At 35.2% G+C, this 144,179-nt stretch overlaps 1 protein-coding gene across 2 annotated transcripts; it reads right to left on the bottom strand.

Moving 5' to 3' along the window:
• Positions 1–37,408: 37,408 nt before the first annotated feature.
• LOC149565065 (cytochrome P450 CYP72A616-like) lies at positions 37,409–122,414 on the bottom strand. Of its 2 annotated transcripts, none has more exons than XM_089818616.1 (5): positions 121,043–122,414; positions 120,456–120,667; positions 119,622–119,863; positions 38,284–38,677; positions 37,409–38,054 (listed from the first exon to the last, which is right to left on the bottom strand). In XM_089818616.1, exons 1-5 carry the CDS (start codon positions 121,311–121,313, stop codon positions 37,629–37,631), a joined length of 1,545 nt encoding a protein of 514 aa, XP_089674742.1. In that variant the 5' UTR covers positions 121,314–122,414; the 3' UTR covers positions 37,409–37,628. The 2 variants fall into 2 exon arrangements, with proteins under 2 accessions (XP_089674742.1, XP_089674743.1); XM_089818617.1 differs by having other exon boundaries at positions 122,046–122,414.
• Between the last annotated feature and the right edge of the window lie 21,765 nt (positions 122,415–144,179).

The raw sequence follows: 144,179 nt of genomic DNA, 5'->3' as shown, positions 1-144,179 counted from the left end.
GCTCTAGTTACTAGATTGGCAAACCTTGTCATACTCAAAGTATTCCCTTGCCCTGAAACTATAATGCTATCCACTCAAAAATATAGGTGATTGTAAATCGAAACACTTAGGAGGAAATTTTATCCATAACTGAGAGTGAATTTTTCACTCTATTAGACTAGGACTAGGGTTTAAACCAGAAACCTCTAACGAGTGCATTAACTTGGATAAACCAACACAGGCTTATGACAAACTGGAAAGAGTTTTTCAAGATTCATTTATTAAGGGTTTAATAAACTTAGAGTCCCCTACTAGTGATACACTAGACATAGACTATAAGCTCCTTATTAGTATGATATTTTTGTGCCATGGGTTCAGAATACTATTTCTTTGTTATCATTTTGTCTAGGATTGGATATAACAAGGAAGTAGGGGCTAGTGTTCTTGAATAATTTATAATATCCATTGTTGAGGTCACTCAATTGAGAAGGTAGATGTAAGATATAATTTTGTTTAGCACATTGTTGAATCTATGCAACAAAAATTACTAATGATTAAACAAAGTATAACTATAGGCAAGATGAAGACATTTAGGTTCACAAGTTACTTGTGCTACCTTCTTTTAGCAAAGCATCACCCAATATTTGAGACAAAGAACAAGCTTGATATTGAGGTCTATAAGTTTGATGAGAGAACCTAGAAGAAATTAGAGACTCCAAGTCTAGTATATGAGTGGACACATAAGATGAGGATGACTACTGCAAATAAAAACTACAACCATTTTGTAGACTTCTTTTTGGCACCTATTTACCAAAAAATTGCAGGCACTTTGATGCCTAGATTGCCTGTCTCTTGTAAAGATTGCATTCAACTAGGAAGTCAGATTCAATTGGCTGACTAGTTCATCATGGAAGAGTACACTATCTTAAGGATTTATAGTTCAGCAGTTGAACCCTACAAACTTCCAATGCATGTTACAGAAAGGGTTTTTGCACTAGAATATGTATGGCAGATGGAGAGCGCAGTTGAACTTTTTAGTGGACAAAAAAAGAAAATGATATTTTCTTCCTTGCCTTTTGCAATTAGAGGCCTCACATTTGAGAGAAAGGTTTTCAAAGTGGCAAATGAATTGGTAACTTTTTTTGGCTTTGATTTTGTCAGTCATTGGAATTATGATCGACTGAACATAATAAAAATGAGACTTATTGCCAATGGGAACTCTACAAACAAATATCAACATTAGGAGATGCCATTGATAGAAAAGTTTAAAAACAAGGATTCATGGGATGAGGTTAAGAAAGAGATGGAGAAACATCCAATAAAGAATAATATTTCAATGCAAGAATTATCATCCCAAATGATGACATTACACAAATTAGAGCCTCTGACATACTTAAATTTCTACAAGAAAGCATCTAAACCTTCTAAGAGGTCTAAGCCAAAAGAAATTAAAGAGGCATGCGCAGCTAAAATGTGTTGTCAAACCAAGATCACTATTTTTTTTAAAATGAGGCAAAATTTGGGTGAACCAATGACATCAGTTGGTTTTGATGAAATTGAGGAGGATGAACTTTTCAGTAATTATTGGTATAAAGAACATCCAACTATATTATATGATTTTGGCAGTGACAGTGATAATGAAAGGTAGAAGGACCTTGAGTCTGATGCTGATATTCAAGGTATTCAAGATTCTGGGTCAACCAGGGGCAGAGATATTGTTACACTTCAAATGAGTGATTATGTTAAACAAATGTATAGTAAAGGGGCAACTATGATACAAAAAAATGGTTATATAGGTATAGGGCTCATTGGTTCAAGTGGTGAAGGGATTTGGAATCTAGTTCCAGTACCAGACCCACCCAAAAGAGGATATAATACAATCATTGGACTCTCTAAGATTGAAGACGATTCATCTATAAAGGGCAAAAAATATTATACCTCTACTTCTAAAGGTCATCCCAAAACATTATTTGTTAAATCTTTGAATCTAGTTGTAGTTGATCTCACTAGCACTGGCACTGGCACTGGCACTAGCATGGATGAACCTTGTACAAAAAAGAAAAAATTTATAAAAATTACACCACTAGCAATGTCAGTGGTTACTTCACCAATGTATGCACCAATAGCTTCTGTAAAAAACCTAGAAAATAGTCCTAAAATGCCAGGATTTGGAATGGACCATATTCAGTCTATTAACAATCCTCAAAATACAATTTTAGGTGGAGTAAGTTTAACTAGAGTTAGAAGAGAACACAACGATACAACTAATAATTCATCTTTCAAACACTCAATTGTGTCAACAAACCCAAATTTTAGTTTGAACGAGTTTGCATCAAAGGTTGAACAGGCAAGCAAAAGAAATAGAAAAATTATGAAGACTTTGAAAAGTGACGCAGTTGTTGAATGTCAAAGATCTACTAACAAAATATTTCCAACATATGATCTAAACAATGAAATGATGAACTCCATGGCTGTTATGCTCCTAGGTAGAGATAATAATCCACCAAAAAAGTAATAAATCCTAATGGTATACAAGATACCAGTCTTCAAATAGATTTGTCAAAGGTGAAAAATATTGACAAAATCAATATATCAAAAGACAACAACAAAATGGTCTACTCTACACTTTTGAAAGCGGAGAGGGAAAAAAAAAGGCTTACAAAGAAAATAGAAAAGTTACAGGAAGACCTTGATAATGTGAAGGCAAAGGAGAAAGCAACAGACAATAGGTTCAATGAATTCCAAAATAGGATAAAGAAATCTTCTCCTACATAGGCAATTGTCCAGCAAGAAAAGATGAAAGAACAAGTGCAAAAATTGACTAAAGAATTGGATGAGTACCAAACAAGACTTCAACATGAACAAGCCTCTATTTCATAGTTGTTCAAGTCTGTAGAGAGTAGTGCATAGGTCAAAAATATATTGAAAACTGACCTGGACTATGCTGTCAAGGAAAATAATATTTTGAAGACTGAATTGGAGAATAAAAAGAAACATTTGGCATCTAGGACAAAGATGGTTTTTAATTTGCAAAAGGAATTGGGGAATGAGAAGAAAAAAAAGGAGTCTAGTGCAAATGCAATTGACAATTTGAATAAGAAATTGGAGAATATGAAACAAATAGAGGATTCAACTACAAAAACTATTAGTGACTTTAAGAAGGAATTGGAGAATGCGAAGAAAATAGAGTCTAGTGCTACTACAAGCACTAACACAATCCACCACTTGAGGGGGGGAATTGAAGAATGCAAAGAAAAAAGAGGAGTTGGCTGCAAAGAAAATTTTCAATTTGAGAAAGCAATTGGAGAATGTGAAGAAAGAGGAGTCTACTCAAAGACTCCATGATTTGAAGAAGGAATTGGACAATGCAAAGAAAAAGGAGTCCACTACAAAGACAATCCATGATTTGAAAAGGGAACTCGAGGATGAGAAGAAAAAAGAGGTAACTACTGCAAATACAATCCAAGATTTGAAGAAGAAATCAGAGGATGAGAGGAAGAGAGCAACTAATTGGCAAGGGAAACTAGAGGAAATATAGAAAAAGAGTGAAAAAGAGATGTTTGAAATCAAGAAAAAGATGGAGAATGTAATGGAAAAAATAGAACAACCTCTTCCAAAGACCATCATGTAAAGGATACTATAATAAACATGATTAAGCTTATCAAACAAGAAAATTTGGACAAAATAATGAAGAATAATGATAGTTTTTTTGAATGGCTTGATTTAAATAACAATCTCATACTTGTCTTTGAAAATGTAAAAAGTGATATTGTGAGTAAAATACAAATCTTCACCAATTCCTTAAAAAATCTTTCTGACCAAATTTTGAAAAAGTAAAGAGATTGAGTGACAGGGATTTAGCAAACCATGGAATAAATAACCACTTGGATGCCTCTGTAATGACCATTGAAGTTGGTCACCATTGTGAACAAGTAACAGAAATAAGTGAAGCTCTCAAATCTACTTCCAGAGAATTGATAAAGATGAATAACATCATATTGAACTTGTTGACTACTGGATTACCAAATCTAGCTAACTTAGATGGAAAATTCATTGGAAAAGAAAATTACATGAAAAGGTTGCAAGACAACATGAATTATGATTTAGGAAATTTGTCTGAGGAAACCACTCTAGAAAGAATTGCAAGTTGCATCAAACCACTATCAACAATGAATGAAGTTACAGATAAATTCCTCAATTCATGTAAAAATACCTCTCAGAAGTTTTTTTTTTTTACAAGGTTACAACTATTTAGCTACAACCTCAAACAAATGGAGCTTCCAAATGATATAGAATGGAGCGCCCCAAAGAAATTCTTTGAAGCTGGGTCATCTTCTCAAACTGAAGTTGTTACTATTGTTGTCATTGGTAGTCATGACTCATAGCTGATAGCATTAAGAAGTAACAACTTAGTAAGTGATAGTACTATAATCATTTTGTTACTTGTTACTCTTTAATTTCAAATTTTGGATTTAATTTCAACTTTTTAATGTTAATTGTTACAGGAATCAAGAGCTAGCATATTAGGATAGTTGGGCAGCCAAGAATTGGCATACTATTACTACACAAAGTAGATGGGAAAAAATTTCTTAGTCCTACTACTTCAAAAAATTGTACAATTGGAAATGTGGCAAATTGGCAATGTGATTATATAGTACCAAACTAACAAGAATAGAAATCGGATCAAAATCAGCAAGCTCAAATCAAATTGTGAATCGAATCATCAAATCATGTGAATCATCATGATTCTTGGAACTATGTTGTATACAAATAATGTATTATGTAGTAATAATCTGATTATATATATAATTACAAACTGATCTACAACTATTGTTGCTCCCTTGTATCTACAAAAGTGAATTCAAGGTCAATGGTCATTTCAATTTGACATCGAGTCATTTGCAAAGAGTTGTAATTGTTTGTAATTGTTAAATGTATTAGTTATAGGCTGATTTATAATTATAAATTATAATACAATTTTTTTTAAATAGAGCTTATTCTGTTAAATGCATTATGTTACAATTTCTAAAAGAAACTAGAATCAATGAAAATCTCAACATGTAAATTTGTAACATCAACATGTTCAAAAAAAAATTAAGCATCTATAAAGGATAGTGAATGAAGGCTATAAATTGACTTATACAAACATAATTAATTAGTAGATAGAGTCTTAGATCAAAGCTACTACTACTAGCCTACTACTTGACTCACATAGAAGTTAGAACTTGACATTGAGAAGCTACTATGGTTGCCAATCTGCCTAGACCAGCTCAGCATCACTATCATTAGAATCCTCCTCATTTATTGCATATAACATTTCATTGTCTATTGTTTTTTCTTTAGATTCACTATCAACATCAATATGCATGCTAAGGTCAACATCATCTTTATTGCTTCCAATACATGAACCACTGCCACTTGGGTCTAAAATGTTAGCAATCCCTCTTCTTTGACATTGGCTTCTCCAAATGCTCAGAGCCCTATCATAAAGGAAACATTCTACCTCGTACCTCAAACAATTATCCAAATTTTTGTCTAATTTGTTTCTAACCTTTGACTTTAGGAAGCCCAAAGTACTAAAAACTCTCTCATTCTCCATTGAACCCAATATCATTATCAAACATAAATTGATAAGCTTGAAATATTCTGGTATTGACTCTCTCAACTGATTGCTCTCACCAAGGTTTTTCCAAAGCTTTGTTACCGCTCCCTCTCCATTTGGGTTCTCCATAAGATCATATTGTTCCCTTATTATGTTTGCAAAAGAATATGATTGATCTATTAGTCAAGATTCATCTAAAATTTCATTTATAGTTACTCCATTTATTACTTTAGGTTTGCAAAAATGCTAAATCAAAGTCATCGTCCTTCTACAAAAATCAGTCGAATAGTTTAGAGACCAATATTGTGGAAAAACAATTGATATTGCTTCAAGCAATTCCTCTGGGGGGGGATCTGAATCTAATTTCTAATGAAAGATTGTAGCAAACTTGCTTGACAAAGTCAAGCATAGAGTCTTTGATCTTGTTGAAGTCTTCACTTGTAACACATGAAACTACCTTCTCTAGATCTGATTCAACTTCACTTCCTTCTTCATAGGGGTTGGATTTGGGGTTGACATAGGCATAGTACTACATTGATATGTCAACTTCACATAACCTAGCATAAACCTCATCATTTGCACCAATATGTAAAAATTTTGAAGGATTGTTCAAATTTGTGATTTATATCCACTTTGAAAACTTCGATTCATCTAATGGTAGCAATAGATACAGATTATCTAGGCTATTAAATGTCATTTAACATAGCTTATTATATTCTACAATGTACATAGCTCTTTGTTGAACCTTTTTTATAATATTTCTCATGTCTTGTAGCATGGGGGGAATAGCTGCTAAAGTTAAGAGTATCTTAACATTAGTTAGACTTGAATATAGCTGAGGGAATCTATCTCACACAAAGTGGATTAGTCCAAGCAATGAAGGATATTCAAAGACTACTCAACATGCTAGTCCATCCAAAGAGATCCATCTAGTATCATTTTCTTTAAGAAGCTTCTTCCCATCAGTACGTCCTTGAGCAAAGTGTTGAAATTCTTGGACTCATTTTGGACTTCAACAAAAGTATTAGCAAATCTCTTTGATCGAAGATTCCACTTTACTTACACAATCAAAATTGCTGACAATTCCAAAAGCTAGATTCATTCGATAGGCCATGCAATGAATGGGAATAGCATAGGGTGCCAAATCATTCTTGATCTTTTTGCAAAGACCGCCTTTATGACCTTGCATAACTAAAGCTCCATCCGCTCCAACACACACCAACTTTTTGGAAATCTCCATTATATCCAAACCTCCACATTCAATTATAGTATTCTTTAATAAATCATATAAATTTTCAGCTATCGCACTACAATTCAATTTAGCAATAGATAGTAGAAAGGATTGACGACAAAGATTGTTTATAGTATAAACATACATGCACACCCAGAAAGTATTATCAATTGCTATAACTTCATCTAGAGATAGTGGAATAAAATTTGAGTGTTTTATTTTTTCCCTCATATCTTCTTTTTCAACCTGTGTAAGACATCTAGCCCATTCCCACCGGCTATTTACTGACCAGTGACTATTCTGATAGTTTTGAAGTTTGAAAAAGTGCAATAAGGTAGTAATTGAAGGGTAGTCTATCATAGGACATTCTCAACTCAAAATATAAAAGACCACACTTAATTGAACTACTTTTCCCATATTTTGCACTTCCATTGCTTTCCCAATGAAATCTTCAATCGAACCTTTTACTGCAGAATGCTTCTCCTGTATTTACTGGCGTAACTCATATATTTCAGCATTCCTGATATGTAGATAGTTGTCCTTTGTTTTCCAAGTTAGTACAAATTTTTCAACTCCATCTATAGTTTCCTTTTTTTAAACTTTACCCACATGCTTTTCTATGGTATCATGTTTAAGCTGCAACCTCTTCTCCTTCTTTGTTATCTATGCACAAATATTACACCTACATTCTGCAAGTGGCTCACCATCAATTGGATTGGGCATTGATTTAATGAACCAGTACTTTTCCACCCATTCTAATTGAAAATTTCTTTTGGACAGATCCTAGTGAGATCGATCTTTCTTTTGTTCCAATTTTCTTTTCCCCTTTTGTGCATGAGCATGATTTATGAAATCACTTTTGGTTTTCTCACCCATCAGGACCGACTCCAACTCTATAATATCAGTTTCTAACTCCCTACTCAAGGGAAGTGGCTCCAAATCATGTTCAAGTTCATTCTCTATTGAGATATCGGGTTCACCAACTTGAACTTCAATACAGTTTGAGACTCCAACTTGTGATGAATCTCCTTTTTCAAAAAGTATTGGAGATCTGACTTGTGAATCTTGTAGGCTGCCATCATTTCCACCACCAAAATATGTCGTTATGCTTCTGCATTTTGGTAACGTTGGCCTCTCTTAGCTTTCAGGGATCCTACCGGAACCCCTGTTATCCCTCTTGTTTGACATTACAAACTGATAAAGGATGCAAAAATTAAATCAACTTAGTTGTTGAACAAAAGACTCAAATAGTGATGACTCAAAGAACTGTGAACAGTGATAGTAGACTACTTAGACTGTAGATAATAACAATAATATGATTCAATCTCCAAAAAATGGTACTACTGCTACGATACTGAAGTCTATGGTACTACCCAATATAATTCAGAAACCTATAGGCTCTGGATATCTTAGCATCTGAGATGTCCAATCACCAGCAGTAAAACTAAAAAATAACCAATACCACTATACCAGTACGGTAGTACCACTTTGACATATAAAAAAATTAAAAATCACTTTCCTTTACAAAAACCAAGGTCACCACGAGTCAATGGGCATTGCACTCAAGACTCTAAAACTTTAGTGGCAATAAGAAATTCTAGTCTCTAGACCAGAGAATAGTGAATTGTGTAGAATAATAATATCTTATAGCCCAATCTAGGTTGGAAAATTATGCAAGATTAACAAGCCAAAATGTCAAACATAGGCAAAGCACACCTTCCTATGCAAACCCATAGTATGAAACAATTGGCTAAATGGGGCTAGTGTTTGACATGTGTTTGAAAAATGGTAGGTGATGCCCAACCCAAGGGAAAATTATTTGGTTTTAGTAATGGTGAAATAACATGGGCCAATAACAAACAAACATGCAAAAGCTGGTGAAATGTTTAAAATAAATGTATCCAAAATCTATATTGCATTGGTGATTGGACTGATATTTTTGACCAATCGTGTGATAACTAATGGATAACTACCACGGGTATTGAACCCAAATCTGATAAATATCCAGCAATGCAGTTGGCCTACATTGCATGTGTTATTCGCCAAATGAAAATCGACCCATGAGATAGGATCGGCAAATGGTGAAGATTCACCACTAAAGTAATCTCTAACTCCAACATTTGTTTGATGTATGACCTATCTTACCACAGTAATTGCAAGTAGGTCTTTGATTCCTTTGAGTACCTTGCTTAGAGGATTCACCTTCTTCTTTGTATCCAAGTCCTGCCTTACCCTTTTGCCTATAAAGATTCTACTCATTTTTCTAATTCAATTGATCCATGTCTACTTGGGATTTCATTATTCTTTCATTGAGTTGCTTTTCAAAATTTAGATCAAATTTCATCCTTTCATTGATTTTCCTTTCAAAGTTTAAGTCATTTCTTAGCCTTTCATTTTTAGATCTCAGACTCGTGATTTCATCATTTGCATTGGAGAATTGATTAATAAGATTTTCTTGCTAAAGGTATTGATTTTGAATTTCATTGTTCCTTACCTCCAAGTCTTCTTTTGTCTTATTTCTCTGTTCTGAAATTTCACACAATCTTATTGATTGAATTTATTGTTCTCTTTTTAATTTTCTTACTTCTTCTTGTAGGGAGCCCTTCTTTTCTAGGAGTTCTTTGATTGCATCATTTGCTTCATCTAAACTTCTTGAAGGGAAAAAATATTCAATCTTTTCTTCAACATAATGTTGGTCATTCATTTGATTTGCAAGTTCCTTCCTTCTTTTTAAGGATTGGGAAAGATGCATTTTTTCTTTCTTGAGTTGAGCTATGGCCATCTCTAGATCTATCTTTTCATTGTCAATAGCTTTGTCAAGTCTAAATATCTCCATTGTCCTTGATCTTTGCTCAAGCTATCAAACTTTATCCTAAGAACCACAAAGCTCTAATACCAATTGTTGGAAATATTCAAGACTAGCTAGGTTACTGAGAGGGGAGAGGTGAATCAGTAACCTCAAAACTTTTAACAATTTTAAAACTTAATAGCATAATCCAATTACCATTAATAGATCTAATCTACTGCATGCATGAGAAACTAAAAGCATACAACACTTTTAACACAATGTTTAGTGACCTAGAAACCTTCCAAATAGAAAGTAAAACTAGGGTGGGGATGATACCCAGAAAACTTCAATACTATAGTATAAAGTTGGCCTGTTAAGGCTTACAATGATCACTTCTAATTATCTGCCCTGTTAGGAACAATTAGGACTACTAGGTCCACCTTGTTAGAGGTTTTACAAATATACAATGAAGTATGCATTCGATAAAGAGATTTAAAGAAAATATTGTTAAGTCTACCCTGTTAAAGGATTTGAAGTTGATTCACCTTTTAGGATGAAATAGTAGATCTCTTACTTACAACTAAATTTTTGGTTGAGATCTTTGAAGTATTTATCACCTTTATGTGATAGATGTAACTCTACTACTCCTGATATGGCCTTCCAATACACTTTGTTCTGTTGCTGATTCACATTTGCATGTTTGCATTTCATTCACATTATCTCATATATTACATTGCACACTTGGATATGATAAATTTCATTACATATGTGAATTGACTATATATATATATAAGGTTGGCCAATACACAAGTTAACAACAATATTATAGAGTCAACCCAAATGTAGATACTCGGGTTTTGAGACTAACTTGATGAATTTCTAAAACACAGCATCTACTATCATTACTCGGCATTGTCATGCACTCAATAGAAGTAGAGGCTCAGTCCATACTAATCACTCCAATGTAGTTTTGAACTTGGTATACATTGGTGACTCGGTAGATACAGTGTCATTTGATAGAAATTGAATTCCATGTTTACCATGCCTACACTCGATAAACACTAATAATCTCATCACTCGATTAACACTAACTTCGCTTCACAAGAACTGATGACTCGATAAACACTACGAAGCTTGGTAACCATTGAACTACTCTGTAAGAACTATTGGACTTCACATTTCCTGAATTCACTTGGTAACCACTGGAATGCTTGGTAGGAACTATGAAGCTTGGGAACCACTGAATTAAATGGAAAACACTAGAGACTAATCAAAGAGCTTGATAACTATATAGAATCTAAATAAGTGTTCTCACTAATAACAAACTTGACTTAATGTCAACAACCAAAAGGTCAAAAGTCTATCAATCTAGACAAGTCAAGCAATATCAAGCTTGCATATCTTCCCAAGATCTCAAGTTCATGGAGACTTTGGAAAACATATCTTTGGGTATCTTGATGTCACATTTCAAAAAAATGCAGCACATTAGCACCTTGGATCTTGGCAAGTGGCCCCCCTCAATAGAAAACAAGGGTGACCACCACAAATGGTGGCTTCATTTCTTAGATTTGGCTTCTATCTTGGTTCTATTTTTAGAATCTATATGTGCAAATGCTTCACAACCAAAGGTTTTGAAAAAAGAACACCTTGCCTTCTTACATGTCTATGCTTCCTTTAAAATACCACAACCTAAAGGAGTAGAGAGACCTCTATTGACTAAATATACAATGTATTAATAATCTCTATCCATGTGTTTAAGGGTAACCCAACGTGCAACCTCATACTCCATGCAAGCTCCATTATTGTCATGTTTATGTGTTTAACCACCCTATTTTCTTGTAGAGTCCTTGGAACACTTTTTTTCCTATGAATAAGATTTGAGGAGCAATACTCTTCAAACTCTACTACAATACTCACCACTATTATTAGATCTGAGACATTTTAATCATTTATCAGTCTCATTCTCAACCAAGTTTTTCTAATTTCTTAAAAGTTACAAATAAATCAGATTTATGTCTAATGAAATAAATCTATATTTTTCCAGTTGCATCATCAATGAATGTAACACAATACAAAGAGCCACCAAGGGAAGATACTTAAGCTGGTCCCTTTACATCTATATCCACAAGCTCTAATTTTTCAATTTTCTTTTCCTTCTCATTCTTCGCAAAACTAACTCTCTTTTATTTTTCATAAACACAACTTTTATAGAAATCTATATGGAAAAATTTTAGACCTATCAAAATTTCTTTAAATGAAGTAATTTCATACATTTTCACTCATGTGCCCAAGTCTACTATTTCGTAATCTTTGTAGGATCTACAACAATTGTTTGATGTGAACTTCTTTCTCAGCTGTAGAAACTATTCTTGAACATTGATTCTTCTCTAAAACAATTAAAGTAGAAGGAACAATATGACCTATACAAAGATATAAGGTGCTTGCTTTCACATCTTTTTCTACTACTAAGGGGGTAAAAGTACAAACTTATTTTCACCATTTTGTAAGGGAAAACGACGAGAAAATACAAACTTTTTAACTTTAACAACACAAAAGTGGTATTTGTGTTTATAATTTGAAAATGATGGAAACTAATGAAATGTGTAAAATTGCATGAAGTTTATGACTAATTTTTTTTGAAAAAAAAATAGCAATAATTTATGCTTTTTTTTTTAAATATCTTTTTTTAGTTGCAAATAATATGGGGTGTAGTTCTCGTCAAACAAGTATATGTAATGTAAATAATTTATTTTTTCTCTGATTTTAAAATATGTTATAGAGGACATGTATAGCTAGTATAAAAATATGTATATATAAATTTTTGATGGATATTTTCTTTGTTATAAGTACTTGAAATTGAACTTATCAAAAATCAATGATTTTTTTCTCCCATCAAAACTTTCCTATCAAATCTACACCTTTTTGAAATTAAATTATATATTCTTGAAGATGACTCTCTCCTCTAGTGCTAAATATAAATTTAAATTTTTGATATATAATTTACTATTTTATTCTTTTTTTCAAGTAGCATGTTCTCAAATGTTAAAAAATCTACTTGTAATATTTTGAAACTATAACATACTATAACTAATCAAAATACCATGAAATTCATATAATGGTAATCTTGACTCTGAGATCTATAAAAGAGTATTTTTAGTTTTTGAAGAAAGATGAGATTTGATGGAGAAATGAGATTTGGCCAAAAAAAGTTTAGATGTCTTAAAAAGTGACACAAATTTGTACTTTTACCCAAGGAAACTTTTGAAACCTTCTAAAAAAATTTAATTAAATGTGACTGTGCAACTTTCGTCACCTAGTTGCCCTACTAAAATTGAATTTTTACTCAGCCTTCGAACATGTCTTACCTCTTGTAGTAGTCAATTATTCTCATTCGACAACTTAATCTTAAATCTTCTAGTTCCAAAAATTTGATAGGGTTCATTATCTCCCAAATAAACTAGAGAAAAATCCCCTTGGACATAATTAAGAAACTAACATATATGGGGTGTAGCATGAAATAAAGTCCACGAATCTAAAACCTATGAATCATCAAAATTTTCTAAGGAAAGAAGCAAAGCATCCTCTTTGGATTTATTACTTACCACATTTGCCCTCTTATTTCTTTCTTTTTTAAATCCTTCATTATTTTTCTTAGACCAACAATATTTCTTCTTATGACCTGGTTTCTCATAATATCAACAATCTCTTGGTCCTCTAGATTGAAACATTTTTCCCTTTGATTTTCCTCTTGATTTCTCATGATTTCTAAAATTGTTTCCTCTCTCATTTGTTCTACCTCTTCTTCGTGTGTGTAAGACAATTCCTGATGTAGATCCACCTAATTATTTCCTACGAGTTTCTGCACTCATTATAACACAAATAACATCATCCAACTCTACAGTATTAGAACTAGAGACAAATTTAGTAGCATCCATTACCAAGTCATTCCAATTTTCAGGCAAAGAACACAAAATCAAGAGAGCCCTAATTTATTCATCAAAAATAACATTTACAAAAGATAACTGGTTGGTAACTGTATTTATACTCATTCAAATGATTAGCAGCAAACCCACCTTCTACCATCTTTATATTAAACAAATGCTTCATGAAAATTACCTTGTTTGAAGCATAGGACTTTTCATACAACTTTGCTAGGTTTTTCATCAACTCTTCAGTTGTCTTATGTACTATTAAATGTCATTGATTATGCTAGGCATAAGTGAATACTTCCAAGTGTCTTTCTATCCAAAATATCACAATCCTCATCTATCATATTTGCATCTTTCTTGGACTTTTCTCCTAATGACTGCCATAAATTTTTTTGATAAGGATAGTCCTCCATTTACATTTTTGATAACTGAAAGCTTTTCCCATTAAACTTCACAACCTTTAGCTTACCCTCACCTTGCATTTCTCTCACTCAACCATGAGACTCACACTCAACTATGAGACTTTCCTATAGAGAATAATTGAAACAACCTCACTTTTATACCACTTAAGAGGACTAGATAGTTAGAAAAGAATAGTTGCATGCAAATATAACCAATATCGTAAAGGAATAAAAAACACATAACTAACAAAAGACATAAAGATTTAATGTGGTTCACTCAATTCTTGGGCTACACCCACCAAATAATGAGTTCAATACTATTATCTAGTAACTTCAACCTGCTACAATCTTAAGTCTCCCTTACAAATCAATACCACTGCAAGAAGCTATATATTTACAATATGAAAAGCCCTAACCCTAAGCCAATATTTCATTATTGACATTAAAGGTAATTAGATTATTAAAAATGTTGACATCTAATAATGGGAGTGAATATTTCTCTAGGGAATTTAATGAGTTTTCCAACATGTAGAAGTTGTTTAGGAAATGACTAAACCTTACACTCTCCAAAAATATAGGGTATAAAGAATAATAAATTGTACATTAATGGAAATAGTTAGGAGCATGTTAAGTAATGCTAATCTAGACAAATGTTTTTGGTTAGAAACTATTAGTATTGCTTGTTATTTGATTAATAGATCTCCTTGTAAAGCTCACACCAATAAAACACCTAATGAAATGTGATTAGGTAAAAAGTCTCTAGTTTTACATTTAACATTTGGTCTTCAATTATGAAGCTTTCATTCATGTGCCTTAAGAGAAGTTATCCAAATTGGATCCAAAAGTTCATATATTCATATTGTTAGGATATGGTGATAATGTAAAAGTTTATAAACTTTGGAATACTCTAACTTGAAAATTGATCTTTTCTATAGATGTGATTTTTGGATAATTTAGAGCTAACTCTAGTGAAGAGCAACCAAAGGAAAAGTCAAAGATAATTTTATTTTTTTACTAAGCAAGAAGATGTGACTGTGGAAGAATGGAAGGATGGACAAAAAGATAGAGTAGTAGAAGAGAGTTCAAGTGAAAGTTTAGAAGATTCAATTTTGACAAAAGAAGTCTATCATAATGAGGAAAAATATGAGGATGAGCCTCTTACTCCACCTTGAAGAAGGTTTACAAGGTAACTAAATTCAATTGATAGGTGTAGTTCACCAGATTTGCATTGTAAATTCACTTTGTGCTAACAATGAAACTAGATCTTACAATGATGCACTTGCTTCCAAGGAAGCCATGCAAGAGGAGATGACAAAGTTGGATCACTTAAGGACTCATTAAATTAAAAAAAGGAAAAAATCTCAACTAATGTAAGTGGGTTTAAGAATAAATTTGGAGACAACGGTCAACTAGAGAGCTATAAGGCTAGGTTGATGGATAAGGGGTATTCCTAAAGAGGAGTTAATTTTGGGGAAATATCATCTTCTATTGCTAAGCTAACTTATATTATATTTCTATTATCTATTGTTGTTGTTGTTTTCTTTCTTGTATGAAGATTTCAAAGAAAAGAGTTGTATGCAATGGCATGTCTATTTTTTGAGAAACGAAAAGAAAAGTTGGTTTGTAGGTTGAAACAAACATAGTATTATTTGAAAAAGGTCACCTAGGATGTGGTACCAGAACTTTGATGCATTTGCATTAAATTTGTGATGTGTTAGAAACGAAGTAGATAACTATATTTATATTAAGGTTATTGATGATTAGTTATTAATTATTGTCTTGTATGCAAATTACATGTTTATTGGTAATAGAAATGGTGGTTAGAGAGCTCAAAACTCATCTTTCTAGAACATTTCATATGAACTTGGGAGCTACTAGATATATTATTGGGATAAAAAATAAAGGGGTGGAGTTAACAAAATGCTTTGGTTAAGTTAGAATAAGTATTTTGACACTATTTTGTAGAGATTCAAAATGTAGGATTGTAAGTTAGTGAGTATTCTATTTTTAATTAGTACAAAGTTGAATTTAGACATGTGTTCAAATTATTTATGCAAATGGCATTGGTAATTTAATGTATGCAATGATTTTTACTAAGATAAGAGCATTCAACTTTTGTTAAAAGGGATTTCAAATAATTGTGAGGTGCTTCTGATTACTATTTGATTTACCATGGCAATTATGATGTGGATAAGTCATTGGACATACAAGGTTTTCTTCATATAGATTAGCTAGGTGACTTGGATAGTAAGAGGTCCACTAGTGGATATGTATTTATGTTGTTTGGGGGTAGAATGAGTTAGATAAATAAAATACAATGTGTAGTCGCATTATACAACCTATAACTATGATGCAGAAGCATCCTGGGTGTATAGAAAAATCTTGCATCACCCAAAAATATTTACGTTTTTGTCTTTTCAATAAGGGTTATTCAAGTGTAGAGTTACTATTTGTGGAAACTTACTATTTTTAATAAGTGGTTCATACAAGGTCATAATGTTCTAATCTAATAGGTGGAGGTTCATCTCAGTTATATCATCCTGTTAGTGAAGCCTCATTGTTGTTCCATATTTATTGCAAAATTTATTGAGATTTTTTGGTATAAAATCTTTGAGCTCAATTTTGAAGGCTTAAATAGCTCTAAAATGAGCTCAAACCTCAAAATCCAACATGCTTATGCAATCAAAAAAGTACATATAGTTGCAAATTGATACAGCTTGACAGTTATGGCCTTCAGAAGTTGGGCTACCTAAAAGTATAATTTGTAATTATTTTGAGACAAAATTATGTAATAAATATGAAAATAATAATTATTTTGGGGTTGGTTGGCCTCAAGGGTTGAGGTTAAATGTCTAGAATTGTCCTAGACAATGGAAAATTGCCTATATAAGGGTCGTGAGGTGTTGGCCCAAGATTTGAAAATGTAGAAATAATTAGAATCTAGAATTTATTTATTATTTTCCTTGAAAATTTAATACCATTGTTGAATAGGAAATCAAATTTATAAATTAGACCTCAATAATAGTTATGAACTGTTATAAAAAACTACCCGAACAAAAAACTAAAAGCAAAACCCCAAACTAAAATTTAAAAAAAAAAACCAATCTAATACTTAGTACTTAGAAACTAGAAAGATTAGTGATTAACATCCCCCCCTTAATATAAAGGGGTTAAACCAATCATTGCTCTAAACTTCTCAAACTTTTCTTTGCCTAATGCCTTGGTAAAACTATTCGTTGGCTGATCTGTAGTGGGACAAAATTTGATGTGTATATTTCCATCTTGTACATGATGTCAAATCAAATGAAACTTTGTGTTGATATGTTTTGTGTGATCATGAAATACTAGATTTTTAGCCATTTTGATAGTTGGTTGATTATCAATCAAGAGTGGCGTTGATGAAACCTGTGGTATTTGCAAGTCTTCTAGAATCCTTCAAAGCCATAAGATCTCCCAAGTTGCTTTAGATCCTACCATATATTCAGCTTCAGAAGAAGAGATAGCAGGGATTGATTGCTTTTTAGATTTCCAAGAAATTGTTGCAAACCCAAGATGCATTAAATATCCAGTTGTAGATTTTCCATCTATTGAGTCACCTACATAATCTAAATTAGAATAGCCAAGAAAAGAAAACTCTTTTGTCTTGGAGTATTTTAGCCCATAGTGTTGAGTACCTTATAGATATCAAAGAATTCTTTTAGCAGCTAACCAATGAGTTTGTCTAGGTTGTTGCATAAATCTTGAAAGAACTCCAACAACAAAAGAAATATCTAGACGAGTAGTTGTAGCATAGATCAAACTACCAACAAGTTTACTATACATAGTTGCATCAACCAATGTTGAGGTATCATCAAATATGAGTTTGATATTTTTCTTCATATGAGTACTAAGGGGATTACAATTAGCCATGCTAAACTTATGCAAAAGATCACCAATATATTTTTTCTGGGTAGTAAAAATAGAATGAGGTTTTTGAACCATCTCAATATCTAAATAGTAATCAAGATGACCCAAATTAGTAATATCAAATCCCTTCTTCAATTGTTCTTTTACATCTTGAATATAATTCTCAACACTACCAGTGATTAGTAAATCATCCACATAAACAAGAAGATAGATAATAATGTTGTCAACCTTTTTAACAAAGAGTGTTGCATCGTCAAATTCAAAATGTTTGAAATTCAACTTCAAGAGATGCTTTGTAAGTTTTTCATACCAAGCACAAGGTGTTTGTTTCAAACCATATAGAGATTTGAAAAGCTTGCATACCTGATGTTCCTTTCCATTAACTGCATATCCTTCAGGTTGAGTCATATACACTATTTATTTAAGATCACCATTTAGGAATGTGGTTTTGACAACCATTTAGGAATGTGGTTTTTACATCCATTTGGTGAATTTTCCACCCATTTTGAGTTGCAAGACTCAACAAAGCATGAATGGTAGTCCATTTTGTTGTAGGTCCAAATGTTTCATCAAAATCTATTCCCTCCTTTTGAGCATATCCTTTAGCAACAAGTCAAGCTTTTTATTTTTCAAGTGTGTCATCTACTTTATATTTATTTCTAAAAATCCACTTACAACCAAGTGGTGGATCAATCAACTCCCATGTGCCATTTTTTATAAGTGCATCATACTCATTTGGCATAGCTTTCCTCCAAACGACAATATTTTTAGCTTCATTAAAGGAACTTGGTTCATAATCAGTGGTGAAATTGAGTTCATCAATAGGTTCTTGGTTATTTATGACATTGGATTGAGTCTATAGCCTTGCCTTGTAATAACTTCTTGTACCTATTTTACCTATTTCATCAAATCTTAAATCTTTCAAAGTTTGTTGAATTTGTTTTGCCCACTTATGAGAAGATTTTGGTTGCATAGAAGATGTTTCAATAGTGGCCAATGGTTCTACAATTTTATGCTCATTATTGATAGATTTTCTTCTTGTTCATTCATAGATGGATTAGTTTACTAAGGATGGCTTGAGGAAAAGATTCCACATGTAAATCCATTAAAGGTGAGGCTAAACAAGTTGGGTTCCCCTTGGAAAGTATATCATTTAGCTGACATTCAATATTTCCAGCACTCTTAGAGGTTTCACAAAATACAACATCACATGTAATGATGTATTTATTATTAGCTTCATCATACAACCTATATGCTTTAGAGGATTTAGAATATCCAAGAAAAATACATTTAAAACTATGTTGATGCAACTTACTTCTTTTTTCCTTAGGAATTAAAACATAGCAAGTGGACCCAAAAATGTTAAGAATGTTGAATAGGAGGATAACCAAACCATACTTCATATGGAATTGCTTTTTGAAGTGCAGATGATGGAGATCTATTATGAAGATAGATTGCAGTTCTTACTGCTTCAGCCCAAAAATGCAATTTGACTCCTTTAAAGTACAACCTTTATCTAACCATATTCATGATAGTTCTATTCATTCATTCAACAACTCCATTTTGTTGAGGAGTACCTAGCATAGTTAGATGATGTTGAATCCCATGTTGACGCAGATAATCTTCAAATACTAGAGAAGTAAATTCTCTGCCATTGTCTATTCGAAGAGTACCAATTTTAGATCGAGCTTGATTTTCAATCATAACACAAAACCTTTTAAAAGTTTCAAAAACCTCTGATTTTTGCTACAAGAAATAAATACATGTCATGTGACTATAATCATTAATGAACAATATAAAAAAGTGAGATCCTCCCATAGAAGTTACTGGTAAAGACCCACACAAAATAGAAAGAATAAGCTATAATTTTATTTGTGCTCTCCAAGTGGATGAAGGGAAAGAACTTCTATGTTGCTTAGAAAGAATACATGCTTCACAATTTTCATTTGATTTAGGCAAAACAGGCAAGCCATCAACACCATTCTTTTTCATAATAAAAATTTTGTCATAACAAATATGCCCAGATCTTGCATGCCATAACACGGCCTTTCTCAATAAGATATGTAAAAAATTTAGATTAATTTTAATGATCTTATATCCTCAAATCCAGTCAATACAAATTCATTATTACATTGCTTTCTAACAACAACTTGGCCATCTTTTAATAGAATAGAGTGTCCTTTTTGTCCAATCAATATTAGTGATAATAGATTACGTTGTAATTAAGGAATGAATAAAATGTCATGAAGCACAAAATCTAGAAGATTAGAACACTTAAACCGAATAGTTCCCTTTCCAATAGGTTTGAGAATTGACTTATCTACTAATTAAATTGGACCACAATCAACATTTTGAAATTCTTCAAAGTAATCACGTTGAAATGTCATATGTTGTATGGCTCCATTATCTAAATTCCAATTATCATACCATAAGGAATTAGATGCACATTCTGAAACAAAAAAGAACATATTGATCTTCATCACTATCACAAGTAAACAGAGCTGCTCCTGAACTTTTATCACTTGAAGGTGTATCATCATTATAAACTTTGGTTTTATATTTGTGCTTAAAATAATTTTCTTTAAAACTTTCTATCTTTTCCCAAGAGAGTTTTCATTCATGAGCTTCATGACTACCTTTTCTACCACATCTTTTACAATGTAAAAATTATCTATCATTTTGTTTATCATTTTTCTTCCATTGACCTCTACCTTTCCCTCTATCATTGTAACCACCTCTTGAAGAAGTTTTATTTGGAGGTTTCTCTTGATGAGCAAGACACAAATTTTCATTTGTATTATCTAGTTTTCTTCCATATGTTTTCTCATGCTCTGCTAACTTTTCAACCAATAAATCAAAAGTAATAGTTTTTAATTGGTTGCTTGCTTGAAGAGATTCTAGATATGTGGAATGTGTTGGAAGAAGTGCTTTAATAAAAGCTATGAGATACATATCAACTTTTCCACCTGCAGCATCAACATCTTCTTTTATGGCTCTAATTTCTAAAGTTGGATTTATAACATCACCACTTTTCAATTCAAGATTGAATAGTTTTAATTGCAACAGAATGAATTCTAATTCTGAATGAGAATCAAATAAATTTTTCAATTTATGAATGGTATCCCAAGCAAGTATGCATCCATGTATATGTTGATACACTTCTCCATTAACAGAAGCCCTTATCAAAGCTAAAGCTTTTGGATTTTTATATAGTCATATTTTTTTTTCTTTAGCATCAGTTGGTTCTGTAGGCTGAGTATTTCCATCACATATTTTGGTCCACGGATCATTAAAAATAAGTGTGTTTTCTACTTTTCTATTCCATTCTATCCAATTATCCTTTCCAAACAATGTTTCCTCAATCAATGAAACAATAGACTACATTGTGAATTCAAAAATAAAACATAATTTGCACAGATTGAAAATTTAAATAATTGCTAAAATTTTCTTGCCAAAATTTAGCAAAGAAATCAAGTTTTAGAAATCTTTCAAAAATGATTGCACCTGAATCAATTTTGTTTTATGTGTAAAAATGCTCCAATCTTTAAAAGCTTCGTGCATAGATTTGTTCCAATGTTCTGATACCACTGTTGGCCCAAGATTTGAAAATGTAGGAATAATTAGAATCTGGAATGTATTTATTATTTTCCTTGAAAATTTAATACCATTCCTGAATAGGAAATCAAATTTATAAAGTAGACAGCAATAACAATTATGAACTATTATACAAAACTGCTAGATAAAAAATTAAAAGCAAAACCCCAAACTAAAATTTAAAAAAAAAAAACCAAATCTAATACTTAGTACTTAGAAACTGTAAAGATTAGTGATTAACAATAATGTTTTCTAGGATAGTTCTAGGTGGTAGTTCATGGTTCTATCTCGAAGAATGTTGTAAAGAAAGTGTATAGTAAAGAAAATGTCCATGTGGCTTTGCATATTGTATTTCTAAAAAATATAATTTCATACTTTTGGATATAATAAGAAGCCTATTTTTTTTTCATGTAAAAAAAAAAGTGTTTCTCTATTTATGTTGTGTGTTTGTGGTATTAAGGGGAGCACCCTTCATCAAGTGGTATTAGAATAGGAGTTCCTGAGTGTGTAGACAGATTACGGATTATGAGGCAGTTTGCACTAGGACCATGGTTTAGACTTTTAGTGATAAGCACAAAAATGCCTCCATGAAGGGAATATAGTGGAGGAGTCGAGTGTGTGACACCTGAGGGATCTAGAGGCCTCCAGAGAAAAATATTGCAAAAAGAGGTCGCCAAGGGAGGAATCTTGTCATAAGAGCTGAAAGCAAGGATGAAAGAGAAGAAAAAGGAAATATTGAGCATGAAGAAGAAGGAAGAAGTTCTAAACCAAGAGGAAGAAAGGCTTTTCAAGGCCATTTCCAAGATTGGGAAAATACCTAAGTTTGAGGTTTCCACATTTTTGAGAAATGGAATAGATCTATTGGATCAATGAATTAGAAGAATATTTGGAGTATGAAGATATTGAGGATTGTAATAGAGTCAATTTTGTGAAGGCCAAACTAAAGGGATGAGAAAATATAGTGATAGGAGATCCCATTGAAGCAAAATAGAAGAGGAAAGGAGAAAATAACAAGACGGGAACAAATGGTCGATAAATTGAAGGGACAATTCATTCATGTTCATTATGAGCTTGATTTGTTGAAGAAAATGCAAGGTTTAAAGCAAGAGGGAAGTTTTTTTAGGAGTATACAAAAGAGTTCTATCAAGTTCTCATTAGAACAAGCCATGCAAAAGATGAGAAGGAGAAAGTTGCATGTTACCTTAATGGATTGAGGCCAAGTATTTAGGAAGAGTTGAGTTTGGTTAGAATGAAGAGGCATACCAGTTTTCCCTAAGAGTAGAGGAAAAGTTGAACAAGTTTAAAAGTAGGCAAAGTGGAAGAGGTCATGGTGGATAGTCTTATGGAGGCCGAATTAAAAACTAGAAGAAGGATGAGGCTAGCAATAACAATCAAAATTAAAGGGAAAACAATTTCAATCATTTTCATGATCAAAATAATAGAGATCGGAGAGGAAGAGAAAGAGGATTGGGAAGAGGAGGCTTATGTGGAACATATTTTCGCTATGGATAAGGTCATAGAGAATTTGAATGTCCTCAACACCAAGGAATGATAGACAGAACTAAAGGCCAAGCTAGAGTTGTACATGTGGATCAAGATGCCAAATCATCACATTTTGAAGACATTGAAAGAGAAGTCTTGGTAAACAAAAGAGTCATGTTAAGTGGTGAGAATGAATCATATCAAAGGAGAAGTGTGTTTTGCACCAGGTGCAAGTGTGAAGATAAGTGTTGTGATGTGATTATTGATGGTGGAAGCACTGACAATTTGGTGTTAGAAGAGATGGTCGCAAAGTTAAAGCTCAAGAGGCAAAAACACTTGTATCAATATCGTATTGCTTGGATATAGGTTGACCACAAGTTCTTGGTTAGTGAATAGTGCCTAGTGAAGTTTAAGATTTGGGGCTACCATGATGAGGTACTCATGATATCATACCTATAGATGTATGTCATATATTTTTGGGTAGGTTGTGATAGTCTGTTAGGCATGGCGTGCATAATGGTCATACAAATACCTATTCCCTACCAAAGTATAAAGTGCAACATAAGCTAATGTCATTGAAGGACTTAGAAGAAAATGTATGTAGTACTATCAAGATAAGTTTTGTTGATTGAAGGAAGTTCCTAGAGGGTATGAGACATGGGCATATGTATTTTTCTATAATTCCAAAAGAGGATAAAGAAAAAGTAGAAGATGTACCTGTAGAAGTTGCAGATTTGTTGAATGAATTTAGGATATTGTGTCCAACAATGTGCCTGATGGATTACCACTAGAAAAAGAGATCAATCATCAAATGGACTTGATTCCAAGAGCTAGTTTTCCACATAAGGCAACACAAAGAATGACACTAATACAATGTGAAGAGTTGAATAAACAAGTACAAAAGTTGTTGCATAAAGGGTTGATTCAGGACAGTTTGAGTCCATGTGTTGTACCAACAGTATTAACACCAAAAAATAATAGAGAATGGAGGATGTGTATAGATTCTAGGGCTATCAATAAGATTGCAATGAAGTATAGATTCTCCTTGTCGTAGATGGATGGTTTTTATGAATTGTTTGAGTGGAGTTGTGTATTTTACAAAGATAGATCTAAAGAGTGGAGATAATTATATTCAAATCAGAGAAGGAGATGAATGAAAGACTCATTTCAAGACAAAGGAAAGATTGTATTAATGGTTAGTCATGCCTTTTGGGATAACCAATGCATTGAGTAATTTCATGTGACTCATGAATGAGGTATAGAAAGAATTTCTAGGTAAGTTTGTCATTTTTTACCTAGATGATGTTTTCATCTTCAATAAAATATTAGAGGATTATATAATGCATATGTCTAGGGTGCATATGTGTAGGGTGTTTGAGAAATTAAGGGAAGAAAAGCTTTGATTAATATGAAGTAGTGTAGTTTTTTGAAGGAGTTAGTGTACTTAGGGTTTTTAGTTTCAAGGGAAGGTCTAAAAATGGACCCTGAGAAAGTGCAGGCTGTCATTCAATGGCATACTCCAAGGAGTGTCACTAAGGTAAGATATTTTCAGGGTTTGGCTAGCTTTTACAAAAAAAATGTTTATCAAAAGTTTTAGCAATGTTTGTGGGCCCTTGAATGAAGCAATGAGAGGGGATGGGAAATATTATAAGTGGACTATAGGAGTAGATAAGAGTTTCAATTTGTTGAAACAGAAAGTTACAAAATAACTAGTTTTAAAACTTCTAGATTGTAATAAGGTGTTTCAAGTAGATCATGGTGTGAATGATACTGCAATAGGAGTTTGTTTTGAGCCAAGAAGGTAGACATGTTGCTTATTTTAGTGAGAAGTTAAATGATGCCAAAAGAAGTATCATGTTTATGATTAGGAAATTTATGCTATAAACTAGGCATTGAAGAAGTGGAGACATTATCTTCTTCCTAAGGAGTTTGTTTTGCATATTGATTTTCAAGATTTACAATATTTGAATAGTGAAGAAAAGTTTAATAAGAGACATTTGAAATAGGTCAATTTTTACAGAGTTTCATATTTGTTTTCAACATAGGAATGGGAAGTCTAATAGGGTTGCAAATGCTCTTAACAGGAGATATTTTTTGTTGATAGAGATGTAGATTGAAGTGGTTGGGTTCAAGGAACTCAAGAGTTTGTATCTAGACAATCCTAACTCTGGTGAAGCTTAGAAACCTTGTACATAATCTCTTATACTTGATAGGAAAAAGTGGTTGGATTTCATCATCTAGGATAATATGTTATTTAGAGGAAGTCAATTGTGTATTCCAAGAAGTTCTATGAGGGAAATTTTCATCAAGGAGAAGCCCAATGGAGGATTAGATGGACATTTTGGTAGAGATAAAACCAACGTCTAGTTAGTGAAAAGTATTGCTGGTCACAGTTGTTGCAAGATGTCAAGAATTTTATATAGAGTTGTAGGGTACGTTAGATAGCAATTGGAGCAAAACAGAATACATGGTTGTATCAATCATTACCTATACTAGAGAAATTATGGAAGGATGTCGACATGGATTTTTTTCTCAGTTTACCAAGGACTTGGCAAGGACATGAGTTAATTTTTGCAATAGTTGACAAGTTTACAAAGATGACACATTTCATTCCTTGCAAGAAGACTAGTGATGTTTTTTATGTGGCAAGATTATTTTCTAGAGAAGTAGTGAGACTACATGTTCTACCAAAGAGCATAGTTTCATATCAAGATACCAAAATTGTTACATATTTCTAGCGCACATGGAAGAAGTTGAAGACAAATTTGAAGTTCAGTTCATCACATCTTCCATAGACTAATGAATAGTCGAAGGTAGTGAATAGGAGTTTGGGAAATTTGCTAAGATCTTTGGTGGGAGATAAGTCAACAGGATGGGATATGATTTTACCACAGGCAGAATTTGCATACAATAATTATGTTACGAGGAGCACTGCTAGATCACCATTCTAGCTTATATATGGAAGTTGGTTAAAGGAGAGATAAGTAGTGTTGAAGCTGAGGATTTTGCAGAACATTTGAAGAACATCAATGAGGAGGTAAGGAAGCATACTACCTAGACGAATAATGAAGCCATCCATTTGGGTTAGCATATTGTAATTGACAATTTTGTAATTTTGCATTTGTGATGATAATAAGAAGTCCATTTGTTGTTCTTGCATTTTTTGTTGTTTCTTTATTTATGTTATGTGTTTATGGTATTAAGGGGAGCACCCTTCATTAATGATGAAGATGATGAGTCAATGATCCTTGATGAGGTAATTACATTACCTAAGTATGATTTGAATAATCTTACATTAGAGTAGATGCAAGAGTTGCAAATCTTGTTTAGCCATAAGGAAAAACAAGAAAAAATGAGAAGATAACAAAAGAGAAGACAGGTACTACATATTGTCAAATATATTTTTCCAAATGCATTTGGGATCACAGATGTGAACAATCAACATACTTTTGGTTTAGCTAGCATATTTAGTTGATAAGATTCAAATAGATGACATAGAGACTAATGAAAATTTTCTATAATGATCTGAGAGAAGAATGGAGCATAAAGTGTTACATAAAGTTTGACAACAACTTATACATAGAAAAGTTTAGCTTTCTACATCTATCACACATCTAGAAATAATTTTGAAAGCTATCAATTCTTTATATTTGAAATTGTCTGATATAGATTTCTTTACAACAAATACTACATGCTCATTAGAGAGATTGCATGCAGACATTAGAGTGAATGTTATCACATTGGGCAAGAATGCAAGTTCAAGTTCATCCTCTTATAATGAACTAACATTTAGTCAAAAGAGGTTAGCTGAGCTCATAGCTAGAGATACAAAGATCATACACAATTTGATGTTGACTCAACTTCAGTTATTGCCACATATAGAGATCATTTAGAAGGTAGTCTATGTTGCCAAGGATATTTTGAAGAAACGGACAATTTTTTTACATATTGCAGGATTCATTGATCTAGATAATGAGCTAGAGATTGAGTTTCAAATTTTGGAACAAGTACAGGAGAGATAGAATGTCATCAACAATTCTTTGATAAATATCAGTTAGCCCCTACAGCCCCAAGTTCCATCAGTTACAAAAACAAGGGGGATATGAAATAAAGAAAGACAAGGAGAGGTAGATCATAAATAAAAGGGGATATGAAAGAATAAATATGGAGATATGGAAAAGCAATGTGCAGATCAAAGATGATGTTATTATGGTCTCAGAGGAGTACTCATTTTTTAACGAAATAATTTCATGACAAAGTATTTTTGTCACCAATGTCAAAGGGGGAGATTGTTGATCTCTAACCATATGTTCTCTATTAGTGTCCAAACACTTAGTCATTTATGAGGCAAAGATTACAAGGTCATCATTGCAAGTGGGTTATCTAGTAAAGGGTTAGAATACAATGCTAATACCAAGAAGGATAGTGATTGTTGAGTATTCAGTAGTGATCGAGCATTTGTATGAGCCGAGCAATATAGTTCAAACCGAGCATATTGACAACTTACTAAGTGCTAAGAAAATAGGTATATAGACACTGAGTAACAACATGAAGGTTTATACATGACCGAGTGTCAGAGCATTTAAGTGTTGAGTAGTTTAGTTTTGATATATACATTTGTGATGACACAAACACATACGTAAACTGTTTTGGACAACATTTCTATGATATTTAATATTTGTAGAGCCAAATAAGGATTTGATCATGGATCATTATAGAAGGTAATGATCCCAAGGCATGAAATTCAACCAATCAGAAAATGTGATAGAAATGACAAAAGATGATGAAGTGTAAGTTGTCAATCACAATCTAGAACCTTAATAAAAAATCTATTTAAGGAGGATTCTAACCCTCAAATTAGTGGTGTTGAGATGCATAGGAGTGTATGCACATGTGAAGGAGTAAACACAAAGTTTCAAAGATAGATCAAATAGAGAAGCAATCAGAGCAATGACAGATTGAACATAGTTATTAGATTAGGAGATCAAAATAGAGGTTTAGAAAAGAGGAGACCCAAGATCAACTTGCAGAGGAAACTAAGGGTTGGATACTGAATCAATTATTGTTAGTTGAGATAGGGTAAATCTCTTAAATAAGTGATCTTAATAGATCTATGTAAACCTCCTAATAGAGTTCTTACTTCATTGTGAGTGTAAAATCTTTTAACAAGGTGAGACCTAATAGTCTTTTTAGATTTTAATAGGTCATACCCCTCATAAGGTAGATCATATCTAATGATCAAACATTGTAACCCTAATAGGTTAACTTTATTATTGCATCAATGAAGATTTGTGGCTCTCATCCCCACCCTAATTTACCTTCATCTTGAAGTATTTTTGGGTTACCAAATCATTGTGTTATGTGTTGAACTCTTTATGGATGTGATTTATTTGATTTATGTTTCAGCATTATAGTTTTAATGGTAGATCTAATATATGAGATGAATTAGGTATGAATTTATGAAATTGGCATTGAAGTCAAAAGTTTAAGATCCTGATTCACTCTCCCCGCTCTTAGTATCTTGTTTCCCATATACTCATTCCAACAACATGTCCTTCCCCCTTTTCCCTCTAAATTTTAGAAAAAAATAAATTTCTTATATAAAGTTCCCCAAAATATGATAAATATATAATGAAGTAAATTTAAAGGGTGTATACATACAAATTTTCTTCTTAAAGGATGCAATAATATCATTTCATGCTCAAGAATCTAGTGTCTCAAGAGTTCAATATCTCTAAAACTCCAATATTTTTAGGTGTACTTTTTAATATTGTCAAAAGATTAAAGTGACAGCTAACTGCTTTGGTGGTGCATCGTGATACTTTTTTGTGGTTGCAATAATTTTTTTAGTTTCATTACGAAACAACTTTATTGTTATTTGTGAAATGAAAGTTGTTATTTATCTTTTCACCCAAATAAAAATGTTTTAAATAAGATAATCATTTTATTTTATTAAAAAAATATGGAATATAAAGTAATTTTAAAATAAATTATATAATATATTAATTGGTATCTTAATATTAATCTCACGACATGAAAACACAATTCTAGCCAAGACATTCACTAGTGTACATCATACCCTGAGTTGGACACATATTGTGTGTCCCTTGTCCAATGTTCATTACACATCTAGATAACTTAACCACTTCCTCTCACATGTCATTTATAATTATTCCTCTTCCTTGTATTATTTGTCTTGCCTGTCCTTCCTCCTCTTCTCTATTTAGTTTATGGGTTTAAATAATACCAAAATAATGCCTTCAAAAGTCACACCTTTCCATATTTATTATCTAAATTTATTTGTGTATACATATTTTTATTACACATTCATAGAATGAGAAAAAGTCTCATAATAATTCCAATCATGTAATTCTACTATCTTGGGAGCATAGAAAGTCTTTTCATCCAAAATACACAATTTATGTTTTATATGCATGTAGAAAGTTATTGGATTGATCAAGTCCAATAATAAAGCATAATAATTAATAAAATACTTGATAACAACCATACTAAAACATGTGTCCCATAGTGGTTAGTGCTTGCCTTAATTATAATTATAGTTTTGAATGATATGATAGCCTAAAATTATATGTTGTGCTAATAATTTTGGTATTAGAAAATAAGATTGCATTAGAAATATATTTTGAAACTATATTCATTAAAGTATCTAAATTTTTTTTAAAATATATAATAAATCAATGAATGTAATTGATAATTATTTATATCTTTTGAAACTATATTTTTATAGTATCTAAAAATACAAAATTGATATAATAAACCAATGAATATAATTGACAACTATTTTTTCTAATGTTTGTGAGAGTATAAAAATATTTCTAAAATAATTGAAATAATTTAAAAACTGATTTTACATAGATATATTAGGAATAGTCAAAAGAATTTGTGAGAGTAGAAAATATTTTGAAATATTTTAAAAGCATAATTGTCAATTTTAGATAGATATATTATTAGTAGTAGTCAAAATTTTAATTTTAATTTTTTTTTTAAATCTTATTAATAAAAAAGTATGGACCACTATGACTAATAATAGTAATTATTACCAAGTTACTTGAAAAAACCCTAAAATGCATTATGGATGAAGCATTTGAGAAAATGGATTTTATAATATATATTGTTTTCAATCAATGAACTAAAAATAAATAAATTTTATAAATTAAAAATAAAGAAAAATAAATTTAAAGTATTTCTAACTTATTTTGAAAATTAAAAAAATAAAGTATTATGATTGATGAAAAATAATTCTTTAATTGAACTCATTATGTAAAGGTCAATGTAATCTACCCTTTGATTATACCACCATTATCTACAAAACATTATGTCATTTATTCAAATTTAACATGTAAATCGAAAGACTTATAGGTTATGAACCAACAATATATCTTACATTTAAACAAATCTATTTTTTATTTTAATAAGCATACCAACTATAAAAAGTTCATTACTCAATAATAATGATATATACCTCAACCATAAACAAGGCAATTGTTAAATGCTGCTAAATTGGAGTTTTGTAGTAAAAAATGTCTAACTATTTCAAAATATTGTTATCTCAATAGTTTACTTTTTAATAATTAGCACTAGAGATAATGAATGATTTTTTTTTTTTCACTAGGCTAGGAAGTGATTTGTAATGTCAAATTTTGAAAATTATTTGTTAGTTTTTATTTCTATTTGATTCAATTTTTCAGATAAAATACATGTTCAATCTCTATGCAATGCATCTCTCAAATGAAAATATTAGTCTCTTGAATATTCTTAGTTTTAAATATTTGTAATTTGTTAAGTGTATATGGACTTCTTTATTGCTTGGGCTTGTATTCTACTAATGTAAATATGATCTCTATATTTTGATTGGTTCAAAGAGTTTCTTTGTTTGTCATGGGTTTGTGTACTTTAAATTGTATGTCCCTTTATTCCATGATAAATAAGGTTGTGTACTTTCCATCACAACCTTCAAGATGAGGAGGCCACAAAAAAAAAAAATACAAGTACTCAAGTGACTGCACTTGCACTAGTTCATTTTGAAGTTGCACATTCAGGGAATGAAAATAAAATAGTTTGTTTGGTAGATATAGAGAAGAGTTATTTATCATCCAAATTATCCCACTCTCCATAAATCATAATAAAAATCACCTAGATATTGCTCCTCATTATGCAGATATTGTAATGGTGATTTCTAATAGAGCTAGTACCATAGCAACAATTATTGGCTTAAGCTTGATAGGCCAAATTCTTGAATCTACTAAACGTACCCATATGGATCTCTCAAATCAAACTAACCTGACTAAGATATTCTACATTCCAACATTCCATTGCATATGTAGTTGTTTGAAATATAAGAGGAGTAACTGAAGGGGGAGGGGTGAACCAGTTACCAATAAAATAATTCCAAATCCCTTAGATGTCAATACAAACTTCCTTTTAACTCACAACTCAATTAGAACTACATATTCATTGTAACTTAGTTAACAAAGCAACCTGATAAATTAATGTGCATTAACCTTTAGTGACTTAGCTATAGAAAGATAAAGCAATAAGAAAATAACATGAACACAAGAGACACCAAGATTTAATGTAAAAACCCAATTTGGGAAAACCACCAATGTAACTAGTTACAACTTTTCACTCTTCTGAAGTAAGCCCTGTTAGAAGCCAACCCTATTAAAGGTTACAAAACACACTATTAGGTGTGACCCTGTTAAAGGATTTGAATCACTCTATTAGGAGTGGCCTTGATAGAGGTCTTCAAGACACTTCAATCTAGAAATGCCACATGTTTAGAAGATTTACAAAATGACTGTTAAGTCAACTCTATCAAGAGATTTCTTCATTGCTACAATTGTTAGAGAGTAACAACGATTGACCTGATTAATGAAGCAACTAGTTTTGTAGATTTAGATCACTATTTTAATTTATCCTCTAGATCCTTTCAGATTATAATATTCTTTGGAGCTCCTTGAATGTTCTTCCCTTAATTAGGAATTCTTCTTTATTCACATATTATCTTCTTCCACACATCTTCTTGCATTTTTCAATCCATAGCTTGACCTTTCATATATATGAAACCCAATTTCAAGTCCGCTTGAATATCCTTTCAAATAAACAAATAACATTCACTGAGTTGGCTAGCATAAACCAACTAACAAACAAAATTGATATGTTGAAAGTCAATTAACACTGAAGAATTGGTCACTCGATTACCACTAAGTTCCTTGGTAACTGACTTGACTCAATTTACACTAAACTACTTTTGGTAACTAAACTGACTCAGTTTATACATGAATCCCTTTGATAACTGACCTAGCTCAGTCTTCATTTGATCACTTGGCTTCTTCTGATCTTTTTCTTGATGTATATTGGAGTCTTCTGAACTCAATTCCAACTGGCAATCTTGGTTAGAGTATAACATTTGTGTAACATCAATGACAATATACAATTGAATAATTATCATTAATAATCTCCCTCTTTGGCATTTATGGAAACACATCATATCATTGAGCAAAGAAAACTTAGGATCTAATATCCTTAGTTTGATTCTAATTCTTCAACCATGAGAACTCCCTTTGAGATTCTCTTTGTCATCTTATCTTCAAACTCCATAAAATCAAGTTCTCCGTCTTGTAGATTACTGCCATTGATTCTTCTTTGAGTACATCAATCTCTCCCTCAATGAAAATATGACATGAAACTCTCTCTTTGACATTAAATGCCAAAGAATTGACACAGTGATTTTACAATGTACTTGATGTACTTATTCATATGCAATGAGCTTTGACTTCTTTGCATCAACATGATAGATCTTCAAAGCATTTTGGTTGATGCATCACTAATCTATACTCTAGTGGGCATCAAATAGGGGAATGACCCCTAGCTCTCCTCTAAGATACAAATATGCATCTTTAGGAAATGGTTTGGTAAATATATCAGCAGCCTGCTCCTTTGTGTTAACATATTCCAGTCTAACCTCTTTGTCTAACATATTAATTGCAATTGTGTTATCACAATAGATAAACTCTAGATCCTTCATTTCTTCCTTTATTCTTGATAACAATTGCTTGATCCACATAATGTTCAAACAAGTAATTGCTAGAGCAACATATTTTGCCTATGTTGTAGACTAAGAGATGCAATTTTTCTTCTTGTCCAAGATATTATCCTCTTTCCAAGAAAGAATGCTCCTCCATTGGTGCTCTTCCTATCATCAATACTTCCTTTCCAATTAACATCAGTAAAGGATATAAACTCAAAGTTCTCTTCTTTCTTGTACCATAGACCATAGTCATGAGTACCTTTTACATATCTCATAATTCTTTTAATTGCCATCATATGATTTTCCCTAGGGTTTGCAAAGAATCTTGAAACTATACTAACTACTAATTCAATATCAGGTCTTAGGAACAACATACTAAAGTTTCCCAATCATAGATCTATAGGTAGTATGATTTACCTCTTTTGAATCATTCTTGGATAACTTATGTCTAGTAGACATAGGTCTTCCAACTAGTTTGGAATCTTCCATTCCAAAGGCCCCTAGCATTGTCTGAGACAATTATGGGTGGTAGTTCATGGCTCCATCTTCAAGAATATTGTAAAGAAAGTGCCCATGTGATTTTGCATATTGTATTTCTAAATTTTGTAATTCCTTACTTTTTGAGATAGTAAGAAACCCATTTTTTTTTCATGCAAAAATTATATCATTTCTCTATTTTTCTCGTGTGTTTGTGGTATTAAAGGCAACACCCTTCATCAAGTTACATTATCCACTCCTAAAGTAGTGCAAAAGGCTACTACACACGCCTCGAAGGAGGTAGTTTCATTACAAAGGCATGGACATTGATAATTGGATGTGACAATTAGAGTGCTATATGTTTGACCAAAAAACCTATGTATCATACTTTTACTAAACATGTAGATGTTTATTATCATTTTGTGCAAGATGGTTGAAAATAGACATGTCTTCATTAGAAAAGTTGACACTTTGAAAAATGTTGCATTCATTCTCTCATGAGGCTAGTGACCACAAATAAGTTCTCTTGGTTTAGGAAGGCCATTGACCTTGTACTTGATTTGTATTTTGTAACTCTATGGGATAATTTACACTGTGATTTCAAGTGGAAAATGTTGAAATTTAATGGTCATCAACCTTATAGATCCTTTAATTTATCGTTTTCCTAATGTGTTATAATTTACCCATAAGAGGCTAAACCATTTTAATCAATAGTGGTAAAATACACTATGTAAAGGCACAGTTATTTTTACCGTTGTCCCTCAGAAAAGTACAAAATAGCTAGGCATCCCCTCTTGGAATCCTCTCTTTTGAAGTGTTTGAACACTCCTTAAGGGTTATAAGAGCATCTATGACAATTATGAAAAATGTCATAAGATTCTATGACCACCTATGATAGTTTATGACATATTCCTTCACAAGTAGACATGCATGAGAGATGCCTCATGACAATTGTAAGAGCATCTATAAGTTGCCCTTTTGGGTGGCATTCACTTATTCCAAGTAGTTAGGTGTGAGTAGTTCTTCGTGGTTTAGTAACCTATTGTTTGGTGATTACATAGTTGTATTCATCTCACAAAATTCTACGAATTGGTTTCTTGAGCTTAAGTCATTAATTCGATCTTGTTCAATTTTGAGGATAATTGAGTGCTACTAAATTCTGCAAAGGTCTACAAATAAGTGTATTGTTGTATTCTTCATTGGATTAGTAAGTACCCTTAAAGTATAGAGAAAACCCACAAATAATCTGGTCTCAATTTTGTTGTTGCCAAGAAAAATGTGAATTGTAGAGAAAACCCTAGACACCTAGGTCACACAGATCTAAGAAAAACTAAAGCTTTGCAAACTTGGTCAATTAAAATTTAAAAAAAAAAAAAAAAAACTTATAGGATATAACAGATTCTAGTTGCAATAAGAAACGACCAAGAAATAGTTGTGCGAAAAAAGATAAAAAAATTGGCTTTAGAATCTCGCATTGGCCAAAACTTGATCATGGAAATGGTAATTAGGTCTACAAAATACAGTACAAAGTCATCATTTTCCACCTGCAAAACTAGGTCGCAAATAAAAAGTAACTAGATTTATCATTTTGAATATTGAGGCAACAATGGGGTGAAGAAATGGCCCAAAGACCCATGTATGAAAATGACCAGGGCAATGGTCGTCAAGCACGAGCACAAAAAAATGACGACCATCAAACAAGATAAATGTAGAAAGGAAGGTCAAGATTTGTGAAAAATGGTGATTATTTGTAAAGAAAAAACATCATTGGGGTTGTTTAAGAAAGACCCATGACCGAAAAAATAGAGACAAAAACATGATTTTGTGCTTCACCAAGTCGTGATACAAGAGAAATCCATTTGTGAGAATGGCCTCCAATCTTGTCAATGTGTTTCAACAAATCCTTAAAGCTTATTTTCTAGAAACAAATAATTTTTAAAACAAATTATTTTTAAAACAAAATATAATAATTTTTTCAAAAAATAACACTCCTCGAATACCATATTACACAGATATGTTGGTTTAGTTAATGAATGAGCAAGATGTTCATTTATAGTTTATAGAGACAATGTTTCTTTTACAAAAAAATAGTTGTTATTAAAAACATTTATACAATTACAAGATTTAGAATATTAACCATGAAAATAATAAAAATCAAGATATTAAGCAGATATTATTTTAATCGTAATGTACTAGCCTCTCCTTGGTGGAGTCTTTTTTCCGAAAGTGGTTTCTCCATTTTTTAAATCTAATGTTTTATGTGTAATGGTTTTATTAGTTCCTACCAAAGGCAGGACACTATTACTTTCATTCAATTCAATTTTTCAATTAAATTGACCAATCAACTCATAGGATTTAAAAAATTAAAAGAAAGTTTAAATATTTATATCTTTTCTTAATTTTTCATTATTTTATAAATCACATTTTTCATCCACCCTATTGGGCCATTCTATTTTTGGTAAAGAGAAAATTTAATTTTCTCCAATAAAAGTACAATATTCTCTAACAACTCTATCATTAATTAATGAATGCATTAATTAAAACTTTATCTTTTCCACATTTGTGACAAGTTCATTAGATTTTCAAAAAAAAGTAATATTTTTATCTTCCACCACACCACTTTGAACAAAAATGAATGTCTAATCAATATTAATTATCACAGTTTATTTTTTTTACCAAGTTCAAATATAGAGTTAAATATTTTATATTTCTTATTTTAAATATATTTATTACTTTTACATTGATGTTTATTTTTGTCAATTGTAAAATATTATTTCTTTAAGTTTGCACTATGTTTTACTAGTTACTATTTCACAATCTTGCTTTTTTTTTAAATACCATTTTACAAATTGTTAAACTAATACCACCCTCAAACATACTAGATATTTTGGTAATTTGAATAAAGTAATCAACAATTTATTTTTTTTAATTAAATATTTCAACTTGTAATTGAATTGATAGAAATCATGTTATAATAAAGTTATTCTTTAGTTTCAGATTTGCATTAATCTTCAATTTTAACTTCATGTTGCAAGCTTTCTTACGTTGTTTTACAACATAGCTTACATGTAAGAGGAAACATGAAGTCTGAGAGCAATGTAAGCACGAATTTCCTTTCTCTCGAGGTTTTTTATACCTAAGAGAGTTATTGTCACTTACATAAGTTTTTTATACCTAAGAGAGTTATTGTCACTTACATAAGCCAAATTTTATCTTCTGCCGTGGAAATAAGAATACAAATATTTCGTTGGTGATTAAATGTGTTTAAAAATAGAGGACAAGCTCGAACATAACTTGTATCACATTGGTGATAGATTTATACAATTCTCTTTGTGCAGCTTTTCAGGGTTGAAAACATCAAACAACAATATAAATTTGTAGTAGTTCTAAAAATTTCTCTTTCAAAGATATTTATAGGTTGAGAACAAAATATAAGCTACACAGTATTGTTTGCTAAGAGTATTCTATGAAAAGCACTACGTAAATGACTGGAAACATGGCTGAATATAGGAAGGAAAACTGGTATCTAACCAGATGGCTGTATTATATAAAATTACGGTTGCTTTTATGGAATAGCCCGGAAATGTTGATTGTTCTCTCTTTAACCTAGTTATGGGATATACTCTTTCAATGGAGTGAAGTACAATGTGTGGCTGTCTTACATCATTAACTGCCACTGAACAAATTATCTGTATTTAATTAAATGCACTATTCAGATATCACCGTATTTCTCATCCATGTGAAGACAATTGCTGTTTTTGGTTATGCAAGTTAATATTACATTCCTTTTAAAATAAAATAAACCTTGAGCAAAAGGTAAACTAACGACATTTTGGTTTGACTAAAAATAATTTCAATGAAGATTGGTTGAAACTTAGTTTAATCAGGTTGAATCATCATATAATTTCGATTCAGATTTGATAATGAAATGAGCCATATGTGACAAGGTCAACAGAGGTCCTGGGGGATAGCCACAATAATCATATGACTAATAATTTAAAGATATAACCATACAGTACCAAATTTACACTGTATTAATATATAGGAGTCATCACCCAAAAATATTAGTATTCTACCATGCTTTATATCAAACAGTTACCTATCTATGCACAATAATAATATACCACATACTTGACTTGTAGTAGTTCAAAATGTCAAATGTTTACTCAGGATCCTTCGTAGGTATATTTAATTCATTTGGAGGATGACCTGAGCTCCATATTTGGGCTTAAGAGAGAATAAATGAACAGGTGAATGGATGTAATGAGGTGAAATCACAAAGGAAAAATGTTGCAGTATCATGGCCAATATTACTTTGGCCTCTAATAATGCAAAGTTTTGACCAATGCAAATCCGTGGTCCTAAAGAAAAGGGCATGAATGCCATGGGATGTTTAGCAGCTTTTGCAATTCCCTGGCTGAACCTTTCTGGATTGAACTCATGCACATCATTGCCCCACAACAATGGATCGTGGTGCATTGCAAGAATTGGAATATAAAGTTGAGTACCTGCAGGAATTGAGACTTTTCCCAGCTTCATTGGTTTTGATGGCTGTCGATTCAATGCCAGTATAGGTGGGTACAGTCTCAATGACTCATTGAAAATCATTCCCATCTGCAATGACAAGGGTACAATATATTTTTATCTACAAACCAAAGTATTGTATTAAGCTTTCAATGAATAGTTCAATATTGGGAAAGCACAGACTATATGCACTACTTCCTCTGCTATCTATCACCACATTTCAACTAGTTCCTAACTTAATAAAATGGAAACAAAACATCTTTGAGACAATCATTGGAAACGATAAAATCTGGGTAAGATTGAGAGTGTGTATTCTTACAATCTTTAGGCCATTCACAGCATCAGCACTCGGACATTCATTTTTCCCACATACTTCTAACACCTCCCTACGTGCTTGATCTTGCCAGTCTTGATGCATTGCCAACAAGACCATGGTCCATGTCAAGAGGATTGTTGTCGTTTCCTGTCCAGCTATATAAAAAGTTTGGCATTCAGCAATTACATCATCTATGGTCATGCTCGTGTTATTATGCAGCTTTCCTCCACCCTGATTCTTGTTGGAGTTCATCAATAGTCCAAGTAAATCTGTGCCATAGTCACTTGAATTTTCAATGATAGCATTCCTTTCCCTGCCTTCAATCACCTGTCTTATACATCTTTTAATTTCTTTATCCAACCACCATCTAAGCCTATTCTCTTTTGTAGGAAGAAACCTGTTATCAGAATTCATTCTTGGAGTCAATCTTCACAGCTATTATAACAACCAAAATTAGACAAATAATCTCCTTGAAAGTTCAAATTATGAAGGTCCCTGAGATATCAAAAGTCATAAAACCTTCTCTATGGTTCATCAATGAATATCTGTGGTTTGCATGCATCTTTACAGCATTAGAAAAACAGGATTTGATTAGAATTAATAATGAAATATGGATAAAGTCAGATCATTTTGTGCCACGAATCTCAAATTCCTTTTAGAAAAATAATTCCAGTCATTTATGAAAATTGAAAAGGAAAGGCAAGAGCCACTTGGAACTGGTTGGAATTATGTAGGCATCCCCATCTCCTAAAGGGCCAGCAAAACCTTATCTAATTTTTTTTTGCATGATAGTATCTAAAGCGTAAAAAAGAAAATGGGCACAAAAAAACATTGTCTAAATTTGACATTTGCATATGGATGTTGGTATCTAAAGGGTCAAGAACCTTCATCAAAAGACATTTTTTTACTACCCATAATTTTATGGCTCTAATGACCAGATTTTATACCAACCATCTTTGTAGATATTAATAAGTGTCCACAACAGAAACTCTTCAGCCATGCATTCAGATTAAAACATTCTTCTCATACACAATGTTCAGACTCAGATGCCACTTTGCACCAAGTAAACTCCAAATGTTAAGAACTTGAGAACTATTTGGGACTACGGTATTCTAATGTCAACTCTGCTATGTTTAAAATCTATGCTCTAGTTCCACTTTGTCAGTATCCTATCTAGATGTCATCAAGTTGCCAATGCCTCAAGTAGGGATTACATTGGGACAAATATTCAGAGGAAAACGATCCAATTCAAATTCTGAATTCCCATAAAAGTTGTACCTTGCACACTATAATGAGTCTCTTGCAACAATGGCTTTGAGGGATAAACTCCAGAAACCAAAAGTAAACCATAGAAGACAAAACCATAAAAATAGGAACATCTTGATTTATTATGAAATCTACACAGTTACCATACAGAATAAAGAAATCACAAAGTGGCTTCATAATATGAAGTTAATCCATAAATGATAAAAACAGATTAAATTGCCAATGGACTTCTTACTCATTAAAAGGATTGAGACAGGGAGTTACAGTTGACTGCTTAGCAAAATTTGATTTTCTATGCTTATAAAAGGGGTTAAATTTCTAGAAATAATAAACTTCTCAAGGTAACATGGTCATCTGTATTTGCAGAATGAATAAGGCTACAAATTGTCCAGCAATTCAGTCAAAAAAAGATCAGAACAAGCAGCATTTAGGTCAAAGTTGACAACAAAATGATCCTACTGCAAGACAATCATCTTCAAACAACAATAAAATATATAGATAATATGGCATTATAGAGTTGTATGACTATATATCACTCAGGGACAGTCCATCCTTCCACAAGGATCTTGCTCCTATAGTCAGTTCTGTATGATAATGAGCATCCCATTTATACAACTAAAGAGCTCTCATCCAACTTCATGCACCAGACATCAGACAGTAGTGACTCAAGTGTATTACCTAGAAGAAGCAAAGGTTTCAGTGCTCCTAATCCTGAATACACAAGCTGAAACTCCCTCCTTACCTAAACATATGAAAAAACAAAGTATGACTCTACAGTTTGTATTCAAATGATAATTGATTGAGATGTTCAATATTAAACAAAGGAGACGAAAACTCCTCGTATAAGAAATTACACAAGATCTTTACATAATAGAAATGATTGAGGAGGAAAGACAAAATAGGAAGTCACTAAAAACTAACTAAATGACTTAAAGAACAAAAAGTTACTAAACAATAAGTAATTGACTTAAAGAAGAGAAAGTTACTAAACAATAAGTAATTGACTTAAAGAACAGAAAGTTACTAAAAGCTAACTACTCACTCAAAAGAAAATTACATGACCATTATACTAAATATTACAATATTACTTTAATACCCTTCCTTAATAGTCATTCTATTAAGTACCATGCAGAATCTACTAATCTTTTGGGCATTAATGAATAAGAAGGCTGACTCCTCTTTTGAACGCTCTATGACAGGAACCTGTTGCTAAGACCCTCCCTAGTTGAACTTCTGATCAGCCAACTACTTTCTACAGAACTTCCTCACATTCTAAGTGCCTTCCGACATGATGTTGGGTAACCAAGCCATCCCTCTGCTATCCAGAGACAAAGATCAACTTCTCAAAAACTTTGAATTTTGTTGATAAAAATTTGGCAAAAAACCTTGAAACAACTATTGTGCCAGAAACTCATAAAAAGAAGCTGCTGCAAAATAGCACCATAATTGTTGAAAAATCATCAAGCCCCTGATGCAATGTTGAAATCACACACAATTTTGTGAACAAATTGCCAAAAACTCCAAATACATTTGTAGTAGTACTGTTCACCCTAAAAATGCTAGGTGTGACTTAAAATAGTCTCTAAGAAACCATAATTTTGGGGAAAAACATCAAGCCAAACCCTTTTACATTGGAAATATCATGATTTTGGGAGGAAAAAACCATGAAAAACCCTCCACTGGTCATGAAAAGCATTGTTGTGTGGTATTACCCAACCATCTTGCAGGTAAAACAAGACACACCAAGTCACGATGAAGACAAAGCCCAAACATTAAATTTGTAGAAACAAACTTCCATCATGTGGTATGTAACCCTCAAATGGAAAAAGTTCAAATGATTTTTCAACAAAAATTGCTATCTCTTTAAAAAAACCTTTATTTTTTAGAGAAAATAAAAAAAACTCGTTCAAAAACCCCCGATCTAAGAAAACATGAACTCAAAAAATCCTCAATCTGAGTTTTATCAAAATAAAACCACAATTTCATAAAAGAACAGTAAAAAATCTATTAAACTTTTGAAGGAATTTCTACAACACCTTGTGATTTTTCATAAAAAATCATTGGAAACCTTCTGACAACAAATTCCAGGTATTGAAACAACTAATTTTTATTTTTTTTCCAAAAAACTAACTATGGGGCTTTGATACCGTGAATAATGATTGAGATTGATCCAAATTATGGAGTCAGAATACAATATGTAATGTATAACCTGCAATATGCTTCATTTGTACCTGCACTGGGCTATGGTATTATTATAGATCAAGATATAGAGTCTGTTTGTGATCCAGTTTGTCAACAAGCTGGCAGAGTCTTAGTTTATCCAGTTCAAATTGACCTATTTCAAGAGACAAAAGCTTGAAAAGAGATGTATGCAATCCAAAAAGTGGTTTCTTTCATTTCAAATAAAAATTTATACAATTTGCCTGAGATCCCAAGGGTCATCAAAACCCCTTGGAATTCAAAATGAACAGTTTGAATAATATTTTATTAAAATAAAACAAAACAATTACAAAAAAACTATATATATTTTTAGTCCAACTTCATAGAAGTTGTAACTTTTTGCTCAGTGCTTGAAAACACGAACACTTACACCATTGGAAAGATCTCGCTCAGTGCTTGCTTACACCATTGGAACGATCTCCAAGAGCTCTAGTTTCAATCAATTAACACCGTGCATTTGGTAATTGAGTTAAAGGATTGTTGAAAGTTTCACACCCAAAATTTTCTCCGAAGACTTCCCAAATTGCAATTTACTAGAACATAAGAAATACCAAAAAATTAAATTTTCAATATTTTCTTTCATAACTTGTGCCATCTCTATTTGAGCTCCCATGGATTGTGTTCTATTCATTCCTCTCCCTAGAGAGGCAACGGGACCTATTGCATAGAAAACTCTGCAACAAATGAGGGAAATGAAGTTGAATATATTCTCAAGTAAGCCACTTACCCTGATGAGCAAATTGACCAGCTTAAACCACATGGTAAAAAAGAATGTTCTACCTCCACAGTAGCTTCCATGACCTAATCACTTTGTAGTGGAGCAATAGCTTTTGGATTCAATTTTGTGGTATTAATGTGCTCAACAACATCTAATAATGGAAGAAAATAAGGCCTCAACAATTCTACATTGAAGACTAGATGAATACCCAAAAATGGTGGAAAGTTGAGTTCAAATGCATTTTCAACGGTTTGTTTGATGTTCTTATATGGACCATAACAAGAAAGAATAGAGTTCCTATTGGGCCCCTACAGTCTCTCATTCTTAATGTCCAAGCATACCTTATTCCCAACTTGAAAATGATGAGGAGTCTGATGTTTAACATGCCTCTCCTTATATTTATTATTCGTGTGTTCCAAGATTGCATGAACCTGTTGAGTAGGTTATGAATTTTGTCAACAAATTCCATTGCTTTGTCTTCCTCCTTATCCAAACATGGTACAAAATCATGTTGAATGATTGGTACGGAACATCCATGAGTCCCAAGACTAGTAGCCAAGACAAACTTCAAATGGACTTTGGCTTGTTGAGTTGTAGCTATGTTGTTCCATGTGTGAGGATGTTTAGACTGATACATTCATAGAATTTGGATGATCATTCTATTGACTATCTCAGTTTTGGTATCTGTTTGAGGATGGAATGCAGAAGACTTTGTCATTTTTGTGTTCATCTTGGTCCATAGTGAAGACCAAAACTAATTGATAAATCTACTATTTCTATATGAAATAATGTTGTAATGCAGACCAAAATGAACCCGAAAATGCTCAAAAAATAGCTTTGCAATATCTTCTACAGACATTTCCTATATACAACCTACCATGAATGCTACTTTTGAAAATCTATCTACCACAGCATATAAACAATCATATCGTCACTTGGTGGTAGGAAGACCAAACATAAAATCCAGAGAAACTAAGTGCCATGGATTATCCAAAATAGGAAGTGGTAAATATAAGCCCAACTTAAAAATTTGCAGGCTTTGCAATAGGACATGTTGCACAGGCTTGAATTATGAAATTACATCATGTTTCATCTTTGGTCAATAGAAGTATCTTTTAAGTATAGCTATAGTCATACCAATTCCAAAATGACCTATAACCTTGTTGTAGTAAGCTTCCCAAATCAACTTCTTGCCTCCAAGATGGCAAAACATTCCATCTAGCAAATAGAAACTGCAAACATCTTTAGCTTCCACAAGCTGATTGTAAATATCAGAAAATTCATTATTGTTACTATACAAATGAGCCTAATTTTCTATTTGGTGACCACATGATTCTAACACCATACTTATAGCTATAATTAAGGGCCAGTTCAAACAATCTCCTACTTTGTTAGTGATTCCTTTCTTATGTCGAATCTTAAGATGAAATCATTAGAGACAAATAAACCATCTTTAATGTCCATCATTCTGCAATTTTCCTTGTGTTTGTAAAAACTGAAGAGGCTTGTGATCTATGTATGACAATTTCCTACCTAAAATATAGTGTTTACATTTGAAACTTTTCTATAGGCTTGAACAATGGCATATAACTCCTTGTCATAAGTGGGATACCTATGCACTTTATCAAAAAATGGTTCACTATAGTATGCAACCAGATGACCATGTTTCATAAGGACTGCTCCAAGGGCATATTCAGATGCATCAATTTTTATTCTAAAAGATTATTGTGAATCTGGAATAGATAAAACTGGTGCTGAGCATAACCTTTGCTTTAACTCCTCGAATGCTTGATGTAGAGCACCAGTCCATCTGAATTTTACTTGCACTCCTCACAGTGACCGATTTAGAGGCCAATCCAAATGTGAAACTCAAAACACAAATCTGTAATAAAAAATTGACAGCCCTTGGAAGCTACATAGCTCTGCAAGGTTTGTTGGAGAAGGTCAATCATTAATCACTTATATAATTTCAGGATCAACATGAACACCCTCATGGTCAATAACATATTCCAAATATTAATACTTTGCATATAAAAAGAGCACCTTCTTTGTTTATGTAGAGTCTATAATACTTTGCATATAAAAAGAGCACCTTCTTTGTTTATGTAGAGTCTATGGTCTTGCAAGCTCGAGAGTACTTGTTCCACATGCTTCAAATGCTCCTCCCAAGTTTTCCCAACTACGGAGATGAATATCTCGTTCAGATATACAACTACAAAAGAATCAATGAATGGCCTAAGTACATCATTCATTAACCTCATCAAAGTGGCTAGAGTGTTGGTTGGGCCAAAAAGGCATTGCCAACAATTCAAACAATCCTTCCTTCAATTTGAATGAAGTCTTCCACACATATGCTAGATCAATTGGTACTTGATAGTACCCACATTTCAAATCAATGTTGGTGAACTAAGCCCTTCTGAGCAAGTCTAGAATATCATCCATCTAAGAAATTGGATACCTGTTTTCCATAGTGATTTTATTCAAAACCCAATAGTTGATACTGAGTCTCCATGTTCTATCCTTTGTCTTTGCAAGAACAATTAGGCAGCCACATGGTGATGCACTTGGATGAATATGCACTTTTTGAATTAACTCTTGTATCTGTCTTTTGATTTCATCATTTTCTAATGTTAACCTCCTATGCATTGGCTAATTAGGAAATGATGTCCCTGGTATCAATTCAATAGAGTGCATAGACTGATAGTATGATGGTACCCAAGTTGGCGACTCAAATACATTCTAATATTTTGTCAAAATATGGTCCAACAGCCTTTGTTGGTTTGTTGCAGTGGTCACTATGACATGTGAGTTACACACAATTGTTTTTCCTTCCTTGGGACGAATCATAAATAATACAAATGTTCCAATTTGTGCAATCAATTTTTTCCATTTCTTTGCACTAATTAAGGATGCAGAGTGGGCAAGACTTACCTCTAGATCTAGTCCTTTTGTTCACCAAGTTTAATTGCCACATTGCATGCTCTAGATCCATAAAACATCTAGAGAAGCTTGTTGATGCGAGTTTTGTATCACTTACATAACATATTAGGATTTGAATATTCAATATGGGATATCAAACATGCAACTCCTCTCTTGAAAAGTTATTACTCACGAAGACATAAGCAATAGCTCCAATGTTCCTTACACCATTCGACACTCGCTCAGTTTAATCGATGTGATTTGTTGGTAATCACGTAGGCAACCTTATGCTATTCTTTCGAGGATGACTTGGATTTTGGCGAGATGAAGATGATGGTGGCTCGGTTTGTGAAATGTGCGGAGGCAAAAAATGTTGATGGTGGCGATGATGGAGGATGTGTCTGCCAATGGTGATGTTGATGGGAAAGCGATGGTGGTGGAGGGTGAATGGATGTGTTCTACTACTAGACCTACTCCTCTAACTTCTTTCCCTAAACTTTGACTACCCAGCTACTCACTATTCTACTCCTACTCCTATGAATGGAAGGTTAGCAAATGGACGGGGTTTGAACCTAATGAGAGCTGACCAACGGCCTCACTTCCACAGGTGCAATGATTCAAAGGAACAATAAACTAGTTCACCACACAAAGCTTCCCAACCAGCCGCTAGGATGCTAGTGGTCTAGTATTGACCCATATCAAACATTTACCAATGCTACCATACAACTATCCACCTACTTTACTTTCACTTAAACAACTTAAACAACTTGAAATGAAATCTAACTAAGTGGAAGTAGAAAACATGCAATAATACCTAATGTTCTTAATCAACATGCAAATCGCAACAATGAAAAAGAGAGCAATTTTGGTATTATCTTCGCAACAATTTCTCCAACCACTTTACAAATGAGAGAAAATGGCCTTTTATAGGGGCCAAAAATACAATGGATGGTGGAGATCAAAACAAAATCAATGATCCAGATTAGATCCTCAAACCCCTAATTAGGGTTGTCACCCCATCGGCCAATGAGAAGATGCCACCTCATCAATGGACCAATGAAAAAAGTGCAAAAAGTAGCAACCAATGAGAAGGCACCAAAATGGTGGCCAATCAGAAATAGACACTTGTCCTGTTCTAGAAGAAAGGGAAATTGCCACTTGGGCTTACATTAAATGATCTTCTAATATAAATCTTCCCTTTTCTTTCATTTTCTTAGCTAAGGCAATGAACTTAGCTAGCCTTTCATTAACTTCTTCCATAGGAGGACAAGGTGTGTGCTTCGCCCTGAGTTCCACTGACTTCACCACACTGCTTGCTGCTTGTAGCATCCTTTCTTAATCCTTCTCATATTCTTTTGCAAATCCAATAAAAGCATTGAGAGAGGAAAAGATGCCCAAATGCTTCTTCTTGATAGCAACCTTTCCTAACTCATCCAACCTCGATCCAAAATCTTTCTCATTGATATTCTCCTCTTAGCCAAGGGGGATTGTCCTTCCTTCAGTCTTTCCTTCATCCGTATCATGTCCACTGTAGCGATATTGGTGTCGATTATTCTCTTCATTTTGGAGAAGAAGGGAGTTTTGGGCATCATATCCTCTTTGTCTTTCTTAGTGTTTGCTCGCTTGGGATTCTTACTTGCACTAACATCCTCCATGTTCGTCGCCCTATTACGGCATGGTAGAGTGGTGGACTAGAAGGCAAGACGAACCAAGAGGAGCAATCCTTAGACTAGAGCGAAAGATGGATGTCAGCTTAAGGACCCCTTGCAACTCTAGATGATGAAAATTCACCTTAACCAATAATCTTACAGCGAATTTTCGAAACCTAGGACAAGACCTCAAGAACTTCAAATCCCTTTGCAAATCAGAAATTTATCATGCAATTCACCTCGAAATAAAATTACCCAACCTAGGGCAAAAATCGCAGCCTCTTGAAAAAAATCAGAATTTTATCTCCCACAAAATTCGGCTCGCACAAATTTCAGCCTCTACAAAATTCGCTCTCCACAAAATTCGGCCTCCACAAATTTCGCCCTCCACAAAATTCGCCAAGCAAGAAGAGTGCAGATCTGCTCTTGCAAAATCACCAGATCTGCTCTTGCAAAATCACCAACGCCTTGAGAAGGAGAAGTGAGAAGTGAGGAAGAAATGGGAGAGCGGCCTCCTCTTATACCCAAATTTCTTACTCCCCCCAAGCTGGCCGACTTGGACCCTAAGAGAAAAAAAAACAATAATTAATGCAAAATTATGGCCCACAATTAAATACTTAGCTAAAATTAAATTTGCCATGATGAAAATTAACTTTTTAAATTGCCAATTGGACCAAAATTGCAAAAAGAAAATAAATAATGCCTTGGAGATGTTAAATGCTTCCATTTAATGAGGATTTAGTAATTAATACATCATTAAAATTGTATTTTGGCTAACTAAAAGCCATTTTTCAATATTAAATTACCAATTTCCTTAAAGGCAAAAAGTTTTCAAGACAATTTTAATCTACTAAAGCCTTTTTTTTTTTGCAATTTCTCTCCAAATCGATTTAGCTAAGCAATTTTAGCTTTTTAACACATAAAATTATTTCTCTAGAGCCTAAAATCGATTTTGCAATTTTATTTCACCATCACAAAAATTAATCTTTTTCACCAAAAAAATAATTAAGATTTTCCAAAAAACCAAATTTAACAAAAATTTCATTTTTTGAAAATTATCCAAATTTATACAATTATATCCAAATTTTCAAAAGAAAATGTCTAAGTACAAAATTCACAATTTTATCTTGCCAAGTTGGAATTAACTTTGAAATTTGTTCGGCCTAAGGATAGAATTGGCGGCTTTGGAAAATCAAGTTGAAACTAGGTGAAAATAAATCTAACCTTTCTCCCACTGGCCTGAAAGTGTCCAAGGCTCAAAATTTTCAAAAAATCAAAATTGTTGGACAATCCAAAAATTTGCCAAGGCGATCAAAAAAAAGAGGGTCCCCAAAATTTTGGGGCAATGGTGTGAAAACCTCACAACAGAGCTACATCACAATTATCTCATTTTCAAATGGATTGATGGAATATGGAAGACAAATTGCTTGTTCACTAGAATATCTCACAACTGGTTTGCCCGTCCCATAGAGTAGGGTTTTTGGTGTGTTGTCTTCAAATTCAATCTTTTCACAATCTCAATAGAAATTAAATTCTTTTGGTCATCACTATCAAAAATAAAGTGCAATGCTTCAAGCTCTGGGTTTCGGCCCAGTATTTTGTCAATCGGTGTAGATGCTTTTTGGGGATGCCTCTGCTTGCATCACCATTAATGGTCATCAGTCTGAAACTTTTGGGCTCTTCAGATCTATCCGCCAAGGTTGTCCTCTTGCACCTTCTCTCTATGTTTTGGCTACTGAGAGCTTTGGTTATCTCCTGGCCAATGCTATTTCACGAGGTTTGGTGCGTGGTATTTCTTTACCAGAGTCAACCACTCAGCTAGTTAATGGCCATTTTGCAAATGATTCTTTCCTCACATTGATTGAGGATGAGGAGAATATTGCCAATGCTTTACAATGTTTAGATACTTTTTTTCTTGCTTCAAGGTTGGCTATCCAATGGTAGAAAACCCTTTGTTACCCACAATCTTTTTTGCCAAGCCCTCACTAGTTGCAACAATATGGAGGGAAATGGGTCCAACATGGTGGAACTTTTTAAATTTTTGGGCATTCCCTTTGCTTTTCAAACATCTCCTGTGGAGTTGTGGAATGTTGTACTTGCTCGAATTGAGAAGCTGGAATATTGGATCACTAAGCCCCTTTCACTTGCAAAAAAGTTTCAAATATGCTCCAAAGTGCTTGCTACTAATGTATATTATTCTTCTTGTTGGGCTCCCTCCAAAGCCTCGTACCTTAAGCTTGAACGTCTTCTCAGTGACTTTCTATGGGCCTCTGATGCTGTACATCACAGCTTTCACAGAGTCGTCTAGGACTTTTGTTGTTTACCCAAGGATTATGGTGGTCTTGGCTTGCTTTCCACCCACAAGCAGGGGATAGCCCTCTATGCCAAGTGGGTCATACAGGCTCTCACTAGAGATGACGCCTGGAAAATTTTGTTACATCCTTGCGTTTCTTCAGGTTTTCCGGTTAACCAACCAGCCTAGAAGGGGATTGGTTTTCAAACCCTTCTTGTGACTTCTGAACCTGTTCAGATTCAGGTCACTTCTGTTGCTAAGAGCATTTGGAAATCTAGGAAGCCATCAAACCTTGGCTTCGCTAGGCCGGTAATGGATTCAAAGATGGGCTCTCGATGAATCAACAAAATCTTTGGTGGACACCCTTGTTTGCCACTCAAGGTGTGCCTTTAACCAAGATTCGAGGAGCCAGTGCTTTGCGTTTATTTTGCACGGGTATCAAAACACCCAAAGAATTATTCTCTAGGGTTACTATGAGCCTTTGCTCATGGGAGGATTTGCAAGTGCAGTTCAGGCTTACCCGTCCAGATTGACAGACAATTGATCTTCTAGTTTCTGCAGTTCCTCCCAATTTGTTACACAAGCTTGGAATTCACTCATCCTGCCCTTGGTGGAAAGATTGGAAGTGCTACCCTGCCACTCCAATGACCAGTTACAAGCCCAGGCTGGGGTATCAGTGGTTGGTGCCCCATCTTCCAATGGTTGATACCCTCAATCAGCATTGGCATTTGCATTCTTCGCATATGACTTGGAGTCTTAGATTTTCCATTGTCTGCCATACCATCATAGAGCCAAAGATTGCTCACTTCTCCTGATGTCTCCTTTTGCAGGGCTTGCCTTTGGGTCCTGGGCTTCGGCATCTAGGAGTTCCTGTTCCTAGATGCCCTTTTTTGGCAAGACTAAAAGTTTTTTGCATATTTTTTGGTTTTGTAGAAGAGCTCAGAATTACTGGCTCTGAATTTTTTATTTTTTCAAGCCTTTTCATCTATAGAGGCCTTCACTTGGCATATGGTGGTTCTAGGTGATGCTTTTAGATATGCTCAGATTTGGCATGCTTTTAGAATGGAGATATTGTTCACAATCTAGAATGATCACAATGTTGTTTTAATCACAGCTTTCTTGATATTCAAGTTGCAATGTCCTCTAACGCACGTATATGTAATAATGTCATGATGCAGATTCAAGTACAAACTGACAAAGTCACGCTAGAAGTGGCACACCTACAAGAGCTACTTGCCCACTAGGGAAATGCCCCTTGTATGGTTGCCCGAGTGCCTCCGGATGCTTTATCCAATGATCGTACTGCGCAGAAGTTGGCCCCAACCAACATTCCCGCCCATGAGAACCCGCAGAGCTGAACCATTAGTACGTCACATGCTTAACTTAAATCATGCACCCAAACTGCCAGATTTATCCCGTAGATTCAAACCTCAAATAGTTCTATGGTTCGGCTCGTGGTCGCCGAAGAGGCTGGAGCAGTTTTCCTTGCCGCTTGCAAACCCCCAAGTTGCAGCCTTGTTGCCACTCTCCCAATGGTAGCTTTCGTGGTCTTCGCCGCTCGGCCTCGCCTCCTCGAAGGATAGGCTCGGGGTTGGTCCCTGGTGGCTCCCCCTACTGCCGCTGATGTGGGTTGGTCATCTACTCACTATGACACCAAGTGAACTTTCCCTCGGTTGGATTTAGCCATTTCTCCTCCCAAGGTTGAGGAAGATAAAAACAAGGATGCTGATAAAGATGTTGTTGCTGCTAACGGTTGGGCTCCCCCTAAGCCAACCAATAACCCCAAGGATTTCTGGCATTCTGATGACAAAGACCCTCCTTTGGCTAGCACTACTCTTACTGAAGTTTTTTATTTCTGCGTATGTTTTTTGATGAATAGTTGATCTTCGGCCTTGGGCCGTTTGAACTCTCGATGTGATCTTGTATCCCTCGGCCCCTTTTTTGTGAATATGCATCTTTAAATTTTAAATTAATGGAAAAGGTCTATTCATCAAAAAAATAAAGTGCAAAGCCTTTCCTCCAACCCACATCTATGAATGGAACAATCTCTCCCCATCCTTACAATGCAATATTTTGCAGCAGCAACTATGGCATATGGGTCTGCCTCAAAGACCTATTCACTATCTTTTTCTCACAAGAGTCTATTGGTTTAGGCTCAACATCTTCTCAATGAGTCTCCATTATTAGAAGCTTTATACTTCTACTATCTTTAGTGTTATGAGAGACACTTTTATGAACTTCACACCACATACTTGTATCCTATTGTGGTTTCTTCGCACCTGATGCCTTCTTTGTTGGTGAATTGGAAAATGAATGTATGTCTCCCAACAGGTTTATTACTTTCACCTTTGGATTTGTTATTCATGAAATAATCACTCCTGCCTTTCTGCTTGAATTTTTCCTCAATTTAATCAAACCCCTCTTGCATTTAATAAAGTCTATAGTTTAATGGCTTCTTAGTAATGAAATTCGCTGCCCATTGGTTATTTGAATAGCACCATTGGCATTATTTAGATGCTGTTACTGTCTTAATTGTGTGGTGTCCCATTTGCATTTGAATTCCTCCAAACAGATCTGTTTTTTATATCAGAAACATGGCCACTTGAGCTGAATCAATGGCCCTTTGTCCAGTGATTGAGTAACATGAAAATTGGTTCCATTGGCATTGAAATTTGCAGTCATTCCATTGATCATTGGTTAATTTGAAACTGATTCCATTTATAAGCTTGATCCATCCTTAAGTAAATGCTGATAAGTGTTTAATAATCTCAGGTGGAAATTGAATTGATAGCTTCTCTTTCATTGATAAATTTGTCTCCCCCCACCAAATAGATCACAGCCTTATCCACCTCTTATAAATCGTACCCATAGCATTGAGAAAAATTGCACTTCCTTGGGTATAAATAGTTATTAATTTTGTTTCTACAATATTGCATGGCATTTTTATTTTTTATTTTATCACCTCCATTATAATTGACTAGCCTCAAATCGCTTGCTAGATCATCAAATTTTAGTCCATCAATTATTGATTGCCTCGTCATTGTTTGTAAAATCAATGTCCACTATCAATAAAATAAATCCTCATTTTACTCTTTGGTTTCCTTATTTAATTCAATCCATCTAGATTACCCCATCCCATTGTTAAATCAATGAGGGTCTGTGGTTAAAATCCTTCATTAACCTTGGGGTGGAAACCACAACCAAGTTAGGCAAAACTGCCAATCACCAAGTGGAAACCACCTTTGACTTGAGCAAAACCATCAATCGCCAAGTATAAACCACTAGATACTTAGGTGGAAATCACCACCTACTTAGGCGAACTTAAAATTCCAAAAGTGGAAATCAAGCTATACTTAGGCAAAACCACTATGAGCGTTGGCAATTTGGCTAAGTAGGATAAGTTGGAACAATGTTAGAGTTGTCACTTATTGCAACATATACTTTGTATAAAGAAGACATTATGTACAGGGGAAGATTCTACAGTTAGACATGGAAAATTGTCTAAGCATGAGTTAGTTATCTAGCAGAATGGAGACAGTTTTGATGTGTACAGATGACAAAGACATTATTGGCACATGCGTAGTTAGGAACAGACAGTGCAAAGTGTCAAGATGATGTATGTAAGTGCACAAGTCGGTTCGGTCAGTATAGAAGATATGACAACTTTACTAGTTGCAGCAGTATACATGCAGAATATAGCTTAACAGTAAATGGGTAATTATGAGCTAAGGAATTATTTTGTTTATGAAATTATTATTTGACTAATTAGGGATGACATCCTAGAGGTTAACCCTAAGAGAACAAGGGTTAGTATTGCATTTTGCCAAGCATGTGAAAGCTTGAAGGCCGACTAGACAGCTTTTGCAAAGTGTAAAGGTATAAAGGAAAGAATGCAATATGCGAAGTTGTGTAGATGTTGTAAGTGATATACGAACTTATGTGAAAGTTGTATGTATGATATGTGAACTATATGTAATTCGAATTCTAGTGTATAATCAAAGGTATGTGAAGCGCAGCAAAGGAAAGATCAGATATTGAAGATATCAGCATTGTAAAGAGGTATTTGTATCTATCTCTTTTGTATCAAGGAACTATATTGTATATTGCATATTTGAGTAGTGGGCTCATCTTGCATGCATTATGTAATTCTACATGACAATCCTCTAACAAGGACGGAGACACTATATGTATGTAATATACTCCTAACAGGGTCAATATTCTTAACCAAGTACTTTTATTTAGTGGATCATTTTGTGGGTACCATCCCCGCCGGGGTTTCCCTTTGGCCAAGGTTTCCCTGGTTAAAAAAATATGGTGCTATGAGTTCTCTTTGTGTATGGTTATTTTTACTATTCAACATTGTTAGTTTACTTTCATATGCAAGTTATAAGGCAATTAACAATAACCAATTTTGGGCAAAGTTTGTAGAATACCGATTCACACCCCCCTCCCCCAGTATTCCCTATTTCTAACAATTGGTATCAGAGCACAGTTACTCAGAAGTGACTTAACAACTTGAGTAAGATCCCTATGGATATCGAATAGCTGCAGAAGAATCTTGAAGAAGCTCTTGAGCAAATTGATATTCTTCTTGAAGAAAGAGATAACATGAAAGAAAGATATGAAGATGTAAAAGACTACATTGGGAAATTGAAAGACAAGATTGATCATCTCAAATCCAAGAAGGAACCTAAAGATCCAGACAAAAGATAGTGATGAAGAATCACGATTGAAAAAAGAAAATGAGATTTTGAAACATGAGTTGAAGATCGTTGAATTAAAATTAAGTTAAAGGAAGATGATTGCAAAGTTGAGTCAGATCTGAAATCTAAGGATACAGATCTAAGATCCCATCTTACAAAAGTGACATCTAAACTTGAATCCATCAAGTTAGAGCATGCAGAATTTGAGAAGCATAATACTATTGTGAAAGGAGAGTTAACCCAGGCTAAACAACAATTAGAAAAGTTATATTCAAGTAGTGAGAAAATGGATGAGCAACTATATTTTTAGAAACCTTCCTAAGATAAGACTGGTCTTGGATATTTTATTGGAGAAAAGTCAGCAAAGAAATCTGAAACAAGAAAGGAACTAGATCCAGTTGTTGAACACCTTGAACATAAGAAGGATGCCCAAAATAAGATTGAATCACATCAATCTAAAGATGCACCAATAGAAGTTGAGCAAGCAAGTCAACCTGAGAAAGTTAATGAACCAAAGGCAACAAAGCAAGTTGAATCACCTAAAGAGGCAAGGTATGAATTTAAAGGTAGATGCTTCATATGTAATGAAGTTGGTCATATGAAGAGAGACTGTATGGGTAAGTAATTCAAACCTATTACTAATTTTTATTGTTATAATTGTCATGGTTTTGGTCATAAAGCAGTTGATTGCAAGAAACCTAAATTTGATATTAATAATAGCAATAGTAGAATGTTTAGAGATACCAACCCTGTACATAATGAAAGAAGAAGATCCAGTGAAAGGACATCTAATGAAAGGAGATCAAATGAAAGATCTAATGGAGCAAGAGATCACATTGTGTGCTACAAGTGCAACAACTTTGGACATATTGCCAAAAATTGTAGAACACCAATTAATCAGTTTGAACTTAATCAAAGAAGAAGTACGCTAGTATGCCAACTATGCAACAATTTTGGTCACATAGCAAAATTTTGCATAATGGACTTGAGAAACATCAATAGGAATCCAAATTTTAGAAGGAACAATAACAGAAATGTCAAAAGGAATGATAGTAGCAATAATAGTTAGAAAGATGAATTGAGAGAACATACAGAAGAATTTAAAGAGGTATTTGTCAAAGCAAAAGATCCATCAAGTTCACATGTAGTATTGAAAGAACACTATTTTGATGCACCTGATGAAAGATTGAAGTCAGCTATTGTGTGTGATTCATCCTATTTGAATTAAACACCTTTCAATTAAAGATCGAGTAACAGAGAGATGAAACTACAGTTAGAGATCGATTTAAGAGTTCTGAAGTTAATATGAGGTAGAAGACCATGTATAGAAGTCATGGTTAAATGCACAAACAATTTGGAAATCACATGAAGTTATACAAAAGAAAACAAATCTACTAGTAAACATAAACAACTTTTGTGAATTACATAAAATTGCATACTTACACAATTCATCTGAAGATCGATTTGATGAGATATAAGCCATGCAAGCAAGATTGTATGTATCATTCGATTGTGTGAAGAGATTAAGAGTAGTTAAGAGCAAATTGACAGTGAATTGAAGGAGAATTGAAGGAGAATTGAAGCGTTTTCAAGTGGGAAGTGCAAAAAGCCCTAGTTACGCAAAATCCAGGTATTTTCCGTAATTGTAGTTGTATTTCAAAGCTTTGAATCAATAGCAATGGAGAACCCCATAGTTTGTGATGTAAGTGAGAGACCTAGGTATAAATTCAAGAAGCACCCTTATATATCATTGGAGGATGATCCCTTAGGAGTGTTTTCACAAGTTACACAAAATGTATTGCACGTAGAAGATATGAGAGCATATACATATTGTAAGTTTGAGAGTATTGGAAATGGTGACATTCATAAAGACATAGACCTCGTCTACAATAATGACCTATCCCTAAAAAAAAGAATTTGCACATTTGAGTGATTTGAACATCGTTAAGCATATGTTTTACACGGATTTTGACAACCATGAAAGGAGCAAAATCATTCTAAGAAGAATTCATGAAGGTATGTTTTGGGTAGGAGATATCCCTATGATGATAGACAATGACATGATTCATAAACTCACTAGTTTGAGTAATGAAGGATGCAATCCTGTGAATGAGAAGAACGTGAAGAAGTTGGTTGAAACCAATCTAAGAACAAAGTCAAATGGCAAAAACATGAGAATCGACCTGATAAATGAAACAAATGTTAGGGTTATCAGCAAGATTATTGGTTGTAAGATGAACTACAGTTCTAGAGTGAACTCAATACCTACTGGATTTATCCATGCAGCTTACCTTATGATAGTGAAGAAGGAAGAGATCAACATCATGTGTGAGATAGTGATGCAACAGTTGCTTGACAAGATTGAGAAACTGAAGAAAACCAAGAATGTTGTGTTTAGATTTGAATCTCTATTCACACTTATTCTTTCAAGTGGTTAGACAGTTCTCTGGTATGCCAAACCAGGAATGGGACACTGACAAGTGCACAATGAGTTTGATAACTCACTATTACATGAAGCAATCTGAGGAGAGGATAACAGAGGACATCTCAAGAATGATGAAGAGTTTTCAATCAATGATGAAACAAAGATTTAGAATTCCACCTACTCTAGTGGAGAAGTACAAGAATGACATATGTTTTATGGTTGAAACAGATGTTACATGTATGGAAGTAGTGGAACCTAGAGTGAAATTCATAGACCTAATAGGTTATGATATGAGTGAAGAATTGATTGAAGGTTATGCGAAGATAATCGTGGAATCAAAAAGAGATATGAAATGTCCTAGATGGGGTACATATGAAGAAAAAGTTAAGTAAGTTTATAGTGAACTTCACAGCAAGGACATCAAGAAGAAAGTTGAAAAGAAAATTGAAACAGACTTGACTAGAGAAGAATACAAAGAGGCAATGGGCATAGCTATGGAGATGAGGGAAAGTGGAAAGACCGAGGTCTTGATAGCTACACCTCAGGCAGCATTAGGAGCAGCAAAAGGAGTGACAGTAGCCGAACCATCCACTCAAATACCAAGTGCACCATATGCTGCAGTATCTTAGGTACAACCTAGTGTTGTACAACCTATATAGAGTGAGAAAGATGAGGAGGAAGTAAGGATAATAGGAGAACAATCAGTCACTCCTCACAGCAAAAGAAAGTCAGAAAGACTTACAAAAGTAAAACAAGAGGCAGAATCTCCATCAAAGAACAAAAGCGATTGTCAAGTGGACCAGGCAAGAGGAGAAAAACACTACATATGATAGAATCTAAGGAGTTGGAGGAAGAATCAAAGGATAGAACTGTTGAAAAGGTTGAAGCAAAGGCAAAGAAAACTTTGGGTAAGAAGCCTTGGAAACCAAAAGTGGATAGTTTGAATATCCAAATCATTAACGATAAAGGTTGTGTACAATTAAATAAGTTTTACCATTTGTATAGTAAGATGGGTAGAATGTAGTTAAAGAATGTTGTAGTTAGATATATAATTTTGTAAAATAAGAAATTTGAGGATACTGAGAAGGATATACCACAAGATCTGTATAATAGGTTGATAAATAGAAAAAGAAGAATGGTGAACGAAGACAGAGGAATCAAAGAGAATCAAATCAGAAAACTCTATAAGATTAATACTGATGATTATATGAAGAGGGTAATGAAGGGTATTAAACCCTTGTTACGAAACAAAAGGAGAACAATTATGTTGATGGTTGGCAACTATGAAGAGGTGATAAAGAAACTGAATTGGCAATTTGTTAAATTCATGACCTCTACACCTATTGTTGCTGAGCCGAGCAAGGATTTAGAGGGAACAACCCTTAAGATAGAAGAAAAGAGTGTACTAGCAGAGTTCACAGTGGCAGAGTCAGAAAAGGACACTGTAATGATAGAATCAAGAATGCAGATCACGAATGGTACTGATACCATGCAAGTGGATAGTACACATATAACAATTGATGATAACGAAGATCCTTTTAAGGATTATGGCACAAATATTGTTGACAATTTGGTCAACTACACCAGCTCTGATAATGGAGAAGAAGAGGATGAGGTAAAGAAAAAGAAAGAAAAGGATGAGGAAGAGAAAAGGAGAAAAGAAGAAGATAGAAAGGAAGAAGAAGCAAAGAAAAAGGAAGAAGAAAGGAAGAGAAAGGAGGATGAGGAGAAGAAGAAGGAAGAAGAAGAGAAGAAGAAAGAAGAAGAAGAAGAAGAAGAAGAAGAAAGAAGAGGAAGAGGAAAAGGAAGAAGAAAAGAAGAAAAAGAAAGAAGAAGAAGAAAAGAAGAGAAGAGAAGAAGAGGAGAAGAAAAAGGAGGTAGAAGAGAAGAAGGTCAGTGTACCTAGCTCATCTAGGACACCCCTGACTGTTATAGCTTTGATAGGATCAAATGATGATGATCAGACTGAGCTGATCTCATCTTTGAGAAAAATAAATTGATAAGAACAAAAAGGTAAAGAGCCTGCAAAAATCCCTAAAGGATGTAACAGAGAAATTGCAAGTCACCCTAGCTACTCAGTTAACAGACCCTAATCCAAAGGATAGAGCCAAGGCTGTGATTCAAGCTTTTGATGCTGAATTTACTAGTCTATCTAATATAGCAGTAGTTCAAGCTCAAACAAGGCATGATGCTCAAATGTTTGACACTTTACGTCAAAATACTAGGAATGATTTAGGATCTCTTGATGCATGTATCAAGGAGCTGAGAAGGTGTGAACAAGAAAGAAAGGCATTATATGCCAAATGTGCAATGTCATTCAAATTTACCAAGGCCAGTGAGAATGAGCTTAAAAGGAAGCATGATGAGCTATAGGCACTAGCAGATCAGCTTCAACACGCAAGTATGAAGATTAAAGACATTGAGGTACAAATTGCGAAGACTTGTGATGAGATAAGTCTCATAGAGATGAATAGAGAAAGGACTACAAAGAGGTTCTCACTTCTGAGAGTAACACTTATCCTTGAAGATTAGCACACTTAAGCAACAATTGGAAGAATGTCTGAAAGCATGGACATCTTTTGATAAGTTTGTTTATTCAGATTTGAATGTTATGGAAATAGCACCCTATGGGTTGTGTGCTCTACTCACTATCTAAGAGGGAGTTAAGAACACATGGGAGAAGAACTTAAAGAATTTGAAGGCAAGTTTTGATAACTACATTTCACGCCTATCTACCTAAATGCAAAGGTAAAGATCTACAATTTTGATTGTATATAGATTTTGAAACCTTTGTCATTGATGTCAAAGGGGGAGTAATATAGGAAAATTGTATAAAGTCTAATGTAAAGGGGAGTAATATAGGAAAATTGTATAAGTATAATGTAAAGGAAGTAACAGGATAATAATATGATGCGAAGTATTATAATGTAATAGGAAACATAAGGAAAGATGGTTATAAATCTAATGATCCAAATTTTTGAAATTTTGTGAATTTTGTAAAGGCCACATTTTGTAAGAGTTTTTTGAACAACATTTTGGAACTTAGCAAATTTTCCCATATGTTGCCATCAATGCCAAAGGGGGAGATTGTTGGCAATTTGGCTAAGTAGGATAAGTTGGATTATGTTAGAATTATCATTTATGGCAACATGCACTTTGTATAAAGAAGACATTATGTACAGGTGACGATTCTACAGTTAGACATAGAAAATTGTCTAAGCACAAGTTAGTTATGTAGCAGAACAAAGACAATTTTGATGTGTACGGATGATAGAGATATTATTGGCACATGTGCAGTTGGGTATGAACAATATAGTGTCAAGATGATGTATATAAGTGCGCAAGTCAGTACGTCTAGTATAGAAGATATGACAGATTACCAGTTGCAACAATATACAGGCAAAACAGAGCATAACAATCAATGGGTAATTATGAGTTAAGGAATTATTTTGTTTACAAAATAATTACTTGACTAATTAGGGACGACATCCTAGACCTTAACCCTAAGAGAGCAAGAGTTAGTATTACATTTCGCCAAGCATGTGAAAGCTTGAAGGCCGACTAGACAATTTTTGTAAAGTGTGAAGGTATAAAGAAAAGAATGCAATATGCAAAGTTGTGTGGATGTTGTAAGTGATATACGAACTTATGTGAAAGTTATATGTATGATATGCGAACTATATGTGATGCGAATTCTAATGTATGATCAGAGATGTGAAGAGTAGCAAAGAAAGATCGATATTGAAGATTGCATTGTAAAGAGGTTATTGTATCTACCTCTTTTGTATCAAGGAACTATATTGTATATTGCATGTTTGGGTAGTGGGTTCATCTTGGATACTGTACATAACAACTCCTAGTAAGGTTGAGGCTTTTAATAGGGCCTAGTCCTCTAACAAGGACCGAGACACTATATGCATGTAATAAACTGCTAATAGGGTCAATATTCTTAACCGGATACTTTTGTTTAGTGGATCATTTTGTGGGTACCATCCCCACAGGGGTTTCCCTTGGCCAGGGTTTCCCTAGTTAACAAAATATGGTGTTATGACTTCTCTTTGTGTATGGTTATTTTTATTGTTCAACATTGTTAGTTTACTTTCATATGCAAGTTATAAGACAATTAATAATATAAAGTTTTGGGCGAAAGTTTGTAGAATACTGATTCACCCCCACCCCCTCTCAGTGGTCCCTATTTCTAACAATGAGTGTTGTGGAAACCACCACTGAGTAAGGAGAAACCATCAATCACAAGAAGGAAATCACTCAAGTAAATTTTAGAAGTCTTTAGTGGAAAAGCAAGACTACTTAGCAAAACATACAATTACTTGATGGAAACTCATGCCAACTTAGGCAAGTTGTTGCAAATGAAGTGGAAAGCATCATGGAGTTGGGAAAACTCAAGTGTAAGGTGAAAATTCATGCCAACTTAGGCAAGATCCAATTCAACTCAATATAAAGTGATTAACTCTGATTTTTTTTTAATCTTTACAAGCTGATCTGTATCTACACTGTAGCTGACATTTCTACATAGCCACCTTATTTCTAATCATTCATTGCCACCAGTTTTCATGTTTCCCCAAAATTACCAATGCTTTTGTTCAAAATTTCACTAAATCCGATTGCACCGTATTAGGCCCAACTTTACTAAGTCTGATTTTATCAATGCCTGGAATATTGCTCATCTTATTCACTCTTCAAGACTAACCCTTCATCATGCCCTCACTCAATTTTTGAAAATGTTGCCAACCTACCAAAACACTAACACCTACAGCAAACTAAACTAACACCCTCTGTGGGGTTCCCATGTCTCATGAGGTGATGGTTTCAATACTACACAACAGGTCATTACTATTGTTAGATCAGATTTTATGGTTTTGATTCTGTGTTCAATAATCAAGGTCTTGGATCATATCCTTTCCTCTTTCAGGCTCTTATATGTTTGCAAAGCTGAAACTGTATTATGCTTTTGTAAGTGTGAATTTCAATAAAATCTTGGAGGCTCTTTTCTTTTGGAAGTTATGTAGAGTGGTCACCAAAGGTGAGAAACTAAGTAATCCACTTTTTGCTTCTTTCTTGGCTCTTAGAGGATGTTGAGGACAGGTCAGAGGAGGTTGGTTGTCGGCAGCATGTTGCACTTCTGGCAGGCTTAGAGGAGCCATCTTAGAAAAGTAATATCAAAATCCATAGCAAGGAATTGTTAGTCTTGATCAAAAAAGAGCAAGACCTTATATGTTTGCAAAGCTGAAACTGTATTATGCTTTTGTAGGTGTGAATTTCATCAAAATCTTGGAGACTCTTTTTCTTTCTGAAGTTAAGTAGAGTGGTCACCAAAGGTAAGAAACTTCATACTCTGCTTTTTGCTTCTTTCTTGGCTAGAGGATGTCGAAGACAGGTCAGAGGAGGTTGGTAATGGGATGTGTGTTGCAGTTCTGGCAGGCTTAGAGGAGCCAGCTTTGATGAGTAATATCAAGATCCATAACAAGGAATTGCTAGTCTTGATAACAAAGTGCAAGAACTAAGTATAACAGTGTCAATGGACCTCCATATGGTGGTCACTTACAAATATCACACAATTGTGAAACACTCAAAGTTACAAGTTCAAAGTTATATAGTCTTCTGGATTTGATTGTGTAAATAATTTTTGCATCAACGTTTCGGATCATCATGAGGATGAGAAGAGCTGGGAGGAAACGAAAATGAGCTGTTGCATACTTGCTGGATTTGTTCTAGACAGATTGGATCCGGATTCGGGCTTCCACAACCCAAGGATCCACAGCAATACAAGGCACAAAAACATAAAATGGTGGGCCCATGTTAAACTTTTAATGTTGTTTTTGCTTCAAACCTTAAAAACGACCCTTTTATTCATGATGCAAGTTCTTTTGCTCTTTCATAGTTGCTAGTTTGAAGAAAAGTGCTTGGATTGGATTCAATTATCAAGTATGCTAGATTCATAGATCCATACTAGAATCATAGATTCATACCATGAAATGATTTAGTTTTAAAATTATGTATATTTCTCTGATATTTTAGTATGTGTTTGTATATATATATATATATATATATACAAATCCTCCACGAATCATAATTGGGAAAATAAAAAATCTCAGGATCTGATTCACATGCCCGAATCGGATTCGTTTCACAAATCAGCAACTAAAGTTACATACCAGCTGCATACAATATAAAGATGCCAAAAGGAAGAAAGGGAAACAAGGGGGAGGGGGCACAAATTTCAAAATGAAAAAGATACTAGGAGACCAAAGAAGAATAAGGAAAACTACTAGAATCAAAAGGGAGTAAGAGCTAGACCATGAAAAAACTTTAAAAACTAAAACCTACAAAAAATATACAATGCAAATTGAGACCTAATAATAATTATAATAGATAACCAGATAACAACCAAAAAATCATAACCATAATAAAATCAATGAAAATCATAAAATAAAAATACAAGTGAAAATAAGCGCAACATTATACTCCAAATTGGTATAACTAAACACCAAATCACTACAAGAATGAACCAAAAGAAAAAACAATGACCAAAAACCACAAATAAAAATAACTAAAATCAAACAACAAATACACTCCTAAAAAATGATACTAAATTAAAATTTTATTCAGCATTTTGATCTATCATTTTTCTTGATTAATGTGTATGGTCCGACTTCTATCATTGAAAAACACAGATTATGGGAAACATCAACCACTATTATTCAGAACTTACCACATGACAAAAACATAGTAGCTGGGGATTTTAATGCCACTTTGCATGTCCTGGATAAGATTGAAGAAATTATCCCACCCCCTAGGACCATGGTGTACTTTAATGATTTTGTTACTTCCAATGCCTTGTTTGATGTTTGTCCTTGTTCGGGTACATTTACATGGTCCAATAAAAGATTGGGTTTTCACCAAATTGCTGTCAGATTAGACAGATTTCTCTGTTCTCATTCCTGGAAATTGGACCCCTTGATATCAGGTCTGAAATCTTGCCATATTCTGAGTCCGACCATTTTCCTATTCAGTTGTCTTTGGAGTCAATAACCTCTTCTGTCAATCCTCTCTTTCAACCTTGTTTTAAGTTTGAAAGTGTATGGTATAGACATCCTCATTTTGATGGTCTTTTGAAATAGTGGTGGAAGCACTCCCCGCTAGAACAAGGCACAAATATGTTTCAATTCAATAAACCAATGCAATATGTTAAAGGTTTAATTAAGCTATAGAACAAGTTCATGTCTAAAAATATTTTTGAGCAAAATAAACTCGTTGAGGATGAGTTGACAGATATTAATGAACATGTAATTTTACATGGTTTGACTGCTGAAATCTATGTGCGTCAAAAATCATTACAATAGGATTGGGCTGAGTTATGTAGGAGGGAAGGAGTATTGGAGGTTAAAATCAAGAGAATTGTAGTTGCAAGAAGGTGATCAAAACACGATATTTTTCCATATGTCGGCTAAGATAAAGAGGGCCTCCAATACCATTTTCTCAATTCACGATCAAGACAATAATCTAATAACTGATGCTTTAGGTGTTCAAGACGAAGGAGTTTGATTCTTCTCCGATCTTCTTGCTCCCCCTCCTACCCCTTCTCCCCCACTGGAAGATGAACTTGAACAATTGAATGCCATTCCCTCTTTAATATCTGATCATGATAATCAGGTTCTCATGGCTCTGTTTACTTTGGCTGAAGTTAGACCAGTAGTCTATTCTATGCCTCCTGATAAAGCTCCTAGTCTTGGTGGCTTTACTGCTCCCTTTTTATAAAAATGTTGGGAGCTTATTTGCTTCTACATTTTAGATGTCCTTGAGAAATCCAGGAGGAATGTTTCAGTTTTAAAAAAATTCAATACCACAAATTTATCTCTCATTCCTAAAGTTAATGATCCTTACTCTTTTGCAGACTTTCTGATGCAGAGATAAATCACAACGGAAGCAAACACAATAGGAAACAGCACCAGCAAGAGATAAACAATAAAATTCTTCTATTTAATTTATCAAATGAACAATACATACATTGGCTCTCCTACAGATTTCTTCTCCCCGTAATTTGTATCCAGAAACTTTGTTCTCAAACTTGACCTAAACCTAAACCTAAAACTCTATTTATATTTGCTAAGACGGTCTACGGAAAACTCTAGATTATTACAAAATAGAAAATTCTAGATCAATATAAAATGGGGAAGAGTGACCCCACAATGATCTGTACAAATCCCAAGAAAAATATCTTATATTAATGACGAAATCAAGATAAATTTCTCAAGTCGGCTCGTGCATAAAACTTGACCTAAATACTTTATATAAAACTTTGACCTAAATACTTTATGTGAGTGCTCCTGCACCATAATCCTAGGGACAATAGAATCCAAGTCCCTTGGATTGTCCTTTCTCTTTCTTGTCTTCCAATTCCATGGTATTTGTTGTTTGTACTCTTGCCAAGTACCCAAGTCAACTTTCATATTTTCATAAACCTCTTTTGCATAAGAACTTAGATAGAACTCCTGCAAACCTGCAATAAATGGATTAGTAAAAGAAAATTGGACCTCATCATATATGAATTCATCAATTTGGTTCACTTTAGGAACTTTTGCATCCTTTTTATCAATGTCCTTATGCTGCAATATCTCCATGCTTGGAGACAGATTCATCACTATTTGATCCTTATCTATCCTCATAGCATCATCACAAGTCTTCTTCCTTGCTGCAACTATTATCCTTTTGATAGGCCATACCACTTTCTTTCTTAACCTCAAATGCCATCTCTTGGTTCCATTAAGAACCAGCACATCTACCTCTTTTTCATCTTTATGAACCTTTTCATCACAAGGCTCATCAACAATTACCACTTCAACCTCTTTCCTATCTTCAAGAACCTTTTTATCATCAGGTTCATCAAAAACTATTTGCTGCAAACTTTTTATATCAGCATCAATTTGTTCGTTTTCTCCTTCCAATGGACAAATCTTCTCTTCAAAGGCAATCGAGTTCTCTATTCCATCTTCACAAGCTTCTGTAATCTCAAAGGATTGTTTCTCTAGATCACTATTTTCTTTTTCCATATTTTTCTTCAACTCCTCTTTTAGTCTCGCTAAATTATCTTCCTTCTTTCTTAGTTCCTGCATTAGGAATTCCATTCGTCCCTTTATCTCTCGATCTATTTTGGCTTCCTCTTCTTTTCCTTGCTTCTTCCTTTTTCTTGTTCTGAAAATCCCAATATGAAACCCATGCATCTAATAGTATCTTCTGATCATGAGATAAATCTCCTCTTGTGACCATTGTCTCTTATCTAAGTTCTCTCCACTCAACCTAGTCTTTTGGTCACACCTACAGGTTCTTTCCTCAACCTGTCACAAAATCTAATTCACCTTAGAAGCTGAAAGCTTTCCCCAAGCTTTTCCCAAGCGCCTTAGGAGCTTTCTCCAAGCTCTGATACCAAAAATGATGCAAAGATAAATCACAACGGAAGCAAACACAATAGGAACTAGCACCAGCAAGAGATAGACAATAAAATTCTTCTATTTAATTTATCAAATGAACAATACATACACTGGCTCTCCTACAAATTTCTTCTCCCCGTAATTTGTATCCAGAAACTTTGTTCTCAAACTTGACCTAAACCTAAACCTAAAACTCTATTTATATTTGCTAAGACGGTCTACAGAAAATTCTAGATTATTACAAAATAGAAAATTCTAGATCAGTATAGAATGGGGAAGAGTGACCCCACAATGATCTGTACAAATCCCAAGAAAATTTTCTCATCCTAATGACGAAATCAAAATAAATTTCTCAAGTCGGCTCGTGCATAAAACTTGACTTAAATACATAAAACTTGACCTAAATACTTTATATAAAACTTTGACCTAAATACTTTATGTGGGTGTTCCTGCACCACTTTCAGCCAATCTCATTATGCAATACTATATATAAAATTATAACTAAAGCTATTTATTTGCATCTCCAAACCATTATCCCTAAGATTATTTCTTCAGAACAAGGGGGCTTTTTTTCGAGGCGAGAAACTACTGAAGGAGCAATTATTGCTCACAAGACTCTTCATTCAATCAATGAACATGATATCTTGGCGCTAGTAATCAGATTGGATCTGATGAAAGCCTATGATAGGCTTCATTGGTCTTTTCTTATTCAAGTCCTCATAAGTTTGGTTTCTCCAATCATTGGTGCAAGTGGATTAAGGCATGTATTTCAGGTACTCATTTCTCAGTCACAATTAATGGGTCACGAGTGGGGTTTTTCCCTTCTACCCAAGGTGTTCGTCAAGGCGATCCCTTGTCCCATTTGTGTTCATTATTATGGTTGAGGCTTTCAGTAGAATTATAAATTTTAGAAACCAGCAAGGGTTATGGAAGGAAGTGGATATTGTTGGCACCTCAATTAATATTACTCATTCCCTTTTTGCTGATGACTTGCTGCTTTTTGGTCATGCCGCCATCCAAGAAGCTAAACAGATCAGGAAAGTCTTAGATCTGTATACTTTAGTATCTTGGAAGCGCATTAATGTGAATAAGTCTAAAATATATTTGCTTAATACTACACAAGAGGTATCTCAAAGAATTGTCCGTCTTTTAGGTTACAACTTAGATCAGCTCCCTTCAATGTATTTGGGAGTCCCCTTTTTTATTGGGGCCAATAAGTGATCTTATTAGAAGGCTTTCATTGATCGAATAAAAAGCAGAATTGCAGCCTGGAAAGTAAGATGGTTGTCTCTATCAGAAAGGATAATTCTAACTAAAACTGTGTTATCTACTATCCCAAATTACTATATTTCCATCCTACAAGCACCCAAAGGAATTATTCATCAGATTGAAAAATCAATGAGAAGTTTCTTATGGTCTGCAAATATGAATGGGGAAAAAAGTTACCCTTAGTGTCACTATCAGAAATGTCTGCACCATTTAATACGGGTGGAGTAGGACTTCATAATCTTTCTAATATAAATGAAGCCTTTGGTGCTGTAAGAATTTGGCTTAGGCCAGAATTCACCCAAAAACTAAAGAACTCAACACAAGCACACAGTAGACCAAAATAGACAAAGTATGATCAGAATGATGATATTCATTCAATAACTGGTTGAGAGTACACTAGGAGTGCCTGAATATAAAGGCCTCAGAAGAGCTTCTAGGATGCATAGAAGTTAGCATCATGATATGTCATACAACCAGGCAAATGTCCACCAAATATGGATTATCCTCCATTGAGCACGAGATTAAGTGCGATGATGTGAGGATAAGCCTACAATGGTGTAGCACACAAATCAGTGGTGTAGACAACATGTGCTAAATGAGGAGTGCGGATAACTGTGTTATCAATATGACAACTCATTGAATGATGCATACTCCCGTGTTGTAAACACCATGTGCATAATTAGAGTTGCGTAACTCAATGAGAGTTCACAAACTCCCAAGTGTCTCATCTAAAATAATAATAAACTAATGCAAAATAATTAAATAATGCATTGACCTAAGTAAAACTTACGTAAGTGTAATAAGTAAATACTTATTTACACCAACACCCCCCCTTAAGTGCAACTTAGGGGAATGCCCTTAAGCTTCCGAAATCTAGGATGAAATGCAAGATGGGTCCCGGCTACTAGGCCATGTTAGGTACCCATGTACATAATGATATGCAATCTCCCATAAAGTGGGGACAGAGGGAAAACCTCATGGGAAAAACCCTCTCCCAAAAAGAGAGATAAATAGGGATGCATGGATGGATGGAGTAATCAAGACCCTCCCATTATGACATACATCCAGTATATACATAAGAGAATAATGAAAAGAGGAAGAGAGACAGGATGGGCTCCCCCCCCCCCAAAGACGAATGCCGAACAGTGATTGCTCCGATGAAGAAGTTGATCCAAGACTGCAGAATGGTGTTCCTCCCCTTAGGAAGAAACAATGCCAAGGGTACAAATGAGACACTTCCGCTGTGAGTGGAAAGAATCCTATGGATAAGTGATGTCTCTGAAACCTGTTCAACTGGCTGAAGAACCTATCTCAAAGAATTGTCTGTCTCTGCAACTAATGTAGAACCCTGCTGCAACTGTTGATCATAAGTATCCACAATCACTTCAACCTGTGAGGATCGATCATGTAGAGAATGAACAAAAGAGTCTGGAACCCTTGTGACAACTGAAGAAGGGAATTCTGCATCAAGAAGAAGAGGCAAAACATGAATACTGTCCCCCAAATCTGTCACTGAACCTGTATCTAGAAGACTAGATGTACCGTGTTGTTCTGGACCTATCACTGTGGCAATGTATGCATGTGGACTAAACTGATGAAGTGACCTCTCACTGTATCTGTCGATAGAACTCCATGAGTCTGAATCCGTTGAAGCGCTATTGTTGGTGTCACTATCAGTATCCACACTGTATGATGTGCGAAGAGGAGTAGAGGACAAGCTTGGAGAACTTTCCTCAAAATGTACATCCTTCTCCACAAATATCTGATGAGTCTCTGGATCTAGAAGTCTGCATGCCTTCACACTGTCTTAGTAACCAATGAAAGTACAAGGCTAAGATGACTGTGCCTTGCATCCCCTGGAAGATCTCTTTGCCCATGCAAGACAACCAAAGACTCTAAAGTGTGTCACAATAGGTTTTCTGCCGCACCATGCCTCAAAAGGAGTTTTTCCATCTAAGGCTGGATGAGGAGAACGATTAAGAATGTGAGTGGCACTAGAGATTGCTTCAACTTCTAATGATGGATCTAGAGACTTGGCATGAATCATGCAACTTGCCATAGATTTGAGAGTCCTAATCCTCAGTGTTGCAACATCTGTCTTATGTGGATTGAATGCTGGTGGAGTCTGAAGATCAATGCCCCCATGTCTGCAAAAGTCCATAAGTCTTCTGTTCACATACATGTTTCCATTGTCCATTCGGAGTAGTTTGATGGCCTTTCTAGATTTCTGTTCTACATGAGCCTTGAAGTCTAGAAATGTGTATAACACTTCATTCTTACTATGCAGAAAGTAGACCCAAGTGAACCTTGAAAAGTCATCAACAACAGTAAGTATGTAGCGACCCCGGTTGAATGCAAAAGGACCTGCTAATACCATGTGAACCATCTGTAGAACACCTGTTGCTCTAGAAGACTTCCCTCTTTGTAACTTCACTTCTGGATGCATATCCACTGAATCTGATGAACATTCACCCTTAGACAAGTTGATTTGAGGTAGACCTTTCACCATATTGTATGTGCGAAGTTGCTAAAGATAGCAATAGTCAAGATAACCATACTGCTCATGCCATAATTGCATGTTTGAATTTGATTGAGTTAACAAGGCCTTTGAAGAAGACTTGGGTACAAAATGAGAGAAAGTGTACAACCTCTTGTTATGATTCACTTTCCCTATTGCAACCAAGGAATTGTCTCTGAGACTGTGCACCTTTACTGAGTCAGGAAGGAACTCAACTCTATGTCCATCTCCGAGATGAGTGATTTGGTAGATTGATAGGAGATTCAAACTTAGGTTTGGAACATAGAGAACTTCTTGAAACTCTCCATTTTGCATTTCCACGTTTCCTTTTCCTTCAACTTCCATTTTGCTATCATTCCCCATGAAGATGTGCGGTACCCTAGAGTGATTCAATGAAGAAAAATCCTCCTTTGAAGAACCCATATGATATGAGGCACCTAAGTCAAATATCCATTCCTTTGAAGAGTTTGCATTTGCCATGAATGCTTGCCCCTTGCCCTTAGAATTTGAAGACGATCCTTTGTCCTTGTAAGCATTAGGCAATGGAACATTATATTTCTTCATGATGTTGGTCAATTCATCAATCTTTTTGAGATAACACTCATGCTCTTCATGACCCGATTTTTTGCAATAAGCGCACTTCTTCTTCTCCTTATTGTTGTTCCCTTTCTTGTTGGAATTCGAGGACTTGCCTTGTTGATTGGATTGAGGTGTTGTCTTTTCTACATCCTCAGATTTGTTCTTCCATTTCTTCTTACCCTTTCCTTTATTTGAAGACTGTCTAGCTGAATGTTGAGAACCCTCATTGTTGGCCACCAATGCTTTGGATTGAGGTGTTTTGAGAATCCCCATTGATTTCAACTTCTTTTCTTCATCATCCAACAGTTTAACATCTTCATCAAAAGTGACTTTCTTGTAGGCAAACCCTAAGGTAGTCTTTGAGGTGTTAAAAGAAGATACAAATGTGGAATATTCCGATGGCAGCTTGTTATGAATGAGATAGATCAGTCTGTCATCTTTGACTGAACTCCCACAATCAGTAAGCTTTGTCCTTGATTCATTCACCTTGATGATGAAGTCCTGTATTGAGTCATATGACTTAGGATCTAAGGTTACAAGCTCATCTTCAATTTTGAAAACATCGTCTTCACACACTTTACCATAAAGGCTTTCGAGGGTATCCCAAGCTTCCTTGGATGTAGTACATTTCTTGATTTGATACATGATCTTATCATCTACCCCCAAACATATATCACCTAGGGCTTTCATATCCATTGCTACCCAATTTGAAATATCACTTGCAAATACATTATCACCTGTTGGTTTAGGAAGAGTACCATCTACATATTGTGAAACTCCATTATGCATTAAGTGATGCAACATTTTGATTGACCACGAAGCACAGTTATGAGGAGTTAATTTAGAAAACTTAAAGTTTCCCATAATGCAGAAAATGAAAAAAAATTGCAAAAAAAAGAGAACACAACACCAAGAACACCCCCCCTTTTCACTAAATCAAGAAACCCCCCCAAAATAAATGCTTTGGGCACTTTATCAGTAGTGCGATTACAATGGGCCACTTGCCAATTTTGGCCTTTGTGGACTTCTGATTTTGCTTGTTACAACATCTTAATAGAGTACAAATCTGAAACTTTACAATGTGCTACAATTCTGAAGCATTACAAAGAAAGGTCCTATTGCTGAAAGTGACAATTTTGTCCACACATCCCTACAATCTGATGCCAGATCTGGAAAGTAGACGAAAAATACACACTTTCAAAAAAAACGAAACCTATTTTCAACTCCAAATGTGCCCATACAGAGCATTTGAAGTTGCAAAATGCAGGATTATGCAGGTGCAGTCGCCAAAAAATGCAAATTCTGAACAATCCGTGCATCAAAACTAGAAAATAGCTGCACCACTAAAAAATTTAAAAAATTCTACCCAATTTCAAAAAAAATTGCACCTGATTTGGAGTTTGGATGAGCGAGTTATGGCCTCTTGAAGTTGGACTGTAAAATCCAAAATCAATCTGGATAGGGGTTGCATCAGCGAAACATAGGGTTAAATTTGACGGTCATACGGCCGTCGCAGCAATTGTATATGGCCCTGGAATGACGTCCAGACGGGTGTCAATTTTACCACAGCGATCAGATGACGTCAGCAAAATTCTGTGTCCTCGGATGACGTGATAGTTGACATGGATTTCGTACAATACAGAATGTACGAAATATATTCGCGTGGCAGAGCACATGGCAGCTAACTGCAATTATCTGCGCAAGTCTGTGTGTACAGTCAGATGCTGACTAGCGTAGGGGGCTGACTGGGCTATCTGCGTGTCAGTCTTGTTGGCGCTGCTGTCGTGGATGCCACATAGGCAGACTGGGGCAATTTAGCGGAAGCCGCGTGTCCTACTCGCTGTCGCTGCGAGTACTCTGATTGAGCAAAAACGACAAATTAGGAATGGCCATGTTGTCCTACGAAATTTGCAGTTGCATTATCGGAACTATATTCACACTCGCCGGTTTTTTGAGATCGTGCTGCCGGAGTTTAGTTTTTTTTGACACCGGGGTTTAATTTATTTATCCCACATTCATGGGTCCAGCGCTTTTTAAATATTTCAGCGCTCAATGAGTTGGATCGCGGGTAATGGAAAGACCCGACTGGTGATATGATACTCGCCGGTTATGCTGCTCCAACCGCCGGGTACTGTTGCTGGAATTCGGCCCTATGATGGAATTTATTGCAAAGTACGGCCCGCGTGGTAGAATACAGAGGCCCACATTGTGAATGATAACCCTGTGATAATTAAAAAATTCCACCAACAATATAGAGCCGAGCCGTGGTTTGATTGCCCGGTCGGCAAAAAAAAATTTCTCTGCTAGGGCAATTAATAAATTCGAAAATAATAATTCGAAAAATACCCAAAAATGATAGAGATGAATTAATTCAACTCTGAAAATCAAACAATCAGATCAATGAAACGATCATACCCGATCTACAAATCAAGGCCTTCGGGTTCCGATTTGCAAAAAAATTTGCCTCACAATCAACTTTAGCCAAAGATAGCCAAATTTATAGTCGATCTTCATCGATCGATGCTCCGGACGCAACGGTGAGGTCAAATCTGGCTCTAGACGCTCTCAATTTCTGCGGATCCTTCGGATGCATGTCGAGGTGCTGAAACATAAACGGTCTCGAACGACTACATGATGAGAATCTCCCTCAACTCTAATACCATGTAAGAATTTGGCTTAGGCCAAAATTCACCCAAGAACTAAAGAACTCAACACAAGCACATAGTAGACCAAAATAGACAGAGTATGATTAGAATGACGATATTCATTCAATAACTGGTTAAGAGTACACTAGGAGTGCCTGAATATAAAGGCCTCAGGAGAGCTTCTAGAATGCATAGAAGTTAGCATCATGATATGTCATACAACCAGGCACATGTCCACTAGATATGGATTATCCTCCATTGAGCACGGGATTAAGTGCGATGATGTGAGGATAAGCCTATAATGGTGTAGCACGCAAATCAGTGGTGTAGACAACATGTGCTAAATGAGGAGTGCGGATAACTATGTTGTCAACATGACAACTCGGTGAATGATGCATACTCCTGTGTTGTAGACACCATGTGCATAATTAGAGTTGCGTAACTCAATGAGAGTTCACAAACTCCTAAGTGTCTCATCTAAAATAATAATTAAATAATGCAAAATAATTAAATAATGCATTAACCTAAGTAACACTAAGTGTAATAAGTAAATACTTATTTACACCAACAGGTGCAAAGTTGGTTTGGCAAATGTACACCAAGCCCTCTTCCAAGTAGTGTCAGTTACTCCGAGAGAAATATTTGGATACCATGGAGTCTTCTAGAATATTACTGTAAGGGACCCCTCGAAGGGATCAATCATTTGGAACTTTATGATGGATTCCAAGGATCTTATTACATCTTATGTCCCATGGGAAGTTAATAGAGGAGATGGTAAGTTTTGGTTTGATTACTATAATGGCTACCCTCCCCTTACATCTATTGATTCACTTAAAGACATCATAGACCCTTTATTAGACGGTTGGGGGTCCAACTTGTCCAATTATGTGTCAATTGTTTCATTATGTTAATGTTTTATAGCTTCAGTCGGATAAAACATAAAGAAAAAACTTAAAAGACATCTAGTTGATTATATATATATATATATATATATATATATATATATATATATATATATATATATATATATATATATATTACACGATGATTATAAATCAAGCTTTACACATTCAAATACGGTGTTATGTCCTTCGTATATACTTACAACATCTAGATAATCATGCATGTTTTGAGTCACATTCAAAGTTTAGATAATGCAACATGATTATTGGCAGCAACATGGTTGAGCATTAAAAGCTTGCGAGTATACTATATGCATCGGACTTTACCTTAGATTGTTTCTAAACCGCATATGATAGGATGGACCTCTAGCTTGCCACATTGTTGGGAGATGTCTAATCATACCTTGGGAGACTAATTCTTCACGCATTGACCAAGCTTATCTTTATCACATCTAATGTAGTCACGAAACCTTATCGACGATCGTTGTGTCAATTAAGTGTATGGGTGTACATAGAGGTCACGTCCCCTAGTACTTGCCCCTTTCTCTTCTATATAATTGAGTTCTAGCCAGCTACCTTAGACATGGAACACATAAATTACAAAAAGCCTTCTAAGTAAAGGTGGCGACATAAATATATTATAATTTTGCCTCATGTTTTCCTTATATGATATAAAGAGCGTAAATTGCAAAAATACTTACATAATTAAGAATTCAATATAAATCTAATCGAAAAAATTAACATGGTATCAGAGCCAGTCTAAGAGAGGATTCTAATTAGATTTATTCAGTGCACTAAATATTCTCAATTTCCTTATCTATCAAAATGGTGAGCAATATAAAGGTACAAGATAGACTTAACGGTGACTCAAATTATACTGGGTGGAAAGTATGAATGAAGTTAACCTTAAAAGAGAATGACCTAAAACAATTCTTTGAAAAATCTGACCAACTACAAAAGGGAAGTGGAGAATTGAACAAATGCGAAAAAGATAAAACTAGGGCTATGAAACTAATTGTGGATGGCGTTAGGGATCATATGTTTTCCATTATCCGATACAGCGCATGAAATGCTTAAAGCACTTGAAGAAATGTTTGAGATAAACAATACCACTAGAATTCTAACTCTGAAAGACAATCTCTCCAATATTAAAATGAACAAAGGAGAATCCATTGCTTCATACTTCCTATGGATCACAGAACTAAGGAACCAACTCTCTAAGATTTGGGCAGATCTATTATAAGAAAGAATTAGCAATGATAGCTCTAAAGGGACTACCACCATCATGGAAAACATTTAGACAAGGGGTATGTGCTCGATCCAAAATTCCTAAACTTTCTTGACTAAAAAATGACTACATACAAGAGGAGTGCATGTTAATATCTCAAGGCAATACTTCTATTGGAAGTGATATTTAGGCTCTCACAACCCAAGTCGATAAAAAGAAGAAACCTAAATTCAAAAGGAAAAGAAGACATGTAGATTACACGAAAATGCAATGCTTTAGATGTGACAACTATGGTCACTCAGCATTCCAATGCCTTGAAATGTTGGATTAGGAGGGAGTTCTCTAATATATTCATTAAAATGTAAAATAAGCCTGTTAAAATTTCTAAGACGGACTCTTCGAACATCAAATTATTGTACTAATTTATATGTGTGTATTTTCAAATCATAAGAGCTATGTGCATTTACCTTCTTTTGAGAAAGTTACTGCAGGAAGAAAATGAGGACTCTAATGATTGTTATTTAGAGGGAGTTGAAAAGTCCTTGTGTATGATTATGATGGGCCTACCCCTGTGTATATCATGAGGAAGTGACTACTTCCAAATGATGTCACTTGTATTTTGCAAAAGTTACTGTAAAGTGACGATCTTACAATAACTTGTATTATGAGATCAAACAAAGTGAGTATATGGTGAATGTCTTGCATCTCAACAATTTGGAAGGTCAATTCTCAAAGAGTACTCGGTGAATATCATCAATATTCTAGGAGGCCAATACTCTTGATATCAGATGTGATATCAAAACCTTTTGAGTACTTGGTGAATATCATCAATATTTTGGGAGGCCAATACTCTTGATATCAAATGTGATATCAAAACCTTTTGAGTACTTGGTGAATATCATTGATATTCTAGGAGGCCAACACTCTTGATATCAAATGTGATATCAAACAATATTTGGGTACTTGGTGAATATCATATGTTGATATTTTGGAAGACCAATACTCATGATATTGAATGGTGAAAATCTTGTAAAATATCACATGAGATATCTTTAAATTGTTACTTATAATATTACACTTTAGTAATATTTCTTTGTGTTTATCCTCCCTAGCTAAGAGGGAGTGTTAATGTTTTATAGCTTCAGTCAGAAAAAACACAAAGAATAAACTTAAAAAACATATATATATATATATATATATATATATATATATATATATATATATATATATATATATATATATGATGATGATTATAAATCAAGCTTTACACATTCAAATATGGTGTTATGTCCTTCATATATACCTATGGCCTCTAGATAATCGTGCATGCTTTGAGTCACATTCAAAGTTTGAATAATGAAACATGATTATTGTGTGTGTGTGTGTGTGTGTGTGTCTGTGTGTGTGTGTGTATATATATATTACATGATGACTATAAATCAAGCTTTACACATTCAAATATGGTGTTATATCCTTTGTATATACCTATGGCCTCTAGATAATCATGAATACTCTGAGTCATGTTCAAAGTTTGAATAATGCAACATGATCATTGGCAGCAACATGGTTGAGCATTAAAAGCCTACGAGTATACTATATTCATCGGACTTTACATTAAATTGTTTTTAAACTGCATGTGATTGGATGTACCTCTATCTTGCCACGTTGTCGGGAGATGTCTAATCATATCTTGGGAGACTGATTCTTCATGCAGTGACCAGGCTTAACTTTATCACATCTGATGTAGTCACGAAACCTTGTTGATGATCATTTTGTTGGTTAAGTGTGTGGGCATACGTAGGGGTCACATCCCCTACTACTTGCCCCTTTCTCTTCTATATAATTGAGTTCATGCCGGCTAACTTAGACATGGAACACATAAATTATATAAAGTCTTCTAAGTAAAGGTGGCGGCATAAATTGTAAAGTTCTATGATCGTTTATTGGTAGAGACTTGAACTGAAAAATAATGAATCTTATGTGAAGATTTCAGATCTTCTTTAATATATACAGATCTGAATATGCCTGAGAATGTAATGCCTTGTTAATGACATATTTTCAGAATTCACAAATGCATATATATATATATATATATATATATATATATATATATATATATATATATATAGATTGAGATATGTTTACGTAGGTTTGTGATCCTATGTAACCATACCTCAATACATAACAATATAATTAACATCCTTAAAGTCATCGATCAGATGCTTACCGTTTCATAGCAAACACTTTACACTTAACTAAGTCTTGCACCCAATAATGTACCAATTCATGTTTACACATAATCAGATTGTTATTACTATATTGGTATTTAGAACCTGATTGGTATTCATAATCTAAAGAACTTGATCAGCATTCATAATATAATGAACTTGATCGGCATTTTATAAAGATGAGTAGGAGTGTGTATGTGTGTGCGTATATATGAGTTTGAGTATGAAAGCATAAGTAAATAATATGTATAAATCTGTATGTATATAAATGTGTATATGTATAATCAGATTTAATTTACTGATTAATCATTAGATATATAAAAACACATCTACATAATTTTGCTTCAATTTCCATGAAGCCAATCTTCTTAACATAAATATATCATAATTTTGCCTCAAGATTTTGTTATATAATGTAAAGAGTGTAAATTGCAAGAATTCTTACATAATTAAGAATTCAATATAAATTTAATTGGGAAACTTAACACATCGCATTCTGGGAAAGTTGTGTGGAAAGACCTGTCGTCCCTTCCTATTCATAATAATGCTGCTAATCTCCTTAATCAGACCTTAAAGGATAGGGAGGTTTTTTCGTCAAATAAACCTGATCGTCTTTTCTGGGCCCCTTCAAAAGATGGGTCATATTCAGTTAAACAAGGGTGTATTGCCCTTCAGCATAATCATAATAATCTTGTGAAGCATAGGACCTTTATGCTTTGTTGGAAAAATTCGGTACTGCCTAAAGCTGGATGTTTTGCCGGGTTAGCTTTACAAAAAGCAATTCTCATTAGCAATAGATTGCAAAGACTTAATATTGCTAACTCCTTCTAGTGTGTGCTTTGCAATCGAGAAATCGGAACTGTTGATCATCTTTTGTTGAACTGTCCTTTTGCTCAATCATGTTGACACTTTGTTCTGTACAAACTTAGTTACCCTATGCCCCTTCCAAATTCGATTCGGGATTTATTTCAATTTTGGCCAGCACCTTTATCTGATTCAATGTTTTCTTCATTATGGAAGTGCTTTTCCCAGCTTCAGTTATTTGGGCCATTTGGTGGAAAAAATATAGAAGGATTTTCAGGAAAGTCTCATATAATTTAGAAAAAGTGCTTCAAGGGTTAGAAAAGAGTATTGTGGAATTTGTTTATGCCTTTGTTGGTAAATTCAAGGGTAGACATGTGTTCACATCTAGGGATAACTTTATTGTTAAACAGTGGAAGGGGTTGTTGTTCCCGGATCTTCCTGCTCCTTTGTGCCCATCTATGACTTTTGAGATCAGATTCAAAACTAAATGGAATCCGCCTATTGCTGGTCAATTCAAACTTAACTTTGATGGTGCATCTCGAGGTAATCCAGGAAAATGAGGAATGGGAATGATTATTAGAAATCGTCAAGGTACAATTATTGCAGCCATGTCCTCCCCTTTGCCTTCAAGTACAAATAATAAGGCAGAAGCCCTTGCGTTACTTAATGGTTTAACTCTTGTAAAGTCGTTAAATTTATCAACTCTACATATTGAAGGTGATTTGGCAATTATTATAAATGCTTGCATCAATCGCCACATGTCAAATTGGTCTATTCATTATCTTGCAAAAACTATGGGACATTTTAGACTCTATACCCAAATGTTATATATCCCATGTCTATCAAGAGGGAAATTTAGCTGCAGATTGTCTAGCAAACATGGGTGTGGATGACATTATCATTAATTCGACTTTGACCATACTTGAGCCCCATCTGTTCCCTAAACTTTTTAATATTATTTCGCTAGAAAGCTCTTGCCATTGGATCTTGGAATTTTTCTTCTGTCTAATACTTTCATCATGTGTCTTTACATCACTGGTCAGTAGCTTATATCTATTTTGTACCATTAATCGATTTTTGGCCTGATGACAGTTATCTACTTTTTTGGCTGGTCATCTTAATAATGCTATTCGTGCTTATTGTGCTTTTCTAACAAGTTCTTCATTCCAATATATATCTCTTGTTTTAAGTAGCATCGATTGCATATTAAGGTATCCTATCAGTCTTTCTCATCAAAATCTTTAGCTATTTCCCGTGTACTTTTCCTAAATGATGGTTCGCTACTTATTTTGGTTATTCATTTCTTGCCATTATCAGCCACATATTTTCCTTGAGGTTATGATAGTGGCGGTTTTTTCATGTGTGGTGATATTTGGCCATTTATTTTTTTGCTAACTTTAAATCTCCTTAGTATTTCACCGAGTCTTTTCTAAGCACATGTGGAAGGTACAATTTGGACACTTGGCTTTAATGGTATTGGAATATATCATCACAGATTTCTTAATTTTATTACCACAAGTAAGGTTGCAGAATTCAGAATTTGGTCCCTATAACTTTAGGGTTTCCCCCTGCGTTCAGGCTTGGGAGGAGTCCTATGAGGACGTTGTGCTTCCATGCCACTTTAGTTAAATGTTTTTAGTGGATTGCTCAATGTCTATATCTCAATCATGGAGGGCTATTAAGTCAATTGCAAACAAAGTGGTTCAGTTACATTACCTTATAAAGGATGCGCAAGCAGTTCAGAAGTATTATCTTTGGTCTAGGGATGCCCATATTGGTGATATTTTTCCCAGGCATTATCTTCTTAACAAATTTGAATTCAAGGAATTGTTTGAAAGTATGACAGCCTCCTATGAAATTGGCAACTCCATGTCGTTGCTACGGGTACTCAATTGCTACCAGTTTGATGATAATTTGTGAAATAGGGTTTTATCCAAGGTTGGGGCTTTATTGCAAGTTCTTACTCACAATCATGATGTCTCTTCGCCTTCGACAGAAATGCCCAACCAATTGTAGTTGTTTCATTTTCCACAATCTGAATTTAATAATCTACATTCAAGACAAATTAGTTTAACAAATCTATTTCTTGTTGCTACACTCCCAATGTTACCACTATCTGATATGGATTTCGATATAGATGAGCTGCTAAATCTTCCAAACCATATGGAAGAAGAATAAAGTGGATCATTATTTTTGGGGCAAAGTTTTGCTGCTTTTGCTATCTTCTAGTGCTAAACTTTGTGAAAGATCTTTTTGGGCTATTTCATGTTTCACAAATGCTTGACAATTTTTGTTCGATCTTGGCTCAGAATCCCAAATGTTGAGTTTGTATGGCAGTTCATGACAATTCGCTACCCCACGTCACCACTCACTTTTTTGGTCTGATGAGCTATTTAAGAAAAGCATCCTTCCCCTCATTTGTGTTTTGACCAATGAGGCAAATGGTTTCTTTTAGATGGTTTGATGTTCGGCTTCTTGAAATGTTGACTATTGCAGATTGCTTATGCGGCTGAAGAGGAATGCTTAAGACTCATATGGTTTTCCTTCAGCCCCTCATGGCCATTTTGGGCTAACACTTTGTCTATAATGTACAAAATTATATGTATTTTCCTCTATGGGATGGGCTATTTTAGGGGTTGGGGTTTAATTATACTTCTTGATATTCTCCCCTCCATTATGGGAATCTTTTCAAGTTTTGGTCTTAGTCGGGTATGGGCTTCTTCTTCTGATGGTGTGTATATTTAGATTTCTTCTCAAAGTGCAGCCTTCCTCTTTCTACATTCTTTTTTGTATCAGGCAATGACCATAATTTTTCTTTACTGGTTCTTTTCTCTGGGAACCCTTTTTAAACCAATTTTTATTAATATAAATATTATGTTTTGCTTAAAAATTATTATTATAATTATTATAGTAATAGCAAAAATAATAATACTCACCCAAAAAATAAATATAAAACTAAGAATAAAGGAAAGAAAAATAATAATGCCAAGATAATTGATGCAGAGATCAACTCAACAGAAGCAAAAACAAAAGGAACCAGCACCAGAAAGAGATAGATAATAATATTCTTCTAATTAATTCATCATTTGAACAGTATATACACTTGCTCTCCTCTAGATTTCTTCTACCCGTAATTTCATATCCAAAAACTTTTATCTAATAACTTCACTCAAAAAAACTTGTCCACCTCTAACCTGAAGACTCCATTTATACAAGCTAAAATGGTCTAGGGAAGATTCTAGATTATTACATAGGAAAACTGACCCTACAAGACCAAAACGGCTTACAAAGAGATTTAGATCCTTCTCTCTTGCCAAAACGGCTAATAGACTATTCCAGAAAAATATAGAATAGGGTAAACCAAACCCACAAGGACCTGTACAAATCCCAAGATAAACTCCTCTAGTCGGCTCGCGCGGAACTGACGCTCAGTAGTGACTGATTGGCATATGTACATTCTTTATTTGGGCGCTTCTGCACCATACTCTTGGGGACAATAGAATCCAAGTCCCTTGGATTGGCCTTCCTCTTTTGTGCCTTCCAATTCTTTGGTATTTGTTGTTTGTACTCTTGACCAGTATCCAAATCAACTATCGTATCTGCATAAACTGTTGCCACATTCAAATGGAACTCCTGCAAACCTACCATGAATGGATTAGATGGAACCTCATTAAATATGACTTCACCAATTTGGATTACTATAGGAATCGTTGCATCCTTTACTGTGAGTCTTTATGCTACAATATCTCCATGCTTGGAGACAAATTCATCACTATTGGAGCCTCCTCTATCCTCTTAGCTTCATCACAAGTCTTCTTCCTTGCTGCTAATATCCTTTTGATAGGCCAGACCACCTTCTTTCTTAACTTCAAATGCCATTTCTTGGTTGCATTAAGGACCATCACATCTATCTCTTTATGAACCGTTTCATCACAATGCTCATCAACCATTTCAACCTCTTTTCTTTCTTAAGAACTTCTATATCATAAGTTTCATCAAAAACATGTTGTTGCTCACCTTGTATATCTGCATCACTGTGTTCATCTAGTATGTCAGCATCGATCTGTTCATCTAGTATATTGGCATCAATGTGATCGGGTTGTTCTTTCAATGGACAACTCTTCTCTTCCAGTGTCTTAGTACAAGCTTTTGTAATCTGAATTGGTTGATGCTCCAGATCTGTATTTTCTTTTTCCACATTTTTCTACAATTCCTCTTTTAGTTGCGCTGAATTTTTTTCGTGCTTTCTCAGTTCCTACATTAGGAATTCCATTCGTTCTTTTATCTCTTGATCTATTCTGGCTTCCTCTTCTCTTTTCTTCCTTTTCTCTTCCACTCTTTTCCTTGCTTCTTCCTTCTTCTTGTTCTGAAAATCCCAATATGAAACCCATGCATCAAATAGTATCTTCTAATCATGAGATAAATCTCCTCTTGTGACCATTATCTCCTATCTAGGTTCTCTCCATTCAACCTAGTCTTTTGGCCACACTTACAGGGTCTTTCCTCAACCTGTCACAAAATCCAATTCGCCTTAGAAGCTAAAAGCTTTCCCCAAGCTTTTCCCAAGTGCCTTAGGAGCTTTCCCCAAACTCTAATACTGAAAATGATGCAAAAATGAACTCAATGGAAGCAAAAACAAAAGGAACCAGCACCAGAAAGAGAGATAATAATATTCTTCTAATTAATTCATCATCTGAACAATATATACACTTGCTCTCCTATAGATTTCTTCTCCCCGAAATTTCATATCCAAAAACTTTTATCCACTACAACTTCACTCAAGAAAACTTGTTCAACTCTAAACCTAAAGACTCCATTTATACAAGCTAAAATGGTCTAGGGAACATTCTAGATTATTACATAGGAAAACTGACCCTACAAGACCAAACTGCTTACAGAAAGATCTAGATCCTTATCTCTTGCCAAAACGGCTTATAGACTGTTCCGGAACAATATAGAATAGGGTAAACCGACCCCACAAGAACTTGTACAAATCCCAAGATAAACTCCTCCAGTCGGCTCGCGCAAAACTGACGCTTGGTAGTGACTGATGGGCGTATGTACATTCTTTATTTGGGTGCTTCTCCACCAATAATAATGAAAAGGATAGAAAAAGAAGAACAAAGCACAAACAAAAGAAACAACAACCAACTAAACCATTAAAATACAAAAAGAAAGGGGAAATCAATAAGTATAAAAATACCTTTAAAAACTACTAAATAATCACCAACAATAAAAATATACAATAAAAGATAATAAATAAAAAGTAATACTAAAAAAAAAAAAAAAAATAGAAATAAAGCTGATACTAATAATAATAATAAATAAATAAAAATGAAGAATAATAAAAACAATAAACTAAAGAAAACTAAAAGCTAAAACAAACTAAGAGAACAAAAACCAAAGAACTAAACACGAAATATCAATAAAAATATAGAAAAAATATGAAAATAAAGAAAAAGATTAAAAAAGAAAAGATATTAAGAACTAATCACACAACAACACTAAGAAAAATAAAGACCCCTAGACTCTACCTCGACTAACCAACTCAACATTGAAAATCCTAAAAAAAACTCCTCCCCTACACACTCTACCCCTCGAAACTCCTAAAGGACCTAACTGAGATAAGGACCACAAAGCTAGCCCGAGAGCCACATGAGCACCAAGGGAACAGAGAAAAGGAACGAAGGAGAGACACAAATGACTCAAGGATAGATAAACAAAGCGAAAGGTTGAGACCCCAAGAGGCTATTTGAGCTTGAATAACAAAGGATGCCAAAAAACACTAATATTCCAACCATATCTCGGATGAGGTTGGATAGGTCGTTATTCATTTCGATCACTTCCCTTAGCTTCCTCTTGAAGAAGTTGTCCTCTCTGGAAAGCACTTGGATTCTCACAACAAATCTGATGCTTGGTAGAGAGGGAGTGCTCTGCCAACACCTCTTTGAGAGTCCACTCATAGTTAAGGTCAGCACTATGTTTTTTGATTTTGGTGCTCACTGAACAACCTATCTCCCCTATATAGGGGGCACTGCATAAGCAAACAATCTTGTACACCCCTAAGTCTAGCATAACATTCCTTTGGGGCCCGTTTGGTAGCTGGAATTAGAATGGAATTGGCATTCGGAATTCTAAAAAAATTCTAATCCATTGTTTGGGTCCGCACAATCGGAATTGGAATTGGAAAAAAGTGGAATCTGGTATCCCCATTTGACCCCCAAAACAAGGATTCCAAATTCCTTCAAATACTTGTTATTTGGAATTCCCGTTTTAATTCCCATTTTAAATCCCATTTTTTGAAAATGAGGATTTCAACTAAAATAAAATTTGATTGGGTTTGACTTCCGGATGCCCATTTGGGAGCACTTTTTTTTGCACTAATTTTTGAAATTTATTTTTTTTAAATGGGGTTAAAATTTTCCGCTATTACTTGCTCATATATTTGCCACTGTTGAGTAATTTATCAGGCTTTTTCCGCCTGATCCGCCTCAGTAGTTACTGCAAAAAAGTTTGGTGAAATAACTTTTTCACATACATTGTTTCTCAGTTAAATGAATTGTATGCAGGACAAAAACAATCTACTCTATTGATTTTTTTCTGGCGTAAAAGTGTTTCCAGGTAAGATTTCGTAAAAATTTAATATAAAAATTTAGACTTTGCACTTGTGAGTTTGAATGTTGTGATGATCAAATTTTTTATTGGATCTCTACAAATATATATATTTTTAATGGGATGTTTCTGACTCTTATTTCATCAATTCTTGTGATTCGGATTCATTCAACGACACTTGAACAATATACATATTTCATATCAGTAATTATGTGAATTATAATCAATTTTTTTTTTATAGAGCAAGAGTCATAAAAGTTTTAGTATCCATTAGTACAATCTCGTCCTCATCCGTTATGATAATGTTTATTTTCAACATGACTTAACCTTTTTATACTTGTTAAAAATGTTTGGACTTCAACAAACCAAATAAGTATTGAATTTTTTTGCATGATGATAATGCTACAGCTGGATGATAATATTTTGCATGTTATTTTGGCTAGTATTCCAATTCCACAATGTGCAACCAAACGGAGGAAATTTGTATTCTCACAATGAATTCTTGGTCAACCAAACAGTCCCAAATTGAATTCCCTAATCATAATCTGGATTCCAAGTTCCAGAATCCCAAAGCCAGCATTCCGAATGCCAATGCTTAATTTATATTCTAGCAACCAAACGGGCCCTTGGTTCTTGAGAGGGGGAATACGGCTCCCCAAAATTGGAAGAAGGCTTGAACGAGTAGTGGAAGCCCTTCTTGAGAAGAATCTTCAAAATTTTGTGCAATATGCCTTCAATGTGAGGTACAGAAGCACTCGGGGGGATGTGCAAATGGGTGGGATTGGATAGGGAGAGAAATCAGAAATAAGCTTGCTTGAAGGCTCTGGAAATTTACTTGTTAGAGTAACCATTCAGAATCAAAACTTAGCGAAGATGAGTAACTCTTGGTCAAGGTTATCCTTGTCACAAATGCGATGAACTCGCATGGCGAGGGTTTTGAGGACGCCCACTTTTTGGCTAGGGCGGTGATGAGAGAAGGCATGAAGGTAGTGATCAATATGGGTCGCTTTGCAAAAAACTCTACGACCTAACGAATGATCCGACCTCCTAATGAGGAGAATATCTAGGAGGGAGAGTTGATTTGAAGATTCAAGCTCCTTGGTGAAAGTGATGCAATGGGAATGCCTTTGAAATTAATAACACTAGTAGATTGTTAACATTGAAACAAGATCTACTATACATAAAAATGAACAATGGAGAATCAATTACATCTTATTTTTTAAGAATCTTGGAGTTGAAAGATCAACTTGCAAATATAGGAAATCAAGTAGATGACAAAAAATTTGGCATTATAGCTCTAAAAGGACTACCTCCATCTTGGGAAACATTCATTCGTGGACTAAGTTCTCAACCTGAACTTTCTAAATTTGAACTTAAAAACGAATGTAGTTAAGAAGAGTCAAGACTAATCTCTAGAGGAATAAGTTTAAATCAAGAGGGAGACATTCAAGCTCTTCAAGTAAATACCAACAATAAAGGAAAGAAAGGGAAATTCAAATGAAAGAGAAAGGAATTCAACAAAACATACAAGAAACAAGATTGGTCAAAGGTACAATGTTTCAAATGTGACAAATTTGGCCATACTCATAACTTCTACCTAGAACGAAAGAAAATTCAAGCAGCCCTAGCAAAACTCAAAAATGAAAAAGATAAAAACTTTGCATTCGACCTAGCACTCTCAAGTGAATTAAACTCAAAAAACACATGGATTATAGACAATGGAGCATCATGTCATATCACAGGCTTTAGAGATAAATTTGAAAGCTTTGAAGGATACTTCTCTGAAGAAGTAAGAGGTAATCATTGGAGATAACTCTACACACACTGTAAAAGGTATTGGATCATGTCCAATACAACTGAATTCAGGTATCTCTCTTCAACTTAAGAAAGTTTTGTTTGTACCTGGTATAAAAAGAAATTTGGTCTCCATCTCTGGCCTGACAGGCCAAGGGTATTGAATCACCCTCCAAGAAGATAAAGTACTATCTTGGCCAAAGAATTCCAACATTAAGAAAGCTATATCCATTGGATTTAGAGATGGAAGTTTATATAAACTTTGTAACCATAAAAATTTAGCCCTAAATCATGAAATATCAAACACAAATGAAATCTGGCATGGAAAACTAGGTCATCTTCATTTCTGTGCCTTATTATCTATAGGAAAACTAGTAACAGGTTACCTAGTCTAAAAGCTTATCATTCCGATATTTGCAAAGGATGTGCCCTAGGAAAAAACACAAAAGGGTCATTTCCCAAAAGTGAACACAAATCTAATTATGTACTTGAACTCATTCATACTGATCTATGTGGTCCAATGTCTATACCTTCCCTAAGCAAATGTCTCTACTATGTGATTTTTGTAGATGACTATTCTAGGAGAACTTGGATTTACTTTCTTAAACAAAAGGAATCAACCGAAGTGTTATCCAAATTCAAACAATTTAAGGCCCTAGTTAAAAACCAAGCTAGACAGAAAATCAAAACCCTAAGATCAGATAATGGAGGTGAATAAATCTCATAAATTTTTTAAGATTTTTGCATTTTTGTTAAAATTAAGAGGAAGTTTTCTGTACCATATAATCCTCGACATAATAGAGTCGCAAAAAGGAAAAACAGATCCATTATTTAATCAACTAGAGTCATGATGCATGATCAAAACCTTCACACCTCCTTCTAGGTTGAAGCCTCTAATACCGCAGTTTATATCCAAAATAAATGTCCTCGCTCAATATGGGAAAATACAACTCTTGAAGAAGTGTTTATAGGCAACAAACCAGATTTAAGCCCCCTACGAATATTCGGGTGTCGTGTTTATATTCAAATTCCTAAAGAAGAGAGAACCAAACTAAAACCATCTAGAAAGAAGGGCATATTCGTCGGATACAGTGAATCATCCAAAGGTTACAGGATCTACGTCCCTATGCAAAGAACCAATGAAATTAGTACAGATGTAAAATTTGAAGAAGACATTGCTTTAAATCTCTCCAAGAACATTGATGAATCATACTCAAAACCTACTATAGGACTAGATGAGAATCTTCCATTGGAGAATGAGAGGGTGATTGATATTGAACATATTACACATCCTATTCCATATTCAGAGAATACTGAAAATCCTAACAATAAAAAGAGACCACTTTAGGCTAGAAAAATGATAGAAGAAAATCATATAGAACCTGATGAAATAGTTAGAGAAAACAAGAGAACAAGAAATCATTCATGCTATGTAGCACTACTCTTTGAACTCATCAAAACAAAGCCTACAAATGTCGAAGAAGCGTTTTCATGCCAATCTTGGAAAGATGCAATGATTGAAGAATACCAATCCATATTAAAAGACAATGTGTAGGATGTTGTACCCAGACCCAAAGATAAATCAGTTGTCTCTTCTATATCAATACATTGTCATTACTAACAAGAAGAATAAAAGAAGATATTAGTATATCTTTATCAGAGAACCTATAAACTTTTACAATCATTACTATCCAACCTTTGATCCTTGATAAATTCGACAAAGTGGTCAAGAGTCCTTAATAAATGACTTGATTTTACCTACGAGCTGCAAAACTAATTTCGCAAGCTACGAAGACAACTTATAGGTTGGAGAACCTATGGTATCGACGATAGGTCTCAAAGGAATGCCTTCTTTATGAATTTTAGGAACACCAAAGTTGCGAGGTGTCACCTCTTTTGTGGGGCACAACCACTTCTTAGTCTCCAAATCTAGGCAAGATGTGGACAGAACCAACTTAACCTTCCTAAGAATCTTAGAACATGGGTTCCACGACAAGGCTCTATAGCTATTAGTATCAGATAGAAGGTCAACCATTTTGGACACATAATCTGATATATTTAAAATAACCATAGCATTCCCCCTGTCTGCCTTAGTTATGATAATATCTTTGTTTCTCACAAGATTCTTAAAAGCCCTCAACTTTGATTTATGTATATTGCTTCTAGGGGGTTTGGCCTGCCTTAGAGCTACAACACAATCTTGCCTAACTTCTTCAGCAAGTTCAAACATAAGAGACCTAATCAAATCTTCAATCTCAACCATGAATTGCATGTGAGGAATGTATTGGGGAGCGATAGAAAAATTTAGACCTCTTTTTAAAAAATTAAAAGCATACCTATCAACAACAGCATGAGAGGTTGATGACCAATTTACTCCCCCAATCTCGAACCATAGGGGAATGTCTAAAGAGAAAGTCAGCCTCAACATTAGTTGGAGTGTGCATGGAATGCGGAAACCCCAAGCTTTCAATGCAGCAATAGAGGGAGACGAGGGATGCCAAGTGGCAGATGGGATAGAAGGATGAGAGGGATTGGCCCCTGCGGTGAGAGGAGAAAAATGCAACTTAGACACTTTTCAGAGCAACTAAGATGTATGGCTGACTCTGTTTATTAGGTGTCGAGAGAGGCCTAGGATTGGGTTGAGAATGGGCTCAAGGCTCAGCACAATCAAACAAGATCTCTATAATGTTCTCCTATGATTTTTCAACCTATCTCATCACCCTCGGATTTTTCTATAATGTCCCCTCTTTGAAAAAAGATTTAATAATAAATAATAATAATTAAATAGTAATAATTTAAACAATTTCAGTTTTGTCAAGTCTTTGAAAGGGGAAAATTAGAGAAGAACAGACGATTTAAATATCATTAGCCATTATGATAACACTAAGTATATGAAGAAGTGAATATCACAATCATACACTTAAATATGAACAGAAAACAATATTGATGATGGTAAATCTCTATGATGTAAGCATCTATTAAATATATCGTAACTAATAATCTATGTTCCCCGGGGAAGCGTCCCTAAACAAAAAAACCTTGTTTCTGAGACAAGGACGTCCTGGGGACAAGGGGACGGGTGGGGGACGTCCCCCAACCATCCCCAAAATTTGCAAATCACCAAGGGACATCTCTGAAACTCGAGGACTTCTGGGAAAGAAAAGGGGGAGCTGTCCTCGGTACAGAAAGGGGACGTCCACAAGTCCCCTAACCGTACCAGGAATGGCCAGCCATCCTAGTTTTTTGTGAAGCTTAAATAAATTTGTTTTTCAAAACAAAAAGCTTTATTTTGTTTGTCCTTACTTGGTCGTCTAGCGAGCTCTGCCTCTCTAAATGCCCTGAAAGGTCAAAAAAGACCACATTGTGGTTGTTTTGTCATTTGTTTGGTTTTACCTATGAAATTGGAGTGTTTTGCAGTTGGCTGGGGTTTTCATTTTGCAAGAAGAGGTGATTTTTTTGCTTCCAAGAGCTTGAGCAGCAGTCTACTTCATTTTTCTATATTTTGTTTTCTATGTTGAACTTGAACATGATGATGAAATTTTATGACAGCCCTCTAGCCTTTGGGCATATTTAGATTTCCTGATTTTTATGATATTGTTCACTACTAAACTTATATTTAAATATTTTTGTTCACATATTGATATGCATATTGACAATACTGAAATCGGTTATTATTTCCTAGATGGCATTCAAATGGTGTATGTTAAGGTTCTATAATGATTAAATGACATGCTTTGTGCTTAGTTTCATATGAATGACATGTATATTTTAACATTTCCCTATATATATAGCCATCCCTGTTTGTCGCCCCGCCCCCCCCCCCCCCCCAATCCCCAAAATCGCCAAAAGAAATTTGTCGTCCCGGAAACCCGTCCCACCGTCCCCGTCCTGGAAACTCAAGGGAACATAGCTAATAATAGTGATCGACAATAGGAGCTCTTGCAGACGGTGTCCACAATTAGTGACTCCCTTAGTAACAATTTACAAACAGCAATAGGGGAGCAATGCATGAATACCTGAGTCAGCAATAATGAGAGACCGATATTAATATTGACTTATACAATGATACAAAATAGTTTATGATATATTAGAGATTACACTCCAAACAATGTTTGTTCAGGGAGAACACAGTAGACTAATGAATATCATAACTGCCTTGTTTATGCATTAAGGGCTACAATTCTAATCAAAGGCACATTGAACTATTACAAGGCTTAAGTGGCTGAAGATGTACAATCGATAATGATCATTGATGTTATAAGCAATGATACTATAAAACATAAGAAGTAGTGATTATATTCCCTATCAATAGTGATGTATAAGAGCATGGATTCAGCAGCATGCGTTTTTGTCTTGGAGCAGCCAATTCAGCAATAATTAATACAAGGAGAGCTGCGACTTAAGAAGTTACCATCTGGAGATTTAACAACAATATTAAAAGCTACATCAGTTCACAATTATTAAAGGAAGTCAAGTAAGTCTCGAGCAAATTGACCAGCAATGACAATTAGATGATTAATTATCTAATTGTTGATTTTTATATCAGAAATGAAAAATAAGCAGCACAAAACAAAAAATACTGAACACAACACAGTAATTACCAGGGAAACCCCTCCAGCTCCAGGGAGAAAAATGCAGCCACAAAATATTATTTTATTAATGAAAATGAAACAGAAGTCTGATTTAAAATTCACACAAAACTAAGCTCAAACTACAGTAATGATAATTTCCCCTCTGTATCTGCAGACACTAACAAAAATTCTCCTCTAATACAAAATTCTCTAACCAAGAATATTGAACCAGCAATAAGATAATCATGTCTCACAAACAATAATGAAATACTGCAACAGATCACACTTGCAAAGGATATGAAAAACCATAATCTGAAACCTACCGATAGCACCTAATCATATGTACTTGTCTTGCTCATGAAGAGTTGGACTCATCATTGTCAATGAAGAGTCTGTTGTGACCATTGAAGTGTCAGCCATAACAAATGAAGTGACTGCCGATAGTAAGGGGATTCCATAACACTTGACAATTGTCATGCCATTACAAAGAGGGACAACATTATAGAAATACCTGCCACGATGCTTTTGTTGATTCATCTTCAACAACATATGAAGCAACAACACAATACAGAGATAACTTCAATAGTCAACAGTCATTTATTTAATTTGAATATTGGAGAGAAAGATATCTACTGCAGTTGCATCATCAACACTCCCTCTTAGCTAGGAAAGTATCTTTCAAGATGTCATGGAGTCTCTTAACATGACACTTGTTTGTGGAAAAGATTTTTATCACGGAATCTCTTGGCGTGATAACATCATGGAGTCACTCGACATGGCGTCCACCATGGCTACCCCCATGTGTGTAAAGAAACATATACACAAGTGTTCATCACAGAGTCACTCAACATGATGCCATCATGGAGTCTCTCAATATGATGTCCACCATGGCTACTCCCATGAATGGAAATAGTAACATCTCTCATTGGCTTTCCCCTCATATTTCTCTATCTCAAAGAAATATGCATTTTAGCACATAGTAAGGATCACCGATGCTAAGACCCCCTCTCAGCAAGAGTAGCATTCTCCACAACACCAAGCTTGTCTCAAAAATGTGCAAATTTCACATTGGAGAGGGGCTTGGTGAAAATATCAGCTATCTACTCATCAATGCAAATATACTTCAGTTGAATCTTTTCTCAACACCACATCTCTGACGTAATGTTATTTGGTCTCCAAGTGTTTTGCTCTATCATGAAACACTAGATTGATTGAGAGCTTCGCACAACTTTGATTATCACAATGAATCCCAGTGTTTACCGTACTAGGTAAATAAATCAATGCATACAGACAATGGATCAGAATAGTAGTAAGAATAGTAGAACTCATTATATTATTCACATATGCCAGATATTACATTATGCTTATGATGATATGATGATTTACAATGATCCCGGACGGGGGTATATATACATCTCGAGGAACCTTCTTGAAGGTGTCCATCGGCTACATAATAAGAACCTTCCCGATACCGACAACATACATCCTAATACACACCCTATCGGCCGATATCGACGACATACATCTTGATACCAACGACATACATCCTAATACTGACGGAATACATCCTGATACTGACGACATACATCCTGACATCATCCCCCCCAAAAAGAAAAGTCGTCTCTGGATAACCACACAACAAAACTCAAACAAACAACTAACTACATTTATTCATAAAACAACATAGACTTAGACATCATGAACCAAAAGGCTGTGTCTTAGATTGTGAAGACCGGCTGCGTCGAAGCTGATACACTTGATCTGTCTGGACCTTCAAATCAGCTCTGATTTGAGAGTTCTCTTCCACTACTTCCTTCAACATCAATGCAACCTCCTGACACTTAGCTTATTTATGATCATGAGCCTTCTTCACTAAGTCCTTCTCCTAAAGAGCTTCTACCAACTGCTGCTCTGCTGCTGCTACCTATTGTTCTGCCTATTGCTTCCCTCGTGCACTTTTATCGAGCTGTGCTAACAAGGCTGTCCACTCTACTTCCCATGCAATTTGTTGGGTGGCAAGTCAGTCGGCCACCTCCTCCCGAGCCTTCTCCACCATCTCCTAAGCTTCCTGCCCAGGCTCTGCCCTTCTTCACTCTGTAAGCACCAACTCTGCTAGGGACTTGCTCTGCTCTGCGATGACAGCCAGGCGAGAACAAACATCTTTATCCTTCTCCTTTGTTAATGGTAGAGGCTCTAACACTTGCACTCCTCCATCCACTTTCTCTACTTCTGCTGCTGCACTCTAATCCTCTACCCCTAGTGAAGCTGGTAGCTCGACTACCTTGTTGTTCGACCAAATGGTCTCCAACTGCAGGTCCAGGTCTCATCAACTAGTCAGACTTCCCACAACTGATAACCGCCACGATTGTGGGTCTAGGGAGCAACGCCCCCATAGGGTCCTGCCCCAGGTGCACTCCTTGTCGCAATACAAGGCGGGGTCGAGGGTCAATGCCCCTTGCCGCCAAGACCAAATTAGCACTCTGAAACCCACACAAAAATGCATGAAACACACTATTTCTGTCATTTTCTTCCGATTCCACTCTTTCTGGCAACTATTTATGTTTGCCCTTCCCTTTGGCATCATGCGTTACTCATTCCGAACTGTTTCAATCTGTTGTCGCTTTTTTCTTTTTTTTAGAAAACCCTTCTTCTGTGCTACCAATGTACAGCTACACCATAGATTGCTTCTGCCATAGCCGTACCCCGGACAGCCTCTCGACTCCTTTCTTGCTCATACAGTGGAATGAACCCCTGCGTACGGTGAAATGCTCTGGGCTGCCATACTTAATACCTTCATTACGCTCCATACTTGTAATATGGGACCGTACGGTGTCTCCAGAGTTGCTTTATGCAACCGTACGGTGCTAAGAAGACCGTAATCACTTGGTAGAAAGGGTCATACGGCTAATAATATGCCTCTTAAAATTCTTAAAAGTGACTCCTCGCACCGTGTGGTATAAAGCCGTATGGTGCAAACTAGTGTATGCCCACCGTACTACATGGTTTGGAAAAGTGGCCATGAGCACTTCAAGATTATGCCGTCAATTACATGTCTTAAAGTATCAAGCCATACGGTGATATACTCAAGTCGTACGGTGATACACTCAAGCCCTATAGTGATACACTGCCAGGTCGTACGGTGATCATTTTCAATCCGTACGATGCAGACTAATGCATGACCCCCGTACAGTATGGGTGTTGCACAATACTTTCTCATCTTTTTTTTCTTTTTTTTCCCTATCCTTATCTTACATATGTACAATATTTACATATTTACAGTCATTCTTTTCTCAGTTCATCGTCCACGAAGGTGCGTAATGTCTTTCATGGTAGACATTCAACTTTGACCTATTCACTGCGTTGGCCACTTCCTTTCTGTCTAGTGTCCATAGTTTTATTGCTCCGTTATCACCCACTTCCCAAATCTGGTACGGCCCAACCCATTTCACTTGAAACTTGCCTAGTTTGATCTCGTTTTGTCCATCATACTTCAACACCAACTATCTCGGTTGGAACTTGTTCAATTTTAAGTGTCTATCATGCCATGCTTTGTGCCTATTCTGGGTCACCTCCGTGGCCCATTGTGCCTGCAATCGTCACTCATCAAGTTTATTTAAGGTACACGATCTCTCCCTCCAGTTTTTCATATCGCCTAATTTGTTCCTAAAGTTCGGTACCATGGACTCCATCGGCTGCCCCTTGCCGTCAATAACACCTCCACTCTGTACTGCTACAACTTTTATTAAACCCTTCCTCTTTGTTTCCTATGCAAACCGTATGATGTGTTTTCCTTGCTGCCGACACCTTTCTACTATAACTGTGGTTCGACGTAACATTTCCTTTCTACACTGTCATACGGTGGAATCTTTTCTTTTTGTGGGTTTGTACTGTATGTTCTTCCCTGCAGCTTCAATCCCAATCGCCTTTCCTTCTTCTGCTTCTCCGTATTCCTTCGGACATTCATTTCTCTTTTTTTTCTCACCTTTGTCGACCCTTAACATATTACAACTCGAAAAGAGCTTGTAATCCTCCATCTACCAATGGTAAAGACCGTTCACCAAATCCAAATCGTCATCTCCTTCCAACCGTAGGACTCTCTCCTGATCTGGTTCCATACACTACCTCCCTTCATCCTCCTCTTCGGAATCTGATGACAGAGCTTCTTCTCGTACCATTTGGGTGTGTAAATCAATGATGAATTTGGGCCCTTTGCTTTCAAGTGAGAGAGTGTTTTTCTTCCAATCATGTTTAACTTTGGCTTATATGAGCCACCCTCGGCCCAGGATGGCATCGTACCCTTTCCTCTTCAGTGGGATCACAACGAAGTCAAGCAGGAATGGTTGTGTTCCAATTGTCACCTGTTGCGCCATGACGAATCCCAACGGTTTGATCCTATGCTAGTCTGTTGTTAATAATTGGAACATAGGTGGCCACAACGTCGACTATCCCAACCTTTTCCAAGTGTCCTCTGGTAACACATTGACACCGGACCCTCCATCCACAATCGTGTTTGTCAGAATAGTCCAGAGAAGTCCCATTTCGATGATTGTCAAATGTCGTCCAGATGAGAGAGCTAGCAGCATTGGATCTTTTGTACTTTCCCCACCTTCTTTCTCCCTTGTTCTGATGGTAACTTAGCAATTGGAGCAATGTTTGTGAGTGTTGTGCGGAGTTGGGGCATAGTGAGCAATAGATCATTTATTTTGACAGGTACCTGGGTTTGCAATATTTGCCATACGATGTTCTGTTTTGCGCAATTATGTGCGGAGGTACCAATAGTGTCCTTCAAGTATACTTTTTCCCCTTGCGTTGCTTTCTGGATCTCTGCTCGCGCTTCCTCCAGTCTCTGCTTTTCCTCCGTCGGGTCAGTGTACACCTTCGCTTGCATCTATGTTATGGCTAGAACCTCTTCTTCATCTGTCCCGACGGTGATCAAATTTACTCCCGACTTCGGGCACTTAGCATCTTCATAATCGCCGGGTCCACATCATCTGTATAACAATTTCAGTGTGTTCGCCATTATATAGTCTCAAGCGAAGTGGCCCCACAAATTGCATGCCCTGCATTGAACTATGGGCCGGCCATTCACATCATACTAAACTCGACTCCTACTGCCATTATTGTTGTTGCCATTGTTGTTTTGACCTCGTCGATTATTTTTGCATCCTCCCGACGTGGCACCCTCCATACAGGTGTTCTCGCTCCCTCCTGACGTGGAAGCCTCCTGTGTCAAGAACACTTGCTGAGGACCTCGTGTTTTCAAATTGAACGGGCATTTCTTTGTGGAATATCCCATGATCTGGCAAATCTCACAAAATTAGTCCTTTGGACAGGATCCCTATGTATGGCCTTCTTTCTTGCATTCAGTGCACCATAGCTCATTTCCCTTGGTCTGCTTCTGCATGTTCTTGAATTCTTTCATCATTCGAATCATATCCTTTTGAAGGGCGTGGACCTTCTTGCTGTCCTTTTTGTCATCACTGCTCTCCTCTTCTGAAGATGCATCGTTATCCGAGTCAGGCGAACTACTCTTCTTCTTCTTCTTTGTCTTCTGTTCACTTTCCAGGTTCATTGCCCGGTTGTACGCTTCAGTGTATGACGATGGCGGCACGATCTTCATCTTCTTTCACAGCTTCGAGTGAAGGCCTTCAATGAACCATCTTTTCTGTAGCCCATCAACCAACTTATTCTCCATTTTATTGATCAAGTCCTTCAGCTTCCTGGCATAGACTCGAACTGTTTCATTCTTCCCCTGTTTTGTATTGTATATCTGTGACAATTTCGTTGTTGTCGCGTAACAGTTGAAATTTGGCAATAAACTCCTTCTTAAGGTTGTCCCAAGTGGTTAATTTCTAGGGATCCGCATCAACGAACCAATCAATTGCAACACCTCATAGGGTGGCCGGAAACTGTCAGACCCATTCGTTTGTATTCGTTATGCCATTCACCCTCCAAATCGTTTCACAAGTTTTACAATGTCGGATTGGATCGGTTGCTCCATCCCCATCAAATTTAGGCAACTTCTCCTTTGGTCCTACCATTTCGGCACCAATGCTTTGTATCCTGACACCGACACTTTGTATCCCAACACCAACACTTGGTATCTCGACACAGACACTTTGTATCCCAACACCGACGCTTGGCATCCTGATACCAACAGTTTGCACTCCGATACCAACGCTTTGTATCACGGTAGCTATGCTTTTTGGTGAAGAAACGTCTCCGTTAAGCGAATTTGTCCGTTTTGGAAGTGTATCACGAACAAAGAGTTCACTCCACGCTCTTGCTCCCTCGGCACTCCGAGCCATGCGAGTTGATTCTCTTCCGTCTGGATTCTCTTCCCTTGGCGAATACAAATTCAAAAACTCCTCCCTTCCTTCTTCCACCAACTCCACCAGCTGTCGAGTCTCCTCCAACAATTCCTCCGCACTTTTGTGTCTGTTGGCAATCTTCTGGAACCTCCTGTATTCAACTTGCTATGCCAAAATTAGATATCCTTTTGTTGTGCGTATTTCATCCTTTTCCTTCAGCTTGTTCTTATTCTTGTTCAGCTGATTCGACATTAGTCATCATTCTCTTACCTTTCTAGGTCCATCGGGCATCGGTGCCAAATGTTTACCATACTGGGTAAATAAATCAACGCATATAGACAATGGATCAAAATAGCAATAAGAATAGTAGAACTCCTTATATTATTCACATACACCAAATATTACATTATGCATATGATGATATGAAGGTATATATACATCCTAAGGAACCTTTTCGAAGGTGTTTGTCGGCTACATACAATATGTCGGCTATATAATAAGAACCTTCTCGATACGAACGTAGAACCTTCCCAATACTAATGACATACATCCCGATACACACCCTGTCAGCCGATACCGACAACATACATCCTAATACCGACGACATACATCCTGATACTAACGGCATACATCCTGATACTGACAACATACATCTTGACATCCAGCTGGCTCCAATGTTTGGAAAAAACAATCCTACAAGAAGCTTTTGAAGACACACTCCTTCTCGAGATACTACACACGCTGTAATAGATTCAACTTTTGTAGTGCTTTTTGCCACAGAGGTTTGCTTCCTTCTACATGCCATGGTAGACCCCAAACTGAAGCAACATCCGAAGGTGCTTTTCCTATCAGTTACACTCTCAACCCAATCAGAATCAAAATAACCTTGTAACTACTGAACTTCATCAGAAGTATATCTCAAGCCATATCCCACTATGGCACACAAGTATCTCAGGATATGCTTGGCTGCAGCTAGATAAATTTGTCTTTGATCACACATGAACTAAATAAGAGCACTCACTGCATAAAAAATATTTGGTCTAATATTCACTAGATACATCAAAGATCCAATCAGTTGTCTGTAAATGGTGAGATTTACCAAATCTGAGCGAGTGCAGCATCACTCAACTTCTTCAAATTTGTCTCCCACAATGTAGACATAGACTTGCAATCCATCATCCCAAACTTCTTCAAGATATCTATGGTGTATTTCCCTTGACTAGGAATAATCTCATTGGATCTTTCCCACTCTTCCAGTCCTAGAAAACAATGCATAAGACCAAGATCCTTCATCTCAAAATCAGAGGCTAAACCTATCTTGCATTTGACAATGAGACTATCCTTTATAGTAAGAAATAAATAATCCACATAAAGAACCAGTGTATTAAGGCCTTACCATTAACTATATGTACAGATTTGAGTCTGTATCATTCTTGGAGAATCCCAAGCCCATCAAGTATTGACCAATTCTTTCATATCATGCACAAGATGCTTGTTTAAGGTCGTACAACGCCTTCTTCGATCTGCATACATGAGGCTTCTTCCCATGAATCACAAAACCATTTGGTTGTTCAATGAACACTTCTTCAATTACACCATTAAGAAATGCAGTCTTTACATCCATTTCATGTAGCTTCCAGCCATTAGTTGATGCAATAGCAATAATAGTCCTAAAAGATGTATAACGAGCAATGGGGGAAAATGTCTCCTCATAATCTGTTCCCTCCTTTTGAAAGAAACCTCTTGCTACAAATCTTTCTTTGTACTTCTCAATACTTCCATTAGTTGCATGCTTGATTTTCAAAAGCCACTTGGAAGACGCAATCAATTTTTCTTCAGGCCTTGGCGCAGCATCCCAAACATCATTCTTGATGATAGACTTATATTCTTCTAACATAGCATCTATTCACACTTGCTGATTGGATACCTCCTCAAAGCTAGAAGGCTCAAACTTAATGATATGACTGATTAACGCCACATAATCTGAAAATTCTTGTGGTCTCTTGCTTTGTCTAAAAGCACTAGGAAGAGTTGTATATTTTTCTAACTCTTGTATAGTTTGTGTAGCTCATAGAGGCCCCTTTCTACCTATAGAAATACTGCTCGGCCCATCAATTAATTCTATGGGATTAGATGGATCAAGAGTCTCTCCTGGTTCAGTAGACTCCCTCTGAACCTTAGGAGAATGATCAGGATAAATGTCCATGTCCTAAGGTGTCTCTTGTTCTTCATTTTCTATCTCCATGAAAGACCCTTTTGATCTTTTGAAGGCTACTCACTCTTCAAAAGATACATCTCTGTTGATCTCCATTTATTTCTGCCCTAGAATGCAGATCCTGTAGGCCTTTGAAGACTCACTGTAACTCACAAATAGTCCTTTCTTGCTTGATGGTTCTAGTTTAGATCTTTTTATCTTTAGGCGCATGAATATAAACAGGACAATCAAAACTTCTTAAGTGACTAACCTCAGGTTTGATAACTGTGAAGGCCTCTTCAGAACTCAGATTTTCCAATATTTGATGAGGGCTTTGGTTCTGAATATACACCCAGTTCTGTAAGCTTCTACCCAAAGAAAAGCTTGTAAATTTCAATTGTGACGCATAGCTTTGGCTGCCTCAACCATGGATCTCTTTTTTCTTTCTACAACTTCATTTTGTTGAGGATTATAGAGGAGGACACAAAATTCCCTCTTGATCCTTTCCTAATGCAAAAAAATTGAAAGCAAAATTCCAACAACAGAACCAGCCCCCCCCAGTAAAAAGCAAACAAAACACAACAAGCTACAGAAACAGAGTTAAACCGGATTTTTCAAGGTCTCAATGACCTCCTCCAGCTAGCTCATGCTTTAAGCAACAGTCTTTAGGTCCATAGTGTCCTGGGGCACAGGAATGGTCTTCTTCCTCTTCATGTTGGCTCTAATTTGTTTACTTGGACCCAAAGAATCACCAGCAGTTATTACCTCCTTCTCCTGGTCAAGGTCAACAGTGGTTCTTTCCTACTGTGACTTTTCCAAATTAGTCACCAGAGCTTTCATGTTCTCAGTTGATGGCTTAACAATTTTGTGATTGTGATCCATTATCTTCTTAAGAGTGGAATCAGTTTTGGTGATCCTTTGATTCATATCCTCTAGCTTCTTATCAAACATTTCCCTGGTTTCCTTCCCCGTTTCAACATACTTGTTAAGGCAATCCATAATCACGTTTTTCTCATTCGGAGACCAAAGAGCACAAATAGAAGAATCCTCGTTAGTATCAATTGGCCCCAGAGCTGAGGGAGCATCAGGAGTAGCCTAGGTTGGAGCTTTGTTTTCATCTTTCTATTGCATCTCCTCATATTTGGAAGACAGATGCTGCTACTTCAGTTGGAAGCTCTTCATCTCATGGAAGACCCATCTCATCAATCTAAAAGAAGAAACAGAACTGCATTTAGCAATTTGCAGCACACCAAAAGAAAATTCCTCCGCGAAATCATCGAGACTTAACTCCATGAAGCCAGACTGAGCTTTTCCTTCCTTTCGATGAAAGGACTAATCAGACCAGGAAGGAGAAATAGGGACATCATGATTAGCACAGCTATCTTAATCAACAAAAACTAGGACTTCATCTTTCCCTATGTCTCTCTTTTCATTCTTGTTGCCCTAAGAGATAGGAGACCCTTTTACCTTTCTTTGCATTTTTGGCCTTTCTATTGATAGCAGAGGATGGTGAACTAACATCTCCTTCTTTGGAGCTCATTCCCTTGCTGGTTCCCATAGCCATCTTGTTATGGATATACTTAAGCTTTTTAACCATGAAAGGAGGGGCCTTATCCACATCCTCCTCTGTATTTCACACCTCTTCCTCATCAAAACCTTTGATTTTTCTAGTACTAGCAGCCTTCTTATTAGGCGGAAATTTGGGTTTCTTGGCTGAAGGGGAGGAGCCTCTTCATCATCCACCTCCATCTCCCAACCCTCCACATACACAAAAGACCTAACCACCCCAACACCTTCAGAAACAAAAAAAAAATCTTAAGGGTGTCTAAGAAACCCTAGCAAAAAAATGCTCAAAGATTAAAAGAATTAAGCCTTGGTGTAGAATAGGGTTTTGGGGGTTCTTCCTATGCTTGTTAATGCTGGAGTTAAGTGTAGACAGAAGGTAAAAGGAAAAAGAAGTAAGAACCTTGTGCATGAAATGGTTGAGCATGACAAGATGGTACCCATACACCCTAATGAATCTCCCGTCAAGGGTAATAAAATACTCCATGATGGCCTAAGATTGATTTTCTTAGGTTCAAAGTAGGAATTGTTGTTGTTAACCAGCATCTCCCTTTCTATTGTAATGTCTCCATTTTAGCAGTTGACCAAGTGTGTGTGCGTTAGCCTTGTTCTACATGGTCCCGAGGGCTAACGAAGGGTTTAATGGGATCTTGGAGTGTTTTGGCCTAGTCATTTCCAATTTGGGCCAAAACGAAGTTGATTTACTCGGTTTCAGGCATACTTACTATTTTAGTAAGTCGGCAGGACACAGTGCAGGTCAATTTGGGTGATTGGATTCGATACTCCTTGGTGAGAGCTTTCCGATGAGCTATCACTCGCATTATTCGGAGTCCGATTGCTAATACATTTTAATGCCTGAAGTTTTATTAAAGTAACGTCTAATTTAATTGTAAAATATTAAAGTGTTACTTTAATATTTATTTTATGGTGATGTGTACCCAAGGGAGACATAAGGGGTATTTTAATATATGTTTTATATTACACATCTTTATCCCACATTGCCCATATGAGTTGAGCGGACCCATGGGAATAGAATAAAAGGAAGCATTTGTAGCTTCATTAGGGAGGTGGAATATGAGAAGAAATTGGTGTGTGAGTTGCAGCTTTGTTCTTGACATTTGAGGACGTCTATCCTCTCTTGTAACATTCTAGACGTCATTCCCTTGGGGTTTGGCCTTTGGAATTTTTCCTTATTGGCTTCATTATCAAGCAGTTTAGTTGCATTTCCGGCTACAGGCAGATTTGATATTTTGCTCATATCTTCTTCCCTACTTGTCTGACGCTTATGCCGCTTTGAGGGAATGGTATTATGAAGGTAGTGGACTGATTGAAGGACAAAGTATTGTAGCAGCAAGTTCGTAAGCATGGGCTGGAGTATTATGTCAATACTGCTGAAGTAATTAGTGAGTTGATAAATCTGCCATGTATTTGGTTTTATGAATTCTGAAAATAACATTTTATTAGCAGCCGTTCATTTCCACTTTGCATATTATTGTAGTTTCTTTCTTGTTTATGTTGTATGATACCAATTCCATGCACGTAACACAACAAACAAATAAACGTTTGATTTCCGGAGTTATAAGGGGTTTTAAGAAGTTGAATGCAAACTGTTTGACATAATTCCTTTCAGCAATTTGGTTTAGTTTTTGGGGACATCCAAAGGTGTCCATTACAGTGGTATCAGAGCTATAAGTCCTGCCATCCTGTGGAGGTCTTATAGGGAATTTGGAACAGCCGGATAGAGGGAAAAAGTAAGTAAAAAACACAGGCTAAGCATTTATGTTTGAGCATGCGACAGGGGTCTTATAATTTCTGCGATACCAGAGCAAGACAAAATAGGATTTCAGACTTGCAAAGCAAACAGTCTAGTACATCCGTGCAGGGGGACATTGAATTCAACCATACAGACACAGAGGAGATATTCTGTGATCAGGACAATAATATGGGTGATCGAGATGACAGGAATATAGGATTAGGCGGAGGCAGAAATGCTGGTCCAGATCAGGGGGAGGTACTGTTCCGACAGTTACTGGATACATTAGAGCAGGGGCAGCGTATGCAGCAGGAGCAGAATAGGCGAATGGACATGATGTTGCAGCTCATGGCTAGACAGATGGGTGTCAATATTAATCCAGGTGATGCCAACAACAGAAACAATAACAACGAGGGAAACAATAACAACGGGGGAAACAATAACCATGAAGGCCAAGGCAACAACAATGGTCCTGAGAATAACATTAATGGTAATAATGGACACGGCAACAATGGGAATGAGGCTGATAACTTTAGACACGTTGCACGCCCAGCACAGACTGCGAGCTCGAGACCTCTTCTACCCACTTTCCCACCCAGAGATCCGGTTCAACCAGTAAACGAACCGCAGATTACCGAGTTACAGGATCAGTTCAGGAGGGACTGGGAGGCTAGTGGACCAGAGTTTCAGGCGGATATTTCTCTTAGAGATTATATGGACTTGAGGATGAGACACATGCCTAAAGCAGGAGGGAGGAATCAAAACTTTGAGCTGAGGAAGAAAGTTGGAAAACTTTCTTTACCTTATTATGATGCTTCAGGGAAGATGACTGCACGAGCTTGGGTGCAGAAGGTAGATACATACTTGCAGCTAAATCCTATGCCTAAGGAGGAGGCTATCAAGTATGCGGCTATGCACTTGGACGGCGTTGCACATGAATGGTGGCATCATGGCATGGTGACTTCGGGGCATAATCAGATTACATCCTATGAGGAATTCACCGAAACATTGATTGGGAGATTTGACACTAAGGATCCCGAGTTACATTTCAAGGAGCTAGCACAGTTAAAACAGTCAGGTTCTGTGGATGCTTACATTGCCAAGTTTCAGCGCTTGTCTGTACTTGTTACTGATATCTCTCCTAGGAGATTGGTGGTGTTATTTTGTGATGGTCTTGCTGATCCATTACGAGGTTGGGTGAAGGGACATGATCCACTCACGTTAGCTGAAGCAACTAAAAAGGCACGAGATTTAGCCCCTTCGGTATACAAAGGAAAAAACCCTTCAACAAATTCTTCCTACCGCAAGGACAAAGACAAAAAATCATTTCAGAAAGAGTATAGCAAACCCAAAGAAGGATCAAAAGGACTAGACAATGAAACCTTGAATGAACTTCGAAAGAAGAAGCTGTGCTTACATTGTAGAGAGCCTTGGGACTTATCTCATAAATGTTCTCTCAAGGCTAAGGCAAATCAAATGGAGTATTTTTCAGCAGAAGAGTCAGAGTCAGAAGGGGAGGATCAGCACTCCGATTCAGATGAGGGTAACACTATAGAGGAGAGCAACATTCCTAAGGATGATAGATCGTTGGCACGCTTGACAGGGGCCCAAAAGGCAATCACATTTAAGGTCAGGGGTACTATCCAGGGGCAGAAAGTGATATCTCTTATTGACACTGGGGCTATACATAACTTCATAGATGCACAGTTGGTAGCCAGGAGAGGGTTACAGACAGAGGAGCATAATCGGTTTAGAGTCATGGTGGCTAACGGTGATAAGTTATTCTGCACTCGGAAGATATCTAATCTTCGCATCAGGTTTGGAGATGGCTACGAGTTGGAGGATGAGTTCTATGTTGTGGACATGGGAGATTATGATGTCATCCTCGGCATGACATGGATGGCTTCACTAGTTGAGTTCACACTCAATCTAGCGAAATTGGAGATGAAATTCCAGCATGAGGGCAGAACTGTGGTACTTAGAGGGCTTTCAGATGGAGGTTGCAGAGTAGTGTCCTTGAGGAGAATGCAGAGACTTTTTCGTCATGATGACATAGAGTGGGCGGCAGAGTGCCACATTATGCCAACTTCACCAGAGCCACAAGAAAAGAGTCATCCACTAGATGTCCAAAAGATACTTGATAGACACGCTAAAGTATTTAGTGATATTCCTCATGGGGTTCCTCCTGACAGAGGGATGGAACATGTTATTGAGCTCGAGGAGGGAGCCAAACCAGTTATGATTACTCCCTATCATCATCCTAAGAAACACAAGGATGAGATAGAGAAGGCGATTAAGGATTTGTTGGAGATGGAGCATATCAGGCCCAGTAAGAGCCCTTTTGCTTCAGCAGTAGTATTGGTAAAGAAGAAGGATGGGACGATGCGCATGTGCATCGATTACAGGGCACTGAATAAGAAAACAATTAAAAACAGGTATCCCATTCCTAGGATTGATGAGCTGATTGCTGAGTTGCATGGGGCATGCTTCTTCACCAAAATTGATTTGCGATCCGGATACCATCAGATCAGGATGAGAGCAAAGGACATTGAGAAAACAGCCTTCCGATGTCACTATGGCCACTTTGAGTTCATGGTTATGCCATTTGGTCTAACCAATGCACCTGCTACATTTCAAAGTTGTATGAACCAGGTATTCAGGAAGCAACTGAGGAGATTTGTCTTGATCTTCTTTGATGACATCTTGGTCTTCAGTAAGACCTGGGAGGAGCACTTACATCATCTAGAGGAGGTGTTATCTATTCTGGAGAGAGAGTCATTGTATGCCAAGGAATCTAAATGTGAGTTTGGCATGACTAAGCTCCTTTACCTGGGGCATATCATTAGTGCAGATGACGTTCGAGATGATCCCGAAAAGATTAGAGCTATTGTAGAATGGCCTACTCCCACAAACCTTACACAGCTTAAGGAATTCTTTGGTTTATGTGGTTTTTATAGGAGGTTTGTTAAGGGATTCTCACAGATTGCTACACCCTTGACAGATCTTACCAGGAAAGGAGCCTTCCTGTGGACAGGGGCAGCACAGAGGTGTTTTGAGCATTTCAAGCAGGTAATGTCTTCATGTCCAGTTCTAGCCCTACCGGATTTCACGAAGCCTTTTGAGCTTCATTGTGATGCATCAGGTGATGGGATTGGAGCAGTATTGATGCAGGAGAAGCATCCCATTGCATTCGAGAGTAGGAAGCTCCGAGGAGTTGAGAAAAGTTATTCTGTCTATGACCGGGAGATGTTGGCCATAATGCATGCATTGGCCAAATTTCGATCATATTTGGTAGGTGGACGTTTTGTGATCAAGACTGATCACAACAATATCAAATACTTCATAAGCCAGCGTGATCTTAATGATCGGCAACAAAAATGGGTGACTAAATTGCAGCCTTATGACTTTGACATAGAGTTTGTCAAAGGTAAGAAAAATGTGGTGGCTGATGCCTTATCTCGGAGACCTCACTTATGTGCTCTGGCAGAGATTTCAGGAGATTGGAGAGATCGGATTATAGCAGAGTATGTCGGAGATGCTTGGGCTTCTGGATTGATTTCAGGTACCATACAGGATGATCGCTATGAGGTGATAGATGGATTGATCAGAGTTCGGGACAGGGTTTATTTGATTTCGTCATCACATTTGAGAGAGGCGATACTGAAGGCATTTCATGATGCACCCACAGCTGGACATCCGGGGGTCTTCAAGACCTACAAGCAGATCCGAGAGCGGTTTTCATGGAAAGGGCTCAAGGATGATGTTCAGAGGTATGTCAGGGAGTGTGTGGCTTGTCAACAGAATAAGGGAGAACACACATTTCCTGCAAGTTTATTACAGCCCTTGCCCATTCCTGATAGGAAATGGGAAAGTATTTCGATGGACTTCATCACTGGTTTACCACGAGTGCAGGGAAGGGATTGCATCTATGTGGTGGTGGACCGCTTGACGAAGTTTGCTCACTTCATTGCTATTCCGTCCACTTACACAGCAGCACAGGTGGCAGATCTTTTCTTTAAAGAGATATTCAGGTTACATGGGCTGCCCAGATTCATTGTCAGCGACCGGGATAGTAAGTTTATGAGTGTTTTTTGGCAAGAGTTGTTTAGGTTGTGTGGTACAGATCTTACACCTAGCACTAGTTATCATCCGCAAACAGATGGGCAAACAGAGATTGTGAATAAATGGCCAGAAGGATATTTGAGGAACTATGTAACTACACAACAAAAGGCTTGGATCAGATGGTTGCATATGGGAGAGTATTGTTATAACACCACTTATCATATGTCCATCAAGATGACTCCTTTCATGGCACTCTATGGTTATGAAGCACCTAGCTTCATGGATTTAGTTTTGGGGGACAATAGAGTGCCCAAAGCCAAAAACTTATTGCAGGATAGTCAGGACATCCTGAAAGTGCTCAAAGAGAATATACAACAGGCCCAGAATCAACAGAAATTGTATGCTGATCAGCACCGAATAGAGCGCAGTTTCGAGGTAGGGGATATGGTTTACTTGAGGCTACAACCATATAGACAGTCATCGCTCAAGAAGAGCGGAGCTGAAAAGTTGAAACCTAGATTTTATGGTCCCTACAGGGTGATTCGCAAAGTGGGCAAAGTCGCCTATGAGCTTGAGCTTCCAGAGGGCAATCGAGTGCACAATGTGTTTCATGTGTCTAGGCTTAAGAAAGCCATTGGTCAAAGTGTAGTGCCTTCTGCAGATTTACCCCCTTTGGATGAGGAGGGGAAGCTTGTGTTAGTACCTGAGGCTATTCTGGATACCAAAGAGAGGAAGCTTAGAAATAGGATAGTGAAGGAGTATTTGGTCAGATGGAAAGATCTGCCGGAGGAAGATTCTACATGGGAGAGTGAGCAGGTTATTCAGCAGGCTGGACTGAGATTGCTTGAGGAGAAGCAATTTCAAGGGGGGTGGACTGTAATGTCCCCATTTTAGCAGTTGACCAAGTGTGTGTGCGTTAGCCTTGTTCTACATGGTCCCGAGGGCGAACGAAGGGTTTAATGGGATCTTGGAGTGTTTTGGCCTAGTCATTTCCAGTTTGGGCCAAAACGAAGTTGATTTACTCAGTTTCGGGCATACTTACTATTTTTAGTAAGTCGGCAGGACACAGTGCAGGTCAATTTTGGTGATTGGATTCGATACTCCTCGGTGAGAGCCTTCCGATGAGCTATCACTCGCATTATTCGGAGTCCGATTGCTAATACATTTTAATGCCTGAAGTTTTATTAAAGTAACGTCTAATTTAATTGTAAAATATTAAAGTGTTACTTTAATATTTATTTTATGGTGATGTGTACCCAAGGGAGACATAAGGGGTATTTTAATATATGTTTTATATTACACATCTTTATCCCACATTGCCCATATGAGTTGAGCGGACCCATGGGAATAGAATAAAAGGAAGCATTTGTAACTTCATTAGACAGGTTGAATATGAGAAGAAATTGGTGTGTAAGTTCAAGCTTTGATCTTGGCATTTGAGGACGTCTATCCTCTCTTGTAACATTCTAGACGTCATTCCCTTGGGGTTTGGCCTTTGGAATTCTTTCTTATTGGCTTCATTATCAGGCAGTTTAGTTGCATTTCCGGCTACAGGCAGATTTGATATTTTGCTCATATCTTCTTCACTACTTGTCCGTCGCTTATGCCGCTTAGAGGGAATGGTATTATGAAGGTAGTGGACTGATTGGAGGACAAAGTATTGTAGCAGCAAGTTCGTAAGCATGGGCTGGAGTATTATGACAATATTGCTGAAGTAATTAGTGAGTTGATAAATCTGCCATGTATTTGGTTTTATGAATTCTGAAAATAACATTTTATTAGCAGCAATTCATTTCCACTTTGCATATTATTATAGTTTCTTTCTTGTTTATGTTGTATGATACCAATTCCATAAAAACGTTTGATTTCCGGAGTTATAAGGGGTTTTAAGAAGTTGAATGCAAACTGTTTGACATAATTCCTTTCAGCAATTTGGTTTAGTTTTTTTGGGACATCCAAGGGTGACCATTCCAGTGGTATCAGAGCTATAAGGCCTGCCATCCTGTGGAGGTCTTATAGGGAATTTGGAACAGCCGGATAGAGGGAAAAAATAAGTAAAAAACACAGGCTAAGCATTTATGTTTGAGCATGCGACAGGGGTCTTATAATTTCCGCAATACCAGAGCAAGACAAAATAGGATTTCAGACTTGCAAAGCAAACAGTCTAGTACATCCGTGCAGGGGGACATTGAATCCAACCATACAGACTCAGAGGAGATATTCTGTGATCAGGACAATAATATGGGTGATCGAGATGACAGGAATACAGGATTAGGCGGAGGCAGAAATGCTGGTCCAGATCAGGGGGAGGTACTGTTCCGACAGTTACTGGATACATTAGAGCAGGGGCAGCGTATGCAACAGGAGCAGAATAGGCGAATGGACATGATGTTGCAGCTCATGGCTAGACAGATGGGTGTCAATATTAATCCAAGTGATGCTAACAACAGAAACAATAACAACGAGGGAAACAATAACAACGAGGGAAACAATAACCATGAAGGCCAAGGCAACAACAATGGTCCTGAGAATAACATTAATGGTAATAATGGACACGGCAACAATGGGAATGAGGCTGATAACTTTAGACACGTTGCACGCCCAGCACGGACTGCGAGCTCGAGACCTCTTCTACCCACTTTCCTACCCAGAGATCCGGTTCAACCAGTAAACAAACCGCAGATTACCGAGTTACAGGATCAGTTCAGGAGGGACTGGGAGGCTAGTGGACCAGAGTTTCAGGCGGATATTTCTCTTAGAGATTATATGGACTTGAGGATGCGACACATGCCTAAAGCAGGAGGGAGGGATCAAAACTTTGAGCTGAGGAAGAAAGTTGGAAAACTTTCTTTACCTTATTATGATGCTTCAGGGAAGATGACTGCACGAGCTTGGGTGCAAAAGGTAGATACATACTTGCAGCTAAATCCTATGCCTGAGGAGGAGGCTATCAAGTATGCGGCTATGCACTTGGATGGCGTTGCACATGAATGGTGGCATCATGGCATGGTGACTTTGGGGCATAATCAGATTACATCTTATGAGGAATTCACCAAAACATTGATTGGGAGATTTGACACTAAGGATCCCGAGTTACATTTCAAGGAGCTAGCACAGTTAAAACAGTCAGGTTCTGTGGATGCTTACATTGCCGAGTTTCAGCGCTTGTCTGTACTTGTTACGGATATCTCTCCTAGGAGATTGGTGGTGTTATTTTGTGATGGTCTTGCTGATCCATTACGAGGTTGGGTGAAGGGACATGTTCCACTCACGTTAGCTGAAGCAACTAAAAAGGCACGAGATTTAGCCCCTTCGGTATACAAAGGAAAAAACCATTCAACAGATTCTTCCTACCGCAAGGACAAAGACAAAAAATCGTTTCAGAAAGAGTATAGCAAACCCAAAGAAGGATCAAAAGGACTAGACAATGAAACCTTGAATGAACTTCGAAAAAAGAAGTTGTGCTTCCATTGTAGAGAGCCTTGGGACTTATCTCATAAATGTTCTCTCAAGGCTAAGGCAAATCAAATGGAGTATTTTTCAGCAGAAGAGTCAGAGTCAGAAGGGGAGGATCAGCACTCCGATTCAAATGAGCGTAACACTATAGAGGAGAGCAACATTCCTAAGGATGATAGATCGTTGGCACGCTTGACAAGGGCCCAAAAGGCAATCACATTTAAGGTCAGGGGTACTATCCAGGGGCAGAAAGTGATATCTCTTATTGACACTGGGGCTACACATAACTTCATAGATGCACAGTTGGTAGCCAGGAGAGGGTTACAGACAGAGGAGCATGATGGGTTTAGAGTCATGGTGGCTAACGGTGATAAGTTATTATGCACTCGAAAGATATCTAATCTTCGCATCAAGTTTGGAGATGGCTACGAGTTGGAGGATGAGTTCTATGTTGTCGACATGGGAGATTATGATGTCATCCTCGGCATGACATGGATGGCTTCACTAGTTGAGTTCACACTCAATCTAGCGAAATTGGAGATGAGATTCCAGCATGAGGGTAGAACTGTGGTACTTAGAGGGTTTTCAGATGGAGGTTGCAGAGTAGTGTCCTTGAGGAGAATGCAGAGACTTTTTCGTCATGATGACATAGAGTGGGCGGCAGAGTGCCACATTATGCCAACTTCACCAGAGCCACAAGAAAAGAGTCATCCACTAGATGTCCAGAAGATACTTGATAGACACGCTAAAGTATTTAGCGATATTCCTCATGGGGTTCCTCCTGACAGAGGGATGGAACATGTTATTGAGCTCGAGGAGGGAGCCAAACCAGTTATGATTACTCCCTATCGTCATCCTAAGAAACAAAAGGATGAGATAGAGAAGGCGATTAAGGATTTGTTGGAGATGGGGCATATCAGGCCCAGTAAGAGCCCCTTTGCTTCAGCAGTAGTATTGGTAAAGAATAAGGATGGGACGATGCGCATGTGCATCGATTACAGGGCACTGAATAAGAAAACAATTAAAAACAGGTATCCCATTCCTAGGATTGATGAGTTGCATGGGGCATGCTTCTTCACCAAAATTGATTTGCGATCCGGATACCATCAGATCAGGATGAGAGCAAAGGACATTGAGAAAACAGCCTTCCGATGTCACTATGGCCACTTTGAGTTCATGGTTATGCCATTTGGTCTAACCAATGCACCTGCTACATTTCAAAGTTGTATGAACCAGGTATTCAGGAAGCAGCTGAGGAGATTTGTCTTGATCTTCTTTGATGACATCTTGGTCTTCAGTAAGACCTGGGAGGAGCACTTACATCATCTAGAGGAGGTGTTATCTATTCTGGAGAGAGAGTCATTGTATGCCAAGGAATCTAAATGTGAGTTTGGCATGACTGAGCTCCTTTACCTGGGGCATATCATTAGTGCAGATGGCGTTCGGGTTGATCCCGAAAAGATTAGAGCTATTGTAGAGTGGCCTACTCCCACAAACCTTACACAGCTTAAGGAATTCTTTGGTTTATGTGGTTTTTATAGGAGGTTTGTTAAGGGATTCTCACAGATTGCTACACCATTGACAGATCTTACCAGGAAAGGAGCCTTCCTGTGGACAGGGGCAGCACAGAGGTGTTTTGAGCATTTCAAGCAAGTAATGTCTTCATGTCCAGTTCTAGCTCTACCGGATTTCACGAAGCCTTTTGAGCTTCATTGTGATGCATCAGGTGATGGGATTGGAGCAGTATTGATGCAGGAGAAGCATCCCATTGCATTCGAGAGTAGGAAGCTCCGAGGAGTTGAGAAAAGTTATTCTGTCTATGACCGGGAGATGTTGGCCATAATGCATGCATTGGCCAAATTTCGACCATATTTGGTAGGTGGACGTTTTGTGATCAAGACTGATCACAACAGTATTAAATACTTCATGAGCCAGCGTGATCTTAATGACCGGCAACAAAAATGGGTGACTAAATTGCAGGCTTATGACTTTGACATAGAGTTTGTCAAAGGTAAGAAAAATGTGGTGGCTGATGCCTTATCTCGGAGACCTCACTTATGTGCTCTGGCAGAGATTTCAGGAGATTGGAGAGATCGGATTATAGCAGAGTATGTCGGAGATGCTTGGGCTTCTGGATTGATTTCAGGTACCATACAGGATGATCGCTATGAGGTGATAGATGGATTGATCAAAGTTCAGGACAGGGTTTATTTGATTCCGTCATCACATTTGAGAGAGGCGATACTGAAGGCATTTCATGATGCACCCACAGCTGGACATCCGGGGGTCTTCAAGACCTACAGGCAGATCCGAGAGCGGTTTTCATGGAAAGGGCTCAAGGATGATGTTCAGAGGTATGTCAGGGAGTGTGTGGTTTGTCAACAGAATAAGGGAGAGCACACATTTCCTGCAGGTTTATTACAGCCCTTGCCCATTCCTGATAGGAAATGGGAAAGTATTTCGATGGACTTCATCACTGGTTTACCACGAGTGCAGGGAAGGGATTGCATCTATGTGGTGGTGGACCACTTGACGAAGTTTGCTCACTTCTTTGCTATTCCGTCCACTTACACAGCAGCACAGGTGGCAGATCTTTTCTTTAAAGAGATATTCAGGTTACATGGGCTGCCCAGATTCATTGTCAGCGACCGGGATAGTAAGTTTATGAGTGTTTTTTGGCAAGAGTTGTTTAGGTTGTGTGGTACAGATCTTACACCTAGCACTAGTTATCATCCGCAAACAGATGGGCAAATAGAGATTGTGAATAAATGGGCGGAAGGATATTTGAGGAACTATGTAACTACACATCAAAAGGCTTGGATCAGATGGTTGCATATGGGAGAGTATTGTTATAACACCACTTATCATATGTCCATCAAGATGACTCCTTTCATGGCACTCTATGGTTATGAAGCACCTAGCTTCATGGATTTAGTTTTGGGGGACAGTAGAGTGCCCAAAGCCAAAAACTTATTGCAGGATAGTCAGGACATCCTGAAAGTGCTCAAAGAGAATATACAACAAGCCCAAAATCAACAGAAATTGTATGCTGATCAGTACCGAATAGAGCGCAGCTTCGAGGTAGGGGATATGGTTTACTTGAGGCTACAACCATATAGACAGTCATCGCTCAAGAAGAGCGGAGCTGAAAAGTTGAAACCTAGATTTTATGGTCCCTACAGGGTGATTCGCAAAGTGGGCAAAGTCGCCTATGAGCTTGAGCTTCCAGAGGGCAATCGAGTGCACAATGTGTTTCATGTGTCTAGGCTTAAGAAAGCCATTGGTCAGAGTGTAGTGCCTTTGGCAGATTTACCCCCTTTGGATGAGGAGGGGAAGCTTGTGTTAGTACCTGAGGCTATTCTGGATACCAGAGAGAGGAAGCTTAGAAACAGGATAGTGAAGGAGTATTTGGTCAGATGGAAAGACCTGCCGGAGGAAGATTCTACATGGGAGAGTGAGCAGGTTATTCAACAGGCTGGACTGAGATTGCTTGAGGAGAAGCAATTTCAAGGGGGGCGGACTATAATGTCCCCATTTTAGCAGTTGACAAGTGTGTGTGCGTTAGCCTTGTTCTACATGGTCCCGAGGGCTAACGAAGGGTTTAATGGGATCTTGGAGTGTTTTGGCCTAGTCATTTCCAGTTTGGGCCAAAACGAAGTTGATTTACTTAGTTTCAGGCATACTTACTATTTTTAGTAAGTCGGCAGGACACAGTGCAGGTCAATTTTGGTGATTGGATTCGATACTCCTCGGTGAGAGCTTTCCGATGAGCTATCACTCACATTATTCGGAGTCCGATTGCTAATACATTTTAATGCCTGAAGTTTTATTAAAGTAACGTCTAATTTAATTGTAAAATATTAAAGTGTTACTTTAATATTTATTTTATGGTGATGTGTACTCAAAGGAGACATAAGGGGTATTTTAATATATGTTTTATATTACACATCTTTTATCCCACATTGCCCATATGAGTTGAGCGGACCCATGGGAATAGAATAAAAGGAAGCATTTGTGGCTTCATTAGACAGGTGGAATATGAGAAGAAATTGGTGTGTGAGTTGCAGCTTTGTTCTTGGCATTTGAGAACGTTTATCCTCTCTTGTAACATTCTAGACGTCATTCCCTTGGGGTTTGGCCTTTGGAATTCTTTCTTATTGGCTTCATTATCAGGCAGTTTAGTTGCATTTCCGACTACAGGCAGATTTGATATTTTGCTCATATCTTCTTCACTACTTGTCCGTCACTTATGCCGCTTGGAGGGAATGGTATTATGAAGGTAGTGGACTGATTGGAGGACAAAGTATTGTAGCAGCAAGTTCGTAAGCATGGGCTGGAGTATTATGACAATATTGCTGAAGTAATTAGTGAGTTGATAAATCTGCCATGTATTTGGTTTTATGAATTCTGAAAATAACATTTTATTAGCAGCAATTCATTTCCACTTTGCATATTATTATAGTTTCTTTCTTGTTTATGTTGTATGATACCAATTCCATAAAAACGTTTGATTTCCGGAGTTATAAGGGGTTTTAAGAAGTTGAATGCAAACTGTTTGACATAATTCCTTTCAGCAATTTGGTTTAGTTTTAATTAATAGCTTGGATGTCTGATACCACTGTAATGGACACCCTTGGATGTCCTCAAAAACTAAACCAAATTGCTGAAAGGAATTATGTCAAACAGTTTGCATTCAACTTCTTAAAACCCCTTATAACTCCGGAAATCAAACGTTTATTTGTTTGTTGTGTTTCGTGCATGGAATTGGTATCATACAACATAAACAAGAAAGAAACTACAATAATATGCAAAGTGGAAATGAACGGCTGCTAATAAAATGTTATTTTCAGAATTCATAAAACCAAATACATGGCAGATTTATCAACTCACTAATTATTTCAGCAGTATTGACATAATACTCCAGCCCATGCTTCCGAACTTGCTGCTACAATACTTTGTCCTTCAATCAGTCCACTACCTTCATAATACCATTCCCTCAAAGCGGCATAAGCGTCGGACAAGTAGGGAAGAAGATATGAGCAAAATATCAAATCTGCCTATAGCCGGAAATGCAACTAAACTGCTTGATAATGAAGCCAATAAGAAAGAATTCCAAAGGCCAAACCCCAAGGGAATGACGTCTAGAATGTTACAAGAGAGGATAGACGTCCTCAAATGCCAAGAACAAAGCTGCAACTCACACACCAATTTCTTCTCATATTCCACCTCCCTAATGAAGCTACAAATGCTTCCTTTTATTCTATTCCCACGGGTCCGCTCAACTCATATGGGCAATGTGGGATAAAGATGTGTAATATAAAACATATATTAAAATACCCCTTATGTCTCCCTTGGGTACACATAACCATAAAATAAATATTGAAGTAACACTTTAATATTTTACAATTAAATTAGACGTTACTTTAATAAAACTTCAGACATTAAAATGTATTAGCAATCGGACTCCGAATAATGCGAGTGATAACTCATCGGAAAGCTCTCACCGAGGAGTATCGAATCCAATCACCCAAATTGACCTGCACTGTGTCCTGCCGACTTACTAAAATAGTAAGTATGCCTGAAACCGAGTAAATCAACTTCGTTTTGGCCCAAACTGGAAATGACTAGGCCAAAACACTCCAAGATCCCATTAAACCCTTCGTTAGCCCTCGGGACCATGTAGAACAAGGCTAACGCACACACACTTGGTCAACTGCTAAAATGGGGACATTACAGTCCGCCCCCCTTGAAATTGCTTGTCCTCAAGCAATCTCAGTCGAGCCTGTTGAATAACCTGCTCACTCTCCCATGTAGAATCTTCTTCCGGCAGATCTTTCCATCTGACCAAATACTCCTTCACTATCCTATTTCTAAGCTTCCTCTCTTTGGTATCCAGAATAGCCTCAGGTACTAACACAAGCTTCCCCTCCTCATCCAAAGGGGGTAAATTTGCAGAAGGCACTACACTCTGACCAATGGCTTTCTTAAGCCTAGACACATGAAACACATTGTGCACTCGATTGCCCTCTGGAAGCTCAAGCTCATAGGCGACTTTGCCCACTTTGCGAATCACCCTGTAGGGACCATAAAATCTAGGTTTCAACTTTTCAGCTCCGCTCTTCTTGAGCGATGACTGTCTATATGGTTGTAGCCTCAAGTAAACCATATCCCCTACCTCGAAACTGCGCTCTATTCGGTGCTGATCAGCATACAATTTCTGTTGATTCTGGGCCTGTTGTATATTCTCTTTGAGCACTTTCAAGATGTCCTGACTATCCTGCAATAAGTTTTTGGCTTTGGGCACTCTACTGTCCCCCAAAACTAAATCCAAATTGCTGAAAGGAATTATGTCAAACAGTTTGCATTCAACTTCTTAAAACCCCTTATAACTCCGGAAATCAAACGTTTATTTGTTTGTTGTGTTTCGTGCATGGAATTGGTATCATACAACATAAACAAGAAAGAAACTACAATAATATGCAAAGTGGAAATGAACGGCTGCTAATAAAATGTTATTTTCAGAATTCATAAAACCAAATACATGGCAGATTTATCAACTCACTAATTACTTCAGCAGTATTGACATAATACTCCAGCCCATGCTTCCGAACTTGCTGCTACAATACTTTGTCCTTCAATCAGTCCACTAACTTCATAATACCATTCCCTCAAAGCGGCATAAGCGTCGGACAAGTAAGGAAGAAGATATGAGCAAAATATCAAATCTGCCTATAGCCGGAAATGCAACTAAACTGCTTGATAATGAAGCCAATAAGAAAGAATTCCAAAGGCCAAACCCCAAGGGAATGACGTCTAGAATGTTACAAGAGAGGATAGACGTCCTCAAATGCCGAGAACAAAGCTGCAACTCACACACCAATTTCTTCTCATATTCCACCTCCCTAATGAAGCTACAAATGCTTCCTTTTATTCTATTCCCACGGGTCCACTCAACTCATATGGGCAATGTGGGATAAAGATGTGTAATATAAAACATATATTAAAATACCCCTTATGTCTCCCTTGGGTACACATCACCATAAAATAAATATTAAAGTAACACTTTAATATTTTACAATTAAATTAGACGTTACTTTAATAAAACTTCAGGCATTAAAATGTATTAGCAATCGGACTCCGAATAATGCGAGTGATAGCTCATCGGAAAGCTCTCACCGAGGAGTATCTAATCCAATCACCCAAATTGACCTGCACTGTGTCCTGCCGACTTACTAAAATAGTAAGTATGCCTGAAACCGAGTAAATCAACTTCGTTTTGGCCCAAACTGGAAATGACTAGGCCAAAACACTCCAAGATCCCATTAAACCCTTCGTTAGCCCTCGGGACCATGTAGAACAAGGCTACGCACACACACTTGGTCAATTGCTAAAATGGGGACATTACATCTATCTCAACCTTGGGGAACTTCTTAACCACACTATCCAACACTTTTCTGTCTTCGAAAAACTTAATGCCCTTCATTGATAGATTAGTCACCTCTGGCACCATATTCTCATCCATCATGATTTCCTTGTCAAAAAGATTTTTCATTTCATTTCTCCATTCTTGCACAAAGATCCTGGTGATCTAATGTTCATAACTAGGGAGCTTTTCTAGATAGGGGGTAACACTACCCTGTCTCAGCCGAAATCAAATTGTAGTTTACCCTTCCATTCCTCCAAGCTAACTGGTTCTACTCTTCTCAGTTCACCACCCATCTTCACACTAACAGAGTAGAGAGTACCTAATAAACTGTCTGAATTATGCCGAAGTAAATGCAAATAATACCAATAAGACCAAAGATTGCCCACAAAACCTGCGAAAAGATAGAAGCAATTATAACTCTTTGCTTATTTGGACAGTTGTCTCCTCCCGTACTGATTAGTGGTTACAATATTAATAAGTGTCATTTCCATCATTAATAGAGAGGTTTCCAACTTTTTCATTAATCCAATCAAATCTTAGGAGAGATATAATGTCATCATTCGTATTACTTTCCCCATTCCAAGTTGAACACCAAGGTTGGCGAGGCCATCAACCACCATATTAATTTCTCTTTTGTGCATGGGCAATAAGCAAGCTTCAAAGCTTTGATTAATACTAATTGAATCTTTAATAATATTATCAATAGTCCAAGAAGCTTTATGCTCACCCTTCCGACACTTAAAAATATTGTTAGTCTTCCTCAATCCAATCTTTTTTTACAGGTTAGATGTCTAGCAATGTTTAAAATTTAAATGGTTAGACTGAACTACGAAGGAAGTGTCACTACCACAATACAACTGCCATTCTCGTCCCTTATCACTCCCCCACACCCAGTCGGCCCAAGATTCCCCTTTGCTGACCCATATTAAATATATGTAGGTTAATAATAACAAAACCAGAATTATATGTGTGTTTTATACATTTAATGGTAATAAATGAGATAATAATTTATATGTATGTGTGTGTGTGTGTGTAAGTGCCCATGCTTAGATCTGTTACTGCTTAGTACCTGATGAGGAAGGGACTGAAGTGTTTCAAAGGAGAGGCCTGTATAAATCTACCCAATAGGTTGAATCCCAAGATAGGGTGGGGATCAATGTCTCTTTAAAACCTTGAGTCTGTAAACTTTGAAGGAACCTATTGCGATTGGCATCTAAGCAACTTGGTTACATTCTAATTTTATTCTTCTCGAATTGAAATGGCAATAAGGGTGGCATGGATCATAAATAGTAAGATTGCTTAATATGTTTGGTGAATTTATAACTTTCCTTACTTTGAATAATGCAATAGCATAGTTAGAATCAATATGTCTTGATCAATTTCATTTAAGCCTTAAGTATGTTAAATATGTGACAATTATGGCTATGACAGGCCTAAACCTAGCGGGGGACCTCATATTCTCACTGTACATTTTTTTTTTAATTCTTTATGGTTTCAACTCTAGCAGTCACCCATGGCCGAGTGTTTTAGGTATCTCATTTTAGTTTGCTGATCAGTTTAATTTTTAGAAAAAACATATGCCAAAAAATTAAAAAACTGTTTACAGCAATTTGTGCAACTTTTTTTAAGTACAATAGAAAGCATGCAACGAAAACAACCGCAAGTTTTAGCATCCTATGTAAATGTTGCTACCATATACCTTGCAACAGTTTCTAAGATGAAATTGCCGGTAAAAAAAACAGTTTCTAGGATGAAATTACCGTCAAAATAAGGCTAAAACATGTTACCTGGAACCTGGGATATAAACTCTGCGAAATCTTTCAAACAACAAGAGCATTTGTTGGGCCTGTAAACGGAAAATGTTGTTTCCCTCTGCATAACTGCTTCCAAATGCTGTACGTGAAATTATGTCTGCTGTTAGAACAGAAAACTCTTTGGAAACATCAATCTCATTGGCACCTGAAGATATTAAATTTCTCCATTCTCTGCACATATTGGTCCCAGACTCTGCAATCGAGGGAATCATGCCCTAACATGGTAGAAATAAAATTTTGTATCATATTATGAAAAATTTGGCAGAAGAAAATCAGTATAGAAAACTACCGTATGTGTACAAGAGTGAATATAAAAGTGAAAGTACTCAGACTTAGGCGTATGACTGACGATCTTAATATAAAGGTTCAGCACAAAGAACAGGGTGAGGATTTAACTGCCTAGTTTTTTAAGTTCATTCACAAGGTCAGGTGTCAACAGCTGAACTTTTTTAAGTCCAATTCATTGATTCAGTCCAACTTCATGATAGTCCACGTAGAACTCATTATAGATCTGGTGATGTCCAAGGAGTGAAGGATGGGAACTTTTAGGAGGTCCTAAATCCCAATACTATTCCGACTCAAGCACACTTAAGTGAACAATTCATTATCATATCAGATGGGTTTGTACAAACCACTAACACAAAAGAAAAACCTCCTATTTATCAGCCTAAAAGTATGTCAAATGGGTGTGAATACCAGATAGTGTCTGAAAAGCAATCAGATCGTTGCTTTATGATCGAGTATAGTTCAACTAATGTAGATCTTAGCTTTATTCAACTTCTGAGGATTGCAGAATTAGAAGTTTACCTTTAATGCCTCCATGTGAAAAGCAGGGTTAAGGATTCTTCTATGCTTTGCCCATGTCTCCCCTTCTAAACCTGCAAGTCCCTGGGCTCCGGCTCCCACAAATTTAAGTTTTTCATAGTGCCCAAACTTGTTGGATAATACCTCCTTCACAAGCTCGGGGTGGGGAAGAAAAAGTCTGGGTTTAGTTCCAAACCAGTAAACATAAACTTGACCTGTATTACAATTAAATGAACGCCTAATGAATTGGTGATTCACATCCTCCTCTTCTTATATACTACTCCAATCACAATGATAGTATTTTTTTTAAATGAAACACAAGCCATTCAAAAAGCTAATTGAAACGTGTTCAAGCAATATTATAGTCATAATTGGAACATCTTCAAGCAAAATATTCCCAAAAAATGATCTACAGAACTTCCTTCAAATATTATTTTAAATTCAGGATCCTTTCATGTGTTTCCCCTTTCTACTATAATTGCAACCGGAAACACTGCCTGGTGATAAAATTCATAGAAACTAAAATCAATGGCGATTAAGAAGCTTTAGAACTCAAAAATTCAACAAAATTAGGTATAGAATATATCAACCGTGAATTTTCCCCCATTGATGATACGCAGGAATAACTCGAGGAGTTATATTGTGTCCTGATAGTGACGGCTTAGAACTCTCCTCTGCAGCCATTTTAATAATATCAGGGGCATTTCCAAAGAGTACCTTATAGGAAGGACCTCCAATCCCTTGGGCTTCAAAGTACTTTTTTAATTGCAGTGGCGTCCACCATATATCTCTTGCGACCTTTAAGAGAAGTAATTGTAATCCAGCTAAAACTAGAGCTACAACCAAGAAAACCCATTCCATGATCTTAACCGAGAAGATTTTTCTTTTTGAAACCCAGCACTCTGAGTTCGTTGTTTACTTCAATTTAATTTTCTATACCCCAATTCCCAATTCTAAAGCGATCGCTGAATATGCATGATAGACAACGAAAAAAATGTGCGGATGGAATATAAACCACAAACAAATGCTATCGTCATGATGATATTGTATCATACAAACATATCAACCAGGCTTAGCCGGTTGCAGACGGAAACTATGGTATTGACGATAGTACGTAGACAAGATTGGGGTTTAACTGTTATGTGTTTCCATTCTTCAATAGTCGTTGTTTCCGCCTGTTATTGTCGTGGAACAATCAATAGTATCTGTGTATTATATCAATTTGTCATGGTTTGTCAAAAGACTGAATTTATAATCTGTCACGACAATGATTGAATTTTCCTGAATTATATAAAATTCCTTGTACCAAATCGGAAATGCCCATGTCATTCTTTGTCCAACTACTATGACATTTCTGTGAGCACGACATGCTGAAAGTTATGTTTTTGGACTCAGGTTGACTTCAGGGTAATGGTTAACATATAATGATATATGTTTGTATAGATTTACTTATACCTAGGAAAAAAATTTAAAATATTAATTATACGTATAACTGTTTTACAGTTTTTGGATCGATTAAATAAATGTAAGGGAGTTGTATTTGAAATACAGAGTTGTCAAAACAAAATTAACAGAGTTAAAAAGATCAAAAACCAGTCATTGCCGTTCATCCATCTTCTGCAGCTTCTGTTTCCCCCTCCTCGCGCTCTCAATTCCACATCTGCCGAGGCGGCCATTAGTGCCAAGATTAGAATTATTCTTGTAATCTGCACCTGACCAACGAGCTCCTTAAGAAAAGGTATGTCACGGCACACATGCAAGTGTCAAGTTTCCTCATCATCCTCATATGAACCAGATCAAGAAGGAGATCCACGAGCTACTGCAATGGAGGGTGAGCGCTGGCTATGGCGGCATCAAATTGGATGCCCGGCCCGCCCGAATACCGCATACACCCATCCATTTCATTCAAACGATTAGACCTTTTTCAAATACTGTAAGATTCACTTTCTAATTTTTGTTTTTGTTTTTTTGGTGTGCTCGTGAGTGTATATAATAGTTTTAGTATATGTATATGTTTTAGTATATAATATTTAATTCTTTTATTATATATTTTAGAATTAGTTTAATTCTTTGATTTTTTAGCTTTATGTTTATTATATATTTTTTATTTTTTAATGACATAATAACTATAGTAGTTTTAGAATTAGTTTTGATTCATTATTTGTTTGACCTTATGTTGATTTTTACTATACTTAATAATTAAATTTTTAATGTTTTATGTAATGTTTTTTTATTGTTAATGTACAATTACAATCTAACTTAATATCAATATTTTTTAGTTAAAATAGTTAACATAAATATAATATTATTAATTTATAAATTATATGTTATTTAGTTCAATTTAATTGATTAAGCTAATACAAATAATTAAACAAAATAAATCATTTGTATAAGAATGAAAGCCTATATGTTAATTAAATGTTAATAATTGAATACTAAGATAAAGAAAATAAATATTTTGTAATTTCTATTAAAACTCTAAAGAAAAGTACTAGTTTGAACATCCATATGTCATGAAAAATAAATTATAGCACTATGTAAATATCAAATTCAAAAGAAACTTTATCATCATGTATAATTACAAAAACTTTAAAAACCATGACATGTTGAGTCAATCTTACATAACAAATTATGTCTCTATCTAAAAATTGTGCTCCCCAGAGTTTGGTAATATGGGATTTATTCCAAGCATGGCCAATATTATACTCTAAATCAATGTTTTCATGTCTTTGGAAGTGCATCAATGCATCTTTAGTATGAGCAATTTGGTGGGAAAGAAACAAGAGAATTTTTAGACAGACATAATTTCCAATACCTTAGTTTTTGGAAGGATCAGAGAGATCAATTGTTGAGCTTGTTAATGCTTCAGTAAGTAAATATAAGGGTAAACATGTTTTTTCTCCTTAGGATGGCTATGTTATTCAGCGATGGAAGGGTTTACTTTTTCCTCATCTTCCTGCTCCATTGCATCCATCCAAGATCCCTCTTATCTGAACACAAACCAAGTGGATCCTCCAAGTGAGGGTTATTTCAAACTCAATTTTGATGGGGCCTTTAGAAAAAATCCAAGAAACTCTAGCTATGGCATAGTCATTGGAGATTTTAAAGGTCATGTGATTGCAGCAAAATCATCTTCTTGTTGGAAATATAAGAGGAATAGCTAAGAGGGGAGGGGTGAATCAGTTACTACAAAAATAAATCCTAGATCCCTTAGATGTCAGTACAAAATGCAAATAGATAATTGAATATTGTTGAAGCTCAGTAAACACACATAATGTTGTAACTTGGTAGTAACTAGATTAGCTCAGTAAAAAATTAACATAAGAACCATTAGATGTTATCTGAGATTACCATTACTTTAACTTAGTTGCAAACACATAAAGAAAATAGCATGAACACATTTGACACCAAGATTTAACATGGAAACCCAATTTGGGAATAACCACGATTAGTAACTAGTTGCTAATTTTCACTCTTCTGAAGTGAGCCTTGTTAGAAGCCAACCTTGTTAAAGGTTACAAAACACACTATTAGGTGTGACCCTATTAAAGGATTTAATCACCCTATTAGGAGTGGCCTGGTTAGAGGTCTTGAGAAAAATTCAATGGAATTCCCACCTTGTTAGAGGATTTGTAAATAATTGTTAAGCCAACTCTGTTAAGAGATTTAGATCGCTGCTACAATGGTTAGAGAGTAATAATGAGTTGACTTGATTTGAATGCAACTTGATTGCTGATTTTAGATCTCTATTCTAGCTTGTATTTGATCCTTCCTGATCGAATATGACTTGGCTGCACCACAAGGATATTCTGCTTAACCTTCAAATTCACTTCTTCTACTTACCAATAGATCTTCACCATAACTCGCACATTCCCTTGCACTCACTTGCACACTTTCTTCCATATTTTAAAATCACAACTTGACCTTATACTTATACCTTTTCACTTTGTCAAGTCGGCTCAAATGCAACTTACAATAATCAATATTCATCACCTCGGTCCGCTGGAATCAATAGATAACAAGACAAGAAAATCCTTTGCCAGCTGACCTTGCTCGGTAGAAACTAACTTTGAAGTGATTTCCTTCATTAACCAATAGAAGCTCGATTAACACTGCAATCTTATGAAAATCCTTCAACAACCAAGCAAGCTCGAATATCACTAGTTCGATCCATCTTTCCTTCATTACCCGAGTGAGTTCGGTTAACACTCTCTTTTTGCAACTTTTCCTTTGATGCCTGAGTGAACTCGATGGACATTGCCTTCTAAACTAGGCAAACATAGGAATGCTCGGTAAACACTGAGAATTGTCTTCACTGCCCAAGTGAGCTCAGCATATACTGACTGAAAATGATTATGACATTTGTGTAACATCAAATACAACACACAATTAATCAATTGTATCCAACAATCTCCCTCTTTGGCATTGATGGCAATACAACATGTCATAGCCCAATGAAATTTTGGATTAGAGAACTCCCTCTGTCAGTATGAGCTTTTCCTTTTACTGAATTTTGTCTACAACAACTATTACCAAGTTCATTCAGAACATGCTCCCTCTTTCAACATACTTCATCTTTTAGAGAACTTCTCCCTCTCTAGTTTCTGACTTTATTCAAGTTCAAAAATTTCTCTGAGATATGGCAATAAACTTCTTCCTCTTTGACATCACATGCCAAAGACAATAACTCTATAAATTTTAATGTACCTTAAGTACTAATTCATCTACAATATGCCCTTGCCAATTTTGCACCAACTGATTGATCTTTAATAGGTTATGGTTGATGCATTCACTAAACTTTATTTAGTGAATTTCAAATAGGGGAATGACCCCTAGCTTACCTCTTAGATACAAAAATGAATCCTTGGGTAATGGCTTGGTGAATATATCTGCAATTTGTTTCTTTGTATTCACATATTCCAATTTAACTTCTTTATCTTGCACCGATTCTCTTAAGAAGTGATATTTTCTAGCAATATGTCTTATTTTGGAATGCATTACTGAATTCTTTGATATGTTAATTGTACTAGTGTTATCACAATATATAACAACTGGATCTTTGATTTCTACCTTCATTCCTTCCAATGGTTCTTTGAACCAAACAATATTAGAGCAATTGACTACTGGTGCTACACATTCTGCCTCTGTTGTGGATTGAGAAGTACAATTCTGCTTCTTGCTTGTCCAAGATACTAGTCTTTTACCAAGAAAGAATGCTCCACCACTAGTGTTTTTTCTATTATCAAGACTTCCTGCCCAATCAACATCAATAAATACTTTTAAGTCCAAATTGCCTCCAAGTTTGTACCATAAACCATAGTATTCAGTACCTTTCAAATACCTCATGATTCTCTTGATTGCCATCATGTGATTTTCTTTGAGATTTACTGAGAATCTTGCCACTATTCCAACTGCTAGAGCAATATCAAGCCTTGTGTGAACTACATACTGCAATTTTCCAATCATTAATCTGTAAGTAGTCTTATCCACTTCTTTGGAATCATCATTTTTGGAAAGCTTATGTCCAGTAGACATAGGTTTTCCAACTAGTCTTGAATCTTCCATTCCAATTTTTTTTAGTATCTCCTTGATATACTTAGACTAAGTGATGTAGATATCATTCTTGTTCTGTTGTATTTGTAATCCGATGAAAAATTTTATTTCACCAAACATAGACATCTCAAATTCTTTGCTCATTTCTTCTAAGAATGTTTTGCATAGATCATCATTTCCTATAAATAAAGTATCATCAACAAATATTTCTACTAACACAATCTTCTTATCTAGTCCTTCCTTGATATACAAACTATTGTTATCATTAGTCCTTTGAAAACCAATCTGTACCAAGTAATTATGGAGTCTTTCATACCAAGCTCTGGAAGCTTGCTTGAGACCATATCAAGCTTTGTGTAGTTTGCAAACCATGTCTCCTTTTCTAGGATCTACAAAATCTTCCATTTGCTCAATGTAAACTTCCTCATCAAGGATTTCATTCAAGAATGTAGATTTAACATCCATTTGATATACCTTAAATCCTCTATGTGTTGCATATGCTAGTAAAGTTTAAAAACCTTCAAGCCTTGCTACAAGAGCAAAAGTTTCACCATAGTCAATAACTTCTTCTTGAGAGTAGCCTTTGCATACTAGTCTTGCTTTGTTTCTTGATACCTTTCCATTTTCATTCAACTTATTTCTAAATACCCATTTTGTACCAATTACATTTTTATCCTTGGGTCTAGGAACAAGAGTTTAAGTTTTGTTCTTCTCTATTTGTTCTATCTCTTCATTCATTGCTTCAATCCAACTTTCATTTTCTAGAGCATCTTTAACACTCCTAGGTTCAAATTCAACAAGTAAACATGTACCTTTTAATTTGCTTCTTGTCATTGTTCCACCTGATTTATCTCCAATGATCTGGCAAGTGCATGATGTCTTAAGACATATCTTGCTAATACAACTCCTTGGTCTTTGAATGAGTTCCATCATCTTCTTTTTGAATTTCAATTTCAAGATCAAGTCCTTCTATCTGTGACTCCGGTCCATAAGGCTCAATTTGAACTAGCTCGGTAGCCTTTGTTTGTGACTCGAGTCATCGCAACTCAGGTTGCACTATCTACAACTTGGTAGCTATTGGATTTTCTAGAGACTCTAGATTTAAAGCATCTTTTCTTTTAGATAGATTAGGAAGAGTATCAAGTTCATAGTAAATGAATCTTCTGTAGTCTTCAGATTCCTTGTTGATTTTCTACATATTCATAAATTTTGACATGTGCACTTTCTATAATTTTGTGAGTAGATAAATTCAAACATCTATATGCTTTATTTCTATAGGAATATCTTAGAAATATGCCTTCATCACCCTTGACGTCAAATTTTTCTTTTTTCAATTCTTTTAATATGTAATATTTGCTGCCAAATACCTTCAAGTAACTTACATTAGGTTTGTAGCAATACCATAGCTAATAAGGTGTCTTGTTTGAATCTTTCTTCAATTCAACTCTATTCAAGGTATGAACTGCAGTGTTGATAGCTTCCTTCCAATATTTGAGAGCAACATTCTTTTCAATCATTATGGTTCTTGCACAATCCATGATAGATCTATTCCTTCTTTTCGCTATACCATTCTGTTGTGGTGTATTAAGAGCAGATACTTGTCTTTTGATTCCTCTTTCAATGTAGAAATTATTGAATTCATGTGAAATCAATTCACCACCTCTATCTGATCTTAAACATTTCAACTTCTTTCCAATTTCTTTTTCTACTCTTTCCAAATACCACTTGAACTTTTGAAAAGCTTCTGATTTTTCTTTTAGGTACATTACTGTCATCATCCTAGAGTAGTCATCAATAAAGAGAATGAAAAAATTTTCTCCACTATAACTTTCTATTCCAATAGGTCCACATAAGTCTGTATAAACAATTTTCAAGACTTCTTTTGACTGATAGTCTTTGCTTTTGAAGCTTGTCTTTCCCATTTTACCAATTTGGCAATTCTTGCATAGACCCATGTCAAGCTTCTTCAAACTAGGTATACCTCTTACTCTTTTATGTCTACTTATCTTAATCAAATTATCAAATTTTACATGACATAGTATTTTGTGTCATAACCAACTTTCTTCTACTTGAGCAATAAAACATGAACAATCGCTAAGATCAAGATAAAATAGATTACCTTTTGTTTGCTTGCTAGAACCAACCAAAATTTCTTTCCCATCTAGCAATTTTGCCTATCCATTCATGAATTCTACCTTGAATCAAATGTTATTCAGTTGTGCTACACTTAGTAGATTATGCTTTAGTCCTTCAACTCAATAAGCATTATCACACACAAGTTCTTTGATTAAAAAGATACATCATTTTCCTTTTATATTACAAGGTTCATTGTTTCCAAATCTTACACTACCTCCATCATATTGTTCCATATGCTCAAATTTTGTTTTGTCACCAGTCATATGATGTGAGTAGCCACTATCAATAATCCATATATCATAACATGAGAGATAAGTGCCATCTTATCCCCTTCATCATCAGATTATAAACCATTTCATCTTCATTGTTATTAGAATCTTTAGCTATAAAGCAAGATTTCTTACCTTTTTCCTTGAAGTTCTTGTAGTTCTTGGAGTCCTTCTTGCCTTTATGCTTGTTGCTTTTCTTTTTATCCTTCATTTCCTTGTTTGGACACCTAACAACAATGTGACCAATTTCTTCACAAGAAAAGCAAATAAGAGGAACTTTACCTTTGTACTTCCCTCTTCCTTTGGAATACTTTCTTGCAAACAGGGCTTCAACAACTTCAAGATTATTGTCTAAACTTTCTTCTGATGATCCATCTTCTTCACTTCTTGATTGACTAGATTTTGATGTTTTACCCTTTTCTTTGAGTGAGAGTTTAGCTTTAAATGTAGATTCAATATTCTTTGAAGCAAGAACATAGTTATCGAAATTATCTAACTCAAAGGTTGTTAATCTTTCAACTAGAGCATCCAACCCTATCTTATTAGTTGGATCACATCTCATTTCTTGAATAGTAGATACTCTAATTGCATAAATAGGAAGAAGAGTTCTAAGCACTTTATTTACAACAGTTTCCTCCTTGATGTCTCCTCCAGATGCTTTGATTGCACTTACATTGGCCTTGATTCTTTCCACATATTTTTCAATGTTTTCATCTTCTCTTATTCTCATTTGATCAAATTGTCCTCTAAGGCTTTTTGCTTTGGCTCTTCTCACATTGTCATCTCCTCCATAGATATCTTTTTGTTTGTTCCACATTGTAAAAGTAGTTTTACAATCTGTTACCTCATCAAATTCAACATAATTGAGAGCAGATGTAATATTAATCATCGTGATATTATGATTCTTCTTTTCAACAATATCTTCAATTGATAATGTTCCAGTGGGAGTCTTATATTCAGAATCAAGATACTTGCAACATAAATCACTGATGGTAGCCAGATGTAATCTCATCAGTCCTTGCCATGTTGCAAAGTTGTCTCTATTTAGCTTGGGAATCTCTCATTTGTAAGACATCCTAATCTTTAGCTTAGGTCCTTGAAACCTTCTCTGCAAGCACCAAAAGATCTAATACCAATTGTTGGAAATATAAGAGGAGTAACTAAGAGGGGAGGGGTGAATTAGTTACTACAAAATAAATTCCAAATCCCTTAGATGTGTTGGATACAATTGTTCAATTGTGTGTTGTCTTTGATGTTACACAAATGTCATATCAATTATCAGTTAGAGTCTATCGAGCTCAGATGGTCAGCAAGGCAAAAGATAAAGTTTACTGAATTTAGAAGGTTAGCAAAGAAGGTTTACAGTGTCTACCAAGCATTCTCAGGCTTTACCTTGCACAGGTAGTTGTTATAGAGCTTTTGAGGTTAGCAAAGGAAATTTAGTTGTTATCGAGCTCACTTGGTCATCAAAAAATAGTACAGGGAATAGTTCTAACCGAGCTTTCATGGACAGTGAAGGAAATATAGGTCTTATCGAGTTCACTTAGCAGCCAACGAATTTTGCAAAAATTGAAGTGTTAACCAAATTGAGATGGTTAACTCAGGAAATTATTTCTAGATGCAATATTTACCGAGAAGGCTCGGCTAATGAAGGTTATGCCTAATTGATTGGTGAGCTTATTTTTCTTTTGCCTTCTAGATCTTATAGAGGGGAACTGAAAATTTTCATGCTCCTTAGCTTTTTTATTTGAGTTTGTAGACGTGGCATTATGTTTTTTTTGAGTAAAATGGTGTTTATGCATTTTACTTGGACTAAAACATGGTGATATGTGTTTCATAAACATGTTCTCTAAGTCAGGGATTGGTTCAAATTTGGAAGATGAAGCAAATGTTGCATGAACATATTTTTTAAATCTGACAATATACTAACTAAGCATAATTTTTTCATCTTCTCTAGTTCGTAGTTAATTGAATTTTGAAAGTTATCATCAGAAGCATCAAATGATTTCAAAACATCTATAACAGAAATAAAATTGATCAAGTTAAAAATATATACATAAATTCTTACAATTCATAATAAAATCATGACTTTTAATATTATCAATACTTTGAGCTTCACCAATATCGATAACCCCAAACACATCTTGATCTTCTGATGGCATGCAACCATTTATAATTGGAAAAAAAATTATTATTAATTTTTAGAACCACAAATCATTTAATTATTTATTGTTAAAATATAAACATTACCGGTCATAGTATTTTCATTAATAGGATTCCCTCTAACTTCATCATTTTCATTAACCAATGGAGTCACATCATCTGTAATTTAATAAAAATAATTCAGTAAGCTCTAAAAAATAAATAAAAATTAAAAATAATTATAAAATATAAATATAAATTGAAACTTACTATCAATTTGATACTGTTGGCTTATTTTGTTTCTCTTTAAAACCTTCAAACACATGTTTGGACATGTTTCCTCTTTTTGCCCACTGACAATCACAAACATGCAAATCTAGTCCAAATTTCCCTACGATGTACTATTTTTTTGGATTGGTTTGGCTTCTTATCCTATGTGTATCAAGACTAAGAATGTCGAGATAATAGTCTAAATCTACTATTGCTTTTTTTCTGTCTAAAGTAGTTATGTAATATCTTTCCTTTTTGGAGTTAGTTAAGAAGCCAAATAGCTACAAACATCTTTTGCTTTTATAGTATGACTCTACCCTATGGAAAAGTGTATGAATATGCCAATCCATTCTCCTTGTGCATTTCTTAGAATGGTCACTTAAATAGCGACTCTTAATGCGAAAATGATATGACTCTATAGATGCATTTGTTTCTTGGTTTGCATGAGGAAAACTTCGAAAAACATTTTCCCACATCTCTATACAAAAAAAAAAGTCTTAAGCATATAATATAAAAATGTTAAAAGACATAAATAAAAATAATCATGTAATGAATATTTAGATGGACTTACCAATGCGACTATCATGATTACACCAAGTTTTCTAAAAATACTCAATAAATTTCTTCTCGTCTTTAAATTCCTCCATGATTTTTTTTATCAAATGAGTAATGGTGGCTTCATTTTCACTCATTGTATACATTATTTCACCTAATGTATCGAAGATTTTTGTTCCAACATCCCTATTACTCACAAACCTATAGTATAAAAAGTAATATTAGGTGATGATATAAGCATGTAATTTTTCCTATAGTTCAATTAAATTTTGACGTATCTATACACATTCTTCAACCATGCTCTGCATACATGCCAAATACATAAAAGTACTCAACAATCAAAGGATGATTTGCAAGTTATATTATTAAAAGTTGGTAGCATTCTAACAAAAATAATTGCTAAATATTAATAAAAAAAATTTAAAATTTTTAAAGAGGGGTAAACGCTTTGACCTGGAGCTATGAACCAGTGAGGCCACAAATGGGGGACTTCATCCCCATGAGATTTGAACCTTGATGGAAAGGATAACAACACAACAACTTAACCATCACAACATGCCACTATTGACAAAATTTATCATTCCTAACAATGACGATAAATTTACTCTTTAATGTGCTAGGTAAACTTTTTAATGTGACTAGTAGCACTGGTGCGACACGCCCATCGGTACCACGGGGACGGGGGAGACTAGAACCCATGACCAACCCCGTGCAATAGGGAAGATTTAGCCAACCGAGCTAGGGCCGCCGCCCCGCTAAATATTAATAAATTATTCACAACTACGAAAATGTATTTTTTTAAACTAAAAATTATGCAATTATAATCTTATGTAAATATAAACTAAGGCTAATAAAACTCGGTTGCTTCAATCTCAACAATAGCATCATTTGTCATGAATGCATTAACATGCCAATCTTGCTTGATCTACTTCCCTCTTTTGTAGACTATGGATAGCCATTCATTTATATTCTCAATTTTATTTCTTGATAATATGGCCCATGCAATAGGTACACCAACCTCTTGTTCATCAAATACAAGCAAGGTATATAACTCGTACTGCACATAAATAAACAACTAATAAATATTGATGAGATAGACCAGTAACTAAATGAGAATCTAAAAGTACTTTTATGATTTTTATACTTACACTATATTTATTTGTTGAGAATGTTGAGTTCATTGCAATAATTGAGTTATGTGAATGCTTCACCATCATTTCCTACATCCATGTTGTTTGAATACCAATGACAAATGGAACATTTTCCACATTGTTTTGTTTTTTAGTAGAAAATGTTGTCTTTCTCCTCTAGAAGCCACAAAGTTACACTTTTTGAATCATCTTCATTTTTTTTGAGATTGTATAGAGCGTACTCTTTTCCATGCATTTAATATATCTTTTCTCAACAAATATGTATCCCTCTTATTCATAAATTTTGTCAAATTGTGATATAAATAATGTTTCTCACATATGGTGTCAATCTTAGCACCCATTTGCAACAAGGATTCAATATAGGACTTACATTCTTTTGATAACCTTCATGCAACACTACTCCTTGGATCACTAGAAGGGTCCTGCTTTCCATGACAAAATTCACCATTAGCATCTTGATGGCTAAATTCATTATATGTAATTATTGCAACATTTGGTCTCCCATACATAACCTTAACAATAAAGTGGGTTTGACAACCCCTTTTATGTGTAAACTTTCATATTCTTTCCTTATTTTCAGGTAATTTATTTCTATTATCCTCAGGATGAAAAGGGCAATGATATATGTTTATGCATGTTAAATTATGTACATGTTAAATGGTATAATAAATGAAAAATATGAAGTTGACATGCTTATGATTATATTAAATACAAACAAACCTTAAATACAACTTGGTAGTGTTCTTTGAAGGATTTATTAACTTGGACTCTCTGTGCAATTTGCATATAGATGTTGTTTCTGTATCATCCAATAAACCTTCTCCTTTAATAAATTGGGGGAGTCTCTCAAGAGGGATGACAACACATAAGTCCATCACTTAAGTGGTATCATCTCCAACGGGAACTCACTCTAGGTCAACACTTGAAAAATAATTTCTTTCCCTAGGAATTTCTTGCACATCTAGTTCAATGAGTGATTTCCATTTATTCCTTTTACCCATCCTAAGTAATATTGAAATGGTCAACAATCCTCTATATTATTAAAATAAATAGGAATAAATATATTTTTGTTTTGATCAATAAGAGGCCGAAGCCATGATTAATTATTATGTGTTATGGTTAAGTTATTATTACTTGTTAAGGACTCAAGTAGATTTGAACCGAAGACCTCTTACGTAAGAGGCTCACAATTTACCATTGTGTTGTAGGCTCTTGCCTATAGGAACAACTATATTGATACTATTAAATATATTAAATAAAATATTTTACTAATATTTATAATTATATCATTTTTCTAAATTAAATAAAATATCATATTTCATTATTGCAAGGTTTGTTCATTTTATAATAAGTTACTCTTTTTGAAAAATTATTTTTTATAGTTTTCCTACTAATCTTTTCAATCAATTATGTGCCATATCTAAGTTTAAGAAGAGAATGAAAAATAATAATCATAATGACATCCTAATAAATATAATTATCATAATGGATGATTTCATTTTTATTAATGTGTTTAAATGAAAAAATTAATTTGATTAAATTTTAATTTTAGCAAATATTTATCAAATTATTAATGAATATTAATATTTTAAAAGTACATATTATAAAATAATTATATAGATTTAGCAACATATTAAATTTTTAATTTCATTTTAACTTTAAAATAACTAAATAAAAGTATGCAATTATTTAAAAATAATTTTAATCATAATAATATTTAAACATATATTTTATTTTGAATAATGAGATAAAAAATAATAATTGTGTGTTTATTGTTATGTCATATTTATCTTAATTTTTTAATAATTGAATACCTGTGAGTAATGGAGTAATAAGAAAGTGAGAAAAAAATTTAATCCTAGGTATAATAATTTTTTTATATTTATAAATGAAAGTGATTAAAAATAATTTAAATTGTATTAATATATTTTTGAAAGTTTGATATATTAATTTTTATTAATATATTAAAATTTTGAATTATATGAAATTTTTATTTTGGATTAATAATATATTAAAAGAATTTATAGTGGCTTAAATATGAAAAAAAATCTCACATGTAATGTAAAATGTGTATAAGACTTCATTTTGAAAAGTAATTTGATTTAAAAATAGTCAAAAAATTAACATAAAAATTGATATAAAGTAGCAATATGTATTATGTATATTATGTTATTTTTTAAAAGATTATTACATCAAATTTATTTTATAAAATAAAAAATAAAATAATGAAATAAAATAAGTTATTAGGAAAAATTGGTACCTTTTTTTTTAGAAGTAGATTTGTCTATTCAATTTAACTGTAATCCACTCTATGTTTCAAAGGATTTAGATAACTTTGATAACCTTAACCTCATACTGTAGAAAAATCATTGATTTAGGAGAAAATTACATATAATTAATTGTATAAAAATAATTGATTGGAAAAAAAGAAGTAATAATAATAGAAGCAAATAGAAAATATTCTGTATAATCTAGAATTCAAATTAGTGAATCTTACCTCAGAGATTGCAAAATGACCTAAGGAGAAAAACTTATCGAATTGAATGGAAGCCTTCAAATAAAAACCATGATTTTCTAGCCAATATACCTTATTATCCCACCCAAAATACACTCATGAGCATACCAAAAAAACAAAAATGAAAATTAGAAAGTGAATCTGACAATATTGAAAACTGACATGTCAGGTCTAATCGTTTGAATGAAATGTATAGATGTATGGAGTATTCAAGCGAGTGGGGCATCCAATTTCATATCACTATAGCCAACGCTTAGAGGGTTAGCCTTAGCTAGGTCCCCATAGTTGCTAGAGTCTAAACCCTTATTACACATTGTCTTCTCTTTACTCGGTCTTCACCATGCTTTGCTTCTCCTCGACATGGAAGAGCCAGGCCTTGAAAATCAAGTCTAAGTTGCTATTTATTCTACAATAGTCAAAAGTGCCAAAGAAGGCATCATCAAGGATGCTTCTACGGGAGACAAGTCATTTCCCTTTATAGTTGAATGATTATTACCTATTCTTCCAATTATTATTCATAAAAAGTAAAAAAATGATATACATGTAGTGATAGTTAGTATTTTTTAGCTTTTTGGATTTCTAATTGTTTCCTTTGTACAAAAAAGTACTATTTTTTAGATGAACAACTATTAGGGGATGAACAAACTTCTAGAACACTTCACAATCTAGAATTCTATCAAAAGATTAGCTTTCAAAATATTTCTTTCATCCCTGCAAGCTCGTGTATGTTGAAAATTTTCTTGCTAAAAAAAATTAGCTTTCAAAATATTGCTTTCATCCCTACAAGATCATGTATGTGGAAAAAATTCTTGCTAAAAAATCCTCCTGCTAAAAGCTATTTGTGCTTATCATGCTATTCTATGCAATTAGAGCATGTTTTGGAATTGTCAAATTCCAACATTTAACAATTCTAGAAATTTTCAAATTTCACAATTCTAGAAGTGATCTCAACTAGGAATTTAGATTATAATACTTGGTGTAGAATATTGTGACTAAATTGAAAGCAATTAAAATGCAATAGTGGATGTTTCTACAAGTCAAAAAGTGATCCATTCATTTTGAAAAAAAAAGAGTTTATACAAGTTTTATGGATCTATCACCATTATACCTTGGAAATGAAAATGATAGTCCACAGGCTAATTAATTACAAAATAAACTCTAACAACTATAAAAACTACAAAAATCTACATTAACAAGGATGCATTGCATCTAGTTCTTGCCTCATGTTGATGTAGAATTGGTAAGTATTGAACACAATATTTATAAAATGTCATTATTAGTATCTTATAAAAGATATAATATATTTTTTATATAAGAAAATCCTCTTTTTTGTATAAGTTGTAAGCAAAAATAATTATTTAAAAAAAAATTCATAATAGAGTGTTTTTAGAAATGGGGTAATATAATATTTTAAATTTTAAGGAAAAAATAATTTTTTGAAAAGGGGATAGTATATCTTATTGTTCTCAAAATAATTTTTAGAACATATAATATTTTCAATACCATTTGAGATAAATACTATTTTAAATGATATTTGATCTACAATTCATTAATCATACTTGGTAAATTCTTGTAAAATAAACATTAGACTTCCTATTTTAATATGATCTAGTGAAAAATATCAAAATTATTATATTAATATTTGAACTTTAAAACATAAATATTACCAATGGTTATACATTTTTCTTTGTTGTTAAAATCATAATAATTTTTTTTTAAAATAGAGTAAATTAAGATGTTCTTTGCTGATTTCTACCTTTTATGTTTTATAATTTTATGCCTAGGTTATTTTCTTTCTTGATAAGTCTTTGGCTTGCAGTTGAATTTTATTCCCTACTAAATCAAGTAATCTTATTTCTTGATAAGTCTTTAGCTTACATGTGTTTTTGGGTAAATGTCTGAGTTAAATTTCAACAATAGTTTTTGGTCTTTGTTTTGGGTAACTATTGAGAGAATCCAATTAGGAGGAGGGCAAGTCTAGAAAAACCAAAGCTATATAGCCTCTCTGTGAGATAAATTTCAAATGTAAAACAAATAAAAAAGAAGGATGAAGATGATGGCATCCTCACAACTATTGGTAACAATAGTAATGTTTTTATGTTTTTCCTTCTCTCATGGCAATTGGTAACGAGAACAATGTTATTCTGAAAGAATCCTTGACAACCATGGCTTTGAAATCACAAATATTCCAGACAAACACAAAATTTTGCACAACCAAAGCATCAACACCATGTATGATCAAAGTGGAAAAATGAGAAAATATGATATAAAACTAGAGTAGATAAATGGAAAAACACCATGTAGAATAGAATGAACACGGCTTACACAAATTACAAAACAAAATAAGAAAAAAATAATAGTGAAAACAAGTATAGCTTAAAGGGAAATACATTTTTACCTCAATATTTGTTATAAAATGGAGATGGCATGATACAAAATCTCTGCAACTTCACTTAGATTAGAGATGATGAGATTAGGGAAGACCAAACGCAGTAAGTGAATGTTCAAGATTGTAGAGTTCTTTTAACAATTTGAACCGTTGCCCCAAATTCAATGCAGATATTTTTTGGTAGACCACTACATTAAATTTTAATTATTACCACTATAGTAATGTTTACACCAAACCTATGACTAGCTACGGATGCATTAAAGAGGAAGGTATGGCTAGCCATGGATGCATTAAAGAGGATGGGACAAGTTTTTTTTTAGAGCTCTAAAAATATCAAACACAATTCAAAACACTGATTGTTCATTGTACTAGTGAATCGGGAAAAAGAAATATGTAATTTTGAAAAAATAAAAAATAAATGTTCAATATAAAAACATTAAAACTCACCATTGTTTAACAAAAATTCATTGATTTGATTGGTCTAGGAAAAAAAACATTGGCACCTAACAGATGCTATAGTTTCCTACCAGAGGTAAGAACTAAAAATTGCATCTACTTGTAGCTCAAAGTCGCCAACCATTAGAAATTTTGGAAAGATCTTCTAAACTTTTATATAATCTTAGTTATGTTGAAGACCAAAAATGTTCCGAAGGTCTCTAAAAATGCAAAATAAAATATTGAAAAAACAAATGACAGATTTTCCCCATTTTTACTTATGAAAACATCTTCAACATCTTTCTGGACTATGTTTGATCAGGGAGTTTCAAATTTCACAATTCTGGAAGCTTTGAATTCGGAAAAAAATAAAATTAGAATACAAGTGTAATTGATTGGTTCACTTAGAATTAATAATGAGAAAATCCATTTCCAACATATAATTCCCTTGAATTAGAATACCACTTACATTGAAATACCAGTGACGAGATAGAGGAAGTCATCAAAGAGTGCATCAAGTTGCATCTCTGTAATCTATAATAATATTTGAGAGTGCATTGAAAGCAATTTTCTAATGGGCACTTGCAAGTTATTTACAATGTGTAAAATTTGCATTCTGTTTTTTCTCTTCTCGTACCTTCTTATTTTCTGATTGAGAGATCATATATTATGATCCAAAATATCTTGTGCTAATATATAACATTTCAACGTTACAGGGCAAAGATAAACAATTATACAGTATTAAAACACATCTTGACTCTATATGTTTTATATGCTTTATTTGTCTTTCCCTTTCTTAAATGCTACAAATTTCTTTTGCGAAAGCCCTTAGTTGGCTATGAAAAATTAGAATATATACCAAACCTTATGATTCGTATTTAATTTCTTATTGAAGTGCAATTCTTCGCATAAATTTTTTGATAGTTTCATAATTTTCTACCATGTACAACTGGTTTAATTCACATGTTAGACTAGTCAAAATGTTTGTTTATTATTTTCATGCTTCATCTCTTTGCAAACCATGTGTTTTTTCTGAGTATAGTATATGTTTGAGAGCTTCCTTTCAGACTATATTCAAACCTCATACTTGGGGATTTTGAAAAGTTGTTTTCATAGCTTTATGACCAACATTTTTATCTCCCAAATGACTAGGATTTGACAGAATTAAGGTGTGACTCCATTATTCTTCAGTCATCTCACAACTATCATTGTTGTGTGGCATCATGCTTTGGTGGAATCCTTTCTTCCTATACAGTTCATTGTTACAATTGTTGGCCAACATTAAAAGCATCTTCTCGAATCTGATCCTGATTAGGCATTCTACGACAACTACAATTCATTTTACGTTGTAAAACAAACCGTTGTAAACAAACTAGATTATTTTCATTCATTCGTTCCCTTTTCTTGCAACTTATTTTTATTATACTTATGATATGCAATGAACTTTGAAATATTATAAAATTTAGTTGAGCCCCAATTAGATTTCATTTTCTAATTCCACCTATTTAGTGGAAAATTCAAATGTTGGCTTGGTAAATGAGAATTAGCAAATTCTATTATATTTGTCTATACAATAGTACTATTGTATTCACTTTTTAAATTTTGTATTGAAATCTGTGCAATAATAATTGATTTAAAAAAATAGAATCATAAATGTTAATAAAAAATAATCTTCACTCAAATTAGTTCATACAATTGATACCCAATAATTTTACTTAAACTAATATCATTAAAATAAACCTAGAATAAATAATAATCTACAATATTTTATTTTACAACCATTTTTAAGATCTCAAAGTCAAATGTTAAAATAATATGAAGAAGGGATTTATTGACATTATTTTTTAATTGGTTCATCCATATAATAAATATTAATCTTCTTTAAAATATACATACATGCTAACATTTTAACAAAATATACTTAATGGAGTTGTTGTATGCCATAATCTATGGAATTAATAATTTTTTTCTATAGTTAATCTCCCACTATTATGTATCTCTTCTTTTAATCTAATATAATTCACTATAATTATTGGACTAATAACTTTTTTTTTTTGCTAAAGGAAAAAATAAAGTTAGTTGGAAAATCTCCCAAGTCATTAAGGATGCTCACATTCTTATCTCAAGACATTGGGAAGTGTCTATACAACACATTTTCCGTGAGAACAATGAGGCAATGGATGCACTGGTGGCAACTGGTCATGTGACACCTAACACTTGTTGGTAGGAAAACTTTGATGGGCTTCCAACTCATATTCAGGTGTTAACTAACTTTTATTAATCTGATGGGTTGGAATAATTTAATTATTAAAGTTTTCATTTGGTTGGCAATCATTACTAGGAGTGTCTTGCCTAAAGGTGGCCATATTATCATTAATTTTATAAGAGTTTTGATTGGTTTGCTAAGTAGTGATCAAAATGTGAGAGTTTTTTTACCTAATTTAGAACGCCAGCTTTTGCAAGATTTGGTGTGATTTTGTTAGATGCAAAAGGATTAGTATCTTTATTAATGATGGTACTTGCATCTTGATGGCGGAAGGAGTTGTAGTGTGCATTAAGTGGATCGTACTAATGCTCATTATGATTCTTCATGGAGTGTTCTCATTATGAGTCATTATTTCTCGAAGCCTTTTCATTTTGGTATTCACCATTTTATTTCCTTCATTCACAAGTTTTTGAGTGTTGCTCTCTCTACTTTTTCTAGGCTGTATTTAGCTAGGGTTGTGTTGGATATCTCTAAGGACTTTATTGAGGATCTGGGTGAGAGTGGGGAAATGGGTAGTAACCCTATTCATATCAACCTGAGATCCATTGAAAGCTACAAAAAGGTTTCCTAGACATACCTAAAAGAAGGTGGTTTCTAGCATCGTTCATGCAATGTATTAATGGCTATGATGAATTTGTCTCCATGTGTAGTTTTTTAATTCTTAAACCAATAGGTGGGTGATTATGAACATGATCTAATTTGAGATCAACAAGGAAGTCATCGCTAAATTTGGTGGTTTCTCCTTGGAGGGTCGTAAAAGGTGGAAACAAAACCTTGTTGTAGATGAAGCCAATCTTAACTAGTTCTTTCGCCTAGATGAAAGCTCAGTTTGTGATCATGGTGGTTTTGTTAGGATGGCTTTACCGAATCTCTTGAAAGAAGTATACTATGCTATCATGAGATATCTCACCTTAGAGGGTAGATTCCAAATTTTTTGCTATTATCATTTCCCAATTTTAAATTACTTCTAAAATCATGACGTCATACCCCTACCTCATCCTTCATTCCATGGAGGAAAACATTCTTAGGATTTGGGAGAATATTAAAAAGGAGAAACCTTATACCATCCTTCACTAAACCTTTATGTTTAAATTGTATGAATTCCATAAAGCTTCTACCCTGCCTAAACTATCAGTGTGTAGGTTGTCCTTCCTAACTTGTCTCTCTCCCCCTTGATCCCTCAAATCTCTATTGAGGTGATGTCCACTATGATACTAAAAATCGTAATCCCACCCCTCATCACATCTTGAAGTAAATTAAGATGGAGAAAAATATCTAGATTGTGGACTCGGACGTTGAGATGGAAGGCGGTAGGAGGAGATACTTTAGAAACAAGGAAAAATGAGTGAATGTGGATCTTAGGTCCAAACTGGAGAGCCCCCTCTTAGGTCCAAACTAGAGAGCCCCCTTATTTTTGACTCCACAAGGAGTGACAAATTCAAGTATCCTCAAAAAAAGTAGAAAAGTAAAATTTCCCAAAGGAAATATGTTACGGATGAGGAGGAAATTGTTAGTGAGGGGAAGGGTGAAGATAGCAGTCACTTGAGCCCCCTTCCCTCCCATGTAATGCCTTGCCAAGGAACCCAAAAGAAATTAACCTGTTAAGTCAATAAGTTCTCCAAACTTGTTTTTGAAAGGTTAAATCAACAAGAGATAACATAGTCGAAGCAATAACATACATACATAAACAATACATTAACAGTTACATCTCTTAAGGGTTCCATGACATTGAATCACATACATAAGTTTTATTAAAATTAAATATGATAAGTAAAAAAAGTCCATCTCATAGCATAACTACATGTACAAAAACACTCTTGAAAGAATATACAAGTACATAAGATGCCACATGGAGGCAATAGGATTGATTGCCTTACAAGTCTCTGACAGTTTATAGTTTCATCTTAATGGGTGCATTACCCCTCTAGCTATGTGGACCAAGCTTGAAGGCTTGTTTGGTATAGTGAATGAGTTTAGTGCACTTCAAATTGTGGCAGAGCTTACCTCACTTATACTAGATTCTTTTCCCTCCATTAAGGACTTCTTGATGAAATTCAAGCAACTAAGATCTTTATTGCAAGGTTGTGGGAAAATGAAAATTGACACTGAGTGTATCTACCTGATTCTTCTAAGCTTTGTGGAAACTTCTAGATTTTTTGTTCTACCTTTTATTCCACCAAAGATGCTTTGAGTAATACATTTACCATGCCATCCTTTGAGGTTTTTTGTGATCGGTTGACTCGAGAGAAAGCTAAGCTCTCTTAGTTGGATTCTCTCACAGGCTTACAAAATCATGCATTAGTAGCTCGACCATCTTCAAGGATGAAGGAGAAGATTCAAAAATCTCATTTTACAGAGTCTCAGATTGATTCTAGCACTCATAGATTGATTATTTTCTTCTGTGTGAGAGGTTTTCTACATGCAGGTATTCGAGGGCTTCGTGGATTTATTTTGCATATTTGCTCAAATCCTTCAGTCACCACTCCACCTGTCAACAACTGCAACTTTCCAAATTTGTCCTTGGAATTTGTGTTGACAATTGGTTTTGAAAAAAGCAAAAAGCAAATCAAGGAGGATTACATATTCATATTTAACATTTTTTTAATTTTTAGATTGGAGGTGTGATAAATTATAAAAATTAAATTGGTTTTCAATATTGGTTTAAAACAAAAGGAATTTTAATATAATTTGATGGTTGTATTAAGAGTTTTATCATTTAAGAATTTTAAAATTATTATTAAAAAGGAAAAAAAATTGAAAATGTGGATTAGTTAAAAGGAAAAAGTTTGAAAAAATAAATACAAAAATAAATATTCACTACTTCTTGAAATTGACTACTTGTCATTAGATAAATTTCATTTCATTTCATTTCCCGCTAATAGTTGCATTCAATAAGGACCTACCCAATCTATTAAAAATATTATCTTTATCTATTCAAAAACATCTTTACAAAAAAATTAATTTTGAAACCTCCCCACAATTAATAATTCTTTTCAATATATAATTTCAAAAGTATATTAAAAAGAAAATAATAATATATTCATAAAAAAATTTATTTATTTTTATTAAATTATAATAAAATTTCTTCTTATCAAAAAATATTTGCCAATGCCATAATCTAGACATGCATGAATGTAAAATATATCATATTGCTAATAATTTTTACTAATTCATAATGAATATTTGTGAAACTTTTTTAAAAAGTCATTAACAATCATTTTAATATTTACATAATAATAATATAATTAAGTATATTCAAATTTAAAATATTTCTCCATTAAATTATTAACATAACAATTAAATCAATTAATCAAATTTAAATTTAATAACTTAATATGATGAAATTTACTCAATAGTATATGTTAAATATGAAAGATGGGTTCATATCAATCACTTAAATTTCTAATGCACAATAGGTAGGGACTCTAGCTCTACTAGAGCTCTTGTTTAATAAAGAAATCTAAAAATTATATTGTATTTTAATAAAATAAAAATAAATATACAATTAGTATTTTCACATGCATTTGATCTGTCAAATAATGCAACCATACGATACTTAGTTTTTTTAATCTTTAGTATATTTCTTTTCATGTGCATGCATAAGTTTAGTTACAACATGTTTTCTTTTCAATTAATCTTTTGCTTTTCCAATAAATTTTACAATTAAATTATTTTAGCTATAAGAAAATATTTATCCTTATTTAGAAAACTCATGATAATCACATGAAAAATTTAAAGTTCAAATCCTAGCTATTCAATTTGTTATTTTCTTCCAAGTTTCTACAATCAAATTTAAAAAGGTTTTAAAAGAATACAGTCATAATATTTTCTAAATTTCTCTATAGTTTTCTTCGGTCACATTTTCTTGATTAATAAGTTTTTCCTTTTCAAAATCTACAACATAATTCTTTATCCAAAAATCAATACAATAAATTAAGCATTATGCAAGCATCTAGGAAGACACAAAGTAGATAGATCTTTCAAGAAAAATCTACAATGGGTTTTCAAACCCTACCTCAAAACAACAACTAATAACTGAGACAACC

Source organism: Cupressus sempervirens, chromosome 3 (genome assembly GCF_028749045.1).
Source record: "Cupressus sempervirens isolate cs-2001-9-10 chromosome 3, ASM2874904v1, whole genome shotgun sequence".
Lineage (NCBI taxonomy): Eukaryota > Viridiplantae > Streptophyta > Pinopsida > Cupressales > Cupressaceae > Cupressus > Cupressus sempervirens.
The sequence above is the reverse complement of the archived record's forward strand: the minus strand, read 5'-3'. Positions and strand labels throughout refer to the sequence as shown.

Coding starts and splice junctions, on each gene's coding strand:
- LOC149565065 (XM_089818616.1), bottom strand. CDS start 121,313: ATGGAATGGGTTTTCTTGGTTGTAGCTCTAGTTTTAGCTGGATTACAA. Junction 38,678..119,621: donor GTTTATATCCCAGGTTCCAG/GTAACATGTTTT, acceptor TTCTGATAACAG/GTTTCTTCCTACAAAAGAGA. Junction 38,055..38,283: donor CTGTGAATGGCCTAAAGATT/GTAAGAATACAC, acceptor TTGTCATTGCAG/ATGGGAATGATTTTCAATGA.